Consider the following 117,032-nt stretch of genomic DNA (forward strand, 5'->3'; position numbering starts at 1 on the left):
TGTGTCTCTGTGTTGTCCAGTGGCTGCTGGACACACAAAAACCAACGGTCCAGAAACCCGTCAACGTTTTCTGGATCGGAGTTTCCAGGTTAAGATCATAAGAATCGAACGCAGAAACAGGAATAAAGCTGAATTCAGGCCGTTATTCTCCCAGAAAAAGCATCAGTTTGAACTGAAACTCAAGAACAACAGAACATTGTTTACCTTCATGTTTTATTGTTGGTTCTCATCTTCCTCAACCTTATTTGAAGGAACAAACTCTCATGTTTAGCTCAGAAATGCAGAACCTTCATCAACATTTACAATAAAAAAGGAAAAATGTTCATGTATTCATAAAAACATGAAATAACTCAATATGAAGGTTCCCCTCCCTGGTGCTGAACTATGAACCCACTTCTCCAGATTTTGTAACTGAAGCTCACAGAAAGTCGCTCAGTGTTGGACATCGCTAACCGAAAAGCTAGCTGCGCTAATCCTACAGCACTCTCCATAAACAGGTCCACTGATGCTAACTGCTACAGCAACACAGTATTTGGAGGAAGTTCATGCAAAAGCGCTAACTTCAATTCAAATGATATTTCCTCTGAAATGAAACAACCCTAAAGCACCAATTTAATTTCTCTTCTGTCCATGTTCTGAAAAAAAAAGGTTGAGAAATAAAGAAAGCAAGAGGAAACAGACTTGCATTGAAAACAGCACTCCTTCAAAATAAGAGCATAAATACAAACATCTACTTAGAGAACTCCAAATACTTGATAAACAAAACTTCAACACAGATGATAAACTTTATTAAGCTGAAAGTTTACAAACAGCAAAATAAATGAGTGCTTTGGATTTTATCTGGAAAAATGTACTTAGTGGAAGCTAAGTGCGCTAAGTGTTTTCAAAGTTAGCCAAAGTGCAAAATGAAAAATGATCTCCGCTATTAGCCATTAATGGAAGTGTGAGCCTGCAAAGCCGGAACCAATCACAGACTGTGGATAAGACCAATTCATGAAGCCGTTGTGAAGGGAACCCCAAACTGCTCAGAGGTGCCAACATTTAGTTAGACTTATTAACCAGTAATATTGTCTTTCTCTGATGTTTTGTACCTGTTGTGTTGTGAAGCCAGGTCATGGTTACAATGTTTGAGGGAAAAAATGTTTTGAGGCAAGAAAAGGCTTCAGATTGATTGAAACCTGACATTCGGTGCTAATAAACTGTTAGAAAACAGGGGAAAGGCTGTGCAGAACATAAACCTTAAACATTACTGACCCAGACTCTTAAAGGACAAACGTGATTCAGATAAACATCACAAAATCTACACAAGCAGCACATTTGTCACTGAACGACAAACACACTGAGGTCAAATCCTTGCTTTAGAAATTCTTCACAGAAATCACACAGCAACATACATCAACTTTAATGATTCCCAGTTTAACACAACTCTCACAAAGTTCAATGTTTTAGCAGACAAAGCTCTTGTCTCTCATTGGTTAAAGCCACAGCCGCTTACCTGTCTCCCCAGGTAGGGTATGCTGGGCTCTAGCGGAGTCATCTCAACTCCTTGGAGACGTTTCCCACAGGCCATGTGTCAGAAAGACCTTTCTCCTGTTTGTGAGTTCTCATGTGAGCCATCATGTGACATCTCACACTGAAACCTTTCCCACAGGTCGAACATGGGAACGGCTTCTCGCCGGTGTGAACTCTCATGTGACGAGTCAAATGACTCCGTAAAAGGAAGCTCTTCCGACAGGTGACACATGGGAAAGGCTTCTCACCTGTGTGGGTTCGCATGTGAATAACCAGGTAACTTCTTACACTAAAGCTTTTTCCACAGGTGACACATGGGAATGGTTTCTCACCTGTGTGAGATCTCATATGGACGGTCAAGCTACCGCTACATCCAAAGGATTTCCCACATACTTCACAATCATAGGGTTTCTCGCCCGTGTGCGTCCTCATGTGTCTGTTCAAGTTGCTTTTTCGACTGAAGCTGTTCCCACAGATCACACACAGATAGGACTTCTCATCTGTGTGTGTCCTCATGTGTGTATTCAGATATGTTTTGGCACTGAAACTTTTTCCACATGTGGGACATGGGAACGGCCTCTCCCCTGTGTGGATCCTCATGTGAGAAGCCAGACGGCTGCTCTGAGTGAAACCTTTACAGCACACATCACAGATGTGCAGCTTCTCATCCGTGTGCGTTCTCATGTGAATTGTCAAACTGCTTCTCACTCTGAAGCTTTTTCCACATGCCACACATGGAAAAGGTTTCTCTCCTGTATGTGTGCTCATGTGAACATTTAAATGACTTCGCAGACTGAAGCTTCTGCCACAGTATGGACAGGAGTATGGCTTCTCACCCGTGTGTGTTCTCAGATGAGTGATCAGGTGACTCCTTACACTGAAACTTTTCCCACAGCTCACACATGCAAAAGGTTTCTCACCCGTGTGTGTTCGCATGTGAGTGTTTAAATTGCTTTTAGCGCCAAACCGTTTTCCACAGGTGAGACACTGGAAAGGTTTCTCACCTGTGTGAATTCTCATGTGTGTGATTAGATGACTTTTTACAATGAAACTTTTCTCACAGCTTGGACAGGGAAATGGCTTCTCACCTGTGTGAGTTCTTACATGAGCAATGAAGCTGCTCCTCGCACCAAAACTTTTCCCACAGGTGGGACATGTGAAAGGCTTCTCACCTGTGTGGGTTCTCATGTGAACCGTTAAGCTACCTTTGTCATTTAAAAACTTACCGCAGACCTCACAGGGGTATTGTTTCTTACTTGCGTGCGATCTCATGTGGTTGTTCAGATGGCTACTCTGGGAGAAACTCTTGCCACACACTTTACAGGAAAACAAACTTTTTTCTGTTTGGCTCAGAGATCTGCTCCGCCTTCTACGTTTGGAACCGTGTGCATCGTCACTTTGAACTCTGGATTTCTGACAGCTCTTATTCGACCTTGGTTGTGGATGTTTACAGAATCCTGATTCTTCCTTCTTCCCTTCCTGTTGCTGGTTTTCAGCCAGTCGCGCGTTCTGGAGTCGGTCCCTGATTGGTTCTGGTTCCCTGTTGTTTCTCTGTTCAGGAGCAGTATTCATCCCCAATGTGTCCGTCTCCTCCTTCAGAACCAGGCGAACTTCGTCCTGGCTGGTGCAGTATTCGTCCACTTCCTCTTTAATCTGCAGATCTTCAGCATGTTGGTCATTTTTCAGCTGTTTATCCAGCAGTTCCTCCTGTTCCTGCTTTATATTTGGACCATCTGGATCCTTCTGTTCTTCCATCAGGGCAGAGTTTTGCTTCTTCTGGTTCTGAATGATTTCTTCTCTTTGTAAAAGAAAAACCTCTCGATTCTACAGAAAATATTTGCTGGACGTCTGAGGAGATGAAGAACACAAGAAGAAATTCAAGAGATTTCAGCAAACATGTATTTGGAAATCAGTAAAATGTTGAAATATTTGCAGTTTTTTAATCATTTGTTGTGGAATAAAAGCTATTAGAATAAACTTTTTGTGGAGTTTTGTGTTTCAACCCAGCAGATTTGATTTAAAAGGAAAAAATAAGATGTGGAAAATGCATTAAAAACAATCCAGGCAGTAAAGACAATAGAGATACAGAGCCAAGTATTAAATATAGTTATAAACACATTAAACCAACATGTTCAGCCAGTCGAGCCTCTAAAACTCATTACTGGTGTCACTAAATGGTTTATTGACTTTATTCAGCAAAGGAATGAAGGATTTTAAACTGTTCTGCCAATAAAACTGATTTTCTAATATTTTCATCAGGTTTGATTTAGTTATTTGATTACATTATTTAGTAACGGTTAATATTGCTGAAGAGGACGACGGCGGCCATATTTAAAGTGTTTTAAAACATTGACTAGTTGCACTCGAACGCACCGGGCTGCGAGGAACCGGACCCCAGGAGGAGTACTGAAAAGTTCTGTTGGTACCGTTCCACCCAGAGTTTCTGCAACAATAAAATGGAGTTTGGACGTGAAACAAACACAGACACAAGAAGAGATCAAGGAAACCATCGGACCAGAACCAACGACCCGCCAGAACACTACCGGCTCTACTCGGGTTCTTCAGGGTTTCACTATCGGGTCCAGAACATTATCTGGAGTCTTCATCAGAACCTCAAAGGACAAAAGGTTTGTCTATCAGCAGAGGGAGGAATGGACCCAGTGCCACTGCAGCCGATACCAGAACCAGAACCTCCCAGGCGACCCGAGTCAGATGAACTTTGCTGCTGTTGTTATTGTTCATTTCAATATAAAACAAGTTAAAAGTTGAGCTGAGCTTTAAAATAAAACATTTGATCTTCTTTTATCCAGGGAAAAGAATGGAGTGTGAAAAAATGTAATTTCAGAACCATAAAATACTTTAACGGTTCTGGAAACCTAATAATCGATTAACTGCAGGAAACAGATTCTAAAAATGTTATTAAAAATAATATAAACATTTAAGATAAAAACCTTCTTAGTCTGTAAATCTGTTCTAGCAGAACTCCTCTAGTTCGGCTTTAGCTTCACCTGGTTGGAGATTCTGTACAAATTCTTTCCATCCAGTGATTAATCAGTTAATCAATAATTAATCATCAGATCAGCCTGTATGGATGATCAGATTTTCTCATGTTGATGTCGATCGTTGGCCTGTGAGAGTTTTAACGTCGTCATGGTGATAACCTGAGTGCTACTCTTTTACCTGCTGCTGAAAACACGCCTGTGGTGGTGGGAGGGGCTGAGTGGGCGTGGCCTGCAGGATGCCACACCTCCACCTGCACACACCTGGAGACCAGAGGAGGAAGGTTAAAGAGCCATCATCATCATCATCATTTCTCTTCTGTTAGCAGCCCGATGCTCATTGAAGCAGGAGCTAGATCTACAATATTAGACTGCAAAACTGTTTAGTAATTGGGTCAAAACCAGAAGTCGACTGATTCTATTGGGTCGGTGGTTCTGAAGGGTCACCAATAGTAGATCAGTAAATGTCTGTTTATTTTATGCCTCCTTTTCTCAGAAAGCTACAAGTTGGATTTGTGGTAAAGTGATTAATGTTATGACCCCCCGCAGTACCTCTGCGACTCCCCCAGGGGTCGGGGCCCCACATTGAGATCCATAAACACAGTCTAAACAGAATCAGGCTTAATGGGAGACGATGATGTCACTTCCGGTCGGCAAGCCGTAACCATGGCAGCGTCTCGTTGTCCTCTGCAGGACTTAATCAACTTTTCCTTATTTGTGTCACTGCTTTTATTTTCTATTTAAATATGAAAATAACATCAAATTATATTTTAATTTCCGGTTAGTTATTTCAGCAAAATAAAAGGTTCATATTACAAATATATATATATATATATATATATATACATATATTTGTAAAACACAATCATTCTTGTGTTTGCGTTTATTAGTTTTTCAACCGTAGTTTCATGTCAAAAACATAACATTGACCGGAACTGGTCATAACTGGTTCACTGATTATTTATTGATTAATCTATAAACACTGATTAATGGCCTCTGTCGGTTCTGCCTGAACTTCTGCAGCTGGTTCCGGAAGTTCTACCTGAAACTGATCCAAGATCTGTTCGAAACTTCCAGAAAACCGTGGGACTAAAACCGGTTCTGGGTCCAGCTTCAGGTTTTCACATAAAGTATCCGAGCCCTCCGACCCTCCGGACCTCTGGTTCCGGTTCTAGCTCACAGTCGGGTCGGTATTGCGCTCCATGCCGGTTCTGTATGGGGTTCCTGTGATGGTTCCGGGTCCGGTTCGGATCTCTGGACCTCCTGAAGATGTTTCTCAACTCTGGATCCAAGCAGAATGGAAGCTAACTATGCTAACGCCACTAGCGCCATTTCTACTTCCGTCTAGTGTCGCACAGTGAAGCTCCGACAGAAACAAAGGGTCGGAACTGAAATGTTCCAGATGAAAGGACGCAGTTCGATAGTTCTACGGTTGGATCAAATGTAATAAATGATTCGTAAAGAAATTAGTTTATTTTCACATTTATAATTGATAATAAAATACGAGGAAAGTTAATTTGACAGATCAAGAAGAAACATCAAGTAAAATATTTACCAAATAATGAGATACATTTTTAGTTTATTATAAAAAGATGAACTAAGTAAATAATAATAGTTTACCTTCTCATTTGACCTTTTCTGACTTCTATTACCAATGAAGTATGATTGTCATCTAAAAAAACTAAAACCTTTACCCCCATCATAACTCTATTTGGTTATAAAATATTGTCTCAATTGTCAAACATTAGCAGACTGTAAGCAGCCAATCGTTTCCTTCCATTATTCTTCAAGTTTAAAGTGGATGTAAAAGCAGGAAAATAATTAACCTGCATCTGAGTTTCTGCTTTACAACTTCGGGATTAATTTACAATCAATCAATCAAATTTTATTTGTACAGCACATTTCAGCAGCAAGGCATTTCAAAGAGCTTTACATCATAACAAACACAAAGTCATGCAGCATAGAATCAACAATAAAACATGACATTAAGTCAAGATCCACTGTTACATTGGTAATTGATCATATTTCAAATAAAACTAACCAGCTGGTTTTAGTCTGGATTTAAAGGATCTCAGTGTTTCAGCTGTTTTACAGTTTTCTGGAAGTTTGTTCCAGATTTGTTGTGCATAGAAGCTGAAAGCTGCTTCTCCTCATTTGGTTCTGGTTCTGGATATAGAGCAGAACCAGAACCTGAGGGGTCTGGAAGATTGATCCAGCAGCAGCAGCAGATCTTTAATGTGTTGTGGTTCTGATCCGTTCAGTGATTTATAAACTAACAAGATTTAAAGTTGTAAAATTCAGCTTGACTTAAAGCAGAACTCAAGGGGGATCGGTACCAGGAAATCAGGTCAAATATTTGATTAAAAAAAAACAAAAAACACTCAATAAGAAATTTGTTGATTTTTAGCATCAATTATTTATTCAAAAAGAATTACAATACTAAGAAATGATGATAGTTATCTTGATAAATAGATCAATAACCCAGAAATCCCTCAAAAAATAATTATGTTAGACTTAAATCACTCAGTTTGTATCAGCCAAAAAAAACTAAATAATTAAATGTCCAAAATTTGCCCGTTCTTTTTTCAAAAAGATTAATGTCCACAAAGGAGTTCCATATCCTCAAAAAAAAAAAACAAAGTCCTGGAAATGTCCCCGTTTAATCCAAAGTCCTGATCCAAAATGAAAATCCCAAACGTCAACCCCCCCAAAAAAGATAAGAAAAAAGAGTGGTACCACCAAAAATCCCCAAAAAGAAAAGTAAAGTCCAGATCTCACCGGGAGATCTGGACTCCCGGTGAGAGTGGGTCCACCGGTGGCGTCTTCTCGCACTGACGGTGTCCTCTCGCACCGGGCGGCCTTGGTTCAAACTCCGATCCAGTTCCCATTACACGATCTGCGGCACTGGGGCAACTTTGATCGCTGTTTTATGTCTTTTCTTTGATTCTTACTAGTTTTAAACGATCGATAAAGACCAAATCCCGCTGCACAGATCTAACGGTGAGCGCCGACGGCCCCGCCCCTTTTTCACACACCTGAAAACCGCTGATGTTTCACCAAACCAGTTATACACAGTGGAAACTCGGAATGATTTTTAACAATGAAATCACTGCAGCTGTTCTACAACACAGTTTGATACATTTACTTTTTAATATAATTCTTCAGAAAAAAATTAACATAGTGGTTATGTTACAAAGTTTATTCTCTGAGCTACAGGGAGCCAGTGGAGGTTCTGGAGAACCGGGTGGTGTAGAACCGAGTGATGTAGAACCGAGTGATGTAGAACTGAGTGATGTAGAATCAGGTGGTGTAGAACCGGGTGATGTAGAATCAGGTGGTGTAGAACCGGGTGATGTAGAATCAGGTGGTGTAGAACCGGGTGATGTAGAATCAGGTGGTGTAGAACCGAGTTCTAACATGGAACTGAATTATAATCTATGTCTGAATCTTTTCTGCAGTTTTGATGTGAAACTTCAGATTTATGGAGGTAAATCTTCTGTTGCTGTCTCAGCTCTGACCTTCAGGTTGAATCCGTGCAGCATCTGGTTGGTGTAGCTCTTGAAGCTCTGCTATCACTCCTCCATGAAGGAATGGACGTCTGCAGACGTCTTGTCCTTCATGTCCTTCAGCCTCTCATCTCTGTGGCATAGTCCAAGTCCTGGACCATGAAGGTGACATAGAGGTCAGCGTCCAGGTCTCCAGACTGCATGTGCTGCAGAACGGACACCTTCGGCGCATCCTGGGCGATGTCCAGGTTCTGAGTCCAGAGACAATCGTAGACATCTTCTGCTTTCAGGGAAATGATGAGACACACAGACAGAACCCAAAAACAGACATTTATTCTCCTAACAACCTAACTGAAGGTCTGCAGGAGGCTGGAGAGATTCTGAGAGACGGAGACGGTGTGTGTGTGTGTGTGGGGGGGGGGGTAAACATTAGCATTTGGAAAGAAAGCGTTAGATCTGAATCTTTGTTTCTTTCTTAAAATGTTTAGAAAGTTCTTCTTCTCTGTTTTGTTCTCATAAACATAATTTCCACTCTGAAATTATTTTACATTAAAGTTATGTAAAAATACAGAACTTTGATTCAATATTTCAGGTTTGTTCTCTGTAGCCAAAATATATTAAGCTCAATTTACCACAAAGCTACTATTTCAACTGAATTTGTGCTCACAGATCAAATGTTTCTTCAGTTTATGAGTTCATGTTTTAACAAAATTTAAATCTAGAAATATCTGATATGGTTTAAACATAATCCTTATGAAACTTGAAGAGTGAAAGCAGGAAGTGTAGCTGAGCAGAAAGTGAAAGTATCTCACAGTTCGAGTCAGAATGAAACTCTGGTTCTGGTGGTTTCCTGGTCCGACCCAGGAGGTTCTGAGCTGCTCCTCTCTGAAACAGAGACGTTTCTGATGAACATGGAGTCCGGTAAAGTCTCGTGGTTTCTCTGAATTTCAGTCATGAACATGATTTCTTGTTCTGACTGACTCGGTTTCACAGTGAGGTTCTGCTGGGTTTGGACCTGCCTGCTGCTGACTCGTCCCTGCGGCTCAGCGGCTCATTCTGAGCATGGTGAGCTCTGCTCCAATCAGAACTTTGTATCCAGGTTCTGCTTTTCTTTATCGGACCTTCTGCTGCAGATGTGAGGAGCCACGGCGCCGCCTGCCCTGGAAGCTCAAAGTGGAGTCCGTCTTCGGCCCGCCAGGTGAGAGCCGGACCGCCTGCCCGGCGGCGCCTCCTCTGGCGTTCTGACGCCGTTTCTCGTCCTGCAGGAAGTCCTGATGTTTACGAGGAGCTGTGGCAGGAGAACCTGGACCTGGCCCAGCAGACGCTGGAGCTCCCCTTCCTGCAGCACATGCAGCTGGGTGACCTGCAGGCCGACGGCTACGCCTCCTTCCTGATGCAGGACATCTTGTACCTGGCGAAGGTCACCGACCTGCTGGGGCGCGCCGCCAAGAGGCCGGGCCAGGCCGACGACCTGAAGGCCTTCCTGACGGGAAGACAACAGAGCTACGAGAGATTCAGGACGACGATGCTGCAGAGCTTCAACCTGAACGTAAGAACCCGGCACGGGGAGGTCAGAGGTCAGAGGTCGACGCCAGCAGCAGGGAGAAAGTCTGAAACTTGCAGCAGGAACCTGGAGCAGACAAGCAGCTGCAGGCGCCGCCAACCCAGAAATACATAAACCAGGATTAATTATAATTACTTTATTTTTCTTTTTAAAGCTTCTTTGATTGTCATAATTTATAAATAAACATCTATGCAACCTTCCAAATATGTTTATTAATGCAAGATAAACAATAATGCCGTAAACATGACATGTAGAAAATGTTCAGTAATTATCTCAGATTAGCATTAGCATTAGCTTATATGCTGCAAAAATGTAAGAATCAAATATTTCCAATCTCTGAAATTTATTTATTTAAATGAAAAATCTATTTACTCCAGTAAGAGCAGAAATATTTCATAATATTTCTCAACAGTAAAAAGTACAGAGCAGTAAAATTATATAAGCGCCTTGGTTTGAAAAGATGATTTAAATAAATGTAAGCGGAACTACCTGAACATAGATGGCACCTAAATTAGTAGCTTGATGATGATGATGATGACGACGACACTGGAGAAATGAAGAGCAGCTGGATCCGATGCAGCGCCGTCCCTCCATCATCCCTCCATCATCCCTCCATCATCCTTTCCTTCCCTCCTTCCATCCTGGAGAAGATTTGCACTGCAGGTTTCTGAATCCGCAGCAGAAGCTGAATGTTCTGGAACGGCCTAGTCAAAACCTCGGCAAATATTTATTTTTAAAACATTTAAAATTTTAAAAAACTATAATTGTTTAAATTTGTTTAATTTTTATCATTTCAATCATAAAAACATGAAAATTGTGACCAAAAGAACCAGATTGCGGATACAAGCGGCTGAAATGGGTTTTCTCCGTCGGGTGGCTGGGCTCTCCCTTAGAGATAGGGTGAGGAGCTCAGTCATCCAGGAGAGACTCAGAGTAGAGCTGCTGCTCCTTCACATCGAGAGGAGCCAGTTGAAGAGCATCTGGTCAGGATGCCTCCTGGACGCCTCCCTGGTGAGGAGTTCAGGTCCCACCAGGAGGAGGGGAAAACCCAGGACACGCTGGAGGGACGATGTTCCTCTGCTGGCCTGGGAACGCCTCGGGATTCCCCTGGAGGATCTGGAACAAGAGGCTGGGGAGGGAAGACTGGGCCTCCCTTCTGAAGCTGCTGACCCCGCGACCCGACCTCGGATAGAAGGAAGAATATGGATGGATGGATCATATAAACAAGAGGGTGAAACGTGGGAGTGAATATTTCCGTGTAACTGATCTGTGAATCCAAAATGTTCCAATATCAGAAACGATAAACTTTGTGTTTCCATGACAACGATTTCAGAAATAAACATTTGTATCATTCTTGGTTTAAACCTGAAATGAAACTGTAACCTGGTTTCCCTCAAATGATGATGACCCAAATGGAAATAAAGCCATTATTTCCAGTTCTAATGCCGGACCAGAACCAGTTTGGACTGGAACTGGTTCCAGTTATGAAACCAGTTCTATGCTGGATTAGAACCGGATTGGAACTGGATTGGAACGGGTTCTTGGTCATTTTGCTCTAGTTGCATCATTCTCTCCACAGAACATTTTAAACATGAATCAGTGATTCTTGAGATAAGGGACAAAATGGTTTTAAAATTCTTCCACCAAAAATGTTATTTATTCCTGAAGTTATGTATTCATACATGACAAATAATGTTTTGGGAATGTAAATATGTTAAGGTGCAGGCTCCCAGCTGCAGCATTTTCTTTTAAATTACATTTTTACTGGATCTGACTGAGAAATTTGTCAACACCATCAGACAAAAATAAATTGGTATAAAATTATTTTTTAATGAACTTATGACTGATATTTTTACTCTCTGTGGTGTCTTAATTATTTTAATTATGTCCATGTTTTTTAAATTAATCATACCACAATTTAAACATTTATTTAGTCTGTATTTAATTACTCCAGTTCAATTGATACAAAAAACAATTTTGAAAGTAATCACCACAATGAACAGTGTCATTTATTAGTAAAAAACACATATGCACCAAATACATGAATTCAGACATTTCACAAACAAATGCCTATCAAGAAACAAAATAAATATTATTTTAAACAAAATGCAACATAAACTACATCTGACAGAGTTGACGGCACATGACGGTGTTGACACAAAACTGATGGTGGTGACAAACTAGTAAGTAAAAAGAAAACACTGAACTTGAAATGACATTTAAGAAGAATTAAATGCTGAAATGTTGTAGAATGTGAAGATATGAAGAAAAAATGTGAAATAACCATATTTAGATTTCAAGGAACATCTAAATTTTTGAGAATGTACCTTTGTCACTGAAGTCATCAACCAGGACGATTTTCAATCAAAATGTAAAAGATGAATACAAACAAAAATATACACGACAGAACTTTTTGAAATATATTGTGAACTAATTCATATCTTTCTAAATCGCTTAAAAGTCAGAATATTTAATCCCCAGGCAATAGACGTGTCACATATTCTCCTTCAATAAAATCCATAACAGCTGGTGAAATGCGGTATACACCCCTGGTGCTGCTTGTGCGGACTGGTGAGGATGGTTTTCTCAGCCTAACTAGGACATCCGAAAATGGCACAAAGCAGATATCCCGACGACCTTGTTTTTGCTTGAAGCTAAGAGTTGGTCCATGAGGATGAAAAAATTCCACTTGTACATCTTCGTGCTCTTTGTCAATTTGTAAGGCTTTAGCCAGCCACCATTTTCCATCATACATCACAACAAGCCAGTCTTCACTTTGGACATCACAAGGATCTATCAGGGTTGTTGTTCCTTTAGGTGTCTTGCTCGGCTCCTTCTCCATTTCCTCCATCAGCATTTCCAGAGGATTTTGAACTTTAGCAGTGGTTGAACTTTCATGGACATCTGGGTCCTGTGTTGTGTTGCCAAAAGAGTGAATGGTGGGACTGAAGCACTTGCAAATCTGTGGCTCTCCGCAAAAACATGAAAGGAACCTACAATGGATGACATTCCCCTGAGCTAGCACTTGGTGAATGTTTCTTGTTCCTGGAATTGATTTCAGGGTTTGCAGGAGGAGAGAGTCATAAGACTGAAAATCTTCATTTGTCACAAATTGCAGCTTGACACCACTTAAGCTGTTGGACACCTTGTCAAAGAATAATTTGCCATCTATGATATCCTGACCTCTCAGCACAATACTGTCAGCACATCTCTTCACCGTTGCCCCAATGCCATCTGGAGCGCCTTTGCCATGTGATGTTGGGAAGAAATTCCATGTAGCTTTCTCAAATCCCAGACGTTGCGGGACAACACAGAGGAGAAAGAAGTTCTTCTTATTTTTATATTGTTTGCTTGGACCATCAGACCAAAAGTGGATAGTGTTTATAGCCGGATATCTGATGTGAATATCTGTGAGGATTTGATCCATATAGGTCCATATGGCTGCAGCATCCTGACGCTTTGACTCCGAGATTGTGCAGAATCCTGCTTTTTGTTGCCCAGTGTAGAACATGCCTGTGTGAAGTGTGATCTGCGGGAGATTTTGTCCATAGTGACAGGATTGTACTTCTGAGCTGAATTTACATTTCCAGGCCTCAGAAAAGTCAACATGAACAATGGCTGTATTTTCATCACAATTTGCTATCATATTCCGATACTCCTTGGTTTGATTTCGAACCAAGTGGACATGAGTGGTTGTCTCATTTTTTAATTTGTCTTGGTAGAGACACATAAGCTCTGACAAGGTGCCAGTGTATTCCTGCAGTTTGGTGTGAAAGTGAGTTCCAACTTCTGTTTGCTCCGCTACGCGTTTCCACTGTGACCATTTTACTGGTGTTGTCCCTTTTTCTGGAGAAAGACTTGAGCATTTGTTTAAACAGCGGGAGCAAGCACGCAAAAGACAAGACTCACTTGCTGGAGAACAACAGATAAGTTTGAAACTCTCTTCAAGGTTGCTGGTTGCCACAGCATTGAATGATTTCAAGACCTCAAGCATCAACATGGCATTCTCATGGTACTGACACAGACAGGTTTTTCGATCTGAGGCTCTGATAGGTGTGATGTGGAAAGGACGCAAGGCACAGAATGATGAGTAACTAAGCTTAATATTTGGGTTTTGTTGGAGAAATACACCATGAAGGTTTTGCATAGTATTAGTTAGAATCATTCTTTGACGTTTTACTTTATTTCTGGTGATGGTGTCTTGCTTGTCAGTCGTCACCCTTGAATTGTTTTCCAAAAACATGTGCACACTCCGGGAGATGCGCTGGAGAAAGCTAGGCTTCCTTTGTTTTTGCATTTTTTCTCTCAGTGTTTTGTAAGTCAAGCCAAACTCATGAACCCGATGAAGTAGCCGATATTTCTTGAGAATTCTACCAGACAAAGAAAGTTGTGCGTGCTTTGCTACAAGTTTGCTTCTTCTGGGAATATGATGGGCATTGCTTTTCAACTCTGCAGTCAAGGCATGGTGGAAAACTAATGATCTTTTGATTAATGGATTCCTTAGTTTGCTCCCTTGAAGCATCTTTTTGGTCTTAGTCTGAGGTGAGTCTTTTGTTTTTTTCTTTTTACGTCTGTTTTTTTCTTTTATGCGTACAAGTCGCTTTTTTAGAGTGCTTCTCTCTTTTGATAACTTGTGAATTTTGTCTTTTAGTTCTTTGACCTGTCTTGAATGCCTTTTCCTCATTTTAGATCTTTCCCTTTCCCCTGCTGCCCGCTGCCTAGTGCTCCTTGGTTCTTCAAAATTTAAATCTACAGGACTCTGCGGTGGGGTATCTACACTTTTCTGGCCTTCCTTTGCTCTGTTTCTGCGTTCTCTTGCCTCCTTTTGTTTTTGCTTCCAAAGTCTTCTCTTACGTCTCTTATCTCTTTCACCCAGATTATTGATATGTTTTATTTTTCCCTCTTCCACTCTCTGTCTCCATCTTTTCCTTTCCTTTCTTAAAAACTCTTCCTTCAGCTCAGGCTGGCTATTTATTTTTTCTCTCCTTCTTTTCTGATACTCCCTGTTCCTTCTCTTGCGCTCCTCCACTGACAGCTTTTCTCTGGCCATTGTAGCCTGAAATATAGGCAATTATCATCAGTACACTGCTTGTCATGGGATAAACATACCCTTCCCTTACAAAATAAACTACATCTTATTAATTTTAAAGGACTAATAAAATTGTATTAAATTTAAACCATTAAACTTTACAAGTTGCTGAAAATAATCAGAAACATTTTTAAAAAGAAATACATGATGAATGTGAAGTGCTGTCAATTATGTAAAATACAGTAAAATGAATTAACTGCACACTTAAGTGACATTTGTCAACACCATCACTAAGAGAGTCAACACCGTCAGTTAAAAAATCTGATGGAGTTGACATCTGACGGAGTTGACAAAACGCCATGCTAACTTCATTTATATGATGATATTCTGAAGGAGGCCATATTGTAGCTCATCAGTTCTTTTAAATCCTTAAAATATACTAAAATTAAGCATTTATTTAACAAAATTTCATCAAAATTTTGAAAAATGTTACTTATGGTGTTGACACTTTATGGTTGTGACAAACAACTTAGGAATAAAAAAGAAGAAAAAACAAAAGAATAATATAAGCTAACCAGAGCTGCTTATCCCCCCAAGCACAGGAAGAGAAAGGAAGTGGTCATGGGGTCCTCAGAATTTCTGGTGCCCTTCAATAATGCCTGATTTTTTTCACATTCTTTCTATGTCTGACGGTGTTGACAAAAACTGAGGACACAATTTCAATTGAATTTGAAAATACATTAAATGACTTTTAATTGCATTCATTGATAGTTATGAAGTTAGTTGTTTGAATACTTATAAAATAATATATTATGACAACTAAATATAATTATTTTAGTTCTTTTAAACTATGATAATGTATTGAGTTCTACACCAGGACAAGGGCTTTTACAGACACCATTCACCTACTACAATGTTTAAAATAAAAAAATATTCAGCAAACACCAGGAAAACATACATTGTTGTGCTCAGATGACCCAGGTTAGTTTAGTCAGATATTTAAAAAATATATATTTGGTGTATATTTTATTCAAATTTTGTACTTTATCCATGGGACCTGTTTTGTCCCTATTCTCAAGAATCACTGGAATATTTAAACTTTAATGTTTCAGTTTCCAGGATTAAAGTCAGATTATGATCAAATGCAGCTTCTAGATTACAGTTCTATATTTCCGTTCATCAAACCTGGAATCTTTAGAGGATTAAACATCACTTGAGTTTTAAAGTTTAAAATGATTTCCATTAAGCTCCGCCCCCTGTTCTCTAAACTCCTCCGACTTTTCAGCAAAAACGTGTTCAGACTCAGATGAACTCAAGTTTTTATTCTCTGGAACATTTTACAGGATTTTTCTAGAAAATTCAGTCCACAGTTCAGACTGGGGCGTGGCCGGCTGCTGTGATTGGTCAGCAGGGGCAGGGCGTGCCGGCGTCCGGCTCCACCGTCAGCCCTTTACTCTGAAGGAAGGCTTCCTGTTTGGGTTCCCGGCCCAGGAACTTCCTCAGCATGTCCGCCGCGTCCTCGGAGCCACCGGGCTGCAGGATGAACTTCCTGTAGTCCAGACCCACCTGGAAGGACCAATCAGGAGAGAGAACTCAGCAGCCTGGCCATCTGACTGGACAGGCGGGGAGGAAGGCAGGGCTCACCTGGGGGTTCATGATGCCCTCCTGCTTGAAGCGAGCGTAGAACATGTCCATGGAGAAAACCTCGCTCCACAGGTAGCCGTAGTACTGGGCGTCGTAGCCCCCCGCCAGGTGGCCGAAGGTGGCCGGCATGTTGGTTCCTGTAGGGGACCAACATGGGAGTGTCAGTGACATTACTTATGGTGTCCCCCAGGGGTCAGTGTTGGGACCCGAGTGGTTTGTCTCTACATAAATGACGTGAGGTTTCTGAAGCGTCACAGTTCGGTTTGCAGCTGATATTAATATTTTTACAGCTACTGGATGAAACCAGAACAGAAATGAACAAACTGACTGAAAACTTTTCAGAAATCATAAAGGAAATCCAGAAAGTTATGATCGATGGGTGATAAGATAAGATAATAGTGCAAAGAGTGAATGGAGTAACATTTTGATGTGATTTATTAGAAAAACTGCTGAAAACAGGAAATCTGTTCAGAATGTCCTAGAACAGCCAAAGGAAAACATTTTCTGAATTATAAATCATCACATATGGTGTCAGTATGGTAACCAGTATGGTAACCAGTATGGTCTCACTGGTTACAAAGGGAAGTGATTGGTAAATAATACATAAAGCTGCATCATTTCAGACATTTGTAGACTTACTGTGGTCTTTGCAATATTTGCATATATTTCATATGATAGATAGATAGATAGATAGATAGATAGATAGATCTTTATTGTCATTGTCACAAGAACAACAAAATTTAAAAGGTGCCATCAGTCAGTGCATATGCTTAAAAACAAACAATAACTGTCTCACAATTCACACACAATGTAAGAATTAACAAATAACTGGTAAAAAAAACCTAATAAATAAGAACAGCCACATTCTCACATCATTCATGATGATTAATGGTTGTTTTTGATTGCATTTAGTTTTGTTATTGCTGTCGGGTAGAAACTGTCTCTGAGACGGTTGGTTCTGGTTCTGGTTGCTCTGTATCTTCTGCCTGAAGGCAGCAGTGTGAACAGAGAAGGTCCGGGGTGAGAAGTGTCCTTTGTGATGTGTTGTGCTTTTCTTAGACAGCGGTCGCTGTGCAGGTCCTCCAGTGAGGGGAGAGGGCAGCCAATGATTTTTTGGGCTGTATTCACAACCCTTTGGAGAGCTTTCCTTTGAGCCGCAGTGCTGCTGTTATACCAGACGCAGATACAGTAAGTCAGTATGCTCTCTATGGAGCACTTGTAGAAGGACACCAGCAGCTTCTCCTTGATGCTGTTCCTCCTGAGAACCCTCAGGAAGTTCAGTCTTTGCTGGGCCTTTTTTATCAGCTCCAAGGTGTTCATGTTCCATGTGAGGCCCTGCTCAATGTGGACCCCCAGGAAACGGAAATCAGCTACCCTCTCCACACATTTTCCCCCAATGGTTAGTGGTGTAATGTCCGTTTTATTCCTCCTGTAATCTATTATGAGTTCTTTTGTCTTTGAGTTGTTGAGGAGCAGATTGTTCTCCCTGCTCCACTGCACCAGCCGCTCCACCTCACCCCTGTAGGCGGACTCGTCGCCTCCTGAGATGAGCCCCACCACTGTGGTGTCATCAGCAAACTTGATGATGGTGTTGCTGTGGTGGGCAGAGGTGCAGTCGTATGTGTACAGACAGTAGAGCAGGGGGCTCAGCACACAGCCCTGTGGAGAGCCAGTACTAAGGCTGAGGGCAGTGGATGTATGTTTTCCCACCCTAACTCTCTGCTGTCGGTTGGTCAGGAAGCTCAGAATCCACATGCAGGTGGAGTGAGGGAGGCCCAGGTCCCCCAGTTTGTCCACCAGTCTGTGAGGGAGGATGGTATTAAAAGCAGAGCTGTAGTCTACAAAGAGCATCCGCACATAGCTCCCCTGCTGCTCCAGATGTGACAGAGCAGCATGGAGGGCCGTGATCACAGCGTCCTCTGTGGATCTGTTGGCTCTGTAGGCGAACTGGTGGGGGTCAAAGCCAGGAGGGAGAAGTGCTGTGATGTGACCCCGGACCAGTTTTTCAAAACACTTCGTCACCACAGGGGTTAGTGCCACTGGCCGGTAGTCGTTGAGGCAGGAGATGTGAGGTTTCTTGGGTATGGGGACTATGGTGGAAGATTTCAGGCAGGATGGGACTGTAGACAGGGCTAGGGACTGGTTGAAGATCCTGGTGGAGACTCCAGCCAGCTGATCGGCGCAGTCTTTCAGGACACGTCCAGGGACGCCATCAGGTCCAGCAACCTTCCTTGGGTTGACGGCCCGCAGTGTGCGCCTCACCTCGTGCTCCTCTACAGCGAGGGGTGTGGTGTTGTGGGTCGCTTGGTGTAGTGTGGCTGCCTCTGTTGGCTTCACCTCAAAGCGGGCAAAGAAGAGGTTCAGCTCCTCTGCCAGCGTGGCGTCGCCTTCCGCAGCTGCGAGGTTGGTCCTGTAGTTGGTGAGATGCTGGATTCCCTGCCACACCTGCCTGCTGTTGTTGCTGTCAAGGTAGCCCTCTATCCTCCTCCTGTAGTCAGACTTAGCCATTCTGATGCCGCTCTTCAAGTTAGCTCGGGCTGTACTGTAGGCGTCCTGTCCCCAGACCTGAAGGCGGTATTCCTGGTCTTTAGCAGTCGCTGGACCTCCTGAGTCATCCAGGGCTTCTGGTTTGGGAAGACCCGGATGCGTTTATCCACAGCTACAGTGTCAATACAGTTCTTGATATAGCACAGTACACTGTCTGTAAAAACCTCCAGGTCCTGATGTTCAAAAACATCCCAGTTTGTCCTGTCGAAACAGTCCTGCAGCTGCTGTGTCGCATCCTGGGGCCAGGATTTGATGGTTTTGGTGATGGTTGGAACAGTTTTCCTGAGGGGGGCATAAGCAGGAATTAAATGCAGGGACAGGTGATCGGACTGACCCAGGTGAGGAAGTGGTCTAGCCCTGTAGCCTAGCTTGATGTTGGAGTAGACTTTGTCCAGAGTGTTAGCCTCTCTTGTAGCACACTTTACATGCTGGTGGAACTTGGGGAGCGCCGTCTTCAAGTCTGCATGGTTGAAGTCCCCCGCTATGATGTGCACAGCATCTGGATAGATGCTCTGCAGATGGCTAATGCTGCCATGCAAAAGTCCAATAGCTGTTTTAGCATTAGCATCTGGTGGGATGTAAACAGCGGTTACCATGACTACGGTGAACTCTCTGGGAGGTATATTGGTCTGCATCTAACAGTCACATACTCCAGGTCTGGGCAGCAATGGCTGATGACAGTCGCTGTGTTAGTAACCAGGTGTTGTTCAGGTACACACAGAGCCCTCCTCCTCTGCTCTTACCGGAGTCCTTCGTCCTGTCGTGGCGCTGTACTGTGTAGCCTGCTAGCTCGATGGCAGAGTCCGCTACGTCTGGATGCAGCCAGGTCTCCGTGATCAGAAGAATACAGCTGTCCTTCACTGCGCTGTGAGATGCAGCCTGTAGTCTCAGTTCATCCATCTTGTTTGCAAGGGATCTGGCGTTGGAGAGAAACAGGCTGGGGAGCGGTGGTTTGTGTGGTTGCCTCCGTAGCCTAGCTAGCAGGCCGGCCCTGCAGCCCCGCTTCTGCCTTCTCTCTCTACGCCGCCGTCGCTTCCTCCCTGCTGCGATGGTAATCCACGGCGCGCCGGGGCTCCTCGCCATGTCCCCCGGAATATTGAACAAGCGTTGAAAATCAGCTGTAACATCTCGTTCGTAGCGGGCACCGACCGTCAGGAGATCGTCCCGACTGTATATTTTGTTTGTCCGACATGACGGAACACAAATCAACACAAGCAGCCAAACATAACATAGCACCGACCGAGAGAGCAACGGGCCGCTGCAACTGCGCGCGCCGCCATCTTGGGAAAAAAAAAAAATGTTGTCTCCATGTTCATTTATAAATCAATAATCCTTAAATATTTGAATTTAGTTTCAGCATCATGTTTTTAATATCATATCTCCAACAATTTCCTTTTCCGACTGTCAGGGAAAAAATGTTGAGAATTTTGACAATAAAGTTGTAATAATGCAAGAATAAAATCGTAAAATAAATAAAGTAGTAACTTTATGACTTTATTCTGTTAATACTGAATTTTTATTTTACTGGTATGACTTCCTTCTCTAAAAATATATCCAACAGTCTGGCCCTGATTCTCCATTGTACTTTTTATTTTCCAAACACATCAACTTAGTTTTGTTAATATTGAGAGATGATCTGTTTATGTCAATAATTGCCAATAACTGTGTTAAATTCTTCCCACAACAGTAAATATTATCAGCATCTGTAAAAAAAATTTTTAATTATAGCAGTTATTAATATAAAGTAAAAACACCAATCACAGGCATTACAAAAAAATCCCCCAAAATTCACATGGGTTCACATGTTGCACATGTGATGAAGGATTTTGTTCATGGTTTATGCAACATGTAATCACATTTACATTTTTTTCCATGTAAAGATCAGATGATTGAACTCAATATGTAAAAAAAATCTCATTAATTTTACATGCAAAAATCACATCTGAAAATCATGAACCACATAAAACATGCACAAATTCTCACATGTGAATGATATGAGACACATGTCAAAGCGTTTACATGTGAATTTGGAATTCTTCGTGGTAAAAATCCATGTGATTCCCAAGTTTTCACATGTGAAATAAAAGTTGAAGATGCTTTCTAAAATAAAATGATGCAAAATAAAGGATTTATGGTTCTGCTAAATCTGAAATATATTTAAATCTCATGTTATTTCAAAGATTTCCCCCTCCACTCACTCTAGAGGATTCTTCATTTTGTGCTGTTGGGCAGTTGAGGACGGTTTAAAAAATGGGGGGAAAGCGGCTGGTTGAGAGTACAGGCCTGACTTGCTGAAGGACTGGTGTGGACATGCGTCCCCCGATTCACGTCCCCACCAACGTCTCCTGCCCCTTTCCTTCTTTCTTTCTGTTCCTGCTTCTATGTAACTCGGCAGCAGCTGCACGTTGTATTCAAAGCATTAACAGCCAGGTAAAGCTTTTTAAACTCATTTGTACAACGTAAATGGAAAGTCCGCTCAGTGATCTAGTGGACTGGACATCATGTGACTCGCTGTGCGCCGTGGCAGTGAGTCACATGAGCTGCTGCTTTGCTTTGAGTCAGGAATATCGGTGGTTGGGGAAATGACACAATCAAGCAAAGAATCTGAAGAATCTAGTCGACACTAGGTATTGTTCAATATAAAAGATAAATTCGCCTTGTTCTCTCTTGTGTCTTTACAGAAGTGACAGAAACCAAACTATAGATTTATTAGCAGAGAGAATATATATTTTTACATCCAAACATCAGCATCTCAGCTTTAAGCCACATTTTATAGAATCCAGTGACATCGATGGTCAATCTACTGACCAGCTGCTCCAACCAGACCCAAACAATGTTTGCCTCTTTAAAGTTTGCTGTATTAAATACACATCATAACTCATCTCAGCAGAGCAAAGGTTTATTTATACCAGCTGTGGAGTCAGAATCACATAACTGAAAAATACAAAGTTTGATTCATTTGGTTTACACAGAAGTTATTATTCTCCTTTTGAAATGTTTAATAACATTTTGATTGTTACAGAATCTCATGTTGATGTTTTTAGTACTTGATAAAGTACTAAAAATACTTTAACATGTTTATATTTCGTGTATGTTTAATATCTGCTAAAAGGTTATTTTCTAAAGGTGCCATTAATCTGATCAGGATATGTATCCATGTTACACCTTTGGTTGAGAGCTTTCTTTATTATGGATAAAGTGGACTTTTGTTTTTTTTCCAACAAAAGGTAAAAATTTTTTTTACTTGATTTGAATCGCCAGGCGTATCAAAAATATTTATACAGCAATATAAATCTGGAAAGTACTGCGCATTGATAGTGACGTTCTGGTGAACTTTTCCTTAGTACTAAAGTCATGCGAAGCTAGCTAAACGTTAACTGAATGTTGGCTGATTTTACAGTTTGAAGACATTATCTCGAGTCCTACAGCTCCCAAAACAAATGACTGTTTCCTCTTAACGTCAGATTAGATCGGATTTGATGCTTCACTACATAAACGTTACATTTTTAATGACACAACAGGCAGCAGCTAATTTCAGTCACAAATAAAGTTAGAATCAAACGGCCGTTTCTCCCTCGTGTCCGTGGCGCGTCAGCGGCTGACGAGTGAGCTCGCTGTTATGATGACATCACCATTTATCATATTAGCGTTTTATTCTTCCAGTTGGGAAACATAAATTGACGTGTTATTGTTTTTAACACTGCGTGATTTTTCTTCAATCATAGTTTTATCAACTGAAGTGTTTTCTTTATCCTGACACAGAACAAAGTTTCTGGTTCCCACATGCTTATTGTCTGGGCCTGATTTGGTGTCATGCTCAGACGTGAAAAGTTGTTTCTGGTTCAGTTTCAAACAGAAAGAAATAAATAGTTATTTATGGACATATGCAGTCTCTATAGCGCTGCACTCTGTCCTTTCTCACCTGGACAGTAAGAACACTTACGCCAGACTGCTGTTCTTAGATTTTAGTTCAGCATTCAACACTGTCATCCCATCACAACTCATTACCAAACTCACAGACCTCGGCATCAGTCCACTCATCTGTAACTGGTTGCTCGACTTCCTGACCAGTCGACCTCAACATGTCCGGCTGGACAACCACTTCTCATCCACCATCATCATAAACACCGGAGTGCCACAAGGCTGTGTGATGAGTCCCTTCCTCTACTCCCTCTTCACCTACGACTGCAGACCTGTCCATGGCTCTAACGCCATCATCAAGTTCGCAGACGACACCACGGTGATCGGCCTCATCAGAGATAATGACGAGGCCGCTTACAGGGAGGAGGTAGACCGTCTGGCTGAGTGGTGCGACAAAAACAACCTGCAGCTGAACACCGAGAAGACCAAGGAGCTTATCGTGGACTTCAGGAGGAACGCTGACCCACATCCACCCATCCACATTAAGGGGACAGTGGTGGAGCGTGTGGACACCTTTAAGTTCCTGGGAGTCCACATCTCCGAGGACCTGACTTGGACGACCAGCTGCTCCAAACTCATTAAGAAGGCGCATCAGCGCCTCTTCTTCATGAGGACCCTGAGGAAGAACCACCTGTCCTCAGAGATCCTCACGAACTTCTACCGCTGCACCATTGAGAGCATCCTCACCAACTGTATTACAGCTTGGTACGGGAACTGCTCTGTCTCCGACCGGCAGGCGCTGCAGAGGGTGGTGAAAACTGCCCAGTATATCGCCGGGGCAACGCTCCCTGCCATCAAGGACATCTACAGGAAGCGGTGTTTGAAAAGGGCCGGGAAAATCACAAAGGACTCCACTCACCCAGCACACACACTCTTTTCCCTCCTGCCCTCTGGGAGGCGTTACAGAAGCCTACGGACCAGAACCACCAGGCACCGGAACAGCTTCTTTCCCACAGCTGTCACGCTTTTGAACGCCTCCTGACATAAAACATAAACTATAAGGACTGTACTCCCCTATCCTCTCATACAACAATAACACATGGACTATCCTCACACACACACACATCACGGACTGTTTTCTTCACACACATATACAACCTGTAAATTTTATCTGCCATTATTTATCTTGTATTATATTATATACATATATAATCCATTCCCTAACATTCTTGTATATTCTGTATAATCTGTATAATCTGTGCATATAGCTCCCATATTTATATTTATACACAATATCTATATCTCTTGCTATAACCCCTTATAGTCCATACATACATAGTCTTGTACATCTGTAAATAAATATTTATATCTCGTAGAGCACTTCTGGATAGATGCAAACTACATCTCGTTGCTTGTACTTGTGACAGTGCAATGACAATAAAGTTGAATTCTATTCTATTCTATATATTCTTGTTTTGGAAGTTTTGATTCATAAGTTTATAAATCATAATTTTACTTTAGTATGAAGTTATGTCTCATAAAATGACATGAGATTGACATGTGACCTCATATTCATCCCATATTGTGAAAAATGAAAAACATGAAGAATTTGAAAATTTTCATTGTAAAAAATGTTTTCCCATTATTTTATATATTTTCAAGTATTTCACATTCTTCCCACGTGTTTCACATGTGTGAAAAATGTGATCCACATGGCAACGTGATGCACATGTGTATCACATATTTTATACATAATACACATGTGAAAGCATGTGTATTATGCTTTCACATAATACACATTATGTGAATTATGGGGGGAGGGGGTGAGTGTGAGAAAGAGAGAGAGAGAGAGAGAGAGAGAGAGAGACCTTGTGACGCAGGGATCCCCAGGATCTCCCGGCAGAGCCGGCCGTACTCCTCTGCTGGGTCCAGTCCGGTTCTGGTGTGCAGAGCCTGATCCACCTTGGCCAGAACGATCTGCCGCAGGTTAAACAGCCCTGCAGTCCAAAAGAAACTTAGTTGGACCCGACTTAAGAGGAAAGGAGATCGGGCTTTTTCTGTTGTTACTCCTCTTCTATGGAACAATCCTCCTTTCCAAATTAGATCTGCCCACAGCCTGGATCATTTTAAATCGCTTCTTAAAACTCATTTTTATTCCTTGGCATTTAATTGAACTAGTGTTTTGATACTCTGTTTTTATTCATTTGTGTTATTGTCATTCTTGTACAGCACTTTGGTGCAGTTTTATGCCTGTTTTTAAAGTGCTATATAAATAAATTTGACATTGACATAGTTACTTTACTGATTTCAGGAGGAACTGTTGGCCTCCTGAGCTTCAGTGGCAGCTCTCTGCTGCCACCACCTGGTAGGACAGCAGTCTGACACTCAAAGTGTTTCTTCAGATGTTAACTCAGCATTTCTGAAGCCAGTAATGGTTTGATAGGCTGGAATAGTTTTATTGTGATTATTGTGATTATTGTGGCTGGCCACAGCTTTGCATCGGAGGCCCTTATTTTTCTACAATTCGTAACAAAGTGCTGCTTTCTTTCACCGTTAGTGCGTCCCAATTCAAAATGCAATCCAACTCGGAATCCGGGCTGTTACTTTTGTTGGCATTTCGAGTAACCATGGAGACATAATCAGTGAAAAATGTTTATGTGCCACTGAAAATCAAAGTTTAACTGAAAACCTGTTGCTCTGCTAGAGAGACGCTGGATTTCTGACTGCTGAACGATTTTTTATTGCAGGTTCTGACCAGAGGTTCTGTGGACCGGACCGGTGAGCAACATCAGCGGCTGTGAGCCGGCCCGTTTGGACCAGAACCACGGTGTTTCTACGTACCGGTGTTGGCCAGCCTGGACTTGATGAGTTTGTCCAGGAGTTCTGCCGGGATGGGTTTTCCCGTCTTGTAGTGGCGGGACATCCTCTGCAGAGGCTCCGCCTCCCAGACCCAGTTCTCCAGCATCTGGGACGGCGCCTCCACAAAGTCGCGCTCCACGTGCGTCCCGCTGAACATGGCGTAGTCCGCCTGCAGACACAGCAGCAGCGGGTCAGAAGGCGGAGCCCCGTGACCTTCTGTGACCTCACCATTCAGCGGCGGACCTGGGCGCAGAGCTGGTGCATGACGTGTCCGAACTCGTGGAAGTAGGTCTCCACCTCGTCGTGCTGCAGCAACGACGGCGCCGCCGCAGTGGGCTTGCTGAAGTTGGCCACCATGGCTGCCACCGACATCTGGCGCGAGCCGTCGGGCAGCAGGCAGCCGGGCTGCAGGCCGAAGCAGGCGGCGTGGCCGTACTTCCCCTCCCTGCAGGGACACACAGGTTCTGGTTCTGACCCGGCACCAAGCACCCCGACTCGGTTCCTTTTGCGGTTCTGACCTGGGGTAAAGGTCCAGGTAGAACTGGCCCACCACGTGGCCGGCGGCGCGGTCCCTGACGCAGTAGAGCGTCACGTCGGGGTGCCAGGCGGACGGAGCCGCCTCCAGCTGGAAGCTCAGGCCCAGCAGCTCCTGGTACAACTCCAGCAGCCCGCGGGTCACCACCTCCATGGGGAAGAACTCCTTCAGCAGGTTCTGGTCCACCGCGTATCGGGTCTCCTCCACCTGGGTACGGTTAGGTCATTTTACTTATACAACACGTTTTCAGCAACAAGGTCTTTACATGGATAAGAGGAAAAACAACAAAACAACAAACCAAAGGAAAGAACAAAAGAAGAAAACAGAAAGTAGAACCCATGTCTAAGAATAAGTAGTCAGTGATTCCTACACTGATCGTGTTTCTCTGGAATCTTGTTCTGATAATGTTGATCTCAAGTAATAACATTCAAATAATACAAAGGAATAAAAACACCAGGAGATGTTTTTGTTCTAACTAATAGTTTGATTCCAATTCTGGGTTGAGTGAATATATAACCAGATGTTCCTGTACTGGGTTGCTGGGTCAGTATGAATAAAACTAATAGAGTTTCTCTGGATAATAATCTAACAGGTGTAAAGCTGAAGTAATGAGTACTCCACAATTTCTAAAAGTAATAAACTATACAGATGGACAGGGCAAGAAATTGTGAAGAAACGTGTATGTGTGACCATGAGATGTGTTTGCAGTCTCATGGTCTGCATGAGACTGTTCATGGAATTTGTCGTTCCATGAACAGTTCTCGTAGTCTCTGATAGGGTGGTATTATCTAAGAGCAAGTCCTTGAGCGATTGCATGGGTGTCTTCAGAAGAGGGGAGGAGACTGTTTACATTTCATCCAGGAGATTTGAGATAAGGAGCCAGTTCAGACAAAACAGGCAAAGTGCTTTAGATAGGGTAGATCTTGAATTTTAAATGACCCTAGAGTCTCACCAGTACATCTCTGCAGATTCCAATCATCCAAATTAGCATGGTTGTTTCCATCAGGCCGAAACTAGCAACTTCTCCAAGATGGACTCCATCCCGCTAGTGAGTTTTAGCGTCCAAAGTTTGCCTGCGAGAGAATCGCAACCAACTTACGTCTCTGTCCCACAACATGTCAGTCTGAGTGTTTGCTAGTCGGCCCAATCCGTCACAAATTTGTCGATATGCCAGGTATCCGCTGACTCCAAACAGAAATCCTGTTATTGTGAATAAATCCAGGATGTATCCCTCCAGGTGTGTCCCCGCAAGACAAGAGGGCTCTCCTGTGCCCAGTCGTCTCGTTGAGAAAATTTGATCAATTGCATTGAGAGACCGATTGACCAGATCCATAATTTGTAGATTCAGAGGATGTGCAAAGAAAGACTCCAAAAGAAGCAACACAGAAACAGAGCAAGTGGAGGAAGGGAGGAAGGGAGCAGGGAAATAAAGCGTCTGCCTTCACCGAGAGCCAAAGAGAAAACCTGGGGACACACGCAGGTCAGCGGCCTAGCGGCGTGAGGGCGGACAGGGCGCGCCTCCTACCTGGGTCATGAAGTAGCGCGTATCCCAGGCGTGCAGCTGTCCATCGAAGACAAAACCTCGCTTCTCACACTCCTTCTGCTTCAGCTGCAGCAGGATGGAGCGCTCCTCCTCACCCAGAGGCTTCAGCTTCCTGGACAGGTCCTCTGAGACAGAGACAGGGGACAGACATGAGACCCTTACATGATGTAGAAAACATTGGGAAATATGTACAAGATATACGATATAGTTAGATATCACCATAACATTGGTACTAATCTGAGCGCATCTCTGACTGGCCGGTGTTGCGGCTCTGCTGGGCTCACCCAGGAAGCTGGCCACCTTCTTGGCAGACTTGGCCATGTTCATCTCCAGGACGAAGTCAGCGTGGGTGCTGAAGCCCAGCAGGGAACTCTTCTGAGCTCGCAGCTTCACCAGCTCCTTCAGGATCACCGAGTTCTCCTGGAAACACACAGCTGGGGAGGTCAGAGGTCAAACCACGGTGGAGCAGGCCAGCCCAGCCCCGGGGAGAACAGACCTCCTTGCAGCGGGAGTTGAAAGCCTCCTCCAGCTTCCTGCGGGTTTCTGGAACAAAGCATTTCTTCATGGTGGGGAAGTAGTGAGGATACTTGAGCGTGATCTTCAGCTGGTCGCCGTCCTGATCCAGAGAGCTCAGGAAGTCCTCAGGGAGCCCACCTGGTGGTCCCACACAACCACACCAGTTCAGACTGGGAGCATCATGGAAAACTGTCCAGAACCTCCAGATTCAGTCAGTCCAGTGATAAATGTTGTGACTTTGTGGTAGGACAATGGAGGCTCTGGACCATGTGGAGGTTCTGGTTCTGGTTCTGGAGAAGGACTCACCCAGCTGCTCCCGGGTGAAGCTCAGGCAGGTGGTGTCCTCGTTCAGGTTCTTGTTGAAGTCGATGCTCAAGTTGCTCAGCTTCTTCTTGATGCTCTTGATCTCCTGGAAGGAGAAGAAGAACGACGGAGGAGGCTGTTAGAGCAACATGTTCTCCAGAACCTCAGCAGAGCCCGCTCAGTCCAGAACCTGCTTCAGCAGGTGTGAAAACAGTCAGGTTAAAGTGGAGAGAGAAGGAAGCAGCGCCACCTGTTGGGTCTCGGTGGGCAGGTGCAGGCCGTTCCTCCGGCCCAGCTTGATCAGTCGCTCCATGTAGCGCCGAGCCTCCGGAGCGATGCTGGTGCCCTCCGTCTTCTTCTGCAGAGATGAACAAACATCACTCACCACGCCACTCTGAGAGTCAGAGGTCAACTGAAGCTCCCGGCCGTGAGATCAACTCACCTGCAGGGCGACGATCCTCAGGTAGACGTCCTCCCTCATGCTCATCTCCACGTCGAACTCGGACAGACGCTTATCAGCTTCGGTGCTGGCTGCCCGGACGTCCTTACAGGGAGAAACGTGCTGGGGGAAGTCCAGCGTGTTCCTCTGGACTGAGGCACGGGGCGGAGTCATAGCGGAGGGGGCGGGGCCAGAGCAGAGGGGCGGGGCCACCGCAGGAGAGAAAACAGACCTTTAACCTTCAATCAGACCAACTTTACTTGATGAATGTTTCCTGGAGCTCAGGAGTCGTTTGGTTCTCCAGAGACCAGCAGGATCGTCTCCATCCGCAGAACTTCTGGCCTCCACTAGAGGGAGCTCCCGCCTCAGGTGTCCTGAAATAATACTGGACCAGTCCGGATCGGGTTCTGACATGACCCGGTCTGGACCCATTTCTAAGCTGGACTGGTTTGGAGAAAAAGACAATCTTCACTTTTACTTTGTTATATGACTGTTAAATTAAAAGACTTTTATTTTGGAATAAATGAAAGCAGGCTGGTGGAACGGACCAATCAGGAGCTGGAGATGTTTTCATGGAGAACAAAGCTGCTGCTGGTTCAGCTGCTTTGTCTGCAAACTGCTGATGGGATTTGAACCATCGCTCTGATTCAGGCTCTGCTGACTCAGCTCCACCAGAGACAAAGCAGGAGATCCCCAGGTGACCCCTGACCCCGGCAGAGAGCTCCATCCCTCCCAGACACCTTGTGAGCAGAGGAAGCTGGTTGTGGTGTGACCTCTGACCCCCAGCGGACTCACCAGTGTACTCCACCTCCACGTCGGCCAGCGCCTTCAGCGTGTTCTCCATGGTAACGGCGTCCAGCTCCAGCCGGCCCACGCCGTCGTAAACCTCCTTAGTGTTTTGGATCAGGTCGTCGGAGCGCTGCCGGATCTGTTCCGGGCTCAGGTCCCAGCGCAGACGGTTCTCTGCGCAGACTGCCGCCGGGCTGCCGAACGCCACTTCACCTGGACACACGGAGAGGTGAGCACGGCTGTGAGAAAGTATTCACACCCTACTGGTCATGTTGGATCCGCTCCACATGTCAAACGCTCAAAACGGCTCCAATCGCGCCACACCAGACGCTCGAAACATGCTGCAACGTTCCTCGAAGTGCCTCCACCGAGACTTTGAATGTAAACCAGACATATCTAAGGCCGCTTAGCCAATCAGAAGCCAGAACATAAAGGCACCAAAGTCACATGACCCCACATGGTCCCTACATTTAACACTTTCTTTAGTTTTTTTAGTTTAGTGTTTTGTTTTTATTCACTTTGTTTTGGTAAATTAGCAACATTAAAAGAAGAAAACATTAATTTTAATGAGAAGCAAAAGAAAAATAGAAGATAAAATCTGAATCTCTCCACACCAAATCAATGCAACAACTGAGGAAGGGCTGATTATGAACAACAAATATATTTATTTAAATATTAAGAAGTTTCATTCATTGCTGAGAATTTGTCTAAATCTGGTTCCACTAAAAGAGTACAAAAAGAAAAATTATAAAACATAAGTAGGGTTAATCCTCTGGGAGATTTTAGCACAAATATACTACTTTTGTGTACTTTTATTCTTAATTTTGTGAATTATGACTTATGAAGCAATATGAAGTAATTTCCTGTTAATTATATTTTTATCAACACCATCAGATTTTAATAAAACAACAATGAAAATCAGGCAGCTCCATGGTCAGCTACATTCTTGAGGACCCTTCTCCAATCCGCCAGAGGTTCATAAAAACCTTCTGCAAGTTTAATGTCCTGAATACAATTTTTAAAAGTACGCTCATTTTATTATTGCAGCAATCATAATGTGTCAACAACATTTAGTTCAAACTTATTTTTAATTACTGCATAAATATATGAATAATAAGTGGAGGTCAGGGGTCAAGCAACATGGTTGCAGTAAATAATATCTTCTTCATTTTAGACCAAAACATCAGTTTTTCTGTTTACTAAAACCTCCAGATCATTTTTAGTGTGGATTGAATATTTCTTATGATCATAACTGTTGGTTCAGATATTAGATATTAATACTGCTGTTGTGACCTAATTACAATATTATTTATGTATATTCCCATATATAATCTGTTAGGTTGCTTAGCAACGCTTTATGATCGTCGAGCAGAAAACGTTTCCTTCACTGTGAGATGAAGGTGATGATGCGGTTTATTCAGTTATTCTGGATCAGATGTGAACAGGAAACAGAGTGCAGGCTGAACAGGTCCCTGCAGCCGGACGAGTGTTGCCATGGAAACATCAAATACCATCTTCATCATGGCAACAGAAATATGTTCTTTAATATTGTTGATTTATTAAAGAACATATTAATAAAAGAACTCTGTCAACAGACTTAATATGTTTATAAGTATTTTAATCAGGCATTGACACAGCCACCTATCTGATCTATAGATTTCAACCAGGTGACCTAGATCACCTGAACAAGAAGAATGAATGTTTAATTAACTTTTATTAATGTAAATGAGAGTTAAATTTATGTTAAGACTAAATGTGTTGATTATGTTTGGTTAATAATAATGTATTCATTTCTTAATTATTCAATTTGTAATCACATTTTCATGTATAACTTTTATTCATTTTATATTGCATATGGTTCTATTTGTATTTACTAATATTTGCAGCTTGGATGGAGTAGTTTGTCAGCAAATAAGCAATTTCCCTTGGGGGATCAATAAAGTATATTCTATTATTTTAATAGGACAGACAGACTATTAGGATGGAAATAATTTAGAGTCAGAATTTACATTAACCTAATGTAATGGTATAAAATGAAATCAGTTAGAAAACTGTCCTGTTCTGGATCATTAATATCATTTAAATTCATATCTTTTCTGTTTAATAACATTTATTGTTCAGATGTTTGTCATTTCATTCATTCATTGATGAACTACACTTTTACCTAATAATTCCAGGCTTAGCTACATAACATCGGTAATCTTTGTAATACTTATTGATAAAATAATTGTGTTTTATTCCAGATGTGATTAAAGAAGCTCTGACTGGATCTGATCACCTCATAATCAACTAATAATCAATAATCTGACAGGCTTAGCAGACCGGAGCTACTGATGAGTCAGTTAGCTCCCACTGTTAGCAACATGCTACACAGATCGGAAAGTTTAAATTAAATGAAAACAAATGACCGGAAATAACTCCAGATATAATAACTTCTTTATCGATCTGATTCACCACAAAACCGACACCGGTACAGAACCAGCGTGCTGCAGGTGAGCTCTGAACACGTCACAGGTGTTAGCATGATGCTAACTGTCAGCTAGCTCCCGCAGGTTGAAGCCGCTAGGCTGAAATCCCTACAGAAAAACGCTTTTTACCGCAAACTGCTCCCGGTGCCGTGAAACCGGCCCGCAGCCACTCACCTGTCGGCCCCATGCTTCACAGAAAGGATCAGGTTCGGTTCGGTTCGGGTGGCTCAATGAAGGCAGACTCGGCGGATAGGGATTAAAGAAGGAAGCGTCATTTCCGATCAGAGGTTTCACAATAAAAGCAGATGATCCAGGACGAAAATTTTTAATTTTTAATTCAGAAAAACGGAGATTTAAAGCAGAAAACCTAAAGCATGGCTCAGCAGGAAGAACAGAGTTATGTTTTATTATTACCTGAGTTCTACTGGAACCCAGTGACTTCCACTCAGACCCAACAGGTCCGGTTCTGACTGGTTTTCTTCCCAACTAATGAAGCGGGTTTTAATTTATCTGGCCCTAAGAGGAATGTGGCGCCCCCTGCTGATCAAATCGATATGACACCAGAAGTCTGAAACAAAGTCTAATTTCCATTAGAACCCGATATCTGTCTGGATCCGTCGCTTCAGCACATTTATCTGGTTCTGCTGCAGAAGGAATCCGGATCCAGGTTCACACTGTTCAGTCCGGTACCAGCATGCAGACATGCTCCTGTCAGTGGTTCATATACTGAACCATGGATTTGTTCACCTTGAGCTTACCTGCAGGAGGAGGGTCTTAGCGCTGTCAATCCACCTCATTCACTCACTGCTAAATGTGCTAATGGTGGAGAAACAACTTATCATTACAGGAAAAATGTTTATCTGCTGTAATTGATAGCTATGCTAACTAGTCTGAGCATTCACAACAGGCTGCACCAGCTGCAGCATAGGGATGAGCAGCCACATGAGATTGTGATTGACAGCACTAAATCTCTCCTGTCTCTGATTGGTTGTTTCTAGAAAGAACTGGGAGAAAGCAGAGGAAATAGATTTTTCACAGATTATCTCTCATGCTATACTGTCACAACATAATGAGTTTTAACAAATATGTGAAAATATATTTTTTATAAAAGTGACAAACTGCAGCTTTAGTTTCACTAGGAGAGGAGAGAAGACGGGTCAGGAGGGACTAGAGCTGCTGCTGATTGACTCACCTGTTGTTATAGTTCAATATATGAATATGTTGCTAATTTCTTTCCTTAATTCATTAAATGTTAGTGAAATGGAGGCAAGCAGTCTGTAGCTAAGCTAACTATGCTAAATGGTTGATAATCACAGTCTACCCACCTCTCAGAGAAAAACTGGGTTATAAATTGACACTCTTGTTTTTTCTCTCTCTCTGTCTCTATTTTTTGAAAACCTAACTTTATTATATTTCTTAGCAGCATAGTAACAGCCACAGCCGTTCTTGTTTTCCACTGTCTGCTGCTGAACACCTGAAGCTCCAAGCAGGAAGAAACCATTTCCTGCAGATCCAGGAGGTTCAGGGTGAATATGTGCATTTTGGTCTGGGAGGGAGAACATTTGATTTTTACTGCTAAAAACAATCTTAGAAAACACAATATGACTAATTTTGTTATTGACAGGGCCCCAATTTTTTTTTTCTATGAAAATAAATAAATAAATTGTGGAGGGCCCTCTGTTGGTCAGGGGCCCTCCACATTAGGAATTGTCCTTCGTTTCCCCCCAATATGGCACCCCTGCAATCAGCACACCACTAATTTTAATCAATAATATCTACCAAGAAGAAATAATTCTAATTTGAACTAAACTAAACTGAATAGTAGCAGCCCAACCTACACACAAAAGGGACAAAGTTAGACAAGCACCTTAAGTAGCCAAACAATAAAATAAGTGGCTTTTACCTCCTCAGAAGTGAAATCAGTCAACGGCGCTCCGTGTGTCACTCCCTCTAAAAAGGATGTCGCCTTCAGAAATGAAGGGGAGGAATCAGAAACTAGAAAATTTCGGAAGAAATTTAGCCGGGGCCTGCCAAGGCGTGCCCGTCGGTTTGGGCCCGGCGTTGTCACGCTACAAATTAGCATCGATGCTAAAGAACGCTGCAACGTAATCAATAGCATGTAGAGAATCACAAGAACGTTAAGTAAGGTGGACGTGCACCATTCAGTAAGATTTAAAATTTTCTCAAGGCTTTTATTTTGGAAGTTTTGTTAAACTTCATTTGAAAGGGCCAAACTAATCCCATGCGTAATAGTCATTGGGTTAAAATAGTTATATAATGCTCAAAACACAAGTAGTTCATGTAAAAATATTCAAGGCTTTTATTTTGAAATTTTCAGTATGCTTCATTTCAAAGGGCCAAACTAATACCATGTGTAACAGTGCTTTGGATGAAAAAGTCAAATAAAGCCAAAAAGAGCAATTACATGATGTAAAAATATTCAAGGCTTTTATTTTGAAATTTTCATTAAGCTTAATTTTTATTGCCCCAATAAACCCATGTCTAATAGTCATTGGGTAAATCAGTTATATAATGCTCAAAACACAAGTAGTTGATTTAAAAATATTAAAGGCTTTTATTTTGAAATTTTTGTTAAGCTTCATTTCAAAGGACCAAACTAATCCCATGTGTAATAGTCATTGGGTTAAATCAGTTATATAATGCTGAAAACGCAAGTAGTTGATGTAAAAATATTAAAGGCTTTTATTTTGGAATTTTTGTTAAACTTCATTTCAAAGGGCCAAACTAATCCCATGAATAACAGTCATTGTATAAAATCAGTTATATAATGCTCAAAACAGCAATAATCTCATGTAAAAATTCTCAAGGCTTTTATTTTGAAATTTTCAGTATGCTTCATTTCAAAGTTCCAAACTAATACCATGTGTAACAGTGCTTTGGATGAAAAAGTCAAAGAAAGCCAAAAAGAGCAATTACGTCATGTAAAAATATTCAAGGCTTTTATTTTGGAATTTTTGTTATATTCAAGGCTTTTATTTTGAAATTATTATTATGCTTAATTTTAAAGTTCCAAACTAATCCCATGTGTAACAGTTACTGAGTTAAATCAGTTATATACAGCCCATAGCAGCAAGTAGTTCTAAAGGCCAGTTCAGTCCTGATCTGTTTCAACTGAGGGTTCCACTATAGATAGAACTACAGTGATGCGTATTTGTAGTCCTAATCAGCAGCCAATAGCCTCTTGAGTTCCGTTGCTATGTTAAATAAGTTTCTCACCAAGGTGTGAAGTGTTAGTGACAGAGCCTGAGACAGCCTAGAAAATTCTGTCGCATGACTTTGCTCTGAAGCACCGTGACAGAAAACCGTACGATCTAGATAAATTTCGAAAACATTTTACCGGAGCAGACATGCGTATCAATGTCAGGACCGATTTTGATACCAATCGTGCGATATTTGTGGGCGTGATGGCGATTTCAAAATTATTTTGGGGTGAAAAAGTTCTCTTGATTTCTCACTCTAATCAGTGAGAGACGCACTCTAATTTTAGGAAAAATTAGAAACTTTGGGTCGCTTAGAGACAAATTGTGGACAAACCGTAATTGGTATCGACGAGCCGTCTTCACTTTCGAAGAGATCACAGACGTATCTACAAAATGAAATTTGAATGGCATTTCTACGTGAATTCGTGACGACACAGAAAATCCTCAAAAATAGGGTATTTCTAGGATTTTTCCCATTGACTTATAATGGGGGTTTTTTCGTAGTTTTTTGCGAATTATGTCGCCACGTTAACCCCGAATCCCACCAAAAGTAATAGCTCCAATGGCGTGAATTTTCTGCACGTTTTGATACCTCATTTGTAGGTGTGCACGCAGCGGTACGAGCCGCATTAACGGTTACGGATGAAAAATAAAGAATTGGGAGAATAGCAATAGGTTCCTGCCATTGCTTTGCATGGCAGGCCCCAACAAAACCAAGACCAGTGTTAAGGATCATACCTCTGATCTCCTCAGCGATCTACCTGCTGGGTGCTGATTACCTGCCTCCATAACGAGTCAGGTAATCAGTCGAGTCAGGTTTTATGCTCTGTAACAGCGTCTTCCATATATGGGTAACAGGAAGAGTGCGCAGGAACATACTTCCAGGGACAAAATGCCCCGGCTACACATGTATTCGTGTCGCCTGCAGATACACAAACCAGATAGTGGAAGCAAACTAGTGAAATATCAATACTGCTGTCTTAGCACATTTCTACATAAAACACATCCACAAACTCCTGACCAATCACACATCACTTGGCACTTCCACCGGTTCAACCCAGAACCGCTGAGACGGACACCTTCGTGTAAACAAGAGGACAGATCTGGGAGAGTCGTCCCTGCAGTCGGACTGCCTAGCGAGTCCAGCGCTAAATATGGCGAGCTAGCCAGGAGTTCCTTTGTGAGAAGAGGCTCTGAGCTCGATTCTGTTGCTCAGGACACCAGAACTGGACTTTGAATTTTTTATTTTTAGTTCAACAGAAGCCCTAAATATGACTTATTAACACCAACCAAATTTATTCCCTAGAGGTATTTTATGCTGCTACAAATACAGTGACTTAATGAGCTTCTTCTGCTTTCCAGTTTCTTCTTCTCAATAAAATCAGCAGGTGCACCTAAACGTTCTCTTCTCTGTGTTGCCTCATGTGAGCGGCCAGCTTGCCGCTCTGACTGAAGCCCTTTTGGCAGACTTTGCAGGAAAATGGCCGCTCGCCCGTGTGTGTGGCCATGTGGCCCGTCAGGCTCCGGTTCTCTGCAAAGCTCCTTCCACAGATGCAGCAGGAGAAGGGCTTCTCGCCCGTGTGGGTCCTGGCGTGAGCGGCCAGGTTGCGTCTGTCTGTGAAGGCCTTGTGGCAGATGTCGCAGGAGAACGGCCTCTCGCCTGTGTGCGTTCTGACGTGGGCGGTCAGGCTGCGGTTCTCGCTGAAGCTCTTTCCACACATTCGGCAGGAGTAGGGCTTCTCCCCGGTGTGGGTCCTCATGTGGGTGGTCAGGTGGCAACTGCGGGCGAAGCTCCGAGAGCAGATCTTGCAGGTGTACGGCTTCTCCCCGGTGTGGATCCGAATGTGGACCAGCAGCTCGTCGCTCCTGATGAAGGCTTTGCCGCACACCTTGCAGGTAAACGGCCGCTCACCAGTGTGGGTCCTCCGGTGGGCCGACAGGCCGCCGCTCTGGCTGAAGCTCTTCCCACAGACGTTGCACAGGTAGGGCCTCTCTCCTGTGTGGGTTCTCCTGTGGATGGTGAGGTGGCCGCTGGAGGTGAAGCTCTTCCCGCAAGTGTTGCAGGTGAAGGGCTTGTCGCCGACGTGGATCCTCATGTGGAAGGTGAGGTTGCTGCGCTGGCTGAAGCGCTTGCTGCAGGTCGGACAGGAGTAAGGTTTCTGACCCGTGTGGGTTCTGATGTGGACCAGCATGTTGTCGTACTTGATGAAGTTCTTCCCGCAGACCTGGCAGGAGTACGGCCGCTCGCCTGAGTGGATCCGGCGATGAGCCCTCATGTTGTAACTCTGAGTGAAATGTTTTCCACACACGTCACACTGAGAGGGTTTTCTATTCGGGACGGAACCAGCCCCAGCCTCAGAATTGGCAGACGTTCCTACCCCGTCAGGTTCCTTCTCTGCTTCTTCATCACCTCCTTTCTGATCCACGTTCTCAGCTTCTGCAGAGCTTTGGGACCGAGCCTGGTTCTGCTCTGGTTCTGGTTCGTCTGGGTCCCTTTCCTGCTTCAGCCCCAGCTCCTCTTCATCCTCACTGATGTGCACTTCTACATATTCATCTTTATCCAGCTCAGGCTCTGATTCCTCCTGTTCTTCTTTAATCTGTGGGAGTTCTGGTTCCTCCGGGTCCAGACCGGAGCTCATCTTGTCTAGAACCCGCCTGCAGGTGGAGGTCTGCGGGAGAACTGGAGGAGAAACAGAGATCAGAGAAGAAGAAGAACGGACATGCTGCTCTGCTGCAGAACCCAGCAAAGACGACGAGATTAAATGCTAATAAAAAAAATAAAAACAATGAAATCCATCCGAGGTCAAACAGTCACATTTGGTCTGTTTTAATAAGTCAAGCCCTTATTAATATGACTGTATTAATAAGACATGACTGGGCTCCACTGATCAGTAAAAACTAGTTTTGAAGCTTTAAATCAGGAATCCATGAGTTTTATGGTTTTAGAAAATCTAACGGTTTCAACGAGAGCAATAATGTTTAGAAGAAATCTGTCAGCGAAAATAACATTTCTGATAATACGGCCATTTGAGTTCATCGTGGCAACAATGAATCTTAATTGAAGTTTTTATGTTCTGTCACGTCTGTGTGCCGCTGGTTCTCTTGTAAAAAAGATTTTTTATCTCAATGGGAATTTCCAGGTGAGATAAAAGTTATTTTTATATTCTTGTCATAAGACATCACAGCTGGACGAACAGACATTAATAACATGTTACTAATAAATATTCAGCTCATGCTGCTGTCATTTCTATTTTATTCAAATTTAACGTCTCTGGATTTCAGGTTGTTTTAACTTTTATTAGAAATTCATCATTAATATTTTGGCTTAAATATCAGAACATGTCTCTGTTCATCAGAATTAGTCCGACAGTAAACACGAGCTAATCATTTCATTTCTTAGATATCTGGAGCCAAAGTTCTGCTATGGTTCTGGCTCTGGAAACGGACCGGTGATCCGTCCAGAACCAGCAGTAAACAACCCCCTGATTTGTCGCTGCTGGGTGTTTGTTCGGGTCGGGTTCTGAAGGACCGCCTGGGTCCGGTGTGGTTCTGATGTTCTACTAAAGCCCAGATATCAACAGAGGCGGTTCTGACTGGTGACCCAGTGGAACCGGGTCTGAGGAGCAGAACTTACTAACCCATAATCCTGGTACCAGCTACCAGGTCGGATTGATGAGAAAAGTCCAGATTCTGTCCCACTTTGGTTCAGTTTCATAAATTCAGAAAGATTTGGTTCATGTAACGCGAGAGCAGAACGTTCTCTGGTTCTGGTTCCGTTTACTGGACCTCTCAGGGGACCATCAGAACCATCCTGTGCTGAAACAGAACCTGGTTCCGAGCTTTACCAGGCCGCCCGCTCCACCAGCCGGACCTACCTGCGGGGTTCGGCTCGGTTCGGGGTCTCCAGGTGAGGTCCAGCAGTCTCCGCTGCCGGTCGATCTCCTCCTCGTACTGGACGATGGTTTTTTCCAGCTGGGTGAAGATTTCTTCAGCAGCAGCAGTTAGTCTCTCTCTGATAAACTCTCTCAGAGGCTCAACGGAACACATTGTTGCTGAACAGAACCATAACAAGCTAACCATGCTAACTGGGCTAGCGGGCTGGCTGTGAGCCGCTTCACTGCCCCCTGCTGGACTGGAGTGAAACGGCTGGAAAAATGTAAACAACACAAACTGAACCAAATAAAGTTTCCGTTAGAATTTTATTTCTACTCAGTTGTTATTAAAGCTGTATTACTAGATTAAAAAATAAACCAAATAAACACACAAATTTTAAATAATACATATACCTTTAGTCCTTTAGTTAATTTAGTCCTTTAGTTAATTTAGTTGTATATATTGTTATTATTATTATTGTGTGTTTGCTTATTTTTACTGTATATATTTGACCTTTTGCACGGGAGCTGCAATGGAAATTTCGTTGAATTCTGTTCAATGACAATAAATGCTATCTATACAGTAAATTTACATGAATAAGATTTAAAATTCATCAATGAGTAGAGCAGCCAGAAGTTTGAGAACTGCTACTGCCTCAGTCTGCTTTTATTCATGTAAAACTACAAAGTATTCATCCAAGAAACGACTCACGCAAGAGCGAAAAAGTATTTGATAATAAGGCAATAAAGTTGAGCATAATGATGTCAGTGACTCTGAACCAACCCATTTCTTCAGTAACAAGCAATCCAGTAATCAGATTACAGTTACTTATCTTGGTTACATTACTGTCTGAAATTTTCCTCAGCAAACAGACATGTTGTTGTTCTCTTCCTGTGTCTCAGGGAAAGACGTCTCCTGTTCAATACCAGCAGCGACACAAACAGTGGAGGAAACAGAGAGATTCACATTTTCTAGCTGGAAATCTACATATTTACAGTTTGGTGGCTAAAGATGAAAATATCAGCATTTTTTGTTCCCTCTGAGCTGCAGTTCCACCCTGGACAACAGGAGAGACAGGATACCCAATGCTTTTCTGTTCTTCTCTAGAGACAAACGCCCCCTAGTGGAGGATGGAGGTAGTACTAATCGATTCAGAACAGGCTTGCTAGCTGATTGCTGATGTACAAATCACAATTTGAAGAAAAATATATACTTTTTAATATTACAGTTATTAAAAATATTGAGTATGACTTAAAAATTCACTAGAGAACAGTGCGTTTCGTGTAACAGCATGAATTTTGTGTCAGTTGGTCACAAGGCAAGATTTCTATTTACATTTGTTTCTTAGGAGTGTTTGGTTTGGAAATTTGTTGACGGTCCCCAAGTGAACCTCCGAGCGCTTGAGGAGGGAGCGTAGAGAACGGCTGGCCGACATTAGCGTTCATAAATCGGATCAACCTGGAGCTCGGCGCCGCTCGCTCCGCGGCTGTTGGAATATCCAACATCCAACTTGAAAACAACTTTGCTGCGGTAGTTTTAACGGCACAAACCTGCACTAACAAAGTAACCCGCTTTGGTTTGTTTTGGAGCAAGATGGGGGGCTGGTGACGTCATTGGCCAAAATGCTAACTTTTAATATCTCAGAAACCAAACCTGCACTAATGGAGCACTAGTCAGCATCAATCAATAGCGTCGCCATTAAAATCTCTAATAACAAAAAAGTGGCTAGATTTGTCGATCTTATAAAAAATTCTCCACAGGGTCTGAAAAGTCATTAAATATAGCAACAAAAAGCTGTCCCTCATCCTGACCCCCACTCTTCCTCACACTTGGCCACGCCCCTCAGCGTATTCTGGCTCCGCCCACTTTTGTGGAATCTTTTAAAATTTGTCTGGAGGCGCGGCTATGTCTTCACATCCATGTTACTTAAACTTTAAGCTGTACTTTCCATCAGCAAACACCAGATTTAATTTGTCCAGCGTAGGGCTGCCTGCTGTTGATGCAGCGGTCACACTGAAGTCCAAAGTTGGCCTTAAACATTTATGACATTTGACCTCTGAATGGCCGTCCGCTTGATTTTCCTCACTGGGAAGTTGGAATTTCAAAAATACAAAGTATGTTGTAGTAAATCGACTCCTACAATACATTTTTCCTTATAATAATGAACATAGTGAGTTATAAACTTTTCACTTGTAGCAGAAAACTCAGCCAGTCCTTTAAGGAGGCAGTAGAGATGTGTTATCGTCATGATAAATTATTTATGAACCAAAGATTATATTCATTATTAAAATCACTCTAAAGGTCTATTTCCGTTGAATCCAGTCGAGAGAAACCTGATAACATGAAGATACTAGCACTAATAATAACAACAATAATAAATGATCCCAGTTTAACCTTTAACCCAAACATCAGAAGCTCTCACTGCGGTCCAGTTCTGTTTGTGTCCACCAGTAGGAAGAGAGACCCCATATTTGTGTTTCTCTGTGAACTTTTGGAATCCATCTGGTTCTGGAGGAGAGCGTCTCCTGGAGCATCTTCAGCTGTTGCCATGTCAACCTGACAGGGTACCTGTAGGAGGCAGCTGAGGTTCACACCTGCTCTCCTGTGTGGATCCTCATGTGGAGCACCAGGTGGTTCCCCACAAAGAAACCTTTGCCACAGATGGAACATCTGAAAGGTTTCTCAGACAAGTGTGTTGCCGTGTGACGAGTCAGGTGACCCTTGAACCCGAAGCCCCTCCCACAAGTGGAGCAACTGAAGGGCTTCTCATCTTTGTTGGTTCTCATGTGGTGACTCGGGGGGTCTTGGGTTTGAAGCTCTTTCTGCTGGACTGGCATGAGGACGGCTTGTCGGCATGACTCTTCTGGTGGTACTTCAGATTTCTCTAGTGGTTGAAGACTTTCCCGCAGGTCTGGCAAGAAAATGGTTTCTCACCTGTGTGGGTCCTCAGGTGGCAGGTCACATGACTCATGCTGCAGCGCTTCCAACAGGTGGGGCAGGAGAAGGGCTTCTCTCCGGCGTGGAGGCGCAGATGAACGCTCAGGCAGCTGCTGGTGCAGCTGCGCCCACAGATCTGGCAGGTGGAGTGTTCTTCACTGCTTCCTGACTGATCCAGATTCTCAGGTTCTGGAGGGTTCTGAGAGATCAGCTGGGCTCCTGTTGGTTCTGGTTTCATCTGGTCCAGTTTAAAACCAATATCCACCAGGAAGGAACCAGTCTGCTCTTCATCCTGACTGATGGAGACAACATCACACTCCTCCTTCACCCTCACAGGTTCTGGTTCCTCTGCTTCTTCTGGTTCCGACTTCTCTTACATACATACATACAACCTGTAAATTTTATCTGCCATTATTTATCTATAATCCATTCCCTAACATTCTTGTATATTCTGTATAATCTGTATAATCTGTGCATATAGCTCCCATATTTATATTTATACACAATATCTATATCTCTTGCTATAACCCCTTATAGTCCATACATACATAGTCTTGTACATCTGTAAATAAATATTTATATCTCGTAGAGCACTTCTGGATAGATGCAAACTACATCTTGTTGCTTGTACTTGTGACAGTGCAATGACAATAAAGTTGAATTCTATTCTATTCTCTTGTTCTGGTTCTGGCTTTATTTGAAGAGGTTCTGGTTCCTCCACTTCACATTTAATCTGCACAAGTTCTGGCTCCAGTTCTGGCTTAATCTGCAGGAACTCTGGTTCCCAAAGTTCAAGTTTAATTTCTAGAGGTTCTGGTTCTGGTTCCTCCTCCAGTTTTAGAGGTTCTGGTTCTGGTTCTAGCTTTATCTCCAGAGATTCTGGTTGCTCCAGTTCTTCACTGTGGTTCCATTTGGTCCAAAGTGGGTTTCGTCTCCTGGGTCAGAACCGGCTCGGTCCTGTCAGACGTCATGCTGGAGAGAAAACAGACCATAATGAACATGAAACCGGACCAGATGACGACACGGGGAAACATTTCATCAGAACTAGAATCAGTAGAGGTGACGTTACAGAACCGGGTTCAACCATCCTTCATCCTCCTGAGTTTAACTGTGGCCTTCACCAGGGGGCGCTGTTCTCTCAGAAACTAGACTCAAATCCAGACAGACGCGTTTAGGTCCGGCTCAGAAACCAGAACATCAGGAAAAAAGGTGCAAACATTGCGACCAGTTTAAACATTTTTCCTGTAATGATAAGTTGTTTCTCCATTTAGCAGTGAGTGAATGAGGATGATAATACATAATTTGTTAAAAACTGTGAGCTGCGCTGAAGTAAATAAAAGAGAGAAGTTCAAAAACATGCTGAGAGTGAAAATCCTTCCTAAAGGTGAAGATATAACACAGATTTCAAAAGAAAATTAAAACGGGAGAAATGGATAATATAAGAAATAGCGCCCCCTTCACTTCCGGAGTGCAATGGTCCCGTTTCCAAATAAGGTCTGAGACTGACAGAGGTCCGTCCCGCCCTTCCTGTTTGCTGCAGAGAGGTGGACTTGCTGTTTCCCCTAAAAAACTCATTTAAAAACCTCAAAAACAACAGAGGCCGATGTATGGAAGCCCGTTTCCACCACTCTGGTAAAAAACAAATAAATAAATAAATAATCTGAGAAACACAGAGGAACACTAAGGAACAGAGATCATTTATTTTATTTTGTAACAGAATGGTGGAATCAAGCTTCCATACGGATGTTTACAGGAAAAAGTTGGACGTTCTGGAAAAATATCCAGAATACACAAATTACATGAAAAACGTCCCGTTAAGATTGTTGTAAAGGAAACAGAAACTTGATCATTTGATGGGAGGTTGTTGTTGTCGGCTGGATCCCCAGAGATCTGCAGGTAAAAACAGCCTGAAGGAAAAACTGCAGAACAAACAGGCAGCAAGTTCCTGATGTTTCATCAGAAACTAACGTTTGTTTTCAGGTTCTGCAGCTGGGCCAAGAGGTTTCAGACTAGAAAGTCTTAGTTTGATAAAGCAGAAATTTTCTTCTGAAAGCACAAATCAGAGGGAGAGTCTCAGAACCGGTTCTGGTTCTTCTGGGTTTATTTAGTTTCACATCAGAAAGTTTCTCCACGTCTGGATATTAAACACAGAAAACATGTTTAAATCACATGACAAGAAGAATATATTTAAATACAATAAAGTTCATAATAAGCTAGATTTATTTGACATTTAATGTTTTTCATCATCCAGAATAATAAGAGAGTCAATAATAATAAAGTTGGAATGAATAATAAAAGTTCAATAGAGAAAAAAAACCTGAAGATTTAACTGACTTGTAAAAACTGGGATCATCAAAACATCCAATAAAAACGAAATGAAATAATAATAATAATAATAATAATAATAATAATAATAATAATAATAATAATAATAATAATGTCTATTAAATCTGCTCAGCTGCAGTTCAGTGCAGCAGAAAATAAATGTTATTGATGATGATGATGTCACAGGCTTGTTGTCCTCCTCTTCCTCGCTGTAATTAGTCGGAGCTGCAGCTGAGAGCGGCGCCCCCTGGGAGATGCCGCCCTGAGCTCAGCCGCTGTGACTCAACGCTGATCTTCAGAGCAGAACCTTCAGCAGCGGCGCCGACCGGTCCGGCCCGGTTCTGCAGCTTCATTAGAACCCGTAAACAGAAACTCGGCGCTCCACAGGGAGGAAACCGCCCAGGGAAACAAAGAGCTGCACCGGCGCCGACAGACAGAACCAGAACCAGAACCGGCAGACAGTCTGAGACGATGGACGGCGGACAAAGCTCCGGTGCGCGGGACATCCTGAGGGGACGCTGCCAAGGAGCTCAGAGGACCGGCAGCAACATGATCCGGATCTTCATCAGCTCCAGCTTCACAGGTCAGTTCTGCTCCCAGGCTCGGTTCTGGAGGTCCGGGTTCTGGGTTCTGGACGGAGTTCAGGTCCAGTTCTGCTGATCTGAGTTGATGTGTGAGAATCAGGGTGACCCTGATGGTTCTGGTTCAGCCGGGTCCATCTGACCCGGTTCAGACAGGTAAACACCTGGAGCCTCATGTGGAAACTTGCAGAAACTTTTTCAGCCGATAAAAAGAACCAGAACCGACCCGAAACCTCTGAGATTTTTTATTGTAAACGATGAAACTGAATCTTTTTTAGCCTCAAACAGAGACATGAAAGATTTTTGGTAAATCGGGTTTAGATAATAGATCTGTTGTAGACAGAAACGTTCAGGCAGGAAGTGGCTGTAAATGACCCGCTTTGGCTCCAGAGGTCCAACCGGTGCTCAGGTGGAGGCGGTCACATGACCAGACCATGACCTGGAGCATTCAGAGATTTTAAATTCAATCTATTAGTTATTTTGGAAACAGGTGAAGCGGAGGCCGTTGCCATGGTGATTCAGTCAGGAGGGCGGAGCTTTCCAGGTATTTATGCTACTTGGCGTTTAGGGGCGGAGTCATCTCCAGGTTACTGCAAATCCAGATCTACAGAAGCAGCATCTATGATGAAACGTCTGCGCTCCGTTTGAACTTTTCAGAATTTCTTCCTACTGAAAACTTTCAGAATAAAAGATCTGAAGATCTGTTCCGTTCCAGAACCAAGCCGACCCGGTTCCCCTTAGAACGTCCACCAGCTGGATCAACACAACCAGAACCGACCTGGTTGGTTCTCACGTTTCTGACTCCGCCCCCTAGTGGAGGAAACCTGCAACAATGGAGCTCTGCAGATCAGCTTCCATCAGAACCAGAACCAGAACTCTTCTGTGGTGCCAGAACTTTACTTGTGATGAAACGTGGTGCCGTCCAACATGTTGCTGGACCGCTGGAGCGAGGAGCTGCGCAGGTCCACTAGGTTCTGGAGGCTCTGGAGCGACCTCAGAGAGGTCCACTCAGTGGTACCAGAGCTCAATGATCAGGAGTCTGTTAGAAGTTCTGGTTCTGCTGTTGGTTCTGGTTCTGGATCTGGTTCTGCTGTTGGTTCTGGTTCTGCTGTTGGTTCTGGTTCTGGTTCTGACAGGAACGCCTTCTCCCTGGGTTCTGTGCAGACATGAGCGTTGAGAGGAAGGTTCTGCTAGAGAAAGCGTTTCCGGAGGTCCGGTCGTTCTGCCGCAGTCTGGGTCTGGTCTTTGAGGTCGGTCCGTCTCCTCTCAGCACCGAGAGAAAACATCACATATATCTGATGGAACCTTTCTGTGAGTGACATCACTTCCTGTCCAGGTGGTGGATCTGAGCTGGGGGATCCGGACCTTCCCGTATGGAGACCATGAGGTCAGTGAGATCTTCCTGCAGGAGATCCAGACGAGTCAGAAGGTTTCTGCTGGACCGGCCTTCGTGGTGAGTTCCTAACGTTCTCCAGGTTCTCGTTGGTGTTTGTGTCTCCTGTAGTAACTGCCGGTAAAATAATGCCATTGTACTTGTAGACGTGCGGCTGAATGCCAGTAAAGTTTCTGTAAGTCCAGAAAATGACGCTGCTTTAAGCCTCAGCACCAGGTTCTTTAAGCCTCGGCGTATAGAACCTGGTGCTGTTTGTTCATGATGATGTTTGTTCTTTGATGTTCTGCATCTGTAGATGTGATCACGTTTGCTTTGCTTCTCCTGATGTCCTCATGTTTGGATGCCGAAGGGCCTGCTGGGGAACAAGTACGGTCACCGACCTCTTCCTCGTCTCATCCCAGAAAAGCAGTTTGAGGTTCTTCTGTCCAAGCTGTCCAAGAACCCAGAAGCTGTTCAGCAGCTGCAAGAGTGGTTTCGGAAGGACAACAACTCTGTGCCACCCACCTACGTTCTCCAGCCAATCACTGCACGATTCCCACACTACAATGACCTCCGACCTGAGGTGGCAAAGCTCCATGACGATGACCTTCTGTCCTGGCGCGTCACGGAGAGTCAGCTACTGCAGCTGCTACGTTCTGCGGCCGCTGAGGCTGAGACGGCTGGAGACATCACGGCCGAGCAGAAGCGGCTCTTCTACTCATCAGGTGAGACATGTCCTCCGGCATGGACATGTCCCCAAGCTTGTCCTTTTGGTCCAAGAGGACTAACGTTTCCTGCTTCTCATTCAGTCACAGAACGGGCGCTAGAGGAGGGCGTCTGGAAGGACAACTGCCAAATGTCCGCCTTGCTCTTCGTCCGGGAGATTCCTCGGCAAAGGATGAAGGAAGGAGCCAAACGTCTGGCCAAGTTCATGGACCTCACTGCGGACGGGCTGCTGGACGCTGAAGCTCAGGAGTTGCTCACCGGCCTGAAGTCACGTCTGTATGCCACGTCCAAGAAGATCCTCAACCTACACTGTGTGGAGCTGAACAGAGGAAGCATCGACCCAAAACGAAAGGAACACGCCGAGTACCTGAACAGCATCTGCCAGCAGTTCATCTCCCAGATGACGACCCGGATCAGCGAGGCGGTCAAACTGGCGGGAGAGGACAGGAGGAAGGTCTGGGGAAGCACAGAGGAGGATGAGGAGGAGTTTGACTGGGTGGTCGAAGAGGCGAGGCAGCACACTGTCATGGCTGCCGAGTTGAGCAAGAGTCTCCAGGGCAGAGATGGGCTTCTGGGGAAGATCTGCCTCGCCATGTGGGAGTCCAGCCCGGTCCACCACGGTCCGCTGGTGGTTCACGGCGCTGCTGGGATGGGGAAAACCATTCTGCTGTGCAAACTGGCACAGGAGATGCAGGGTGTCCTGGAGGCCAAGGCGGTGCTGGTTATAAGGCTGCTGGCCGCCAATCATCCTCAGAGACCAAGCATCAACCATGTCCTCCACAGCGTCTGCCTCCAGGTGTGTCTGGCGTGTGGCCTGGCTCCGCATCCCCTGCTGTCAGTCAGCTCTCACCTGGAGCTGCAGCGGCTCTTCCAGAACCTGCTGGAGGAGGTTTCTCAGCAGGGGAACACTCTGCTCCTCATCCTGGACTCCCTGGAGCAGCTGGCAGACCAACATCAGGCTCACCAGTTGCGCTGGCTGCCCACAGACGTGCCTCCAAATGTCCACCTGCTGGTCTCCATGGAAACCACTAGCGAGGTGTTCGCCAGCACGCGGCTGAGGCTGGGCGCTGCAGGAAACCTCTTTGAGGTGGAGCGTCTGTCTCGTGATGAAGGGCAGCAGATCATGGAGTCCCATCTGCAGGCGGTTCAGCGAACTTTGACCCGGGAGCAGAAGGACGTGGTGCTGCAGAGTTTCCACGCCTCCGGCTCTCCTCTCCACCTTCAGCTCATCCTGTCTGCTGCCAAGCACTGGACATCCTTCACACCAACAACGCAGTTGCTGCTGGGTTCCAGCTCAGAGGAAGTGATGTCACAGCTCCTCCTGAAGCTTGAGGAGAAACATGGGAAGGAGCTGGTGGGCGGGGCCTTGGGATGCATCGTGTTGGCAAGGTGAGGAGACTAGCAGAGCATCTGGTGAGGATGTGTTGAAGCACAAGAAACCTTTACAGGCCTTAATACGTTTACCTGGAATCCAACCTTTGTTTGGGCTGTTGGAACAATTTGTTCACTGAAAGGATCAAAAAAGAGAAAAAGTCACAGAGTGAATGGTAAAATGCTAACTTCAATTCAAATCATTAGCCAAGTGTGCTAAGCGTTTTTAAAGTTAACAAAAGCGCTAAACCAAAAGTTAGCTCTGCTATCAACTTACTAGTGGATAGGTAGAAGTGTGCCCACCATTCAGGTTTGGAGCAGACAGGAAGTTGGTTCTGCTCCTTGTTCTCCTGAGGAATGGCAGGATGGAGCAGATGGTGAAGTTCAGAGATACGGATCAGGACTGAAAAAAATAGATCCTGGATCCCAGCTGGAGGAAGTGACCCAGAAGTCCTTGGAGTTGCGTTCCCGTCTGGGCTGGGTAGACCTTGGTCCTCCCGGAGAAGCTCTGGGTTTCCCTCCAGATGGACCTGGAGGTTCTCATGATGATCCACTAAATCTCTATGTCATAACTCTACAGGAGGGGCCTGATGGAGGCGGAACTGCGTGATGTCATGTCATTGGACGATGATGTCATCAGTGAGGTATACAGGTATTCCCTGCCTCCGACACCTTCGTTAATCCGGATGCCGCCCATCCTGTGGGCGCGGCTCAAGCAGGACCTGCGGGACCAGCTGGAGGTCCAGTGGACCGACGGAGTCACCATGCTGGCCTTCAGCAGCCGGTAAGATGTTCTCCATGTCCATTCCAAATGTCCTAACCCAGGAGCAGCGTCAGTACTTATGGAGTAACATCGAGCTTCTTCTTCTAGGCTTCTCTCAGAGGTAGTCAAAGCCCGCTATCTGACGCCAGAGCGACGGGGGCGGATCCACAGGATCCTGGCGGAGTATTTCCTGGGTCGTTGGTCCGGAAGACTGAAGCCGGTGGCTCTTCCGGGTCTGACGCTGCTGCTGTCCGACCGGAAGGTACCAGGACTCCTCTGGTGGACATAAGGAGACGTCTGAGCGTGCTCTCTGTGTGATGAAACAAATAAGGGTGGATGCTGAGTTCTGATTGGTTCTCTACTTCCCAAGGTCCCGCCCCAGCCGCTGTGGTTTGCTCCTGGATTGGCGAACGTCCGGAAGCTCCAGGAGTTGCCGTATCACTTGCTGCATGCCGGTCTGTGGGAGGAGCTACGGCAGGAAGTAGTAGGTACGATAATGACCAAACTGAGCGTGCTCAGATCAACCAAAGCTCCAGCACAGGAGTGAGCCAGCATGTTTTTATCTGGAGGTTCCTCAGACAGTCCTTGTCCAGTTCCACCAGTGGATCCAGTGTCCCCTGGTTCTGTGTGTGCAGGCAGCGCCGAGTGGCTCTACTGTCAGAGCCGGGTTTGTGGGGTGTCCAGCCTGATCAGCGACCTGGACCAGTGCTCCCAGTACATGGACTGCAGTGAAACTGGACTGGTCCGTGAGGCTCTGGCCCTGATGAAGCCCGGCCTGGACATCCTGTCAGGCCACATGGGTCAGTGTGGTTGGGTGGGAACATTTTGGCCCGTTTGGGTCGGTTCTGGGTGACCTGCTGTGCTTCCTCTGACTCCAGAGCGGTCTGTGTTTTACTCCGAGCTGCTGGCCCGACTCTCCTCCCTGGCCTCCACCTTCCGCACCGTGATTGGTCGGCTCTGCAGCCAGTGCAACGATTGGCTCCAAACGTGTCCGGAGCCGGTTCTGATCCCGAGGAGCACCTTCTTGCAGCAGCCAGGGGGGGCGCTGCAGCACACGCTGACTGCACCCCACGGAGGTCAGAGCTGAACCTTCAGAGACGTCAGTAAATGGAACAGACGATCCAGGCTGCTGGTTCCTGTCCACGTCCCCTGTGTCCTCAATGTCCTCTATGTCCCTCATGTCCTCTACATCAGTCGTCCCCAACCTCCTGGCTGCGGACCGGTACTGGTCCGTGAACCAATTGGTACCGGGCCGCACAAGAAATAATTAAATATTTGAGTCTGGAGGATCTTTATTTTGTAAATCCTTTAACCGGATTCTCTCGGTTCCGTCTTGCCGCCAACATGGAGCCACAAGCAGCAAAATGAGTCAGAAACGGATCAGATTGTTTGGAAAGTTTCTTTGTGAAGGGAAAAGGCCCAGAGAAGAGACAGGAGGATGGATTTATCCCGGCAGGTGATTCCCACAGTCCAAGCTCTGCATGATATGGTGACCGGATGTTAATGAGGCAATGAAGCTTCAAGCTGCTTCTCCACTAGAGACCAAGAACCCTGAGCATCAGCAACACTTCCGGTCTCATTGTCTCTCGTCTCTCCCAGATGGACCGTCTGGTTGCAGAGAAACAAGCTCAGGGCTCCATTAGTCGTTATCCTGAGTTAAAATTGAAGGGATATATAAACGTTACCATAGCGACCAGAGTCAGAGAGCGTTAGGGCAGTGGAGAGACGAGATGAGACCAACATCCCGATTCCAGAAGAAAATCCAGTAAAACCTCCAACATACCAACCATGAATTTAGAGTAACAAACATGTCCCACGATGTAGAAGCAGCAGTGATGGTTTGTGGAGTCGTTTTAAGAGAGCTAGTGTCAGCGTCAAGCCCTGACTGAATGAAACTATAACTATATTATGTCAGGTTAATGATGGATAGCTAAAACATTACTGGGTTTATCAACTGTGGTACCAGTTTGGCTCCAGTTCCTCTCATTATTATTTCTGTTGATATTCCTTGTACAAAATTCTAAATATCATCCGATGTCCACCGGACTCTCAGTTGCCATGTCAACTGTTGGGATTCCCCTCCGTTCTTACGTCAGCGGGCTTTCTGATTGGCTACCTGTCACATTCAACAGGCTGAGTTCTCATTCCCAGTCAGGGAAACGAGACAGGCTGCGACAATCGGGCCAAGACAATCCAACATGTTGAAAATGCCCGATGTTAGATCGGAGAGGTCCGTAACACACCACACTGCAGGACAATCAGCCACATTCGGAACATTCTAAGATTGTCTTAAGGGAAAAATTGGGGCAAAATATTTAAAATTGTGCCATGTGATCTAGGCTTTAGCGGACAGAAGCCTGTCTGAGGTTCACCCCCCTCCCCCGGTCCTACCGGGCCGCAGTAAAATTGCCAAGCCTTGACAGGTCCGCGGTGATAAAAAGGTTGGGGACCACTGACCTACATCCTCCATGTCCTCCATGTCCTCACAGCAGCTTCAGGAAGCTGAAATGTGTTTTTATGTGGGAGAACAGCACGAGGTGGTTGAACAGAGGGAAGTTTTTACCTTTGGGTTCATGTAGGACGACCAAACGTCTTCTTGTCCCTGAACATTTCTCAGATTCTGCCCAAGGCGTTCGAGGCAGGAGGAGGTGGAAGAGCTTTATTAGTCTCCTACGGGGAAATTCCCATTTCACTCCGGCCCAAAGACCAGAAACAAACATCAGACAGGACAGACGGGTCTGAGGCTGCAGCCGCCATGAAGCGCCATTAGCTTTATCGTTACCATGGAAACGTGGGAGGAAAAAATCACATCTCAGCTCATAAAAGGCAAAAAACTACAAATATTATTCAGTCTGGTGCAATGCATGCTAGTGGCTGGTTCTGATCCGTTCTGACCCGTTCTGACCCATTCATACATGAGTGCAGCTCATTTATTTTTACTGACAAACCAAATAAGTTTCCTTCTTAAAGTCGCAGTTGCACCAAATGTGGGCGGAGTTTCCAACAAGCCAATCAGCTGTTCCAGCTGCTGCGTCTCCATGTCTACAGTGACTGAGCCCGATCAGCTCACAGTAAGGTTAGCATCATGAGTTAGCCGCAGTGTGGCTTTTCCAGGCGTGCTCTGCTTGGCCGTGGGCGCGGCGCTGGGGCTGCTGGTCACCGGGTCGGCCGGCGGCGTGGTGGCGGTCTGGAGCCTCCGGGACAAACATCTCCAGCAGGTTCTGCAGGGACCGTCAGGTGGGTCCGAGAACTCATGAGATTTCTCACAGTTCAGGTCGGACAGTGACGGCTACTTCCTGTCTGTCTTGTCCTGATAGTGGCCATCTTGTCGGTAAAGATCATTGAAAGCTCCGCCCACTGCCTCTCATTGGCTGCAGATGGCTCCCTGAGGAGGTGGAGCTTAAAGAGCGGCCAGCAGCTGTTCTGCATCCAGGAGGCGGGGCCTGCTGGCTCCGCCCCTTCCGCGGCTCGCCTGCAGGTGTCGGAGCAGCTGCTGTTTGTCCACACCTGGATGCAGGTAGGTGGTGGGCGGAGCCTGAAGGTTCCTTGGTCTTTAACTCTGCTGCTTTCGGGGTTTGGTCTCTTCGGTTCTCCTTGGTTGTGATTTTGGGTTTTGGCTTTTTCTGAGTCTCCATAAAGTTCTGGATCTCTTTGTCTTTTGGACGGGTTCAGTCTAAGGTCCGTCTGAGGTTCTGTCGGTTCAAGGTTCCAGGTTTTTCTGCAGTCGGTCTCCTTACTGTCAGCAGGTCTTCACATGTCTGGTTCTGCCTAGTTCTGCCTGGTTCTGTCTGGTTCTGCCTAGTTCTGCCTAGTTCTGTGTGGTTCTGTCTGGTTCTGCCTAGTTCTGTGTGGTTCTGTCTGGTTCTGCCTAGTTCTGCCTAGTTCTGTGTGGTTCTGTCTGGTTCTGCCTAGTTCTGTGTGGTTCTGTCTGGTTCTGCCTAGTTCTGTGTGGTTCTGTCTGGTTCTGTCTGGTTCTGCCTAGTTCTGTGTGGTTCTGTCTGGTTCTGCCTAGTTCTGCCTGGTTCTGTCTGGTTCTGCCTAGTTCTGCCTAGTTCTGTGTGGTTCTGTCTGGTTCTGCCTAGTTCTGTCTGGTTCTGCCTGTGGTTCTTGTTCTATACGGGTTGACCCATGTGTCACTTTATAGCTTTCCTCAGCATGTTGGACCTACAGCTGGTTCTGAAGAACCCGGGTTTGTTTCCTCTGTGATGCTGTTGCAGGTGAAGGTCTGGAAGTCGGACGGAACCGAGATCCACAGCGAGGACGACTCGTTGGTTTTGGGGGTTCTGGGAGATGTTGTGGTTTCTCTGCATGACTTGGACCGGGTCAGAATCTTTGACCCGGTCACTGGAAGCCAGACAATGGTGCGGCTGACCCGGAGCCTGACTCCAGTGATTTCTGTGAGCTCTCCTAAACGTGGGTCAATATTTGTGGTGTCGGAAGACGGGATCCTGCATCAGGTGAGTTTTACGACTTTAGACCTGAAACTGGACCAGAGTTTGAGGTTCTAGGATCATATTTCTATGGTTAATCTGGATGATTCCAGGATCTAGAATGTGATGAGTCTGTTTGAAAAGCTCTGGGTGATGAAGGTGATGAAGGTGAACCATGTGACGTGAACTTCCTGTCTGCAGATCTCCAGGACAGGACAGCTAACTGTCGCAGAGTTTCCTCGGCTTCCGTCTCTTTTCTCAGCTTCGGAGGACGAGAAGATCCTGATAGCAGGTAGCAGAGACCCAACTGGAGCAGTTCTGATCCGGAGGTCAAGCTAAACCCAAGTGTTTCCTGCCGCTGTGTTCAGGATGGGAGAGGACTCTGAGCCTGTTCCGCGTCTGCGGCGACTCTGTGGACGGATTCCTGGAGCTGCAGCACGACGATGAAGTTTTATCGGCCTGCGTGTCGCCGGACAGCCGACGCGTCGTCACTGGAGCGGCGGATCAGCTGATCCGAGTGAGAACCAAGCAGCTGGTATCGTCCTCACTAACAGCAGGAAGGGGAGCAGACTCATCACAGCATTGAAACATCCTGTAGAGGAGAGATGCTGAAAAACTAATCCAGGAATTTCTTCCTTCAAGGTTGGACTAAAACTCCAGTTAGTGCGGCAGAAACCTCGTCTACTTCCTGCGGCTCCTCTGATGGAGAACTCTGCTGCTCTCCAACCTTTACGTTTCTCTCAGATCTTTCTAAGCTTCATCCGGTCTGGTTCCGTTTGGCTGTGATGTTTCCCAGGAACCACAACATCTAACCGTTCTACTTCTATAGATGTAGAAGCCTCTAAATGAGCCACACTGCCTTCCACTGCCTTTCTCTAACATAGAAAGTTCTTCTAGATCAGTTCTTCTGCTCTGTCTTCTCTGAGCCCAGTTCTGGCTCTGGTTCTGCTGGAGGGGTCTTCCTGATAAATTCTCCGTCCAGAGGAGTGATTGCTGTTTTTTATTGTACATTTCTATAAACTGGATTTTTGGTATTTGTAGTAAACTGGCAGTTTGTTAATAAAATGAAAGAAAGAATGAATGAAGCTTTTATTGTGAAAGGAAGCCAGGATCCAGTGCAGTAACATCCTGTTGTGTCTGGTCAGATCTGGTCGGTGACCACCGGCCGCCTGCTGGACGCTCTGAGCGGCTGCAGCGCTCCGGTCACCTCCCTGCTGCTCTACGACCACTTGGTGGTCTCGGCCTCCTCGGCGGCAGATTCGGTCCAGCTGTGGAGTTTGACCTACGACCCCAGCCACAAGCCCCTCCCCCACATCCCGGCAGGCTCCGCCCACTCAGCCGTCACCAGAGACGGAGATCAGGTGTTCTACGTGCGCCACCAGAACCAGAGGGAAGTGCTGAGCTGGAACAACCGCACAGGTCAGAGCGGCTCCCTGAACGGGGCCCAAGCAGAACTACGGATCCGGTTCTCCTCTGACCCGACCCGTTTCTGCCCAGGTTCCGTGTCGGAGCGCCTGCCAGTGTCTGCGGAGGTCAGCTGCCTGGAGCTGGCGCAGCAGAAGCGCCTCCTGCTGTGCGGCCTGCGTAGCGGCACCGTGCTGATCTACCCGCTGGCGTGGCCCCAGGAGACGCTGTGCATCCCGCCCCCGGAGGGCCTGGCCCCGGTGCTCTGCCTGGCCCTCAGCTCCCAGGAGAGCCTGCTGGCCGTCGCCCACCGGGACGCGCTGCGCCTGTTCCAGGTCGCCACCAGAGACGGTTTCCCCGCCGTGGAGGGGCCCCTGGCGACGGCCCCGCTCTCGCCAGGGGCCCCTCCATCCCACATGGCGCTGCTGCCCGACCGCCGGCTGCTGTACGGGACGGCCGGCGGCGAGGTGAAGCTGCACGACTTCGGCGTCGGCGTCGGCGCCGACCTGCAGCCTCACAGCTCGGGGGTCACCTGTGTCACGGCAAGCAACTGGGGGACGCACGCCCTGGTGGGCTCCCAGGACGCCACGCTGCGGCTGTGGGCCCTGGACCCGGTGGCCCTGGACCACACCATGGAGTACCAGGTGAGACCGGACGGGTTCAGGCCACAGCTGAGACCCAGACTCCTCCACTCACCGCGCCGCTCTGCTCTGCCGTCCCGACCAGGGCCTTTTCTTCCAGGGCGTCCTCTGCGCCGCCTTCGCCGACAGCGACCGCTTCGTCTTCACTGGATCTCAGGACCGAACCGTCAAGGTCTGGGACGTCGCTTCAGGTGAGACGGCTTCCGGTCAACAGGTACACCGCAAGATGGCCGCTGTTATCCCTGAGGAGGAACAGCAGGAACCAATCCTTCAGAACCTCACAACCCAAAGCAGAACTTCACCACTGGGTGGCACTGGTCCGTCCTTCTTTCCGTCCCTTCACCTTGTATCTTTCCGACCCAGTCGGTCTTCTGCTCTCTGGTTTATCCGGTTCCGGTTGGTCCGGTTCTGGTCCGATGCGTCTGTTTGTCTCCATCAGGGAAGCTGCTGTGCGTCCAGTTCGTCTACTCGCCGGTCGTCCGCATGCTGACCTTCAGGAACGGCTTCGTGGGCCTGACCCTGCAAGGCCGAGTCGTCCAGGAGGCCTTCAGATGTCCGGACCGGGTCGAGCCGGACCACAACCCTCTGAGGAACATCAAGGCCCGGTACCGGGTCACCTCCAGAGAGAAGGGCGGGGCCGGCCGGCGGACCTGCAGCTCCGACCTGCAGGACTTCAACCCGGCCCAGTTCAGCCTGAACCTAGTGAGCATGCTCAGTAGCAGGCCGTCCTCCGCCTGCGTCCTGCTGTAGGACACGCTGCTACTGCCAGATCTGAAGACTTCTGCTCACCATCATCATGTAAAAAAATCAGCGTTAGTTTTACTGTGAAAGCTTCTGGTTCGATGCTTTGCTCTTCACTTCAGAATCTTCTAGTAAAATCTTCTGATGTGTAAAACTAATTTATTGGAGTGAAGAACGTTCTGCTGTTCTAAATGTTCTGCTGGTTTATCTCCGTTCACATCATGAATATCTGCTGGAGGTCGGCCTTCAGAGAACAGGAAGTAGTTTAATGCTAGCTTTAATGCTAACAGCGCTGGTCGCCTGTCGTCTCGTTTTGCTTTAGATGTTCAACAGAACAGAAAGCAGCAAAGTTTCTGTGCAGCAATTCGTTTTAGAAATTCATTCTAAAATGAATTTACAAAATAAAAGATTCTGTTTATTTTGGATGTTTTAAGTTTCCATGTCTGGGTTCCGCTTTGAGCTCAACTTCCTGTTTTATTTTGGTAATCCGGTGTGACTGGGTTTCTTTACTTCCTGTTAGTCTGATCCTCTTTTTCCAACTCCAGTCCTGGAGGCCCTGCAGCGTTTAGATGAGCCTCTGCTGCAGCACCTGGACAGAATAATGAGGTCATTAAGGTTCTGGTGAGGATCAGAACCACTCCAGAACCTTAATGTTCTGGTGATCCACACCAGGAGGAGGTGATGAAGCCGTTTCATTCCAGGGTTTTGTACATGAGGCTCATCTAAAACCTGCAGGACAGCGACTGGAGGCCTGGAGTAACCAGAACATCATTTCTGGTCAATCAAAGGAAAACATTTTATAGTTCCTCCTCTGTCCTTTAACTAGGCCATCGCTGTCAGGAAAGAAACATCTTAACACGACTCTGTGTCTCCAAACTTTGTGTTAATTGGACCAAAACTGTAAAGTCAAAACAGGTTTGAGGCAAAAAATGTAAGAAAAACATATTTCAAAAATACACTTATTTGTACAATATATGAATTAAAATAATAAAGTAAACAGTTTGTAAGAAATGGATGCAAATGATTGTAGATGAAAACACAAATAACCTCGTTAAAATGAAAATCTTCAATAAATGGAGACATTGGAGGTAAACTGTTTTCTATTTTCTTGGTCTGGAAATTTTTAAAATTTTTAGCAACTAAAACCAAAATCACGGAGCCCAAATATTCTGCCTAGCAACAGAGCAGAAAGAAATGTGACTGGATGGAAACACTGGACATTTTTTAAATGCTTTTTTTTAAATGTTTCATATAAACATGAAATTTTACTTCTGATTTCTAGAAGGTTGAGTAAAACAATCGCTTTACATCTGCTGCAGGTTTTATTCCCAGCTTGGAACTGGAATGTTTTTCCTGATTTGGAGCAGAAATGTTAAAGATGTTAATCGAAAATGTTCCGGTTGTTAATCGATCCCAGTCTTATTTCCGCTCATCCCCACGTGTTTCCACGCCCTCTGATACCAAATAGTGATGGGATTTTCGGCTCCTTTTCGAGATGCGGCTCTAATGGCTCTTCTTACTGTGGAGAGCCGGCTCTTTCGGCTCCCCATATATATTTTTGACATTATTAACCCTCTATGGCATGACTTTTTATTTTTTGGGGGAAAAAATATTTTCCTGCATTCTTTGGGAGCTTGGTGGTCCCTAATTACATGTCAATCATAAAATCGGACTCTGACACCTCCTGGAACCAGATTTGGGTTTGTTGCCTCAGGGTAACATTGGTCTAGAACACCAAGATTTTCTACACTGATTATGAGAAATGAAATACAAATCAAACAAAAACTATATTCATAAAAAAACTTTTTTTCGGACAAAAATATGTCAAAAATCATGCCCCCCAAAAAATAAAATAAAGGAGCAATGTGAGGTACAGATATGTGGTTTGTTGCCTGAGGGCAACGCCATGCCATAGAGGGTTAATTAATTAATAGCTTAAACCTAATTTTATAATATTTTGTTTCATTATTGACATTGTTAAGCACTTATGATGAGTAAAAATGCCGCATAACAATGCTATAGCAATACCGATGCGTGTGATGTCCGCATGTGCCTGTGCAGGTTGTTTGTCGAGCCTGCACGATAGGAAATGCTGACTTTGCACAGTCTGCACTCTGCCCTGGAGCTTGATGTAGCATTAAAATGAGTCCAAATCTTGCTCCGTTTTCTGTCACTCATTTATTTTCACCTATTCAGTTCTCACACTGACTCCCCTTCTTTCTGTGCTTCCTGACCGCTGAGTGAGTGTCTGTACATAAACACCTGCCGACGAACGCTATACAGCTTGGCCAATTGCCTGCCGTTTCCACAAAAAAAGTGGAGATAAACTTTTTTTTCAGTGTTTTCCCGCCACATTATTAATTGAAACGATGTGTGATTGGTCAGATGTGTGGAGCACACGCTTGACATGAGGGCAGTGGACCGACCGAGGGAAAAAAACTCTCCGCTCTAGCACTGGCAGAAGAGCAAAACGCGAAGGAGAGGGAGAAGGAGGGGAGAGACAGCAAGGCACCGCAGGACAAAAAAAAACGATGTGGGGAAAAACTATCGGCTCTGGCACTTGCAGAGCACAAGCACAACGACAGGGAGGCGGAGAGACAGCGATATACTGTAGAAAAAAACCCGGCTCCCAAATAGGATCCTAAAACGGCTCCCATTGTGGAGCCGGTTCCAATCGTTCACTTCAAAGAGCCGGCTCTTAGAGCCGGATCGTTCGCGACCGACACATCACTAATACCAAAGCGGGCTCGGTTCCGGTTCTGTAAACGTGAGGATGCCGTTATGGTGTGATAGTCTGGTTGCCTTGACAACCTGGTTGCCGTGAAGAGCCTGAAAACATCCTAAAAGCGTCTCCGGTTTTCTGCAGGTAAACTTTGTGCAGAGAAACTGCGACTCTGAGTCGGTTTCCTGCAGGATTCCGACTCCGGTTCTGGTGCTGGTTCCGGTTCTGTGGCCGCAGCAGCTCGTCGGGTCGAGGCAGTGGAGCAGATAACAGCCCGGTTACAGATTAACAGAAATGATCCGAGCTTTGGCAGGAACACCTGCAGCCCTCAGATGTTTGTTTCAGATTCAGAGATGGGAAGAACCGAACTGACGTCCTGCGTGCTGGTTCTGGTCGGAGCCGCGGCGGCCCAGACGGGTAGGCTGCTTCACCTGGACAGGTGGCCGGGCTGCGGGGCGGGATTCAAACTCTGAGGTTCTGAGATCCAATCCGGTAAAAAAAAGAAGAAAAAAAAAGGTCTAAAGTAGGAAACAGTTTTAGCGTTAAAATCTAAAAAATGGAATAAAAATGAAGAAACGTTTGATTTGAGCTAAAATATTTAAACCCAAAGTTTTAACGTAACTTTGATCCAGGAAGAATCTTTTCCGGTTATTATGATCAGATAACAATAAACCACAAACCGATCATTCATTAATCTGTAGAACCAGGAACATAACTATAAACAGCAGAATATTTACACACTGTAAAAATTAACAGCAATAATTTGGTTAATTTAGCCTTTGAGTTTTCAAAACCACTGAACTGAATATACAAAAACTCACCTTGTTATTCCTACTTTTGTAAATGTCAGTCCCAAACTAAATATTTAATTCAAACATAATATTTAGCAAAGAAGTTGAATATTAGCATCTGAGCTAAATATTTAGCTCCAAATTAAATATTTAATTTGCTAACTAAATATTTTGATCCAAACCAACTTTGAATTCTGCCTACTAAATATCTAGATTAAAACTAAATATTTATTTTCCAAACTAAATCAAATATTTAACTTAGTTGCAAGTTGGCTTGCCAATAAGTGGAAGTGGAGTATCAAAATAAAAGCTGAGTTTTGTGGAACTCTTAATAAACTGAAGAATCGCTAAACGTTTATAGATTTTTTATTTGTCCAACCTGGAAAACAAAGCATGGGCTTTTACTTTGAAAACTAAACCTTTAGTTTGCTGTTGATTTTTTACAGTGTAGCTGTAGATCTTTGCTTTCAGGAGTTAAACTGCAGCAGATCTAGGAACAGATTTAAAGCAACCAGATCTGCTGCTGTTCACCAGGGAGTTCTGCCCACAGGTCAAAGGTCAGCAGCCCACAGAGTTCTGGTCAGCAGAACCGGTTCCAGAGAAACCGGGTCAGAACCGCTCCACTCTGATTGGCTAACCATAGTGACCTCTGCCTGCAGGCCAGGCCAGCCGCCCGGAGCGGCTGCTGCCCCAGTGGCTGACGGGGATCGTCGCCGTCTGCGGCTTCCTCATCCTCACCTTCATCGCTGCGCTGGTGAAGAAGGTCTGGTGCGAGTCCAGCAGGTCAGTCACAACTCGTCTTCATCACTTCAGGCCCAGCTTGATTGGACTAGACCACTCTTAGCAGGGCAATGTTTCAGATGAAGCCATCTGCTGATCGGTCAACATGAGCTGCTGGTGAACCGTGTGTGTGTGTGTGTGTGTGTGTGTGTGTGTGTGTGTGTGTGTGTGTGTCATCAGCAGGAGCTCCAGCGTTGACGGCGCCTTTGCTGAGAGCAACCCGTATGAGAGCAACCTGGACGGCCCGAGGTGAAGCAGCTGCTGTTTCAGTTCAGCCTTTAGTTTCCCACCAGAACGGAAACGGTTTATCGCCACCTGCTGGCTAAAAGCGGCACAGCAGGAAACAAGTTCAACTTCCTGCTAATTTAGTTCATTTTAGTTACTTTTTAAAAACTCATTAGTTTAGTTCTTTTAATCAAAGTTTTTATTTTAATTAATGAAATGTTTTTTTCTTCTAATATTTGTGATTTTATTAGTTTTTGTTGAGCTGATAACTTTATAACTTTAATCATAAAAGGACTAATAATTTGGAGAAAGTTTTTTTCTACTAAAATATCAGAAACATTAAAGAAAAGCTGAATATCTGCCTGACTGCCTCTGGTCGGTGGCAAGTAGCCCCACCTTCAGCCTCCATCCTGGTCCAAAGGAACTGACCCGGTCGGGTCCGGTCCGGTCCAGGTGTTTTATGTTGGACTGATCCGACCCGGTTCTGTTTGCAGGCCGAGGAGCAGCCTGGAGTTGGAGAAGGGGAAGTACGAGACGCGGCTGGACCTCGCCAGGTAGGAACCGGAGACGAGTCGCAGCAACCTGCACGACTCGGCAACTCAGAGACTAGGGACTTGGAGAACGGTCAGAACCGCAGCAGAACTCTGGGATCAGAACTTCATCAGAAGAACTAAACTAAAAAACAAAATGACTCCAACTCTAGTCAGAGTCCAGAGAGTGAAGATTCATCTGATGATTTATTTAAATGTTGGAGACCCAGCAGACCGGAACCGGTCCAGAGGTTCAAAAGCTCTCTGAGGAGACGACCGGAACTCCTGCTCCAGTTCTGACCAGCATTCCTCCCCTGGAGAAAACCAGGCTGAGTTATTAGCATTAGGAAGTTAAGACATGGCAGCAGCGAATGGAAGCAGCTGAAAATCCCATTTTTCTAACCAGTGCGTTTTTCTCGTAAAGCCTCGGCTGCTGGTTGCTCAGAAATCCGGAGCTTTAAAGCTGACTGTGTTTGTGCTGCAGGGCCAGAGACGGCAGCAACGTCTACGACAACGTCATCGCCGCCGAGGAAAAATCTACGGCCATGTGACCGGCCAGCAGGCGTCCCATTGGCTCCAGCCTTCCTTAAATCAGAATTCAATCTTCCCGATCATCTCGTGATCCTGGCCTAGAGACCAGTAACCCATAGCAACCAGACCCCTGTAGCTGTTCCAGATGAATCAGTTATCTGAACGGTTAATGATTCATCGTTCAGTGAAAACACGATGAAATGTTTCTGTTCTGTGTGAATGACAAACGTTTTGTAATAAACTGTTCTGATCCGACTCAAGGCGTCGTCCTGAACTTCACAGCATCCAGCACCGCTGAGATAAAACGTCCCAGTCAAAGTCCAGACCTGTGTCAGCAACTGAACATGAATGATTAATCAAGGTCATGTTTCCTTGTAAACCTTTAAATATCATTTTTATCACCAACTATAAAAACTGCAGGATTCAGTTTCACTTCCTTTCAGGAGATTAAAAGAAAAATAAATATTTTAAATTCGTCTCAAAATTACAATCAAGAACAAACAGAAACAGAATATTGATAAAAATATCAAGTGAAGTGATGAAGAGTAAAAGGATCAAGTGTAGCGGTTCTGGTCCATCACCAGATTTACTGGTCAGAACCACTAACCAGTTAGCTAACCAGTTAGCTTACCGTTAGCAGCGCCGTTTCTGAGCTGCTGCAGGTTAAAATGTTTGTCTAATCCTAAATATGTGCTTTTGAAAATAATTTCACATCAAAATATTTTGTTTGAAATATTAGTTTCAACAGAAAGTTTAATATTTAATCAAATGACAGAATTAATTTAATGCAAATTGAAACAGTTTAAAGTTCGTTTGTTCCCGATAAACAGAGAAATCTCACTTTATTCATCTTTATTCATTTTTCAACTAATCATCATTTAAATCTCACCATAAATCAAAAACATTTTCCAGAATCATTTGACAACGTGACATGAAACTAAAACGGACCCGTTTCAGGTTCTGATGGGATGCGGCACAAAGTTGCAACAAAAACACAGAAATCTGATTATTTCCAGTGGAAACGACAAATAAATTAAGACAGAATATTTGTGCACATGACTTGATATGTAAATTTCTGCAGACTGTTTTCCCTTTAGCTCTGTACTGTTATGCTAACAACAAGTTAGCTTTAGCTTCTAAAGAATTATAAACATCTTAATAAATCTTCCTAAGCAATTCTATATTCATAATTACAATTTCAGTGTTTCTGACTGATTAACAGTAAAATGTAAAAGAGTTTAGCTACGAAGCTAATCTTGTGAAATATGAAAAGTTGCTCTTTAAATGTTTTGTGAACATTAAATTAGAAACCTTTACGTCACAGATTGAGTTTGAGTGGAGATGAAATTATGCTAAGCTATAAAATTGAGCATATTTGTACAACCAAGCGCTAACAGAGCTAGCCAAGCTAACTGAGCTAACAACATCTTGTAAAAGTCTGCCTTAGCTTAGTTTTGTTTATTACGGACAAAGCTAACACGTTAGCACAGCTCAGTTGCACAAACACCCAGGTTTTAAAGCAGCTGACAGAAGTTAATTTAGCTGCAGTCATGACACCAAAGTGAAGATAAAAACGTTTCTGAAGGTGGAAAATGTGGCGATGATTTTACCAGGAGCAAGACGAGGAAAAGTTCAGCAGAATGAAGTAAAGGCTGCAGGCGGATCAGGAGATTCAGTTTCTCAGAGGAAAACTTCAAGCTGCTCTGGAACGTTTGGCCACCATCCCATCTCTGCTCAGCAGGGAAAACGGCCGGGAATGTTCCAGCTACGCCTGAATGTTTACCGGAAAACTGGGAAGTTTGACATCCAGGAAGGAAAACCTTCAGGGAGTTTTGAGCAGCCGAGTTTCTCCAGATCAGCTTTTCTGGGTTTGGAAGTTTATTTTGGGATCATGAGGAACGTCAGCCTGCAGCTTTAATATGGACGTGGAAGACACTGCATCTGTTGTCAAGGCAACGGGCACCATGCCAACAACATCCTGAGAGCCGTCTCCATGGAGACGGACAAACAACAACGCTCAGAGGAATCATAGAAATGCATCGACTGCATGAAATAAAGTAATGAATTGATGAACGGCACTTTGGACCCGGAACAGAACCAGAACCGAAACGTTTGGGTCGCCTGACGGCAGGAAGCCAGCCGAACCCGCAGAACCAGAACCGGGACAGGAACCAGAACCGGAACCCAAAACAACCTCTTCTTGGCTTTCCAGAACTTTTGAGGCTTTTCTGCGACCTGGTGTGACATCATGGTTGCCGACCAATCAGACGGCTCCGTGCTAAGCTGTGGTGCTAGCGTCACGCTGCTGCATGCATCAACACTGGGAACACTGGGAACACTGGGGAAGTCTGAAACATGCCGGGAATGATCCGGACAGAACCAGAACCTCAGGAGAAAGGTTCGACCCGAGGAATGAGAGGCGTCACCACGGAGACATGGTTGGTCCGTTCTGATGATCGGACCGGGTGAGCCGAGTCCGATCCGATGGAAACGAAGCGAACCTGCAGGAGGACAGACTGCAGTCCCCACTCTGACCACCAGGTGGCAGACCGCAGCTCCTGCTGCCGTTCACTGTGGGCCGGTCCAGGCGGCGCCAGGCAGCGCTCCGGTTCCAGAACCCGACAGGAAGTTGTTCCACTGAGAAGCTGCAGAGGAAGGTGAGCAGAACTGGGGAGGCGCCTGGCGGGCGGAGCAGGAAGTGGAGACGAAGCAGAGCGGCCGTTGACCCGAATGACGGCGGAGACACGGGGACGTCCAGGACGGGACGTCCAGGTCGGGACGTCCAGGACAGGACGTCCAGGTCAGGACAGGACATCCAGGGTGACCGTCCCCCTCTGCTTCTTCAGGATGGTCACTGCTTGCTCATGGGTCACCGCCTGCAGACTCTCGCCGTTCACCGACAGAATCTGATCGCCACGCTTCAGACGCCCGTCCACCGCCGCCGCGCCCTGAGACACGGACAGAAAGGACGGTCAGGACGGACGAAGGTTCTGAGGCGACCCGCGGACCGGCCGGTTCTGACCTTACTGAAGACGGTCTTCACGTAGATGGGAAGGTCTCCGTGCGGACTGCCGAAACCGCCGACGATGCTGAAGCCCAAACCCTCACAGCCTTTCTCCAGAGTGATGCTGCGGGACCGAGGACCCCTGGGGGCAGAGGTCAGAGGTCAGCTTACCTCCACCTGGGTGTGTGTGTGTTCTCACTCTGACTCAGACGGTGTGTGTGTGTGTGTGTTCTCACTCTGACTCAGACGGTGTGTGTGTGTGTTCTCACCCTGACTCAGACGGTGTGTGTGTGTGTGTGTGTGTGTGTTCTCACTCTGACTCAGACGGTGTGTGTGTGTGTGTGTGTGTGTTCTCACTCTGACTCAGACGGTGTGTGTGTGTGTGTGTGTGTGTTCTCACTCTGACTCAGACGGTGTGTGTGTGTGTGTTCTCACTCTGACTCAGACGGTGTGTGTGTGTGTTCTCACTCTGACTCAGACGGTGTGTGTGTGTCGCTGCTCGCCGTCAGACTGCAGCTGCCGCTCAGACTCTCCACCTGAGTAGCGATGGCGCTGATGTTGGTGTCGGCCACCACCTGAAGACACCAGACGGGTTTCAGGTCCAATCAGAACCGGCTGATCGGACCTGAAACACGTCCTGAGAAGGGACGGGTTCTGACCGGGTCAGAACCAGACAGAACTTCCCCAACAAGACAAAACGGGAAGCTTTAAACAGACCAGGAATCATGTCGGTCACTAGAACCAAGACCATGTCTGGACCTGGGACCGTCTGCGGTAAACACTCCAGTTGGACCGGAGCGACTCTAAAGGTTCTGGTTCTACAGGTTGACAGATCCGGTTCTAGCTGCTCTTCACGTTCTCTAACTTCTCGGTGAAAATGACATCGAAGCTAGATCTATACTGTCTGTTCACCATGACCAGAGGTGGTACCGGTTCTGATCCGAGGAGAACCTGAGGTCGGAACCGGAGAGGCCCACCTGCAGGTTGATGTTCCCGTAGCTGTTCTTCAGCATGGCCACCACCTCGCTGTGGGACAGTCCGTCCACCGGCTGTCCCCCCACGCTGACGATCCGGTCCCCCACCTGCACAGACACAGAACCTCAGGGCAACAGAACCGACCGGGCTGCATCTAGCAGGACCGCCGTGTTTTCAGAACAGAACCAGACTGAAGTCCAGAACTGGGGCCAGCCAGTACCAGAGCCGTCAGGAACATGGACCACCGGGAAGAACCTCTGAGGGTCTCCGCCATCAGAACCCGGTAGACTGGGAGGGTCCGTCACGGTTCTGGATGGAGAGTACCACCAGAACTCTACAGGAGTTCTACCAATGCCTACAGTGGACGGGAACCAGAACACCAAGACTGAGTTCTAGCACCTCAACCAGAACCACAGATGTTCTCCTGCTTCTGGAACCCAACAACCAGGAACATCTGTGTGGAGGTCCAGGAGGAATGCGGTCCAGACTGGATCAGAACCCGAGTGCAGAACACCCCAGTGAACGGCTGGTTCTGACTGAACAGGTGAACTGGGATGGAGCTCCGTCCCGCTGACGGTCCGCCTGGAAGACGCTCAACGTAACAGAGGTGCCTCTCTTAGAACCGGACCAGAACAAACCCGATGGAACGGGTGGAACATCCTCATCCTAGGCGAACCAGTACCAGCGGTACCATTTGGATTCTTTCTGTATTTCTTTGCAAATACTTGGAGACGGACTTGCTAACTACCAGAGAGCTGTGAAAGCTGCAAAACCTCGTTTCCTTAAACGGCCACAAACCAAAAACACTTTTTAACATTGAAATCTCTCATTTGTCCTGTGACAGAAATGTTGCCATGGCTTCATCCAAGCTTTGTGAAAACTTCCTGACATTTTTCAGAAACAGAATTTCTGATCTCAGATTGTCTCCCCTTTCCAGTGCAGATCCAGTGGCTCCGCCAGTTTGCAATGCAACCCTTGAATGTTTAGAGCCGGCGTCTCTTAACGAGTTGATAAAACTGTTAGCAAGTTAAAGTCTTCTTCCTGCCCTCTGGCCTCCGTTCCCAGTCGGTTGCTCATAGATGTATCTGACTCTATTGGCTCATGTTCTGTTAAAATGCTTCTGATGGAGGTCTGGAGGTTTTCCATCCGCTCATTAAACCTCGTTTCCAAAGTCTTATCTAACTTCAGACCAATCTCTAAATTGCCATTGATGTCCAAAGTTTTGGGAAAGTTGCTTCTGTCCAACTGCAGACTTATGTTGACCTGAATGAAACTGGTGACTGAAGCTGCCCTTTTAAAAGTTTTAGAGGATCTTTCAACTGTTGAGGGAGAATCTGCAGGTCTTTAGATCTGTCTGCTGTGGATCACAGGATCTTCTGGTTGCTATTCGAGGTTCAGCACTGAACCGGTTCCGGTTCTTTTCAAGAGGAATTTCTCTGCAGATCTGGGGCAGCGTTGGTCCTCTGAAGTACGGGGTTCCTCAGGGTCGATGTTGGCGCCTGGTATCTGCCGCCTCTGGGTTGCATCTTTAAAAAGCACAAAGTCTCTTTCTGCTGCTCTGCAGATCCGTTCAGATCTTTCTGCCTCAACATGACCTCCAGTCTGCTGGGCCGATGTTCCAGGATCGTCTTCAGGATGTTCAGACATTTTCTGGACCCAAATAATAAAAACTGAGATTGTATGTTTGGTCAGTGCCGTCCTCTCCTGGACGTGACGGTGTGGTCGGTCCCCCGTCCTCCTGCTGTCGTCCATTTGTGAAAACTCTGGGTGTGATTGTTGATCCTGTGTTAGAGTTGATTAGCATGTTAGCGCTGCTATCAAAGCCAGTTTCTTCCAGCTGAGGATCCTTGCTAAGATCAAATCTGATCTTCCTCTGCCTGATTTTGATCCAATCATTCATCACATTTAGATTATTTAACTCTTTGTACTCAGGGTTGCAGCAGAGCAAACAAAATGCTGCAGCTGGTCTGCTGACCAAAACCAGGAGGAGTGAATCTGTGGCCCCGGTTTTACAAACCCTTCGCTGGCTCCCTGCTGCTTTAGGATCAAATTTAAGGTCTTATTGATAGTTTTTAAGTGTTTTGGGTCCTCGGTACTGAAGTGAGCTCCAGCAGCCTGCAGCCCACCAGAACCCTGAGCTTTTACCGTCTGTCCCTAAAGCCAGGATGGAAGCAGACAGAGAATCTGTGGATCGTCTCCCTCTGGCTGAAACTAAAGAGAAAAGGAGGGAAAACTCCATAATCTTTGGTTTTTATTCACACTATTAGCTTTTGGAATCTGACAGTTTAATATTTGGCTTATTATTTTTACTAAACTTAATTTTGTTTCTATTTTAATTTTATTTGACTTGATCCAGACCAGAACTTTTATACTGTTTTATAACTTTTATAATGATGCTCAGATAAATGATGCTGGTCTGGAAAAGAATCCTTTTACTTTGTTGGCCGATGTGAGAGCCAGTCAAGGTCCACCAGATGACTTCAGAACCGGGTCAGGTCTCAGTTTAACTCAGATAGTTTGCAATCTATCTGAGTTGGATAGATTGACGTAAAATATGGATCCAAACCACTAATTCTGACCCAGAGTCCCACAGCTCAGTTCAGTCCGCTTTAATCCAAATCCAGTCCGTTTGTCTATATATATATAGATTTTATTACAGACTCAGAGTCCAGATTACATACAAAAGAAAGCAAAGACAATAAAAGAAAAATAAAAAAAGTACAATAAAAATAAAAAACGACTCCTAGCTATTCAGAAGGCAATCACACCAATGTCTCCAGAGTACAGATGAGTATTTTACTGCACTATATTTGATATTAGTCAACAGTATTATAATTCTATTATTAGACTCGTTTAAACGACAAATAAATTTATTCATAAGCTTTCTTAAAACAGCCATCAAAGTGCTGACGTGAGCAGATACAAACAGTTCACTGGCACTGGTCCATCTGGGTTTATTTAACAAGAGTCTCAGTGCATCATTATAAGCCACCTTCAATCTTTGAAGACTGGCTTTTTTAAAATTGCACCACAAATGTGCAGTATACAGTGATGTACAATATGACCTAAACAAGTTCAGTTTCACTTCATCAGAGCAGAATCCAAACTTAAGGATATTTGCCTGAGTGTATAACATTCGAACCTGACGGTAAATGTCCTCATCATCAGACAGACGGTCTGTCAACACATGGCCAAGATATTTTACTTCATTTGAGACATTCAATAAAATCCCAGACAGTTTGAAATTTGGAAATACTCTATTTTTGTCCTCCTTAGTGCGACAGATCAAGATGATACTTTTTGATGGATTGAATTTGACATCAAGTAATTCACCATACGGTGAACAGACATTAAGCAGCTGCTGAAGACCAGCTGAACTTGGACTAAAAACCACTATGTCATCAGCATACATTAAATGATTAATAATAGTATCACCAACCATGCAGCCAGTTCTACACAGGTTTAGCTGCTTAGAGAGGTCATTCATAGAAAAATTAAACAACATAGGAGATAAAATGCTTCCTTGTCTGACGCCATTGCTGACATGAAAGGATGCAGACACACAGTTGTCCCATTTCACCTGCATAGTTTGATTAGCAACCAGTAGGACAGACATCTTACTATATACTTAGGAACACCAGCTTGGCACAATTTTAAAAATAGTTTTCTATGATTTACACGATCAAAAGCCTTAGTGGCGTCTAAAAAGCACAGAAAAACTGTAGAATTTTTGCTGTTATAATTTTTCAGTAATTCTTTTAGGCCATATATACACATATCAGTGCCATGTTTGGACATGAACCCAAATTGATTGTCAGTGGACATAACTATCTTTGCAAATTTTGGCAAAAGAATTAATTCAAAGACTTTAGACAGTGTACTAGCTAGGGCTATAGGTCTATAGTTATCAGAGCTGCCAATTTTACCAGCTTTGTTTTTAATCACAGGAAGTAGAAGAACATTCATCAAGGATTCAGGAATAAAACCATTCATAATAAAACCAGTGAAACACAAGGCAAGAAGAGGGACGACCCTTGAACTGGCAAATTTGAGATGTTCAGCTGAAATAAGATCCATAACTATAGATTTATTTACAGACAGTTCTTTAATTGCTTGATTGACCTCATGAGTTTTGATAGTTTCTACACTACTAACCTTGTCAACCTGGAAGGGTTCACTCTGTACACAGATGAATAACTTGCTGTAGTGGTGTTGCCAAAAATTCACAATCATATTCACCCCAGAAACACCATCGACAGTGAAAGGGAGAGAGGATTTACTGTTACTGATGGTTTTAACCTCTTTCCAAAAGGTTTTTGTATCCTTACCTAAAAGATTTTTTGCCAAGGAATCAGCCCTCATGGTTTCTCATTCTGTCTAATGAAGCGTAATGCATATTTGTATTTAGAATTAGACAACTTTTTATGCTCAAATATAGGGCCCTGCCCAGGTTCACCTGCTAGAGGCCAAGAAGTGGTAGCTTCACGGGCTTCACTGTGGAATTTAGACACGTATGTGTTCCAGCCTGGTCTATTTTTAATCTTTACATTACTTTTATTAAAAGGCAGGCTAGCCCCCAGTAGCGCTTCAATTATGTCGGAATATAATCCAGTTATATTGATTCTATGTTCAATATTAGAGCAGTTACAGTCTGTACATGTAACTGCCTCTCTTGATAAATTAATGGTAGATAACAATTGATCAGTTTGGGCAAAGTAACAGGCTATTTGTTCACTAGATAAAGAAGACCAGTCTATATACGTCTGATTATGAATACTGTTCTTATTTACAGTTGCGGGTACATGATCAAATCTAATTGATACCTTGAAAGGGATGTGATCAACAGTGGACACATTGTATAAGATACTAATATATATCAAAGCAGCATGAGCATCTGCTGTAGTGATGCAATGGTCCAACCAAGATGTAGTATGCCAGGCTTCACTTATATAAGTGTAACTCGCAGCTGGCAGAAGTTCTTTACTTGACAATATTAAATTAAAATCTGTACAAAAATGAATCAGGTGTTTAGCAAACAGCGAGTTTTTATCCGAGATGTCTGCATTCATGTCACCCATAAGATAGATACATTTTGACTTCTCATTTTGCATAAAAGAGCTAATATAAGCAAGTTTACTAAGGTATTCTTCTTCATTATGATGACATTCATATGGAGCGTAGACATTTAAAATAATAAACTCTTTGTCAAGCTGTTTCACGTGTACTGCAATACACCAATCCACACCTAATCTCATGACATTTATCACTGAGTCCAGGCTTTTTTTCCATAATATAGCCACCCCTCCTGGTATCCTTCCTCTTTTAATTCCCAGACTGAGGTCAGTAGTAGATTCTCCGGCACCCAGGAAACTGTCATTGATAGAGTTTAGTCCTTTTAAATCCTGTTTGGCTAAAAATGTTTCTTGCAAGCACAAGATGTCACAATGTAGCAACAACTGGTCGACAACCAACCGGCGAGCTTTATCATCTGCTCTCTGCCCTGAGCGCAGGCCACGACAGTTGTAAGCGATTACTTTAATGTCCATAATTCTTTATGACTTTGAGCTCACGCCAGCAATAGGCGCGCATATGTCCATGGAAGAAAGGGTAGCATTTGCGCCGATGATAGTTTTGCGTGGCTCATAAAACCTTCTCACATTGGTTCCCTCAGGCCAGAGCTCTGGGTTGTACATGACAGCCACCTCACTACATTCGGCAGAAACCTTGAATGAGGCGTACCTGGTATTAACAGTAGTGATTCTCTGGCATTTTACATGTTGCCCAAGTTTGGTTTTAAGATAAACACATAGTGTTTCCGCATCCAAGTCAGGTGAGAATTTAGAGGCAAAAACACTCACCAGTTTGGTTTTCACCATTTTGATGTTCCCTGCGGCCCCAGTACCAACAATAGTTTGGCCAGCTTTCCTGCGTCCCAGTGAAGGGCCAGAGCGAGTCGTCGTATTCACAACCGAAGGAACTTTGGGCTGTCGGTGCCGTTTCACGACCTGGCTCCACTTAGAAGATCCCGGAGATGGCGTAGATTCTCCGGTACACATCGCAGGAGTATCTCCCTTTACAGTTGATAGCGAATCTCCCTCCAGAACTTGAGGACGGTGTTCCATATCCAAGGCAATGTTCAGATCCATGTCCGCCGCACCCTTCTCCTTCACCGGTACAGATCCTTGATCGGTGCGTTGTTCAAGAGCAGACACCCGGCTTCGCAGATCCGCCGTAACATTGTGAAGACCTTCACTTACTTCAGCCTGAGCTTGAAGTGTTTGCTTCATGGCAGACACTGCAACGTGGAGCTGTTCCATTTTGCGTAGCAAGCCGCAGACATCCATGTTGGTAAAAGTCACCGGAGGCAACTCGTCTAAGTAATGGGACACAAATCTGGGAATATTATCCCCGCATTCATTTAGCACTTTGAGGCAGGCCTTCACATTGTTGATATCCTTTTGTGCTCCTTTATACAAGATGTTACGCTGAGAAGAAGTGCAGAACTCATACAGCGTCTTCTTTGATGTTTCTATCCAGTCTGAGTCAAAAGTGTTGACGGCTAACAACACAATCTCATCCTGGCTTAGAGTCTTTAGTTTGATAGAAAGAAAGTGTAAAAATTCATCCTCTACGATAATTTTATCCTCAATAGTTTTATATATGCGTGGTTTTAAGCGAACTCTAGAAAACGCCAGAGATCCGGAAGAGCGCGCTGCTGCCACGTCAGCCATGTCAGCCATGTCAACTCTGGTTTGTTTTGCTTGATGTGAATTCTATTCGACCTCTGACCTCTGGTCCTCCAAACCTTGGTCTGGGTTCAGTTAGAATGTGAACGCCAAGCGGACCAGAGTCCGCTCCGAAAGCAAGAAGTGGACCACAGCGCAGGGCATTCTGGGTAAATACAACCAAAGCTAACGTGCTAGCCTAGCGCTAGCAGCAGAAATGTCTCCTGGTTTTTAGCCGAAGCCTAAAGTAAAATCCTCCAACACTAAAACCTGACGCTTCCATCTAGTTTCCGTTTGGTGAAGGAGGAAGTTGCTCTCACTTGTGTTTCCATCAACGGTTTTTATGCAACATTTTAAATCGTTTCCCAGTTTCAGGGTTTTTGCTTCTCCGAGTTGAGAAGCAGCTCTGATGGTTTCCCTCCAGCGTAGCCAACATGGCCGACCGTCGGCTCGGTCCGACCTGCTTCCTCTTCCTATAGATTACTGAAAAGGTTCTGCAGGGTTCTGTCCCAGGTTTAGTCTGATAAACAGGTGACGGTTTCCGACCAGAACCAGAACTTCGTGGATGAAGCAAGCAGAAATGGACACCAGCTCTCCAGAAACAGAACCTGTTGATCGGGTCATGCCGAGTTGTTCTGGAGCGGAACCAGAACCGGAGCGGCGCTCACCTTCAGCCGGTGCGTCTTGGCGGCGACGCCGTTGGCCCGGATCATGGCGATGAAGACGGGGACGTCCCCCAGCGGGCTGCCCTGCCCCCCCGCCACGCTCACCCCCAGGGAGTCGCCGCTGCCCTGAGTGGGTCAGAACCAGAACCAGAACCCCACTCAATCACAGGAAACCAGAGGAGGTTCTGTCTGCTGCTCAGTGATCGGACCCAGGTTCTTCTTGTTGGTTCTGGTCAACTGGATGGTTCAGAACCAACAATGTGGGTTCTGGACTGGTGTCAGGACCAATACCGGGTTCAGATCGGGTTCTGGACAGCAGAACAACTTTAGATTTGGGTCAGAACCACTTCCAGACAAATTTGGAGGAGTGCCCGTTACTGGTACCGGTACTATTTTGTTAGAAATGGATCAGAACTTCTGTAGGTTCTGGTTCTGAAGATAAGCCCATTTATTTTGGTTCTGATCCCTGTTTGGACTTAGGGGGGTTCTGAAGTGGTGGGTCCAGTCCAGAACCTGCTGGACCTCGTTTGGACCAGAACCAGATCTCTGAGAAGGTTTCTCTAAAGTTCCTGAAGTCCTTTGGATCGGGACCAGAGGTTCTGGAGAAGATCCGGTTGGTTCTGATGGTGACATCACACACCTCAGAGGTCCAATCAGAGAGCAGCAGAGTGAGAACCGGTTCTGGTTCTGAAGAACTCAGGTGTGTTGTGAGACGACGTTACCCTGGTGATCTGCACCGTCCGGACGCCTGAGAACACACACACAGACACACCCACACACCCACACCCACACACCGAGACACACACACACACACACACACACACACAGAGACACCCACACACACAGAGACACACACACACAGAGACACACACACACACACGCAGGTTGGATCAGTCTCTCCCTCTCCAGGTGAGCAGTGCATTTTACAGGAATTGTCTTGAGAAACACAAACCGTTTCCCTTTCATGGACCTTAGAAAAACTTCACCCCATCGAATTAACGCCACGGTCAGACCGTCTCGGCCATGAAAACGCTCCCGTCGGATTGCAAATCACCAAAGATGAAACACGTCGTTTCATTTAAAAGACAAATGTTTATGATTCTCAAAAATGATATTGAGGAACTGAGCATAGTGATGAAATTTAAGGTTGACGGCTTTGATTACGTCATTTTTGTGACAACGGAAACTATGAGGTGTTTTGGGTGGAAGCAGGAGGGACATTCAGTAGATGATTTAGATAGGAGTCATTTGGAGCCACATTTACAGTCAAGGAGAATATTGAAACGTATTATTGAAACTTATGATTTAGCTGATGTGTGGCGCTTTAAAAATGGAAAGATAAGGCAATATCATTGTAAAGAGAATTATAGATTAGATAGGTTTTATTGTTTTGGGTTTTTCTGATCATTGTATGATCATAGGAAATGTGTTTATAAATAATTTAAGACCTAAAAGTGCATATTGGCATTTCAATACTGTTTTGTTAAATGATGGTTGTTTTAAAAAAGGATTTTGTTTTTTTTGGAAACAGTGGAGACTCATGAAATGTCAGATTACATCTGTACAGCAGTGGTGGGATATTGGTAAAATTAAAATTCAACAGTTTTGTAATCAGTACACAAACAATGTTACAAGAGAAATGGTCAAATCTATTGAAGAATTAGAGACTGAAATTGTGGATCTTCAGTTTTTGAGTCCACAGGAAATGGAGGCCATATTCAGACGCTCAAAGGAAAAAGCTGCTTTGCTGATCTGCTTGGGCTCAGAGCGCAGGGAGCCCTGCTACGTTTTCAAAGTGTCTCTGAATGGATGCTCCCTCACAGAAAAATGGACAAAATCGTCTCATTCGTTGCATTCGTCCTGAAGATGGAAAAGAGTTGACAGATCCCACCGAACTGCGGAAAAGAGCTGTGGACTTTTCTTCAACGTTGTATGCCAGTGAGTTTAGAGAAGATTCTGGGATAACAGCAGAGTTTCTTAAGGACTTGCAAAAGGTGTCGGACCAAGACAAGGTCATTTTGGAGCATGCTTTGACGTTGGAAGAACTGCAGGAGGCGCTGCTGAGCATGGAAAATGGCAAGGCTCCAGGAATAGATGGCTTGTCTGTGGAGTTTTATAATTTTATATGTTTTATATGTTGACTGAAGATCTGTTCTCAATAACAGGGTGGAAAGAGGAATGTTACCCCTTAGCTGTCGCAGAGCTGAGCTCACTCTCATTCCTAAGAAGGATGATCTTCATGAAATAAGGAATTGGAGACCCGTCAGTCTGTTGTGTACTGACTATAAGATCTTCTCAAAGGTTCTGGCAGGCAGATTGAGAAACGTGATTGATCAAGTTATACATGTTGATCAGTGTTATTGCATCCCTGGCAGATCAATAAGAGATAACATAACTTTAATTCGAGATTATTTGGACGTCTCTAATTTATTGGGTTTAAACTTTGGTCTGATTTCTATTGACCAAGAAAAGGCATTTAATCGAGTGGAGCACCAATATTTATGGAATAGTCTGAAAGCTTTTGGTTTCTCCTCTGGGTTCATTGCCATGATTAAAACCCTCTATTGTGACATTGAAAGTGTATTGAAAGTCAATGGTGGTTTAAGTCACATTTTAATGTAAAGAGAGGAATTGGCCAAGGTTGTGCAATGTCAGGAATGTTGTATTCATTGAGCATTGATCTCTTGTTATGGCAAATCAGGAAAATGTCAGGAACTGGTGTGGTGAAGGGCGGCGAGGCAGACGCAGCAGACCCAGGATGAGATGATTATGGTGATTTAATGGTAAAAATAGGCTCAAACAATATCCAAAGTCCACAAAACCTGGCAGCACAGTTGAGCGGAATGCTAGGGCTCAGCACTGGTAGCAACAGGCTACGTGCATGGACAGGACACATAGACAGCACGCACATTAGAGGAGGATCCGACAGAGACGCTGAGACACAGGTGACACTAAATACACACGGGGTAATTACAGAAACGAGACACACCTGGGAAACAATCAAGGGGAAGACAGGACAACACGAAGACTCGGGGACACAGAAAACTAAATAAATACACAGAAAACACAGAACACGACAAAAAGGTTGCAGGCTGTGAAATTAAATGAAGTTTCTTCACCTTTTCAACTTTCTGCATATGCTGATGATATTATTGTGGCAATAACAAAAGAGTCGGATGTTTTTACTTTAATTAAAATTATTGAGTGTTTTGGTAAAATTTCTTCATCCAAAGTTGATTGGAGCAAGAGTAAAGCTTTGTCAGTTGGTAAGTGGACAAAACAAGAACCTAAATTACCTGATGAATTAAAGTGGTTGAAAAATGGTTTTAAATATTTTTTATTTATAATAAAAGTCACCATATAAAAAATAATATGTTTATTTGGGGGATCAAATAGAGGTCATGAAAAATTGGGAGGTTTTATTGAACTAATGGGTAAAGAAATGGCTTTTATCTTATAGAGGCCGTACACTAATTATTAATAATCTGGTTGCTTCAACTTTATGGCATCGTTTATGTTATCGGTCTTCTGGTGAAATTACAGATTATTATTTTAAATTTCTTTTGGGACAGATTACATTGGGTCCCTCAGAGTGTTTTGTTTTTAAGGAAGAAGGAGGTTTGATTCATTTAGAGGAAAACAGCCTTCAGATTACAGTTTTAAACAGTTTTTGTTTGGTGATCAAAATGTTTTGTGGAGAAAAGTTACAAAATGGTTGTTTTTTTTCAAATGTTGGTAATTTATGTCTTGGTAAAACTTTATTTATTGTTGACCTTTCAAAATATAATGTAAAGTGTTTGTCACCTTTTTATGTTAGTGTGTTAAAATCCTGGAACCTGATGGAAACGGAGAGTTGGACCGTCTTTAAACTGGTTCTTATTGGAACCGTTTGGGTTCCAACATGGCGATGATTTCTGAACTGTTGATGAAAAGAGGCGAGGTTACGCTGAAACTGCTCCAACTTGTTGGAGCTGAAATGGATGATGTCGATTGGACATTCACTCTGCGAACTGTTGGAAGGATGCTGGCAACGTTTAAGAAAATGTTATCAGAAGAAAAAACACTCAAAGGGTTTAACGGCCTTCTAGCAGCAGATCTTTTCTTTAAGCCACAATTGAAAGACTGAATGTCTTGGACTTTTTCTAGAGAAGGAGAAAAATGAATGGACACTTTTGGATTCTGTAAATGGAAAGATAATATATATGAAATGTCTTACGGCTTTGAACAAAGTAACATTGAAATATAAAAAATGCTCCTTGGAGAGATTTCTTTAAAGTTGCTTTATGAGACACCATTGACTAAAAATGCTAAAAGTGATTTACAGTGGAGAAATTTGCACAGTATTATTGCAGTTAAAGTTTTTGTTTCTATTATTAATCCTGCTGTTTCAGATAAATGTCCCTTTTGTTTATTAAGAGAAACTATCTTTAATTGTTTTGTACAATGTTTCAGAATAATGGATTTATTTACATGACTAAGATATTTGGAGAAAGTTTCACAGAACAGTCTTTTATTTTTGTCTTTTATATGACAAAAGCAAAAAGAAAATTGAAGGGTTGTTAAATTCTTTTCTTGGCTTGCAATATATTTAAGTAGAAAATGGAAAATTAATAATGAATTTAAAATTCATTATTTAATGATTTTTATTCATGAATTTGTGAAAAGCAGTATGGTTAGAGCAAGAGTGATGTTACAATATAGATATTTTTAAAAAGTGGATGAAAATATTTTTCTGAATATTTGCGACTATAAAGCTGTTTTATTTACTTCATAAAATCCTGAACTTTATGGATGCGTTAATTTGAAGTTGTGTTGAATGTTCCTATGGATCTCTACTGAGTGAATAAATGAGTTTTTAAAAATCAAATGCCGGGCGTGCCGTGGTGGCGTAGCGGTTAGCGCGACCCGTATTTGGAGGCCTTGAGTTCTCGACGCGGCCGTCGCGGGTTCGACTCCCGGACCCGACGATATTTGCCGCATGTCTTCCCCCCTCTCCTTCCCCGTTTCCTGTCAGCCTGCTGTCACATAAGGGACACTAGAGCCACAAAAGACCCCCTGGAGGGGTAAAAAGAAAAAAAAAAAAAAAAAATCAAATCAAAATCTCTCTCTGTTCCCCACCTGAGCTGCTCTCGGAGCAGGAAGTGATGTCACTGCTGGTCTTGGCGCTGATTTCCTCAGGTGTCATCGGGGGGTCAGGTGAGGCAGGTGGGGGGGGCGGAGCCTCAACACCTGAGCTGCTGATGTCGCTCATCTGGAAGGAAGAGAAACGTTTGATCACTTCGGTAACAGAAGCTGCAAACAGAATCCCACACAAAGAGGATGACTTGGTTCCTGTTATGTCATTAGAAATCATTTCCTGTCATTTATTCTCCTGCGTTTCTGCCTGCGGTAACATCCTGTTGGTCAGAACTCGTGATGCAGTTTTATAGAAAACAGCTGGAATTTTTTTTTCACTTTTATTGAATTTGGTGCATTTCTGCAGTAAATTCATTTTCAGAATTATAATTTGTGTAATTTTCACGTCAATGGAAACGCAGCTACAGAAGCACGCCACACTTTTCAGATCATAACCATGACGACCAGCAGCACCTCTGTCACATGAGGTTCTGGGTGTGAACCTGATTCGAACCAGCAGCTCCGATCCGGTCCCAGAAACCCACCTGGCTCCCCCCGGTGGTCAGTCTGGAGCACATCCAGGAAGCGGCTTTCAGGCGGCCGAGCTCCAGCTGGACGGGTCCACGGGCACACTGCAGAACCAACAGAATCACAGGGAAGTGGGTCAGAACCAGAATCAGCTCTTAACATACAATACACTAGAGTTCAGGTCAGAGGTCATCAGAACTCAAACGTTTTATTTCTGTGAATAAATTCATGAAAACATTTTGTTTTATTTTGAGCCAGATAAAAACTGCAGGTTAAAGCAATCACACCCTCCTCCTGGTTCTGTCCAGGACCGATCAGAACCAGAACCGGCATCTCCTCCCTGCCTTCGTCCTCCATCCTGATCCTCACCTTCAGCATGGCGGCCACGCCCTCCTGGGACACGCGTCTCGTGTCCTCTCCGTCCACCGACAGGATCTGGTCTCCCTGCATCAGCCGTCCATCCAGCTCAGCGGCGCCCCCTCTGACCACCTCCGAGATGAACACGCCGCTGCCGCTCCTGAGACACACAGTAACACACACACAGTAACACACACACTGTAACACACACATACAGTAACACACACACACACAGTAACACACACACACACTGTAACACACACATACAGTAACACACACACACACTGTAACACACAGACACAGTAACACACACACACACTGTAACACACACATACAGTAACACACACACACACACCAACACACACACACACACCAACACACACACACAGTAACACACACACACAGTAACACACACACAGTAACACACACACACACAGTAACACACACACACACAGTAACACACACACACAGTAACACACACACAGTAACACACACACACTGTAACACACACACACAGTAACACACACACACACAGTAACACACACACACAGTAACACACACACACACACCAACACACACACACACAGTAACACACACACACACTGTAACACACACATACAGTAACACACACACACACACAAACACACACACACAGTAACACACACACACACTGTAACACACACATACAGTAACACACACACACACACAAACACACACACACACCAACACACACATACAGTAACACACACACACACTGTAACACACACACACAGTAACACACACACACACTGTAACACACACACACTGTAACACACACACACACAGTAACACACACACACACTGTAACACACACACACTGTAACACACACACACACAAACACACACACACAGTAACACACACACACACTGTAACACACACATACAGTAACACACACACACACACACACAGTAACACACACACACAGTAACACACACACACAGTAACACACTCGGAGGTCAGCAGAGCTCGGTTCCAGTACCACCATTCACCCGGTGCCACATTTAGACACTTCATCTGTTTGGGCTCAGTGGAACCGGGCTGCTGTTCTGGTCCCGGTCCGGTTAGCTGACAGGGAGTCGGACCTCTTGCCGACGATGCTGAAGCCCAGTCCTCTGCCGCTCTTCTTCTGCAGCTCCACCCGGAACCGGTCCAGGTTCTCCTCGTCCCGGAACCGGGTTTCGTCCCTCAGAACCGTCAGCCGGACCTTCGCCGGCGTCTGACGCAGGGCGGCGATGGCCTCCTCATGGGACGCCCCGCGCAGATCCACGCCGTTCACCTGGACACAGAACCGAGCGTCAGTCCAGCAGAACCGGAACCAGAACCAGAACCAGCAGCCGTACCTCCAGGATCTGGTCTCCGGCCCAGAGCCGTCCGTCCCGGGCCGCCGCTCCTTCCTCGTACACCTCATGGATCACGATGGCGTTCTGCAGGAGAGACCGCGACCCGTTTGAGACCGAAACCGGTTCTGTTCAGCCCGACAGAACTAGCTGTTACCAGCTGGGTGTCGGTTCCTCCCACGATGCTGAGCCCAAGTCCGGACCGACCCTTGCAGATCTCCAGAACCGTTTCCTGACCCGGAACCACGGCGCAGCCAGACGGGTCCGACGAGGGTGGCCCAGAATCGTGGGCGGTACCTCGACTAGCAGACTGGACCTCGGCGCCGACCAGAGGAGGAGAAGCTGCCGTCTGTCGGCTGGAGCTCCTGGACTGGACCCGGATCAGAACAGAACCGTAAACCAGAACCAGAACCGGCTGCAGGTTCTGGTTCTGTTCTGATCCAGGTCCTGCGTAGTTAAGGCTGGTTCTTTGGGTCTGACACGGGTCGGTTCTGAACACTTTTGTCTGGACCTAAGTTCGGTCCAAACGTTGGTTCTGGTTCTGGCGTGTTTAAAACTGGTTCTGATGGAAGTTAAAAACAGATCAGAACCTTCTCAGAACCGCTGGTGGAGAAGACCGGGTCAGCTTCATGTTAAACAAGCCGGTTCTGATCCGACCCGCTTCAGAGGCCCATGTTCTGCTGTCGGTACCTGGAGCTCCAGCGGCGCCCTGGCAGCCTGGGGATCGCTGTCTGCGGCGTCGCTGAGCCTCTGAAACACAGAACGGGGCGGGTCAAGGTTCTGGTTCTGGTCCGTCCTCTAATTGGACTCTGCAGGATGAACCTGGGAGCGGCCGAAGGAGGCGGAGCTTCTCTGGACCGTCCTCTGCGTCTCCACCTCTGGCCTCTCGGGGGCGTCGTCGCTCCGAACAAACCCGCTGGTCGGGTTCTGGTCCTGTTCAGCAGAACATGGGTCGGTTCTGACCGGCAGGTCCGGTGAGGGGCAGAGCCGCTCAGGGGGGGCGGAGCCTCCGACCTGACCCGGAAACACAGAGGCGGCCATGTTTTTACATCCATCTGAGCCCGGTTCTGATTCTGCCTCAGGTTCTTCTCCGTCTGTGACGCTGCGGCTCCCCCTGCTGGACGGAATTACCACGGCAACCTGCAGGTTCTGTTTCCTGACTCTGACCTTCGACCCCAAGAACCCGATGGCACCAGAAGATTTTTCATGGATGTAGTTTAATGTGTTGAGGTGTGTGTGTGTGTGTTTACCTCCAAGCCAACCGGGGTGGGAGGAGCAGCAGGAGCAGCAGGAGGAGGAGCAGCAGGAGCAGCAGGAGGAGGAGCAGGAGGAGCAGCAGGAGGAGCAGCAGGAGGAGCAGCAGCAGGAGCCGTTAAAGGAGAAACGGCCATCTGGTTTACAGCGTCGTTGTTTCTAGAGATATAGAAAAAGAAAGTGAAACTAAACAGCTGCTGGTGTTTCTGCAGCAGAAGAAGAAGATGAAGATGTTACAGAACCGCAACAGAACCTCATCATCGTCACATGACTAGGCCGACCAATCAGGATGCTGCAGGCCGTTTCTGGGCGGGTCTTGTTGACCAGAAGGACTGCAGACAGTTTCCTGGTTCAACATTAAACAGCAGTTACCCCTCCTCACCAGCAGGGGGCAGAACCAGAACCAGAACACTGCAGACTAGAACATCAGAACCTGCTGATATTTTCAGCCTCCAGGTCCAAACAGAACCACACAGAACCACGTTCTGGGTCAAACATTGTGGCGCTGAAGTTGGTGTCTGCTTCAGAGGCTAAACGGATATTTCGCCATTTTTAAACGGATCAGAACCTGAACAGAACTTTATTCTGACCCGGTTCCATCATGTCGGATCTGGTTCCTCTCAGCTCAACTGCTGGTTCTGCTGCGGTTCTGACCGGATGTCCGGGCCCAGGAAGGTTGTTGCCATGGCGATGGGTTCCCGGTGCTGGTCATTCAGCCGTCACCGAGGCAACCTTTACCCAACATGCACCACACAGAGGCAGATGACCAGGTCACAGAATCGGCCCCGATCCAGATCGGATCCGGTCCAGGTTTAATCCAGGTTAAAGATGGCGGACGCGACGTTGGAGCTGTGTTTACATCAGATGGCTTTTCAGCCACAGAAACCAATGATCAGGTTTTCCCAGCATGCCTTGCACTCCTACCTGAGCAGGATGAGCTTCACCTTGGCGGCGGCGGTCTTAATGATGGCCGACGCGTTCTGGTGGCTCCGCCCATACAGGATCTGGTTGTTGATCTGATGGACAAACAGGTAATTAGCCTCGTTAATCAAACCGGTCCAAACGGGTCAGTCAGGAGGAACCTGCTGAACCTATCCAGGTGATTTCAGGTGAGGCAGAAGCCGCCGGTTGGCGCCTCCTCACCTCCAGCAGCTCGTCTCCCACACGGATCCGTCCGTCTCTGGAGGCCGGCCCACCGGGATGGAGACCCACCACGAAGATACTGAGCCTGGACCGGTTCCGGTTTCCCGCCAGGCTGAGACCCAAACCCTGCCGGTCCTTCTCCAGGTCCACACACAGCAGCTCCCCCTGCAGGTCGCCATAACGCTCACAGCAGCGCTCTGCAGCAAACACAGCAGGAGAACACGTCAGTCACCAGGGCTGCTGGTGGAACTGAGGTCCAGAAGGGTCCAGTCCAATCCTCACTGCGTCCCGCAGGCAGACGGAGCTGAAGGACCTCTGAGGTTCCTCATCCGCCTGCTGCTGGAGGACAGCTGAGCACTGCTCACTCTGGGTCAATCAATCAATCAATCAATAATGATGGTGATGATGAATCTTCATACTAACTGAGCTGAGCTGCTTCATCAGCTAGAAACAAACCGCAGTTTCACACACACACACACACACCCACACACACACACACACATACACACACACACAGGGAGGACGAGACGGTGATCTGCTGACCCCCACCCTTCCAGCACCATCAGGATGCAGCTCCACCTGCAGAGGACCGGTTGTGGTTCAACCTGTGGCTCCGATCCAACTGCTGTCCCTGCCATGCAGCAGGACAGCCAGCAGGACTTCACATCTCCAGGAGTCCAGGAGTCCAGGTGAGGTTCCAGCAGCTTTCCTGATCAGAAGATGCCAAGGCGCCCGCACTCTAGGGGGCGCCACTAGAAGGACCGATTCTGCACAGCAGCTAAACTAGTGCAACTAGTTTGAAATCTTTCTCCTGCTCACTAAAAGTACCTAACTTTTAAAGTAAAATTTTAATGAGTTAACTTTTACTTTTATTTACTTAACATTTTACATTTTATTTACTTAAAATATTCTTGAGTGCATTATTTTGGTACCTCTGGTTGTTAAACTTTATAAAAGGTGATTTATCAGCAGGACTGAATGTTAAATCACATCAAAACATGGAACAAGTCAGTGAGTTAGCTCATTACTTAGCAGAACATATCGTCATTACTGGAGTTCCAGATAGCATTCAGTTTCACAGTCATACGTCTTCAGCAAAGCTTAGTTACCAAGTTAGTCTTGAAGCTAAACACTTAGCTTCAATCTAAATAGCAGGCTAAGTATTCAGTCAGCTAAAGCTAACGCTGTATAGTTAGCTTGCTAATTAAATGGGGAAAATGAGTGAAATTGAAAAATGATTCTGTTTCATTTTTGATTTTCCGAACGGCAGCCCGTATTTATCGAGTTGGAGACCACACTACTGTCTGCAAACAGAAACGGATCCACCAGAACTGGACCAGAACAGGTCGCTCCAGATAGACGGGTCAGAACCTGGTGGAGGTGGTATCATGCTGTAGGAGATAATGTCTTGGCTCGCTTTGGACCCATTGGACCCACCTGAGCCTCATCTGACCCCCGCTGACCACCTTCAGAGCTCCTGGACCAGAATCTCTGGGGAACGGTTCTGACAGCTTGTTGGATCCAGACCCAGAAGAACTCAGGTGGTTCTGGAGGTGAAACGGGCTCCACCTACAAGCTGTACCTAATAAAGTGGCCAGCTGTGAAGCTGCAGAGAGAGCATCTTTAGCTTCCAGGAGGTTTCTGAACTCATGGATCCCCTCACGATGCATCAGAATGTTCTGAAGCGGTTCTGCTGCAGCGACCCGGTTCTGCTCTGAAGTTCTCCAGCAGCAGCTAACAGATCCACTCTCCTCCTGCAGCAGAACCTGAGCCGCAGCAGCTAATCAGCAGCAGCAAGCAGGGACACGGCAGCGTCCCGACCCGGTTCTGCTGCTGGTTCTGCTGCAGCGGCAGGAAAGGTGACCTCTCGCACAGAAAGCGCCAGAACAGAGAGAGACAGAGAGAGAGAGACAGAGAGAGAGAGAGACAGAGAGAGAGAGAGAGAGCGCTCACTAACCCGGCGGCAGCATCGTCCATGCTCCAGTCCTCACACTCCGACATAAATCCACGGGGGAAGCGACAGTGAGTGAGTGTGTGTCAGAGTGTGTGTCAGAGTGTGTGTCAGAGTGTGTGGAGCAGAACTAACGTCTGGTCTCCTCGTCGGGTCGGCTGCAACACGCAGATCACCAGAAAACGATCCGATAGTGTGAGTCAGCTGAGCTGCTGTGGAGGAGAGCAGCTCTGCATCACACACCCCTCCCCTTTCTGCCCCCCTCCCCCCTCTGTATGCCCCTCTACCCCCCTCCTCTCCCTCCCCACAGGAGAATGTTGGTGTTGGACGTGATAAACCCAGCAGAACCAAAACACACAGAGTCGATCCAGGGATTCATTCTGACTTTAATACCTTCAATCCTCTGGTCCAAACAGCAGACCAGAACCAGGACTTCCCTCACCAACCGGGTCAGAAACCCGTCTGAACCCAGTATTCTGTCTGTGCCTGAATGAATCTGAAGACGCATCAAATTTAATCTGAACTTTATTAAGTTTTAGATCCAATCCTCAGAAACCATTCAGAACCAAAGCGGGTCAGAAAATCAGGTTCTGACCCGTTTACTAGATTTAAGATGTAGAATCAGTTCGGATGGAGCATCAGTGGCAGCAAGTAGGAAGAACCTTGATGAAGATCAGCAGACAGAAGAAATCAATCCCAGAGGGAAGCATCAGATTCCAGCAGAAACCCCATCCCAGTAAAACCAGCAAGGAGACCAACTGCTCCCAGTAAAACCAGCAGCGAATCAGCTGCTTGCATCAAAACAATCTCACTCAGCAGCCAGAAAACCCCAGAGCCCACAGCCCCGCCCACCCGGCTCAGACGCCCCGAACCGAAACCAAGCGCACCAAGACCGGAGCACAGACAGCGAGGAAAGGTGAAACACTCGACTAGCAGAAACGTCGCCTCCCGAACGATGACTAGGGACCGGACGGAAGGACCGCTGGCTCATACGAGTCCTGGAAGACACAAACAGGTTAACACTCACACGAGTCCCAGAAAGCAGGTCAAAGGTCACACCAGTCCTGGAAGACAGACTATGAAAAGAATCGGAGACACTTGGACCGAGACATCCAAAGACGGAATCCCGGTCCCAATGTCCTCCATGATCCAACTCAGAACCAGGACCAGATCTCTATGCAATCCCAACAGAACCAACATTTACACCAGAACCCGTCTGGCCTGGTTGTCCTAGTCAGTACCACAGCACCAGAGCTGGTCGTGTTTCTCACCTTTGACCTTCTGCAGGTGAGCAGTCAGCTCCTGCTCTGATTGGCTGGGAGGTCTGTAGGGTGGGGGCTCTCTGAGGGGGGGCAGGGCTGCCTCAGGTACCTGTGGGGGGGGACAGGGACACGTGTGATTGGTCGAGAGGTCCACCTTCCATACAGGAAGTGAGGTACAGAACAAACAGAAAGTTCTGATCCAGCTTCCTTCTGATCCGGACCTCCTGCAGGGTTCTGGACTGGTGGTTCTCCAGGCTCTCTGGAGCTCTTTCTGGACCCGAGCCGGTTCTGACCCGGGCAGAAATGAAGCCTAGATCAGAACTTCTGCAGAATGAGGCTGCCGGTTGTGACCCGAATTCTGCTCTGAGTGCTGGTACCGACCGGCAGATCTCTGCAGAACCTGACTGGACTCACAGCACCGACGGAGTAAAACTGCTGCACAGAAGTTCTGCTGAGGCTGAAGAACCCGACCCAACTGAAAAACTTCATAATTTCACTGTTTGCGTGATTTTATCCACCAGGTGGCGCTTTCCAGAAACAAGAGTTTCATTTATTGACGTGTTTATAACAATAGTACGACTAAAGCCATTTGGGGGAAATAAAAGAGAACCTGCTGGTTGGCAGCAGAACCAGGTAACTGGGTCAGCGGTACCACCATGCTGATTCTAGCAGAACAAAGATGCAGGATTAGGAACAAACATCCTGCATTAGCCGTGTTTCTACATGTGGGTGTTCCTGTCCAGGAAACCCGGCCTGCTGCAGGGGCGTCTTTCTGAGGCTCGGTCCTTACCAGAGGATCGGTCCGCTTGGCTTTGTGTTTGCTGTAGCTGGAAGCTGTTAGCGACACCGGCTGCAGCACAAAAACAAACAGAACCAGGTCAGAAACTGTCACCACAGAACTCAGCATAAACAGAACCAGAACTCATCAGAACAGAAGCGAGGGATCTTATCCTGTGGCTATTGTTAGCATTGCACAATATCATTAGCATGATGCGGTTACTGTTAGCATGGTAGCATTAGCAGGGTGCGGTTACTGTTAGCATGGTAGCATTAGCCTGGTGTGTTTAGTATTAATATTTATGGGCTGCACAGTGGCTATTAGTAGCAGTAGAATTACTGTTAGGACTCTTACTACTGTTATTATGCGTTACCAAGCTAAAATCAATGTTAGCATGCTAACTTTAACATGCTAAATTTTGTTAGCGTGACATCAGTGACAATATTTAGCTAGCATTAGCATATGGCAGGATTCCAACTGTTTTATTTTATAACTTTTCCAGATAAAATTTTCATAAATTTCATTTTAATAATTGCATAAATTCCCAAGATTTCCAAGTCATTGAATCGCAAACGGCAGCTAAGCCGAGTCTCTCCACCAAGGCCGAGTCCAAAGCAGAAGAATTCATTCGTCAGCCTTCAAACATAGATTCATTTTCTGATTTTTGGATAATTTCTGACCCAGACCCGAAAAGTTCTGGTGTGACACGTTTACCCGCGGCGTCGCCGACAGGCTCTGGACGATGAAGACGACCGGACTCGGAGCGGACTTGATGACGCTCACCGCCTCCTCATGACTCGCCGCTTGCAGGTCCACACCGGACACCTGAGGAGGAACCAGAGTTAGGACCAGGACTGGAACCAGAACCGGAACAGAACCAGAGCCCTACCTCCAGGATCTTGTCTCCGGTCTTCAGGCAGCGGGTCCGGGCGGCCGGGCTGCCAGCCAGAACCTGCTTGATGAAGATTCCCTTCAGCTCCTCGCCGTTCTTCAGACGCTTGATGACGTGGCGCCCGCCCACGATGCTGAGGCCCAGAGACTGGCCGTCCTCAGGCCACACCTCCACTCTGAGGAGAACCGGGCCAGAACTGGGTCAGGACTGATACGGAGAACCCAGTTCAGCAGGTTCTGGTGGTGTGTCCTACCTGCGTGGCGCCCCCCAGTGGCTGAAGGCAGGCGTCTCCTCCCCCTCCCCCTCCTCCCTCTCCGGCAGGTTTCTATGGAAACCAGTTCAGCTGTTAATCTGAAGCTTCCTGGAATCAGCCAATCAGCAGCTGCCATACCTGCGGCCTTGGCTCCGCCTCTTCCTGCTGCCGGCGGCGACCATCCTGACGGACCTGCAGGGGAGGAGAACCCGTCAGGTTCTGGTTCTGATCGGTTAAACGCCAATCTGTGTAATGAAACTGGATCAGAACCGGCCGGCCCAGTTCTACTGCAGCAGTTCTGAAACTCCTTCAACATTAAACCGGAGCAGAACCAGAGCAGAACCAGTGACTCTGCAGGCTATTGCTTGGTTTAACCAGCAGGGGGAGCCAGAGGACAGAGAATCAGCCCAGGTAGAGTCTGACCAGTTCTGTGACCCGGACCGGACTGCCTGAGGAACCACCTCAGCCAGATTTAAAGGTCTGGCTCGTTGAGGTCCGGTTCTGACCCAACAGAACCGGATCATCTGATGCCTTTAGGTGATTCTTATGATTACTTCGGTTCTTAAAAGGGAACAAAGATCCTTCACATTATCCAGAACAAAGGATGTTGTTCTTCTCTCATTTAAACTATTTTAGTTGATGTTCAGATGAAAACATGACACCAGATAATCTGATGATAATCTGATGATAATCTGATGATAATCTGATGATAATCTGGAGAACAGATAACTCAGATGTGCATCAGCTGTTGGTGAAAATTAATCTGAACATCGGTGAGTTGTGGTGTTCCTCAAGGCTCTGTTCTTCTGCCTGATGACATCAGCAGTTTGTGGTCCATAATTGCTGGGCAAGGTTCAGAACCACTGAACCGGGCCCAGCGGTTCTGAGGAACTGGGTTTGAGTTCTGGACTCAGAGTAGAGGACTTCCTGTTCAGACAGGAAACAGAAAAGCTGTTCCTGTCTTCACTTCCAGTCTTTACTGATCTCTGGAGCTGCTGGTCCTAAACCGGTCAGGAACCAGAACCAGGAGATACCAGGATCAATGTGGTTCTGAGAGAAAGACGGATCAAGGCGGTACTGACTCGGTGTCGGTGTCAGTCAGAGTGAGATCGGACTCGGCCTCGCCGTCCCTGGAGTCGGGCAGACCTGCAGGAAGAGGAGGGAGAGTCAAACCCAAGAGAAGAAGCGGAGTTCTAAGAGGCGGAGCGGTTCCTCACCCAGGATCAGTTTCCCAACAGATGAGATGCTCTCCAGGTCGGACTTCTGCAGCTCTTCGTCATCCTGAGAGTCTCTCCTCACCTGCAGCTGGAAGCAGAACCTTCCTCAGGTTATAGACGCCTCACAAAGTCCAGAACCAGACAGAACCAAACAGAACCGACCTCCTGTGGACCTCCTGCTCGGCCAGCAGACCACAGCGTCCAGTCCTCCCAGGATGGAGGAGGCTTCCTGGGCAGCGAGCTCCTCTCCTCTTCATCCTCCTCTTCATCCACAGCCATCTCCAGGCCCTCCTCCGCTGGCAGGAGGTCAGAGGTCAGAGAGGAGGTGTAGCGAGGCAGACCTCCGTCCAGGATCAGCTCCGGTTCCTCCTGACAGGAATCATCTGGAAGCTCCGAGTTTTCACTGGGACCCTGAAACAATCAATCAGTCGTTAGAGATCAAACTGGACCTGCTGGGCGGTTCTGGTCCAGATCCATCAGAACTAACAGAACCAGAGCATCCTCCCAGCAGCCAGACACAGTGGAGGTGGTGTGATGGTCTGTCATGGAACCAAGATGTTCTGGTCCAGCAGAATCTCCTGAAGGAGAAAATCCAGTCATCAGAACCGGGCCTGGAGCCAGGTTACACTGGGCCGAACCCTGACCCAATCCACCAGCAGCTTTCTGATTGACTCAAAGAAATGTCCTAGTTAAAGTGTGACCTGACCGTTCCTCCAGGCGGTCAGGTCAGGAGAGCAGAGAGGGTCAAAGGTCATCTACAGGCATGTCAGGCTGGTTCTGAAAACAGAACCATGAGAACTTTGTATCCTGAACAATTCTCCATTAGCTTCTGTTTGATGTGGTAGATTTAAACGGGTCAGAACCGTAGAACCCGGTCAGGGAGTGAATACTTTTCACAGGTTTGAGTAGAACAGCAGAGGGAAACTCTGGTTCTGATTCTGAGGGAATGTGAGGACAGAGAAAGTTCTGCTGAACTCCTCTGGACATCAGAACTTGGCGCCGGGCCCGGTCCGGCCCAGAGCGCCTCCTCAGCACATCCTGAGGGATTCTCCTGCTCCCTCCAGGAAATATTAATGGCAACACTTAGGCTAATTCCCCGCCGCCTCGTCCTCAAGGACTCTGCCGCCTCATTTGGACCGGGGAAGCGGGCCCGGCCCGGGAAGCGGGCCCAGTCCGGCCGTAATGGAGGTGAGGAGCAGACGGTGGCTAGCGCTCTGCAGACTGATGACTGCTGGCCTCACATCCTGAAGATTTAAAGATGCGGCGTTTAATATCCTCCCATTAGACGATGAGATGACGACGGCCCGGCCCGGCCCGGCCCGGCCCGTTTACAGCCAGGAGGGAGATGATGCACACACTCAGAGGGTCCTGCAGAGGTCGGGATGATTAAAACTGACTCATGTAGGTGCTGGAGGACGGGTCCAAACGGACCCATCAGAACCACTGGGGGGGTCCAGCGGTTCTGATGGGTCCCCAGTGTTTCCAGGAGGGTTCTGACCCAGAATGCAACAACGTGCTGAAGTGGACCGGGCCGCTCCAACTGAACTCCATCTGAACCCTGGAACCGGTCCAGAACCAGTCAGACTCTGCCCTGGCTCCGCCCCCTCTCACAGAGTAATCAGATTACTGCAGCAGCGTTTGCCGGTGCAGGCTCCGCCCCCCGCTGCGACCTCCAGGAGTTAACGAGGCGCGGCGGCAGAGCGGGGTCCCTCTCTGGTCAGCCTGACACAACGATCCACAGAGACGGGTCGGAACCGACCCGCAGAACTTTATGGAGAGACATCAAGGAGCCGTGAGCCGTGAAACGACTTCAGCTGAATGAGGAGCATGTAAAACAGGAAATAAGGAGGAAGAGGAGGAAGAGGAGGAAGAGGCCTGGCAGGGACCAGAACAGCTCCGGTTCTGGTTCTGGTGTTCACATCAACTTTTCTACACTAAATAAGTGAATAAAATGTTGATTTGCTCCATTAATAATCTGTGATTTTAGATATATGAACGAAGTCAGAACCAGAACCCGTTTTAAGTCGTTTCTCTGTTTTTATGTTATTTTGCGCAGCTGAAGGTTTTTTTCTAATCAGATCTTCTGACTAAACTGAAGACATTTTTAATTCTTTTCTGTTTTTAGGAGATAAAATCGTTTTCTGACAAACTGCATTAATTAAATGTTGCAAACGGAGCAATAAGCACTGATGAGGTTCATTTTGTCTCGGTTCCGCGCTGATCGCTCCCTCTGCTCTCGTCCACATGAGGGAAAAGTTCTGATGCTCGTTTGGATCCAGAGTTCAGAAAATTCACCTGAGAAAAACCAGCGAGACTTTTGGATCATCTGGAAAGCCCAGACAATGTTTATGATTTCTGTGTTATGAAACAAGCAGTAAACATCACAACTGATCAATGAAATCATGTAGATGATCAATACTCAAACATGTGGATCAGTGGTCCAGTCAAAGTAAACTCTGAGCAGGATGGATTTCCTCTCCTTCACCCAGTGCTTACTGGAAACAGCCAACTAGAGAGAGGAGGAGGGTCTTAGCGCTGTCAATCATGCCTCTGCGCTCTGCTAGGCTGCAGCTTCTCCCCCTTAGCAGAACCTGCCCTGAATGCTAAGCTAGTTAGCATAGCCACTGATGATGGTGTATCAACAGTTTTCCTGTAACAGGAAGTCGTTTCTCCTCCATTAGCACATTTAGCAGCGCATACATGAGGATGACTGACAACACTAAGTCCCGCCTCCTGGTTCTGATTGGCCGTTTTTGGTCCCTTTCTTCAAACGGCAGCTCAGGGTTTCGGCTGGTTAGCAGTTGTCTGGAAGTTTGTTCCAGATCTGGATGCAAAGAAGTAAAATGAGGTTCTGGTTCTGGATGTAGAGCAGAACCTGGACCAGAACCAGAACCAGAACGGTTGCTCCATCAGTATTTTAAAGTCGTCTCTCCCAGTGAAGGTCCTGTCCGCCCCCTGCTGGCAGAGAGAGGCTACTGCAGTGTTCTGATTAACAAACCGTAGGGAAGCATTTTCATTTTAATTAGTGAAAAATGTTGCTGACAACCATCCAGAGGCTCTGAGGTCAACGTGTCCTCGGACCGGCTGTGGCTGGGAAACTGCTCCCCCTGCTGGCCGACCTGGTTCTGCCAGCAGGTCATTTCTGTTATTTGCTTTGTGCATCAGGAGCTGAGAAGGAGCAGAGGGAAGCAGAGCAGCAGCACTGCAGTAACAGAGTACTGCAGGACTCTATGTACTGACACCGGGGGGGGGGTGCATGTCCTCACAGCAACCCCCCGTCCTCCTCCCTCCGGCCGCCTCACTTAAAGAAAGATGCTGCGGGTTGAGCTGATGGAGCACTTTATAGCATCGAGCCATGGCGCTGAGTCAGCAGAGGAGAGGAAGGTGAAAGAGAGGAGAAGATGAAGGGGGAGGAAGAGGATGATGAAGTGAAGGGAAGCAGGACGACAGTCAGAACAAAGAGCGAGCTCTCAGAGTGATTACTGAGGCTTCAGCTGCTGCACTGGACTGGGAGAGACACTTCCCAGTCTGAGATCTACTGGAACACCCCACTGGGAACTGGGAAAACCAGCAAATCCTCAGTTAGGACTGCAGGCCAACTTCCTGTTCCAACATGGCCGCAGCAGGAGGCGGTGGTGAAACATGTCAGTCTGACACGAGACGCATGTTAGAGCGCGTCTGGAAGCCACAAATCCTGCAGCACCTGAAGGGCCTGCAGCACCTGCAGCACCTGAAGGGCCTGCAGCACCTCATTATGGAAACTAAAGGTTAAAATTACAACTGAAACAAATATTATTTTGATTAATGGAATTTTAAAAATTGGGTGATTCTGCAGATTTTTCCCGTCATAAATATTTAAATAATTCACTTAATCTCTAGGAGAAAGAAATGAACATTTTATTGGCTGAAATGCAGCAACATAATTAGCTGATTAATATCTGGATGAAGAGCTGATCAATAGATTTTGCCATAATGTGAAGCAGGTGAAGCTAAAACTGTCACCAGAGGAATTTCAGTTGAACAGCTTTAGACTAAGAAAGGTTGTTTACCTAAATGCAAAATGTTTACATGTACAGTTTTGTTTTTGCTCTGACTGTGTAGAGTCTGTGTACTCCAGTTATCAATTCATTGATTGCTAAATTATTTGCAGATAATTTCAATAATCATTTCAGTTCTACTTAAATGATGTTTGTGAGCGGTACTGCTGGCCATCTCTGTTCAAATCCTGGTTCCTTTAAATCGGCGGTTTTCAAAGTGTGAGGCGCGCCTCCCCTAGGGGGCGCCAGAGCACTTTAGGGGAGGCGCTGTGTGAGGGAAAAAATAAACCGGAATGCAACAGTAATGTTGCCAATGTGTTGCCATGTTGCCAATTTAGTTAAAATCATAAATAAAATGAGTTACACATGATTCAGGACCGTGATAGAAAAAGAAAGGGTGCGCATAGCGTGCGTAATTGTTTTTTCCTTTGTATGCCTCCGCTCTTTCATACTGCACGCTCTTTTAGCTCCAGATAAATTGTTTAGATGAGCCACAAAAAGAGCTCCACGATTTTGCAACTGTTTAGGTTTTTGATTTATTTTTTAATTTCAAGGAAATGTGCAACATTTACAGATGTGTTCCAAAGATCTGATCAAAATGTTTTTGTTAAGATGTGAAAACACTGTTGGCATCTCAAACATTAAACTCAGAATCTCAGATGTAACGTTTGTTTGAGAAAACGGTTGAAAAATGAGTTTGGGGTTCTTATCATTAGAAAAATGAAAAAAGGGCGTATTGGCCATACAAAGGCCCTGATAAAATAATTAAAATGGGAGGAAATGTTTTAAAATGTTCATGTGTTAAATTTCATTCAGATAAAGTGTCATTTTAAAAGATGAGATGCTTCTAAAATAAAAGCAATTAGAAGGTGTTTTGTAGTGGCATTTGGGGAGGGGGGCAGCAGGCATTGTGCTCCTTGGAGGGGGGCTCACCCTTTCATACTTTGAAAACCCCTGCTTTAAATGATTCCACGACGTCACAGCAGGAAGCAGAATTTGAGGAGTTTAACTGTTATGGAATAACCAATCAGAAGCTTTTAAAGTCATGACATCATCACCAGATCTCATCCACTCCGTTTAGACGTCTGGTTCTGATCCGTAAGCTGCAGAGCGTCAGGAACACGGTGCTTACCTCTGGAAGCTGGTCGCCTCCAGCAGAATCTTGGATCATGTTCTCTCTGCTGGGATCGGCTGCTTCCACCTGCAGAAACAGGAAACGGGTCGACCAGGAAGCTGGAAATAGGAGCTCAGGTTCAGCCAGAGCCAAAAGGATTCTGTGTTCAGCAGGTTCTGAACCAGAGAGGAAACAAGTTCTGAACTCAACAACCTGTGAACAGGACTGGCTTCAGGAAACCGAAGAAACCATCGATCAACCGCGTCCAGATCTACTCTGCTTCGTCAACAGGAAGCTCCACAAAGCTTCATGCCCAAAAGATCTGAAGGTCCAGAACTCAACATTTAGTCTGGATTAAATTCTGACCTAAAACTGAAACGTCTGTTCAGGCTAACATCCAGGCTGGCTGAAAATCCAGCCTTGTTGGATGAAGATAATTTTTCTGTCAAGCAATATCAACATCAGTAACGTGCAGTCAGGGAAAGCAGAGTCATCATGTCATCATGGAAAAATAATGTATAAAGATAAAATCATTTATTGCTATTTTCACCCTGTGGTTTGTACTATAAAGTACCTATTTTTCTGATTATTTTTTCTTCAAAATTGCTGAATTTTCGCATTTTCCCATTCAAATACTCAGAAGCGCAGCAGGTGAGGCAGCAGCAGCTGATCCTCACCTGGACTGATCAACCTCTCACTAACTGAACTGGCTGCTGTTTGGTGAGAGCATGCTCCTCCTGTCGGCACGTCGCCAATAAAATGGTTAAAAACATTTAATATATGAACTGATTTTCCATAATTTAGCTTATATATATAATGTTCAGTGTTTGTTGTCACCAACTGTGTGTGTAACGTGTTTCTGTGCTGAGCAGCGATCAGAAACCAGAGAACAGATTGGAGGTGAGGCAGGCAGTTCTCTGGCCTCATGGCAGGGGGCGCTCATGATCCCAGACATTGTGACTCCACAACTGCAGAGTAAGAGACAGAAGCAGCGAGCTAGCCGTGGAGCTAGCTATACAGTAAAGAGCAGCGATATATTTATAGTTTTCTCCTTTTACCACAACAATCACTTATTAATAATCACAAAATAAACATTAAGCCTAAAACCGAACTACTGCAACAGACTGAATGTTCTGCTCTCTGTGTGGGAAATAGTTCAGTGTTTGTTTTTGTGGCGTTGTTGTCCGTTGCTATGGCAACGAGTCTGCGCGCAGCTGCTCTGATACAGAGAGCTAGAAAGACGTGGTTTTGAGTTTTACTTTAACGGTTTTTCCCTTTGCTGTGGAGCATGAAATTAATAATATCTACATGTCCAAGTTCGATTGAGTTAACAGAATTATTCTACTGCAGCAGCGCGGCTATGATGACATGTAAAGGAAAAGTGTTTTTGCCCTCCAGCTTTGTCCTCATGCACTAATTTTCCTCATGTAAACAATAACATGCAGGAGTTTATATTTGTCTATACTATGATTAAGTCAGAGTCTCACGGACGTCACTGATCAACATCTATGAAAAGTCCAAACCTCCTACTGGATAGTCTACAGAGCTACAGTCCAAAGGTTTGAAGACAATTTTAGGACCTGGACAACACTCTAAAAGTACTGAAGACCCGGCCCATCAGTCCAGAACCACACATTAAGAAATGAACCTTGGGATAAAAACCCAGAGAGTCCAGGAGGCTGGGATCCACCAGCACCTTCCAGTCACAAGGTTTAAAGAGACTCTGTAGGACCTGGACCTGTAGAGCAGAAGGTCTGGACTTACCAGGGGTTTGCAGATTCCCAGGCGGACGGTACCAGGTGGTACCGACTTCAGCACCTCCACTGCCTCGGTCAGGGTGAGAAGGTCCAACTGGGTGTGATTAACTGATACCAGCTGGTCTCCAGGAAGCAGACCTCCATGACGCTCCGCGGACCCACCAGGAACCAGAGAGCGGATCACCATCACACAGCGACCAGGATCCAACGGGTCCTGCAGGGTCAGACATGAGACGGGTTTAATCCCGAGGCGGGATATTTTCACACCCTGAAGAACAGAATCACCCCCGGGCGGACCTCAAGTCGGGCTGAAATGGTTTCCAGGAGACTGAAAACGACCCAGCCGTTCAAAAGCTTTTCAACTCGTTAAATTAAAAGAGACCCGAACACAGGACTAGTTAAAGTCCAAACTGAAACATGGATGGATCAGGAAGTGGCCTTCTATGGTTCTGAATTACAGCTAGAACAGAACATGTATCCATGGTGACGAGTCACAGTCCAGTGGAACCAGACCAGGACCAAGTCAACCTCCCCTCCAGCAGAGGGCGCTTCAGAGTTTCTACTGCAGAAAGGAGCAGAAGAAGAAACGATGGAGAGCACTCCACACCGAGGCAAAGCTCCTCATCTGGTTCCACCAATCACAATCCGTCCGGTTCCAAAATTCCTGCTGCGATTTTCAACCCCTGGAACCAATGAACACAAACTACTTAGAGGCCCCCGGGTCGGGCCCCTGTTTCGGGCCCCAGATCAGGCCCCCGGGTCGGGCCCTCAGGTCAGCTACTGCGTCAGGATGAATCTATTAAAGCTCCACCTGAAACCCAGTTTGCTTCATCGGCTCCGGTTCTGCTGCAGTTGTGATTTTAATCAGGCGTTCCTCAGGCCTGCTCTGGGTCCTACAGGACTCAGCCTGTTTTCTGCTATATTTACTGTTCAGACTTCTGTCATCACATTCAGTCGTATTTTCATTTATACTCCATCAGCTGGACGTGTTGGACATGTTGGACGTCCTCCCGTTTGTCCTGATCAGTGATGGTCTCTCCAGTAACTCTCTGGTTTTAGACTCCAGTAAGACAGAAACTGGTTTTTGCTCCCAGTCACACGAGTCAGAACGTCAACTGGATCCTTCTGCCTGTTAGTGGAATGGAAGGAAAAACTCCAGGCGACTCGTTTGACTCGTCATCAGGCTGCGACTCACGTTGAGGCCGTTTGTGTTTCATTACAGAAACTTTTCTAAGATCAGACAGACGAGCTGCTCTGGAGGAAATCCTTCCTGCTTTAGTCTCACCTGGTCTGTTACTATAACGACCTTTGACCTGCTGGACAAATTTCACCTGCTGGAGAAATCCTTCGTTTCTGGTTTGGTATGAATGCAGAAGGCAGCAGCCAGAACAAATCCTGTCGTTCCTCCGGTTCTGTTCTCTCCACTGGTCGGTTTTAGGATCGTTGCAAAGTTCTAGTGCGGACCTGCAGAACGTCACATGGCCAGGCTGCTGGTTCTGCTGCTGGTTCTGTAGTAACTAAAAGTTCTGCTGGTTCTGTGGGTCTCCTGGCTGAACGTGTTAAAATTCGTTTATCAGTCGGAGGTTTTGGACGGATTGGACCTTCACCCTCACAGCTCTGATTTCTGACTGGAGGTTTTTAAAAAGCAAACAAAACATTTTTATTTCTGATGGTTTCGTTTTGAATAATTTAAGGATTTCACAGCGTTTGTGATTTTATGTCTGAAAATCTTTATAAACTTTACAGACTGAAGAACATCTGGAGCTGCTGCACGGCTTCACTGCAACTCATCCGACCATCATCCATCCATCATCCAACCATCATCCATCCATTATCCATCATCCAACCATCATCCAACCATCATCCAACCATCATCCATCCATCATCCAACCATCATCCAACCATCATCCATCATCCAACCATCATCCATCCATCATCCAATCATCATCCATCCATCATCCAACCATCATCCATCCATTATCCATCATCCAACCATCATCCAACCATCATCCATCCATCATCCATCCATTATCCATCCATTATCCATCATCCAACCATCATCCAACCATCATCCATCCATCATCCATCCATTATCCATCCATTATCCATCATCCAACCATCATCCATCCATCATCCAACCATCATCCATCCATTATCCATCATCCAACCATCATCCAACCATCATCCAACCATCATCCATCCATCATCCAACCATCATCCATCCATTATCCATCATCCAACCATCATCCATCCATCATCCAACCATCATCCATCCATTATCCATCATCCAACCATCATCCATCCATCATCCAACCATCATCCATCCATTATCCATCATCCAACCATCATCCATCCATCATCCAACCATCATCCATCCATTAGCCATCATCCATCCATCATCCAACCATCATCCATCCATCATTCAACCATCATCCATCCATTATCCATCATCCAACCATCATCCATCCATCATCCAACCATCATCCATCCATCATCCAACCATCATCCATCCATTATCCATCATCCAACCATCATCCATCCATCATCCAACCATCATCCATCCATTATCCAACCATCATCCATTGATCATCCAACCATCATCCATCCATCATCCAACCATCATCCATCATCCAACCATCATCCATCCCTCATCCATCCATCATCCATCCTTCATCCAACCATCATCCATCCCTCATCCAACCATCATCCATCCATCATCCAACCATCATCCATCCATTATCCATCATACACCCCTCATCCATCCATCATCCATCCCTCATCCAACCATCATCCATCCCTCATCCATCCCTCATCCATCCATCATCCAACCATCATCCGGCATCCAACCCTCATCCATCATCCAACCATCATCCATCCTTCATCCAACCATCATCCAACCCTCATCCATCCCTCATCCAACCATCATCCATCCATCATCCAACCATCATCCAGCATCCAACCCTCATCCATCATCCATCCCTCACCCAACCCTCATCCATCCATCATCCAACCATCATCCGGCATCCAATCCTCATCCATCATCCAACCATCATCCACCCCTCATCCAACCCTCATCCATCCATCATCCAACCCTCATCCATCCATCATCCATCCCTCATCCAACCATCATCCATCCCTCATCCAACCCTTATCCATCCACCATCCAACCATCATCCATCCATCATCCACCCCTCATCCAACCCTCATCCATCCATCATCCTACCATCATCCAGCATCCAACCCTCATCCATCCATCATCCAACCATCATCCATCCATCATCCATCCATTATCCATCATCCATCCATCATCCAACCATCATCCATCCATCATCCATCATCCAACCATCATCCATCCCTCATCCAACCATCATCCATCCATTATCCATCATACACCCCTCATCCAACCATCATCCATCCATCATCCATCCCTCATCCATCATCCACCCCTCATCCATCCATCATCCATCCCTCATCCATCCATCATCCATCCATCATCCAACCATCATCCAGCATCCAACCCTCATCCATCATCCATCCATCATCCAACCATCATCCGGCATCCAACCCTCATCCATCATCCAACCATCATCCATCCCTCATCCAACCATCGTCCATCCCTCATCCAACCATCATCCATCCACCTTCCAACCATCATCCATCCATCATCCACCCATCCAACCCTCATCCATCCATCATCCTACCATCATCCAGCATCCAACCCTCATCCATCCATCATCCAACCATCATCCATCCATCATCCAGCATCCAACCCTCATCCATCATCCATCCCTCACCAACCCTCATCCATCCATCATCCATCCCTCATCCAACCCTCACCCATCCATCATCCAACCATCATCCATCCATCATCCAACCATCATCCATCCCTCATCCAACCATCATCCAGCATCCAACCCTCATCCATCATCCAACCATCATCCATCCCTCATCCAACCATCATCCAACCATCATCCATCCATCATCCATCCATCATCCAACCATCATCCATCCATCATCCAACCCTCATCCAACCCTCATCCATCCCTCATCCAACCATCATCCATCCATGATCCATCATCCACCCCTCTCCCAACCATCATCCAACCATCATCCAACCATCATCCATCCATCATCCAACCCTCATCCATCCATCATCCATCCCTCATCCATCCCTCATCCAACCATCATCCATCCATCATCCAACCCTCATCCATCCATCATCCATCCCTCATCCACCCCTCATCCATCCCTCATCCAACCATCATCCATCCATCATCCACCCGTCATCCAACCATCATCCATCCCTCATCCAACCATCATCCATCCCTCATCCAACCATCATCCATCCATGATCCATCATCCAACCATCATCCAACCATCATCCATCCCTCATCCAACCCTCATCCAACCATCATCCATCCATCATCCAACCCTCATCCATCCATCATCCATCCCTCATCCAACCATCATCCATCCCTCATCCATCCACCATCCAACCATCATCCATCCATCATCCAGCATCCAACCCTCATCCATCCCTCACCCAACCCTCATCCATCCATCATCCATCCCTCATCCATCCCTCATCCAACCAACATCCAGCATCCAACCGTCATCCATCATCCAACCATCATCCAACCATCATCCATCCATCATCCAACCATCATCCATCATCCATCCCTCATCCAACCCTCATCCATCCATCATCCAACCATCATCCATCTCTCATCCAACCATCATCCATCCGTCATCCAACCATCATCCATCCATCATCCAGCATCCAACCCTCATCCATCATCCAACCCTCATCCATCATCCAACCATCATCCATCCATCATCCATCCCTCATCCAACCATCATCCATCCATCATCCAACCCTCATCCATCCATCATCCACCCCTCATCCATCCGTCATCCATCCCTCATCCAACCATCATCCATCCATCATCCACCCCTCATCCAACCATCATCCATCCCTCATCCAACCCTCATCCATCCACCATCCATCCATCATCCGACCATCATCCGACCATCATCCAGAATCCAACCCTCATCCATCCATCATCCAACCATCATCCATCCATCATCCAACCATCATCCAGCATCCAACCCTCATCCATCATCCAACCATCATCCAGCATCCAACCCTCATCCATCATCCAACCATCATCCAACCATCATCCATCCATCATCCACCATCATCCATCCCTCATCCAACCCTCATCCATCCATCATCCAACCATCATCCATCCATCATCCAACCATCATCCATCATCCATCTCTCATCCAACCATCATCCATCCCTCATCCAACCATCATCCATCCATCATCCAGCATCCAACCCTCATCCATCATCCAACCCTCATCCATCATCCAACCATCATCCATCCCTCATCCATCATCCAACCCTCATCCATCATCCAACCATCATCCATCCCTCATCCATCCATCATCCATCCCTCCACCTTGTCGAACGTTTTTATTCTGGGAATTTCCAGACTTGGTTCAGAAGTTTTCTACCAGTTCCTCTCCAGATTTTCTCCAAATCTTCTGAGAGCGGTGCTGATGTTGGGACCCGACCCGACCCGCCAGAACCCGCCTCCTCCCCCCAGCAGAATTCAGAAGTCGATTCAGTGAATCCCAGCGGCGCTGCCAGCGCGGAGCGAGCCGCTGCCATGCCAAGTTTCAGGCTGGCAGAAGAAAGAGTGGGTATTTTTAGCCGCAGCAGGGCGGCTGCAGGTGGAGAGCGGCGGAGTCAGGGCCTCCTCCTACGGGAAGCTGAGGAGAAACAAAGGAGTCAGGGGAGCGGAGGAAGAGGAGAGGAAGCTCCTCCTGAACCTTCAGCCTCCAGAGTTTCACTAAAACTGACAAGTTTGGAAGGAAACTGAGCGAACAGCAGAGAGGAACCGGATCCAGTACTGCATGGATGCACCGTGACCCCACCGTGACCCCGTTGGTACCGATTCCTTTCCAACAGATCCAGGTGAAAGACTTCATGCTGCAGGGCTGGCTCGGCGCTGGCGTGCCGGTGCCGTGGGCCCGGTCTCACCTGGTAGTCCAGCAGGCTGAAGCCCAGGCCTCGGTCCGTCTCCTTCTGCAGCTCCACCTCGCTGACCTCCGGACCCCACAGGGCCAGCTCGCCTTCATCCTCCTCCTCTTCCTCCAGGCTGGAGTCCTCGCTCCTCGTCAGCTCCTCCACAGGAGAACCCTGCTGCTGACAGACAGAACCAACTGGATCAGGCTTCGGGTCCAGAACCAGACTGACTGCATGAGGGCGGTACCTGCTCCTCCTCTTCCTCCTCTTCCTCTCTGCGCAGCATCGACGACAGCTTCATCTCCATCTGACAGGCAAAAACAAATCATTACCTCCTAGTTCTCCGGGTCCAGAAGGATCTCACCCGTACCTCCAGAACCAGAACCAGGAGTTCTCTGGACCTGAGCTGCATCGGCGCCATCTGGATCCGTACAACTTGAGAAAAGTGGAAAACTCCTGGGAGGAACGAGGGCCGGACTCTCTCACCTCTTCGATGCTCCGATGTTCTGCTGCTGGTTGTGGTGGAACGGACGGTTCTGGTTCTGGTTCTGGTTCCGGTTCCTGGTCTGGGATCAGGAGTCGGCAGCAAACCAGAGTGAACGGAGGGGGAACCTCTTTGAGGAAGGACACGGCTTCCCGCCGGGACTTCCCGTACAGCTGGACGCCGTTGACCTTCACAGAACAGAACCGTCAATTGGGTCAGCGGGTCGGGTCGGGTCGGGTCAGCGGGGCTGGTCGGGTCAGCGGGTCGGGTCGGGTCAGCAGGTCGGGTCGGGTCAATCGGGTCTGGTCGTCCGGTCCATCGCTCAGGGTTTGAAAACTGGCCAGACTTTAAAGGTGTGACCCGGTTCTAAGCGGATGTTTCTCCGGTCAGTACCGGTCCGGCGGTTAGATGAAGAACTGAAGCGTTCCCGTCCCAGAACCTTGTGGAACTCCGTCATTCCCACTGGCGATGCGTTCGGGCGCTGAACGGATAAACGGGGCAGCTTCAGAACCGTCAGTAGTTCATCCTGAAAGCGGGAAGTTTTACCTCCAGCAGTTCATCCTCAGGCCTCAGCACGCCGTGTCTGTCCACGGGGCCCCCAGGGGCCACAGAGGAGACGTAGTGGTGGCCGTCGAAGGAGTCCAGCTCCACGCCCAGACGCAGGATGTGAATGGGCAGCAGCTGCAGAGACACAGAGGGTCAGCAGGAGCTGCGGCTGCGTGACCGGCAGCCAGAATGCGACGCTGCACCTTGGAGGATTTCTGCAGCTCTGCATCGTCTTGGATCACGGGATCCAGGTTCACCACCTGACAGGAAACCGGAAACAGGAAGCACAGTCAAAAGTGCAGCAGAACCGGATCAGCTGCTGGGTTCTGGACTCACCAGGACGAGGTACTGAGGTCCCAGAGCCGCCTCCCACTTGGCCCGTAGTTCTGCATCAGACGCTGCAACACACAGAGCAGGCTGAGTCTGGGCTCTGCTGCAGGAACACTGGAAATGCATGGTGACCTTTGACCCAGACCAAAACAACTGAGAGGTTACGATTGTTCTCTGACAGAACCAGACGGAACCTCTGCATGATCTAAACACACAGAGGAACCAGAACCAGGTCTGGGCGGGTGGAGAGAAGAACAGACGGCCACATGGCGTTCCGGGTTCCCGCTTGCTGCAGTGAAAGCGCCGCAGTAAGCAGCAAGTGTTGGCCGGCGTTAGTTTAATGACCGAGACGAGAGTAGGACAGATGAGAGCTCAGCAGCAGAGCGACAGTCTGTCTGCAGGCTGGAAGCGGATTAGGAAGCGGACGGACTCCGGGATGGAACGCTGGGACGTTCTCCTCAGGTCCAGGTGTTAGTCAGAGCCGGCTGATTAAATTAGCATTGCTAACCCGCTTCCAGCCGGTGAATTAATGCTCCTGTTGGGCTGAATCAGAGCAGCAATACATCCCAGAGGGACGGGCGTCTGCCGCACTATTCAGAAAGAGAAACTCAGAGTGGAGTTGGGGGGCCGAGGCTTGCAAACAGGAAGTTGTTCTGTTAAATTCCATTTATTAAGCTGTTCCGGCTAAAAATAAGAAGAATTATTAAGCCGGATTGAAAGTGTCTGTGTTGCTCTGAGCTTTTCACTAGCCGAGCAGATTGATTCCTTAAAGATCGGTTTATAGAAAATAGGTTTATAGTTTGTGCATTTAAAGCCGGACCAATCACACCGTTGGCGTCTCTGTGCTGCTGCTGCTTTATCTCTGAAGTTTACCTCAGCTCAGATCTCAGGCCTCCTTTCACTCAAACTGGACTCAGGCTGACCTGTATGGATATTTACATCAACTTCCTGTGAGGAATCAAGTTTCTTTCCAGAGGTTTTGATCAAGGTCAGAGTTTAAACCGCCGTGTTAGCTCTGGTTGCGCAGCTCAATGAACCGCAGGAATAACTTGTAGTCGCTTTCTGAGGAGCGAAGAGAATGATTTATCTTTGTGAACAAAGAATTATGCGGCATTTCCATCTCTACACGCTGCCCATACTAAAGAGTTAATGTGGAAAATATCTGAAACTCTCGTCCCATAAACTCCAGCAACCAAAACAGTTTCTGTGTTTTAAAAACTCAACAGACAGAAATGTTAGAGCTGCTAAAGAAACATTAGAAACATTCAATTTAATCTCAGTTTGTTGCTCATCTCTGCTCAGTGCAGCAGATTGAACTCATCCTGCAGGGCCGGTCCAAGGCTGCATGAGGCCTGGGGCAGAATCTGACCTAGGGGCCCCTCTTGCTGCTAAAACCATCAGCACCTCTAACAGCTTCTGTGTTGGATTTAATCTGGGAGACAGAGAGTAGATTAACTGGCCAAACCAAAAACAATCAGTTATAATTACAGTTTATTCATTTGTTTTTGAGAACAAACAGCTCAAACTCACAGCATCGGATTGTTGCTATGGTAACAAAACAATCTAACTATGAAGATTGTTGTTTGAACTTTTACAAAGTAAACTTGCCAGCTCCTTAAAATCTTACATTTAAATGTTAAACAATTTAAAATCTTTGAATTTATGTTGAAACCATTAAATCAAATTCTGCAGCTTTGATAAACAAATGTTGAATTTTATATCTGGGTTCAAATATTAGCCTTTATGGGGCCCCTCATTCTACGCCATGCTTTGTGGGCATCCTCCCAGTCTCACCTCTGTTCAGTTGGGCCACGTTGGGATATGTCACTTCCTGTTTCATCATCACGATGGATCCAGATGCTGACAAACGACCTTTGACCTCCAGGTTCCTCCTCTGAGACCCCCTGGTCGAGGCCCGCTCCACTGAAACAGACAGGACAGAAAACCATGAAGGACTTACTGGTGCCTAGAACAACCTGGAACAACCTGGGACCTTTTTCATCAGTTGGTTCCAACCAGGAAACCAAACCTGCTAGAACCTCAGAACCGACCTGAAGGTCACATGACCAGAACCTGTCCCATCAGGCTGACGGACTCACACTGAGAAACGTCTTTTGTTCTTCCAGAACTTTCTGCTGTCGGCTCTGTATCGGTTCCTAAGCTGGACCTGAACCGTTCCGCTGACCTCTGACCAGCGGAGGCGCTGAATACAGAAGCGGCTCTACTGGTCAGATAACGGCAGAACTCTGCAGCTCTGAACACAGCAGGAGATAACAGCTCTTCCTCGGTCCGTGGGCTGACTGGACCGGACCGGACCGGACCGGTCGGCGCCGACCAGAACAAACGACCCGAAACCCAAAACATTAATCTCTACAGACACTGCAGCAGGAAGAGGAGGAGGAGAAAGAGCTGCACATTCTGCAGATTACAGCCAGGAACAGATTCATCAGACAAAGGTTCTAATAAGGTCCGCCCGACCAGAACCAGAGCAGAACCAGAACCAGAGCAGTCTAGCTCATAGTCACTATGAATGTAAATGATGATTTTTCTCACGACAGGCGTCCATCACTAACCCCAGAACCGACCGCAGCGGTTCAGCTGTTAGTCACATGACCCGTTGGAGGCAGGACTTCCCGGAACGCCCTCCTACCATTATCCAGGGATCTTTCCGGGCCTTGGGCTTTCTTCCGGACCAGAGTCAGAACCACAGTCTGACCCGTCTGCTTCATCACCTCCAGAACCTCCTGGTTGGTCATTCCATGGAGACTGACGTTGTCCAGCTGATGGAGAGACAAGACGGAGAGGGAAACCTGATGGGTCAAAGGTTCTGATGGGTCAAAGAACCATCCCCACCAGAATCCGTCTCAAACAGAACCGGTCAGGAACTCACAGCCAGGAGGCGGTCATGGACCCGGATGTTTCCGCTCTGGTCCGCGGCGCTGCCAGGAACCACGTGTTTCACAAACACACCCACTGCATCTGAGCACAGGAAGATGACATCAGAGCGCTTCCTGTTCTCATCTGGACCAGGACCGGTTCCAGGACCGGTTCCGGTTCCCCGCCCACCTTGGCTGGTCATTGGATTGAAGCCGATGATGGAGATGCCGAGGCTCTGGCCGTTCTTCTTGGTGAGAGGAACTTCATGAATCTCGTATCCCTCCAGGTTGGGCTGAAACCAGAACCAGAACCAAGTAAAGTGGGTCAAACAGTTTCACTTCGTCATGACAACCATTTGAACTGAAGGCTCACCGTCTTGCTGGGCCGGCGCTGCGGCGGGAGTACAGGAGAACCTGGAGGTAAGGACGTAACGGGGGCGGAGTCAGGAAGTGGAGGAGGTACATTAACGAAGGGGGCGGAGTCAGGAGGCGCAGCCGGGGCGGCGGTCGCCTGTCCTCGGGGGTCCCTGGCGATCAGCATGGTCACATGACCGCCGCAGGCTTGCAGAACCTTGACGACCTGGTCGCTGGTGAGGCCGTTGGTGGGCGTCGACCCGATGCGGAGGATGTGGTCACCTGTGCGGAGGCGCCCGTCCTAATTGGACAACGGGAGAGAACCCGATCAGCTCGTTGTTTTGGTTCGACCTCAGGAAGAGGAAGCGGACTCACCCTGTCGGCTACGCTGTCGGGGATCAGAGTTCGGACGACCACTCCGCTCGTCTTCCCGCCAACAATCCCAAAGCCCAAACCGGATCCATCATTGGAGAGCTGGATCTCCTCCACATGACCCCAGAGGTCCTGCAAGAAAGGATCCGGAACAGGAACAGGATCAAGATCAGGATCCGGCTCCGGATCAGGATCCTGATCAAGACCCGGATCTGGACCCGGATCAGGATCAGGATCAGGATCCAGACTCTGCAGCTCCAGGTTTCATCAGCAAAACCCCAAAAACTCAAATCTGGAGGGATTGCAGACGGAACCAGGAAGTAAATAATCTGTAAATATGGAAAATCTTGATGACTCATCACTATTCCTGAGATCTGATTGGCTGCTGGCTGCACCTGAGCAGCAACCGCTGGAAGGTGTTTAAAGTACACACACACACAGCAGGCCGCTGTTCCGGTTCTGGTTACAGCCCTGACCCGATCCAGCAGCTCCGCCTCGCAGTAACAATCCTTCCCTTCATTCCAGAGCCGACGCTCCGCTTCCCGACACAAGGTCACAGTTTTCCCAGGAACTGATCCGTTACCGACCGGTACCGACCCGACGGAACCAGCAGCAGCTTTCTGGGTCAGAACTCCAGATAGACCCGGGTCAGATCTAGCCAACTGCTGAGCCCAGACCATCACCCCTCCACCGCCGTTCTGAACGCTGACAGCAGCAGGTGGCGCTGTAAGGGAGAAGAGTCATGACCTTTAACCTTTAGCCGCGGCTGAGCCATTTGGTTCCAGTCATACCTCTGATGAAACCGGGTCAAAGCAGACCCGCATGGTCCAGTTGATTAAGACCAGTGGTTCTGAACCGCTCCCTGCTGAGGGGAACCAGAACCAGAACCTGGACCATCATCAGCACCCAGTGGAGATGTGGGTCCAGCTCCACAGAACCCAGCAGGTTCTCCAGGTCCGGACCGACCCAGTCGGTCCTCGTGGAGCAGAACCGAGCTATCGAACCCAGTCCAACAGGGCACAGGAAGCGGAGTCAGACCCGAGAGCTGATTCTGTTTTTGCACTTAAACTACAGGTCCTGTGATAATCAATGACTGATAATCAATGACTGATAATCAATGACTGATAATCAATGACTGATAATTAGACAGAAATGGAGGAAAAAGGTGAATGAATTTCTTTTTATATTTTTACTTTTATAAACATGCGATTATATTTTAGTTATTTTTATTGGTTTTGTTTCATTTTCGTAAAAGCAAAACCCTTCAAAACGAGTCCTCCAGAACCACGAGTCCTCCAGAACCACACTGCCCCTCTTGTCTGGTTCCGTTGGACCTGGGCCAGGTTCTGCATACCGGGCCCCTGACCCACCTGCCGCTCCATTCATGTCCCGCTCAGATTGAGGTCGTGTTTACAGGAACCGCGGGCAGAACTGGGCCGGACACCGTGACCCGACCCAGGACTGGGCAAGAAGATGCAATAAAATGATCCGTTTGCAGAAAGCTGCATCACCATGGCAACTTGGAGGACATGGCGTCTCTGCATGAGATGCTGACCCTTGACCCCTCCATGCAGGAGGTCACAGAGCTGGTTTTGTCTCTGGAGAACATACGGATGTTTTCAGGGGTCAAAGTTCAACAGATTTCAGCTCTAGATTATTATTCTCAGTGAGATTAGATCAACCCTGACTGACCTCACCAGAACCGGGTCGAGGTTCTGGTACCAGCAGCCTGACAGAACCACAACCAGGAGGTTCCAGACAGCTGCCCCCAGACCCTCTGGTTGCCCCCAGACCCTCTGGTTGCCCCCAAGCCTCCTGGTTGCCCCCAGGCCTCCTGGTTGCCCCCAGGCCTCCTGGTTGCCCCCAGGCCCCCTGGTTGCCCCCAAAACCGTAGAGTTGCCCTGAAGTGGGTCTGGGCGATGGCCAGCAGTGACTGAGAAATGATTTCCTGAATTCGATCCTCCTCAGACTGCCAGCAGCACGCTAACTTCATTTCCTCTCAGGTCATAAAAATGAAGCGAGTCAAAGTCAGCAGCATCATAGATCCTCACAGACAGGAGGTCTCACTCTGTCGCAGAAATGTGGCCTTAAAGTCACCTCCAGGTGTGACGGGGCGCCTCCTACCAAACTCGCTTCGGTTCTGGGCATGAGCCGGAACGACCAACACAGCAACTGACAGAACCCCCTCACCTGACCAGCAGAACCCGGTAGAACTCATTAGAACCCATCATGTCTCAGTAGAACCCAGCTCCATTCCACTGACCGTGCCGACCGGCCCTTCAGCTGGAACTCCTGGTGCGACCCGGTCCCGGGCCACCACTAGCTCCACGGTCTCGCCTGGCTGCTGCAGCAAGCTCAGGACCGCCTGGTGGTTCCGGCCCGGTTCCAGACGACTGCCGTTGATCACCAGGATCTGGTCCTGCTCCTGAAGACGCCCGTCCCTGCAACAGAACCCGGGTCAGAACCAACCAGAACCGCTCCGTGGGTCCGGGTGTGCCTCACCGGTCGGCGATTCCTCCCGGCTGGATGTGTTTGACGAACACGCCGTGGCCGCCGCTTCCTGCCGGGTTCAGCCCGACCACGCTGAACCCCAGGCCCCCTGAAGCGGGCCGGGTCAGAACGATCGGCTCGATCCGGCGGCCCTGCGAATAGAACCGGCTCAGTCCCGTGGCACACGTCGCCGTGACGACGACAACACCTCCGAGGCCACGCCTACCTTCGCAGCCTCCTGGATCCACTGCTGCAGGCGCTCCGTCGGGGGCGGAGCCTGAAGGGAGAGAGGCGACGAGCCATTGGTCAGGACGGAGGAGGGGGCGGAGCTCATAATCAGCTGACCGCGTCTGGAGAAACTGAAGTCACTGCGAGCGTCAGGAGGCAAGCTGTCGATCTGGGGGGTGGAGGGGAGGAAGAGGAAGGAGGAAGAAGAGGAAGGAGGCTGTCAGGTTCAGGTTTCATTAAATACTGATTTTCATCTTTTCCTGTTCTGGTGGATCCTGGCCGGTGGGATGGATGGTTGGATGTTTCCTGAGGCGTTCAGGGCCCTTTTCAGGAAGTGCAGCACTGAGCTGCATCAGGACAGCGAGGAGCTAGAAACGAGGTGTGGGGGCGGGGTAGATTGGGTGGGGGTAGACTGGGTGGGGGTAGATTGGGTGGGGGTAGACTGGGTGGGGGTAGAAGCAGAGGAAGGTTTGGAAGAGGAGCATCGATTTCCCCGCGGCGCTGCGGGTCCAGAGGCTGATGTATGGACGACCTCTCCTCTCTCGTTGTGAGGCGTATCAGTCTGCGGCTGATTGGGGCCAGGCTGACGGCGCGGGACCCGGCCGAGGCCGGGCCGTTACTCAGGCAGGACATTACTAGTCCGTGCCTCCGTCGCCGCGGTGACCTTCGCAGCACTTAGAGTATGAAGGCGCTCGCTGCGGCTGCATTACCTTAATTTGGCTGCAGGTTGTTTATTGTGAAGGCGGCGCGGCAGGGGAATACAGAGCAGGGCCGGTCACATGACCAGGGGGCGGGGCTACACCTGCCACAGTCCAGGAGGAGGTCCTGATCCAACTGGAAACACACCAGAGTCAGACCAGCAGAACCAGCAAACCCGGCTGCTGAGATCAGAACCAAAGTCCAAATGGAAAACAGCTGGAAAATAAAACCCTGGAAGTTCCTACTCTGAGTGGGGGCCTGAAGTAATCGTGGCGACCGTTGACCCCGTTATCTGAACTTGAGGGGGCGCAGTGATTACTCAAGCAAATCGTCCAATCAGAGACCAGACCAGATGCTGATATTGTCGTCCACAGGTCTGGTCCCTCTGAGCCAATCAGATTGCAACAGGGTCACTTTAAGGATTTTAGGATTCTGATTGGCTGAGCCAGCAAGAAGCCAGGCTGCAGCTCAAGACATCCTCACAGGCCACAGGCCCCGCCCCTTTTCTCCAGCTGGTAGGTGGGGCTTAGCTTCAGACCAGCCGGGATGGAGGTCCAAAAGAATCACTGTGGTCCCTGAAGGCCACATGACCACTGGGTCCAAAGCCCAGAAGCCAGTGGGCGGAGCTTCAACTGATCTAGTGCTTCCTGATTGGTCTGAAGTGGAAGAAGCAGAGCGGGCCAATCAGAGGCCCATGATGTGAATAAACATAAACAGAACCTGGTTCTGTTCCAGGTTCTGTTCCCGGTTCCGGCCGTTTCTCACCTGCTGCTGCAGCTGGCGAACGGAGTGCTGCAGCGTCAGGACGCGGCCGAACAGCGGGCTCTGCAGCGCCCCCTTCAGGCTGCCCAGGGCGGCGCTCAGGCTCCACTCCTCCCTCTGGACCAGCCGGTTCTGGAGCCGGTCCAGAGCAGCCAGAACCTGCTGGCGCTCCGCCGACGACACTGAAACAGAGAGAGCGGCAGGACTCGACAGAACCGATGAGCTGACATGAGAAACAGGATCGGAACCAGAACCGGAACTCACCTACGGGGACGTTGTCCAACATGGCCGTCCTGGATCCGGGCGGCACGCAGAGTCACCGGACCGACCAGAACCTGGAGCCACAGGGAGGAATCGGGTCAGACGGAAATACTCAGGTTCTGATCTATAAACCGGGTCAGAACCATCACCAGGCTGAACAGCTACCTGCGCATGCGCACTGCGAGTCTGACAGTTTCTGTGTTCAGGTGGTAAATCTGCAGGTAAGAGTCCAAACTGAACCGAACCGGGTTTACCTGTAAGACTGATGACCCAGTTCACAGAAAAGAACTTCGCAGAGCCGGACCGGGTCACACACCTGAGCTCACCTGGGAGGAACCAGGAAGTGAGACAGCGCGGTTCCGATGGGCGCGGTTCGGCAGTTTAATGAGCTAAAGCCAGAACCGTCCAGGTTCTGAAGGCACGGAACGGTTCCGAGAGGTCCAGCTGGACTTCCTGCATGTGAGGCAGGTGCGCCAAACTTCCCTGACAGGTGAGAGAAAACCTGCTGAAACTGGTTTAAACGGCCGAACCTGAACGCAGCTTCGTTCAGCGGGAGGAGAACCATGAGGTTCTGTTCAGCCGAACCCACCCACTCACTCAGAACCGACCAACCCGAACTGACCCAGTCCGGCCGAAGCTAAACTGCTAACTCAGCTGGGCTGTCCGGACCAGAACCAGAACTCACCTTTTGGCTTTCCAACCGAACCGAACCGAACCTCCTACAGCCGCTGAGTCCACACTCGGTCGCAGAACCATCCGGAACTGGGACAGGACTCACTTTAACTGGACCCAGTTCGGCACCAAAATCGCTGTGATGATGCCTTTAGGTACCGCCGGAAATAACAAAGCTGCTGCGGTTGATTTTAGTAGAGATGGAATGGTCAGAGGGTTCGGTTCGGTTCGGTACTTATCGATAACCCTCTGCTGGTTCTACACCGACTGCTTCCTGTTCGTGTCTGAGTTCAATTAAAAAAGTGTTTATTTGTTTAAAACAAAGTTTATAATTCTGGAAGTTTAAAAAAATGTAAATAGTGATGATGATGATGATGAAATAGCTGGAAACAAATGATCGTTTAGTTAGAATGACTGTAGTTCAGATATTTTCGGATTATTAAGCAAATAAATGTTTTAAATATAAAAAAATCCAAAGTTTTAGTAAATAAAATAGAGTAATAAGTAAAATAGTAAAATACATTTCTTAGATTACATTTCTAGTAAAATTTTGTTTTTATATAAAAAGTAAATAAAACTTAATACAAAAATAGATTTGCATTTTTCAAATATATCAAAATACACTAAGTGTACATTTGTTTGTTTGCAAATAAAAGACAAATTAAAGCTGAAAAGGAAAAACAGCTGTTTTAGAAATTCACGTTTGAACCAAATATAACACTTAATTGTGGTAATAAAAAATAGTAATAATAACAATAAAAGCTATCATCCAGTAGGTTCGAGTTAAAGTTCGGCTGGCAGGAGGAGGGGCAGGACGGGCTGCACCTGAACGCGTCGTTCGGCCAGAATGATGCGTTCATGTTCAGTCTGTGCTTCTTGTTCCGTCTGCTAAGAACTGCAGCACAACTTGAACCGTGTTCTCGCCATTTCCATCCTCTTCAGCCGAACCTTTAACCGGTTCTGGGTCCAGGTCCGATTCTGGTCCTCTCTGTGGGTTGAACGACCGGTTCTGAAGCGTTTGGGTTTGCTGAGAACAAAGTTTTATTTTAAAAGTTCATATAATTCAGAATCACCGAGAACCTGAGGTTTAATCTCATCTCAGAGCTCCGATGGCCCTCCGTCCTCAGGACCCTGAAGGCAACAAGCCGTCACGTGATGGTTGGCTCATCATGGCGGCTCCCTTCGGACGGTTGCTACTCCTGACGCTCTTGCTGTTCTGCTGCGGTTCTGGTTCTGGTCTCAAAGCGACTGAGGCTGAAGAGGCGGAGGACTGCCGACACCTGAGGCTGGGACAATATCCTTCAGTCACGTGACGCTGCTTCCGGAAGGAGCCCTTAGCTTAGCTTAGCCTGCTGTTTATCTGATAAGAGTCTGTAGTTCTACGGTAGTTTAACGACCTGCTGAATAACTCGGTTCGGATGTTAACATGGTTTAAATATTACAACATCCTGAAGGTTTTAAAACGTCTAAAGTTCAATTTTGGATTCAAGAAGCTGCTTAACTCTTAATTATTCATAATTAGTTTGATATTTTTTGTTCATTACTTACTGTAATTACATTTTAATTTATTGTAATCTTTGTTTTCCCTAATATAGTTGCTATTCTCGTTTTTTTCATTATACTTATTATCAAGAAATTCAACAAAAAATATTTACCATGAATTTGATTAATATTTTTCTTTCACCTTTTTATACAGAACAATTTTATACATAAACACAATTTCACTTTTGACTGTTATATCATTGTTTTGATCATTTAATCTGTTATTTTATTGATCCATTAGCAGCTCGTTTTGTTTTCTAAATTACATTTTAGTAAATTTGTAACCCTGAACCCGCATGGGTCCAGTTCTGGTTCCAGTTCAGTAAAGCTGTAAGGTTCTGGTTCCTTGACCCGGTCACGTATCTGTGCAGAGACCCGAAGATCGATGAATCCACGCAGGAACCGGAGAACTGCCGGGACGGCGTGGCGTTCGGTGAGTCCGCTCCATTCGGACCTGGTTCTGGTCCGCTTGGTTCTGGTTCTGGACCTCAGTAGTAAATGTAAATAACAGTAGAAAGGAGATGTTTGGACCCGTCTGGTTCTGATGGTTTGATCGACTGAAGATGAGGAGAGAAGTGGCAGTCAGAACCAGAACCGGTCAGAACCTGTGTCTGTCTCTGCAGTGGACTGTCTGCCCGCTCCAAACGTCACCTGCCGGCTGTCCAACGGAACCGAGGTCCGGTTCAGCGGAGACGAGGTTGGCTTCAACAGAACTGTCGCCTGCAGGAACGTGTGAGTGTTTCCGGACCGAGCCAGAACTTTATACTCACCGTCCGATTCTGGACAGTGATAAACCGGGTCGGTTCTGGACTGGATGAGGATCAAATGCTGTGTTTCCTATCAGGACCGGATATTCCTACAAGGTTGCCGTGGCGCTGTCTCTGTTCCTGGGCTGGCTGGGAGCGGACCGGTTCTACCTGGGATACCCGGCCCTCGGTACACACACACACACCCCCAGAGAGAGAGAGACACACACACAGAGACACACACACACACAGAGACACAGACACACACACAGAGACACCCCCACACACAGACACACACACACAGAGAGAGAGAGACACACACACAGACACACACACACACAGAGACACAGACACACAGAGACACACACACACACAGAGACACACACACACACAGAGACACACACACACACACACACACACACACACACACAGAGACACAGACACACACACACATTTTCGGGTCCCAAACTAACTAAACTGTTTTAGTCTTAATTTGTTTCCATGGTAATTTCTCTAAAAAAGTTGAAGCTTTTTATTATTTACATTTTATAGTTTCTGATCATTAATAATTATTGTTGATTTTTCTTACAGGTGTTTTATTTGCTATATTTATCTTTTTTAGTTTGTTTTTCTAGTTCATTTATTTTATTTTTGGAGTTTAAATATTAACTATATTGATATTTCATTTATCTAAAATTTGATGTTTTATTCATGTAATTATTTTTTTCTATTTTTATCAGTATAAAAAAAGTAATATTTTAATTTTATTTTCTGTCATATTTATTTTTAATCATATTTTGCCTTTAATTACTAATTAGTAATGTTTGTTGATAAACGGGTCGGTGGTTCTGACCCGGCAGGCGGTTCTGTGTTTTAGGTCTGCTGAAGTTCTGCACCGTGGGATTCTGTGGGATCGGGACTCTGATCGACTTCATCCTGATCGCCATGCAGGTAAGTCCAGGAGCAGGACCAGAACCAGCACCAGAACCAGACCCCTGACTGCAGCCTGTGTTCTGCAGATGGTGGGCCCGGCGGACGGGTCCAGTTACATCGTGGATTTCTACGGCGCCCGGCTGACCCGGCTCTCCATCACCAACGAGACGTTCAGGAAGCCTCACCTGGCGCTCTGATCGCAGCCGGACCGGGCCGTGAGTCCAGAACTCTTGAGGCGTCAGAACCGAATGCGAGGGGCGGAGCCTTCGGGTTCCCTCCAGCCAGAGTCTGCCCGGTAACAGGTGATGCTTTGTTTCTGCAGGCGCAGCCTTCGGGTGAAAGAGGAGCAATTGCGTCTTCATCACCCGTCACATTCCTGGAGGACCGATCCGGGTGTCCCCTCCATGTCTTCTATGTCCTCCATGTCTTCTATGTCCATCATGTTCTCCATGTCCCCTCCATGTCTTCTATGTCCTCCATGTCTTCTATGTCCATCATGTCCTCCATGTCCCCTCCATGTCCCTATTCAGAGGTTTTTCTGCTGTTTAAGTTATTAAATTTGAAATAAATCATTCTGAGTTGATCTGCGTCTCGTCTTTGATTGGTTTGGGTCTCGGTCGGGTCAGTGAGGTTCTGGAAGGAAACTCAGAATCACCAGAAGTTCATCTTGAGTCCATCAGAACAGAACTGGTACCTGCTTTAAGTTCTGCTCAGAGCTCCAGGATGATCAGTCTGGATGAATCTAAACGCTCAGAAACCAGCAGATCAATCTGATCTCTGATCAATGGCTCCATGTTCTCCATCAGAGCCAAAGCTCCTCAGGTAGCGGCTCACCTTGATGCAGCTACTGATATACCTGGGATTGTCTCCACACCTGATCACCTTCAATAATCAAACTGTTTGATCAGCCCTGGTTTCTCTCTAGTGAGAATAAATAGATGCATTCAGACGATGAGTTTCATCTTTATGAGACACAAACTGAGCAACATGATTATTTACATTGAGGTTTTCACATCCTCTATTTCTCTTTTCTTTATTTTGTGTGTGTGTGTGTGTGTGTGTTAGGTTATTGCAGGGGTGGGCAACTCCAGGCCTGGAGGGCCGGTTCCTGAACTTTTAGATGTATCTCTACTTCAACACACTTGAGTCAAATAATGAGGTCGTTAGCAGGACTCTGGAGAACCTGAGTTTTCTTAGGAGGAGATTCAACTGTTGGACCAG

General features: G+C 46.5%; 8 protein-coding genes and 1 long non-coding RNA gene across 27 annotated transcripts in view; 4 read left to right on the forward strand and 5 right to left on the reverse strand.

Moving 5' to 3' along the window:
* The window catches only part of thop1 (thimet oligopeptidase 1), a 33,573-nt gene extending 1,161 nt beyond the window's left edge, over window positions 1-32,412 (reverse strand). The window contains exons 1-14 of one of the 2 annotated variants that reach the window (XM_032572100.1): window positions 32,289-32,412; window positions 29,653-29,859; window positions 28,861-29,009; window positions 28,669-28,776; window positions 28,422-28,524; window positions 28,096-28,253; window positions 27,884-28,019; window positions 27,582-27,724; window positions 26,040-26,263; window positions 25,765-25,966; window positions 25,504-25,690; window positions 24,531-24,659; window positions 16,255-16,391; window positions 15,990-16,176 (exon numbers count right to left, since the gene is read on the reverse strand). In XM_032572100.1, coding sequence (XP_032427991.1) covers window positions 16,015-16,176; window positions 16,255-16,391; window positions 24,531-24,659; window positions 25,504-25,690; window positions 25,765-25,966; window positions 26,040-26,263; window positions 27,582-27,724; window positions 27,884-28,019; window positions 28,096-28,253; window positions 28,422-28,524; window positions 28,669-28,776; window positions 28,861-29,009; window positions 29,653-29,859; window positions 32,289-32,301 — 2,058 coding nt within the window. In that variant the 5' untranslated portion in view covers window positions 32,302-32,412 and the 3' untranslated portion in view covers window positions 15,990-16,014. Of the gene's footprint in view, window positions 1-15,912; window positions 16,177-16,254; window positions 16,392-24,530; window positions 24,660-25,503; window positions 25,691-25,764; window positions 25,967-26,039; window positions 26,264-27,581; window positions 27,725-27,883; window positions 28,020-28,095; window positions 28,254-28,421; window positions 28,525-28,668; window positions 28,777-28,860; window positions 29,010-29,652; window positions 29,860-32,288 lie in introns of those variants that run through there. The other variant, XM_032572099.1, reaches the window with a different exon arrangement.
* On the reverse strand, window positions 195-5,881 carry LOC116725761 (gastrula zinc finger protein XlCGF57.1-like). Of its 3 annotated transcripts, XM_032572118.1 has the most exons (4): window positions 5,554-5,881; window positions 4,693-4,775; window positions 3,886-3,955; window positions 195-3,360 (listed from the first exon to the last, which is right to left on the reverse strand). In XM_032572118.1, the coding sequence occupies exon 4, from the start codon at window positions 3,265-3,267 to the stop codon at window positions 1,534-1,536; it is 1,734 nt and encodes a 577-aa protein (XP_032428009.1). In that variant the 5' UTR covers window positions 3,268-3,360; window positions 3,886-3,955; window positions 4,693-4,775; window positions 5,554-5,881; the 3' UTR covers window positions 195-1,533. The 3 variants fall into 3 exon arrangements, with proteins under 3 accessions (XP_032428009.1, XP_032428008.1, XP_032428007.1); XM_032572117.1 differs by lacking the exon at window positions 3,886-3,955; XM_032572116.1 differs by having other exon boundaries at window positions 195-4,775.
* Window positions 11,499-15,787, reverse strand: LOC116725802 (uncharacterized). Of its 3 annotated transcripts, XM_032572184.1 has the most exons (4): window positions 15,186-15,787; window positions 14,368-14,637; window positions 13,056-13,061; window positions 11,499-12,744 (listed from the first exon to the last, which is right to left on the reverse strand). In XM_032572184.1, the coding sequence occupies exons 2-4, from the start codon at window positions 14,629-14,631 to the stop codon at window positions 12,052-12,054; spliced, it is 963 nt and encodes a 320-aa protein (XP_032428075.1). In that variant the 5' UTR covers window positions 14,632-14,637; window positions 15,186-15,787; the 3' UTR covers window positions 11,499-12,051. The 3 variants fall into 3 exon arrangements, with proteins under 3 accessions (XP_032428075.1, XP_032428073.1, XP_032428074.1); XM_032572182.1 differs by lacking the exon at window positions 15,186-15,787 and having other exon boundaries at window positions 11,499-13,151; window positions 14,390-15,175; XM_032572183.1 differs by lacking the exon at window positions 15,186-15,787 and having other exon boundaries at window positions 11,499-13,146; window positions 14,385-15,175.
* Window positions 32,413-36,562: 4,150 nt separating the features above from the next.
* LOC116725774 (zinc finger protein 501-like) lies at window positions 36,563-39,427 on the reverse strand. Its single transcript, XM_032572145.1, has 2 exons — window positions 39,211-39,427; window positions 36,563-38,015 (listed from the first exon to the last, which is right to left on the reverse strand). The coding sequence occupies exons 1-2, from the start codon at window positions 39,413-39,415 to the stop codon at window positions 36,730-36,732; spliced, it is 1,491 nt and encodes a 496-aa protein (XP_032428036.1). The 5' UTR covers window positions 39,416-39,427; the 3' UTR covers window positions 36,563-36,729.
* Window positions 39,428-44,634: 5,207 nt separating this feature from the next.
* Window positions 44,635-56,917, forward strand: nwd1 (NACHT and WD repeat domain containing 1). 2 transcript variants are annotated; one of them, XM_032572086.1, is made up of 19 exons: window positions 44,637-45,053; window positions 46,216-46,301; window positions 46,388-46,504; window positions 46,794-47,148; window positions 47,233-48,538; window positions 49,101-49,304; window positions 49,392-49,545; window positions 49,654-49,771; window positions 49,919-50,083; window positions 50,162-50,359; window positions 52,398-52,520; window positions 52,601-52,800; window positions 53,501-53,740; window positions 53,915-54,005; window positions 54,082-54,230; window positions 54,859-55,132; window positions 55,211-55,761; window positions 55,844-55,949; window positions 56,198-56,917. In XM_032572086.1, exons 1-19 carry the CDS (start codon window positions 44,942-44,944, stop codon window positions 56,506-56,508), a joined length of 4,860 nt encoding a protein of 1,619 aa, XP_032427977.1. In that variant the 5' UTR covers window positions 44,637-44,941; the 3' UTR covers window positions 56,509-56,917. The 2 variants fall into 2 exon arrangements, with proteins under 2 accessions (XP_032427976.1, XP_032427977.1); XM_032572085.1 differs by having other exon boundaries at window positions 44,635-45,053; window positions 46,794-48,538.
* A 2,519-nt stretch (window positions 56,918-59,436) lies between these two features.
* On the forward strand, window positions 59,437-62,333 carry pdzk1ip1 (PDZK1 interacting protein 1). Its single transcript, XM_032572206.1, has 5 exons — window positions 59,437-59,638; window positions 60,672-60,795; window positions 60,973-61,041; window positions 61,512-61,571; window positions 62,032-62,333. The coding sequence occupies exons 1-5, from the start codon at window positions 59,554-59,556 to the stop codon at window positions 62,096-62,098; spliced, it is 405 nt and encodes a 134-aa protein (XP_032428097.1). The 5' UTR covers window positions 59,437-59,553; the 3' UTR covers window positions 62,099-62,333.
* Window positions 62,334-62,813: 480 nt separating this feature from the next.
* Window positions 62,814-112,641, reverse strand: patj (PATJ crumbs cell polarity complex component). Of its 10 annotated transcripts, none has more exons than XM_032572076.1 (47): window positions 112,604-112,641; window positions 111,922-111,992; window positions 111,661-111,839; window positions 110,195-110,365; window positions 109,981-110,120; window positions 109,742-109,919; window positions 107,482-107,610; window positions 107,126-107,407; window positions 106,943-107,045; window positions 106,767-106,855; window positions 106,527-106,656; window positions 105,671-105,799; window positions 103,883-103,944; window positions 103,750-103,806; window positions 103,547-103,681; window positions 103,003-103,188; window positions 102,764-102,823; window positions 102,532-102,690; window positions 96,490-96,696; window positions 94,744-94,812; window positions 89,737-89,985; window positions 89,575-89,662; window positions 89,440-89,503; window positions 88,496-88,549; window positions 88,358-88,429; window positions 88,102-88,279; window positions 87,927-88,037; window positions 87,225-87,284; window positions 86,444-86,543; window positions 83,222-83,418; window positions 83,003-83,094; window positions 82,152-82,237; window positions 82,075-82,109; window positions 81,647-81,838; window positions 81,515-81,574; window positions 80,982-81,194; window positions 80,828-80,911; window positions 80,570-80,763; window positions 79,460-79,607; window positions 79,108-79,194; window positions 78,566-78,698; window positions 74,170-74,195; window positions 73,451-73,573; window positions 66,060-66,164; window positions 65,551-65,657; window positions 65,101-65,224; window positions 62,814-65,026 (listed from the first exon to the last, which is right to left on the reverse strand). In XM_032572076.1, the coding sequence occupies exons 2-47, from the start codon at window positions 111,941-111,943 to the stop codon at window positions 64,880-64,882; spliced, it is 5,616 nt and encodes a 1,871-aa protein (XP_032427967.1). In that variant the 5' UTR covers window positions 111,944-111,992; window positions 112,604-112,641; the 3' UTR covers window positions 62,814-64,879. The 10 variants fall into 10 exon arrangements, with proteins under 10 accessions (XP_032427967.1, XP_032427965.1, XP_032427966.1 ...); XM_032572074.1 differs by having other exon boundaries at window positions 102,532-102,693; XM_032572075.1 differs by having other exon boundaries at window positions 89,575-89,659; window positions 102,532-102,696.
* LOC116725824 (uncharacterized) lies at window positions 83,941-85,217 on the forward strand. Its single transcript, XR_004340490.1, has 2 exons — window positions 83,941-84,927; window positions 84,963-85,217. It is a non-coding gene; the product is annotated as an uncharacterized LOC116725824 (long non-coding RNA).
* Window positions 111,992-116,309, forward strand: tm2d1 (TM2 domain containing 1). Of its 4 annotated transcripts, none has more exons than XM_032572203.1 (8): window positions 111,992-112,139; window positions 113,693-113,884; window positions 114,492-114,565; window positions 114,756-114,864; window positions 114,977-115,068; window positions 115,756-115,829; window positions 115,898-116,026; window positions 116,134-116,309. In XM_032572203.1, the coding sequence occupies exons 2-7, from the start codon at window positions 113,700-113,702 to the stop codon at window positions 116,006-116,008; spliced, it is 645 nt and encodes a 214-aa protein (XP_032428094.1). In that variant the 5' UTR covers window positions 111,992-112,139; window positions 113,693-113,699; the 3' UTR covers window positions 116,009-116,026; window positions 116,134-116,309. The 4 variants fall into 4 exon arrangements, with proteins under 4 accessions (XP_032428094.1, XP_032428093.1, XP_032428092.1 ...); XM_032572202.1 differs by lacking the exon at window positions 111,992-112,139 and adding an exon at window positions 112,262-112,377; XM_032572201.1 differs by lacking the exon at window positions 111,992-112,139 and adding an exon at window positions 112,293-112,408.
* The last annotated feature ends 723 nt before the right edge of the window (window positions 116,310-117,032 follow it).

Source organism: Xiphophorus hellerii, chromosome 9, assembly GCF_003331165.1.
Source record: "Xiphophorus hellerii strain 12219 chromosome 9, Xiphophorus_hellerii-4.1, whole genome shotgun sequence".
In the NCBI taxonomy this organism is placed as follows: Eukaryota; Metazoa; Chordata; class Actinopteri; order Cyprinodontiformes; family Poeciliidae; genus Xiphophorus; species Xiphophorus hellerii.

Bases quoted from the DNA above. Each gene is read 5' to 3' on its own strand.
- LOC116725761 (XM_032572117.1), bottom strand. From the start codon at position 3,267: ATGGAAGAACAGAAGGATCCAGATGGTCCAAATATAAAGCAGGAACAG.
- LOC116725802 (XM_032572182.1), bottom strand. From the start codon at position 13,092: ATGTTCTACACTGGGCAACAAAAAGCAGGATTCTGCACAATCTCGGAG.
- LOC116725774 (XM_032572145.1), bottom strand. From the start codon at position 39,415: ATGGTTAGCTTGTTATGGTTCTGTTCAGCAACAATGTGTTCCGTTGAG. The intron at 38,016-39,210 runs GTAGGTCCGGCT...TTTCTCCTCCAG, and splicing joins AACCGAGCCGAACCCCGCAG to TTCTCCCGCAGACCTCCACC.
- nwd1 (XM_032572085.1), top strand. From the start codon at position 44,942: ATGGACGGCGGACAAAGCTCCGGTGCGCGGGACATCCTGAGGGGACGC. The intron at 54,231-54,858 runs GTGAGAACCAAG...GTGTCTGGTCAG, and splicing joins CGGCGGATCAGCTGATCCGA to ATCTGGTCGGTGACCACCGG. The intron at 55,762-55,843 runs GTGAGACCGGAC...CGTCCCGACCAG, and splicing joins ACCACACCATGGAGTACCAG to GGCCTTTTCTTCCAGGGCGT.
- pdzk1ip1 (XM_032572206.1), top strand. From the start codon at position 59,554: ATGTTTGTTTCAGATTCAGAGATGGGAAGAACCGAACTGACGTCCTGC. The intron at 61,042-61,511 runs GTGAAGCAGCTG...TTCTGTTTGCAG, and splicing joins AGCAACCTGGACGGCCCGAG to GCCGAGGAGCAGCCTGGAGT. The intron at 61,572-62,031 runs GTAGGAACCGGA...TTTGTGCTGCAG, and splicing joins ACGCGGCTGGACCTCGCCAG to GGCCAGAGACGGCAGCAACG.
- patj (XM_032572072.1), bottom strand. From the start codon at position 111,943: ATGTTGGACAACGTCCCCGTAG. The intron at 103,945-105,670 runs GTGAGACTGGGA...TGTGTGTTGCAG, and splicing joins CGTGGCCCAACTGAACAGAG to CGTCTGATGCAGAACTACGG. The intron at 83,095-83,221 runs GTGAGGAGGCGC...TTTGTCCATCAG, and splicing joins TGGGAGACGAGCTGCTGGAG to ATCAACAACCAGATCCTGTA.
- tm2d1 (XM_032572200.1), top strand. The intron at 114,566-114,755 runs GTGAGTCCGCTC...CTGTCTCTGCAG, and splicing joins CCGGGACGGCGTGGCGTTCG to TGGACTGTCTGCCCGCTCCA. The intron at 114,865-114,976 runs GTGAGTGTTTCC...GTTTCCTATCAG, and splicing joins ACTGTCGCCTGCAGGAACGT to GACCGGATATTCCTACAAGG.